Raw genomic sequence first — 121896 nt, forward strand, 5'->3', positions numbered from 1 at the left:
TGGCGCTATCTCGGCTCGCAGCAACCTCTGCCTCCTGGGTGAATGGTGTGAACCAAGTGAGCCAAGATCGTGTCATTTCTCTCCAGCCTGGGTGACAGAACAAGACTCTGTCTCAAAAAAAAAAAAAAAAAGACTGTGACTTCTGACCGGGTGTGGTGGCTCACACCTGTAATCCCAGCACTTTGGGAGGCTAAGGCAGGATGATCGCTTGAGCACAGGAGTTTGAAACCAGGCTGGGCAACTTAGTGAGATCCTATCTCTACAACAACAACAAAAAAAAAAAAAAAGAAGAAGAAGAGAAGAAAAGAAAAGAAAATTAGCAAGGCGTGGTGGCATACACCTGTAGTCCCAGCTACCCAAGAGGTTGAGGTGGGAGAATCACTTGAGCCCAGAAAGTTGAGGCTGCAGTGAGCTGTGATCACATCACTGCACTATAACCTGGGTGACAGAACAAGGTCCTGTCTCAAAAAACAAAAACAATAACAACAAAAAACTATAAAACTATGCTTTGTAACTTGCTAGACTATGATTATCTCTTTTGTTGGCTTTGATGAAGCAAGCTGCCATGTTGGGGAGGTCCATGTGGCAAGGAACTGAAGAGCAGCATCCAGCCAGAAACTGAGGCTGTCAGTCTAACAGTCTTTGATGAATTGAAAATCTGCCAATAACCAGGTGATCTTGGAAGTGGCTCCTTCCTCTGTCAAGCCTTCAGATGAGACTCCAGCCCTGGATGACACCCTGATTACAGTCTTGTGAGGGACCCTGAAGCAGAGGACCCAGTTAAGCTATGTGTAGATTCCTAACCTGCAGAAACTATTAGATGAATAAATGTTGTGGCTTTCTTTTTTTCTTTTTTTCTTTTTTCTATTTTCTTTTCTTTTTTTGAGATGGGCTTTCACTCTTGTTGCCCAAACTGGTGTGCAGTGATGTGATCTTGGCTCACTGCAACCTCCGCCTCCAGAGTTCAAGTGACTCTTCTGCCTCAGCCTCCCAAGTAGCTGGGATTACAGGCATGCACCATCACGCTGGCTAATTCTTTTTTGTATTTAGTAGAGATGGGGTTTCATCATGTTAGTCAGGCTGGTCTCGAGCTCCTGACCTCAGATGATTCACCTGCCTCAGCCTCCCAAAGTGCTGGGATTACAGGCATGTGCCACTGCGCCTGGCCGAAATGTTGTTTTAAGCCACAAAATTTGTGGCCATTTGTTACTCAGCAATAGATAACTAATACAGTAACCATCTTTTATATAAACTCCTTTTATCATCTGCTCGCTCCTGTATTTCTTTTTATTTTTTGAGGCAGGGTCTTGCCATGTCACCCAGTTTGGAATGCAGTGGCACTATCATAGCTCACTGTAGCCTCAAACTCCAGGGCTCAAGAGATCTTCCCACTTCAGACTCCTGAGTAGCTGGGACTACAACATGCACTGACACAACTGGCTAATTTTTATTTTTATTTTTATTTTATTTATTTATTTATTTTTGTAGTGACAAGGTCTTGTGATGTTGCTCAGGCTGGTCTGGAACTCCTGGACTCAAGCAGTCCTCCCATCCCAGCCTCCCAGAGTGCTGGGATTGCAGGTGTGAGCCCCTGCGCCTGGCCTCGCCTGTATTTCTTACACTCTGCATTTTCCCTCCCTTGAGCCAATCTTGAACTGCTTTGCTTCCTTCAAAACCTTTCTACTGTACCTTCTGGAAACCTCACTCTATAGTTAAGAAGCTCCCCTTGGCCGGGCGTGGTGGTTCACGCCTGTAATCCCAGCACTTTGGGAGGCCGAGGTGGGTGGATCACGAGGTCAGGAGTTCGAGACCAACCTGACCAACATGGTGAAACCCCGTCTTTACTAAAAATACAAAGATTAGCCAGGTGTGGTGGTGGGCGCTACTCAGAAGGCTGAGGCAGGAGAATCGCTTGAACCTGGGAGGCAGAGGTTGCAGTGAGCCGAGATTGAGCCACTGCACTCCCGCCTGGGTGACAGAGTGAGACTCTGTCTCAAAAAAAAAAAAAAAAGCTCCCCTATAGGATATATTTGGGGTTTTTGTGTTTTGTGGGGGGTTTTTGTTTTGTTTTGTTTTTTGAGATGGAATCTCCCTCTGTCACCCAGGCTGGAGTGCAGTGGTACGATCTCGGCTCACTGCAACCTCTGCCTCCCAGTTTAAGCGATTATCTTGCCTCAGCTTCCCAAGTAGCTGGGATTACAGGCGGCCTCCACCATGCCTGTCGAATTTTTGTATTTTCAGTAGAGACAGGGTTTCGCCATGTTGGCCAGGCTGGTCTCAAACTCCTGACCTCAGGTGATCCACCCGCCTTGGCCTCCCAAAGTGCTGGGATTACAGGCATGAGCCACTGCCCCCGGCCAGGTTTTGTGTTTTTTAGAATGGGGTCTCAGTCTGTCACCCAGGCTGGAGTGCAGCAGTGCAATCATTTCTCACTGCAGTCTCCAACTTTGGGGCTCAAGCAATCCTTCCGCCTCAGCCTCTGGAGTAGCTGGGACTGCAGGTGTGACCCACCGCACCTGGCTGGATATAACATATTTGAATAAACAGGGAGACGTACCTGGTTCCTGGATGGGCAAACTCATTTATTAAAATGTTAATACTCTCCAAATTAATTTATAAATTTAATGCAACCCAAATAATTTTTAGTTGATATTACATTTCTAAACTGTATCCCTTTAGAAGAGTAAACATCTAGAAATAATCAAGAAAATTCTGAAAATGATTAATGCATACCAACTATTCTTAGCACTTATTGAAAGACATTGTGAGGCTATAGGAATTAAACAGTGATACCAGTACAAAACTGACTAGATCAGTGGAACACAATAGAAAGTTCAGAAAAAAAACATTGCCTATGGACAGTTTAGTAATTTACAGATATTTTAATTCATTGGTGAAAATATAGATTGTATAATAAATGGTGTTGGGATAACTGGCTTGTGATTTTGGTGAAAATGAAATTGGATCTCTATCTAATTCCTTACAACAAAATAAATTCCAGGTGTATGAAATAAATAAATAAATAAGGCCGGGAGCCCAGCCTAATTTTTGTATTTTCTGTAGAGACAGGGTTTTGCCATGTTGCCCAGGCTAGTCTCAAACTTCTGGCCTCCCAAAGTGCTGGGATTACATGCATGACCCACCACGCTCAACCCTGTTCCCCTTCTGGGAATCAGTCTTGCATCTTGCTCCTGGGGAGGGGGGGCAGCTTAGTCTGCTCAGGTGCCCAGGCCATATAGCCTGGGGTGTCAGAGGAACTGGTACTTCAGGTAGGACAGATATGTGTCCCAGCCCAATGTCAGGCCATTGATGTAGGTGACTCGGAACTGGGAGTGGGGTGTACACAAAGGGAAAGTTCACCAGTGTGCAGCCGGCCACATGCACCAGTCAGCCTTGTAGAATTCCCAGAACTTGTCCTGCAGCTCCTGGCAGCTCTCTCCCAGCGTCTGGCCTTCCAGGCAGCCAAGGCCCAAGAAGTATCATATGCTCGGCATGGGAGAGGCTACCAGGTGATCCATGAAGACCTTCCTGAGGGCACTTGGGAGGCCACAGAGGCCAGACACAGGGAGTAGGCAGTCCAGACAGAGGTACCAGTAGTGTGGGAAAGGATCCACTGCAAACATGCTCACTGAGTGCCACCTGTGGAACATCTGGTCAGCTGGGTGTAGACCTCCCAGGACTGTCACGCACTGTCCCGGGCCACCATAAGCATACCACAGCCCAGTGTATTGATGACCAGCAGCACACAGCCATGGAACAGGGACTGCCCCATAGTCCACAGGCCATGCAGCCAGTGCCAGTAACATTTGGCACTGTTGTTACTCAGTTGTTGTCTGAGTAACATTTGGCACTGTTGAGCTCTCCCCTCCATTTGGAAGATTGGCCCTTGGTTTCTGTGACACCGCACTCTCCTGGCTTTACTCTTTACTGTTTGGCCACTACTTCTCAGTCCCTTTTGTGGGCCCCTCTTCCTCTGCCCTTTCCTTAGAATCTGGTGTTCCATAAGGCTATGTCCCAGCCTTTTTCTCATTTTTGTGGAAATAAATGAAGACTCACCAAATAAGAAAAGCAAAGCCTATTTTTTCAGAGCTTGCTATAGCAAGGGAGTCGGCCACCATCACTTTCTTATTGGCAAAGACTCAAAGGCAGGCAGAACAGTGGGAAAGCTTTAGCATGGAGAAAAGGGAAGGCTTCAGGTGTGCCCTGACTGGAGGCTATTGGTGGGGGAAGCTGGAGGCGGCTAGCTAGAAGCGGGGTGGCCTTTGTGGTTGGTTGGGGATACATATTTGTCTTTCTCTGGTTAGTACTAAGTTGGAAGCAGGGACAAAAATTAGGGAAGCTGTTAGTTATTCATCAAGTCCTGGCCATTTGGGCCAATTTTTTTTTTTTTTTCCCAGACACAGTTTCACTCTGTCACCCAGGCTGGAGTGCAGTGGCATGATCTTGGCTCCCTGCAGTCTTCGCCTCCCAGGTTCAAGTGATTCTCCTGCCTCAGCCTCTGGAGTATCTGGGGTTACAGGCACATGCCACCACGCCCAGCTAATTGTTGTATTATTAGTAGAGATGAGGTTTCACCATGTTGACCAGGCTGGTCTCGAACTCCTGACCTCAGGTGATCCGCCCACCTTGGCCTCCCAAAGTTCTGAGATTACAGGCGTGAGCCACCACGCCCGGCCAGGGCCAATTGTTAGAGAAATATTTGCTTAGCTTCCTGGATTGTCACTAGAGGTGGCAAGCTGGTTTCCTGCAAGTCTGACTTAAGGCAGGCTGGCTTCCTGGGCTGTTTATTACACGTAAGAAGTGGGCTTCCTGGGCAGGTTACTGCAGGTTGTAGGTCAGAGTTCTGTTTTTATATACAGTCTGGCCATTGTCTATTTGTACGTTCAGGCTCTCATTCTGTGCAGTCTTGGTAGATGACCTCACCCATTCCTATAGCTTTAATAACCATCTACGTGTTGATGGTTCCCAACTTTTTTGCTCCAGCCTATATTTCTTTCCTGCACTTCATATTCATATGTCCAACTACCTCCTGGAAATCTCCCCTTGGACATTCCAGACACTTAAAATTTGGCAAGTCCAAAACTGAATTCAGTATTTTCCCCAGAAACCTGTTCCCCTTTGGGTGTTCTCTGTCTCAGTGAATGGTTCCATCATCCACTCAGCTACCTCAGCCATTAAACCCAGGCTTCCTCTCCGACCCACTCTGTCAACCATCACATACAATCCATCACTAATCATGTTGGTTTTTATCTCCTAATATTCTATAAGTCGGAGATTTGACACATAGGCTCATGGATCCTGGAGGATTCCAGAGCATCCATGAACGTGCTGAATTGTAGACAAAATTTGGTATGATGATGTCTAGTGGCATTTTTCTGGGGAGAGTGTGCAGGCCATCACTTTCATCACATTCTCAGACAGGTCTGTGACTGAACAAAAGGTTTAGAACCACTTCTCTAAATGCACCCATTCCTCGTCATCCATTCTCCCACCTGACCAGATGTAGTCACTACAGAGGACTGTGTCTCCCAATAACAGCCTCTTTGCTCTCTTACAGCTGCAAATGGGGGGATCTTGCTGTGGCCATGGACAGAGGCCAGCAGTGCTGGATGCTCTGGGCCCCAGGTGTGCCAATGTGGCCTGCTCCCCTCCCCACATGCCCACAGATCACTTACTCTTTTTTCCTTTCCCCCTCTCCCCCATCTGTTTCTTCATCTTCTTTTCTCGTTCACTCATTCTCTTTCCCTTCCCCAGCTTGTCTCTTGCTTCATTAACACACTGATTGTAGGGCACTGGGATCTTTGATGCACATAGCTTGAAGCCTCTTCAAACCAAGACTAGAGGCAGCATTCACCCTGCTCATTGGCTCCCACTGGCAGAGCCCTCAACACCCCTCCATAGAAGAGGAAAGGGAAGTGGGAGGGGGGCTGAGCTTGGAGGTGTGGGGCCAGTAATTAGGGAAACCTCAGCCCCAAGAATAGCTGTAGTGTTAGGAGGAATATGGGGGGCAGCTCAAAGAATCATAGACCCGAAAATCCTTGATTAAAACTTAAAGTTGGGAAGACATTTTACATTCTCTAACCTGATCTTTCCCCCATGTCTTACAGATGGTCCTCGATTCCTTCTTTTTCCTCAATTCATATTTACAACAAGAAGTTCTGTTGGCTTTACCTCAAAATATATTCCACTCTGTTCTATTGATCTCTGTGTGCATTCTTTCTTTAACACCGCGGTGATTATTATAAAATGTATATTTGGTCTCCCCCATTTCCTGATATACAACTCCTAAAATCCTTTAAAATCTCCAAAGTGATGGCTTTTTATATGTTAATGAGTTGGCTGATGGCCAATAGCCCCTAGGTAGCTTCAGGACTGGGGAGTGGTCCCCAAAAAGACCAAGGCAGGATTAGAGAGTTGGGACTTTCCGCCCCATTTCCCCACCTCAGGGGAGGGGAGAGGGGCCCAGAAGTTTCAGCTGATCACAATGGCCAATGATTTAATCAATCATGCCTGCATAATAAAGCCTCCATAACAACCCAAAAGGCCAGAGCTTGGGGAGATTCCAGACAGCAAAACACGTGGAGGCTCCTGGAGGGTGGCACACTCGGAGAAGGCGTGAAGCACTGTGCCCCTTCCCACAGGCCTTGCCCCATGCATCTTTTCATCTATATTCCTCGTAATATTCCTTATAATAATCCATTACCCTTTTGCTGCCTGATTGCTGCCATCATGGGTCGCATGCATGCTCCCGGTGGCTGACATTGACTTCCGATGACGTGAAGGAGCAGATTGACAAACTGGCCAAGGGCCTGACTCCCTCACGAATCAGATAAGGATGCTAAACGCTATCTGATTCTGATAGCCGGATTCATCATTTGGCCCGATATTATAACACCAAGCGAGTCCTCCCTCTTGATTGGAAATATGAGTCATCCACAGCCTCTGCCCTGGTCACATAAATTGTCTATGTACTCAAGCAATAAAATGATTATTTAACTAAAAAAACCCAAAATTCTAATAAATATAAGTAAGTGCCGGGCATGGTGGCTTACACCTGTAATCCCAGCTCTTTGGGGAGCTGAGGCGGGTGGATCATGAAGTCAGGAGATCGAGACAATTCTGGCCAATGTGGTGAAACCCCGTCTCTACTAAAAATAATAAAAAAAAAAATAGCTGGGCATGGTGGTGTATGCCTGCAGTCCCAACTACTTGGGAGGCTGAGGCAGGAGAATCACTTGAACCTGGGAGGTGGAGGTTGCAGTGAGCCGAGATTGAGCCACTGCACTCCAGCCTGGGGACAGAGCGAGACTGAAACAAACAAAAATAAATAAATAAATAAATAAATAAATAAATAAATAAATAAATATATGTATGTATGTATGTAAGTGTTTCCTTGAGTTCTGTGAAGACCATGTCTAATGGTGAAATAATGAAACTTTGACAACTTCCCTTTTTCATTGTATCTGGAATAGAAACTTTTCTGTGAGCTACTCTAACAAATTAATGGAACTCAGTGAGGAGGTTGTGGAAACTTAGTTTATAGCCAGTCCCTCAAAAACACTGGTAGAACAACCAGGAGTCACATCTGAAGGCGGAGGTGAGGATGAGCGAGGGGAACATGGCATTCTTGGAGATAGCTCTCAACCTGTCAGATCTGACGCCATCTCCGGGTAGTTAGTATCAAAATTACATGAAATTAGAGGACATTCATCCGGTGTCCACAACAAAACTGATTGCTCATTTAGTGTGTGTACTCCCACACATCTGGTCACAGAAATCTGTGTTGATTGTTCTGTGAGAGCAGAGCAAAAACAGTTTGTTTTTTTCCACACTCAACCACACTGTCTTGTGTACCATAGCTTTATAGTACTGTGGTATCTTGACATTAGATAGTGCGAATGCTCCAACTTTGTTTTTCAGTATTGCTATAATATAGCTTGCTGAGATTTTGACTGAAATGATACTGAATATATACATTAAGTCGGAAAGAAATGACATCCTAAAAATATTGAGTCCTCTTTTTCATGAACATGGAATAGCTCTCCCTTTATTTAGATTTCTTTCATTCATGTTTTATAGTTTTGTAGATTTGGGTCCAGTACATATTTTGTTATATTTATTCCTAAGTATTTCATTGTTTTACTGCTATTGAAAACAGTATTGTGGCCGGGCGTGGTGGCTCATGCCTGTAATCCTAGCATTTTGGGAGGCCGAGGTGGGCGGATCACTTGAAGTCAGGAGTTCGAAACCAGCCTGGCCAACATGGTGAAACCCTCTCTCTACTAAAAATACAAAAAAATAATAGCCGGGTGTTGTGGCGTGCACCTGTAATCCCAGCTACTTGGGAGGCTGAGGCAGAAGAATTGCTTGAACCTGGGAGGCAGATGTTGCAGTGAGCCGAGATTATGCCACTGCACTCCAGCCTGGGCAACAGAGCAAGACTCTGTCTAAAAAAAAGAAAGAAAGAAAGAAAGAAAGAAAGAAAGAAAACAGTATTGTTAGGCCGGGCGCGGTGGCTCAAGCCTGTAATCCCAGCACTTTGGGAGGCCGAGACGGGCAGATCACGAGGTCAGGAGATCAAGACCATCCTGGCTAACACGGTGAAACCCTGTCTCTACTAAAAAATACAAAAATCTAGCCGGGCGAGGTGGCGGGCGTCTGTGGTCCCAGCTACTCGGGAGGCTGAGGCAGGAGAATGGCGTAAACCCGGGAGGTGGAGCTTGCAGTGAGCTGAGATCCGGCCACTGCACTCCAGCCTGGGCGACAGAGCGAGACTCCGTCTCAAATAAAAAAAAAAAAAGAAAAAGAAAACAGTATTGCTTTCCTAAAATTTCAAATTCTAATTGTTCATTGCTGGTATATAGGAAAGCAATTGATTTTTTTGTGTATTGACCTTGTACCCTGTGACCTTGCTATATATATTTTCATTAGTTCCAGGAGTGGTGCCCCCTATAGATTGTTTGGGATTTTCTACTATCTCACACATTTTAATAAGTTGCATTTTTATTTTCACTTAATTTGAAATATTTTAAAATTTATCTTGAGACTTCTTCTTTGACCTCTATGTTATTTAGAAATTTGTTGTTTAATTTCCAAATATTTGGCGATTTCCTAGCCATCTTTCAGTTACTGGTTTCTATTTTCTTTCTTTTTTTTTTTTTTTTCGAGAAGGAGTCTGGCTTACCCACCCAGGCTGGAGTGCAGTGGCACGATCTCGGCTCACTGCAACCACCACCTCCCGGTTCAAGCGATTCTCCTGCTTCAGCCTCCCGAGTATCTGGGATTACAGGCACCCGCCATCATGCCCGGCTAATTGTTGTATTTTAATAGAGATGAGGTTTCACCATGTTAGCCAAGCTGGTCTTGAACTCCTGACCTCAGGTAATCCGCCCACCTCAGCCTCCTAAAGTGCTAGGATTACAGGCATGAGCCACCGCACCTGGACGATTTCTATTTTCTTTCTTTTTTTTTTTTGAGACAGAGTCTCCCTCTGTCCCCCAGGTTGGAGTGCAGTGGTGCAATCTCGGCTCACTGCAAGTTCCGGCTTCCGGGTTCATGCCATTCTCCTGCCTCAGCCTCCCGAGTAGCTGGGACTATAGGTGCCCACCACCACGCCCGGCTAATTTTTTTGTATTTTTATAGAGATAGAGAGAGTTTCACCGTGTTAGCCAGGATGGTCTCGATGTCCTGACCTCGTGATCGGCCCGCCTCGGCCTCCCAAAGGGCTGGGATTACAGGCATGAGCCACCGCGCCCGGCTCCATTTTATTTCTATTGTGATTTGAGAGCATACTTTGTATGATTTCTATTATTTTAAATTTGTGGGGGTTTTTTTCTTTTCTTTTTTTTTTTAGAGAGACAGGGTGTCAATCTGTCACTCATGCTGGAATGCAGTGATGCAATCATAGCACACTGCAACCTCGAAATCTTGGGCCTGTGAGGTCTTCCTGCCTCAGCCTCCTGAGTAGCTGGAACTACAGGTACACACCACAATGCCCAGCTATTTTTTTATTTTTAATTTTTTGGTTGAGAAAGGGTCTCGCTATATTGCCCAGGCTAGTCTTGAACACCCGGCCTCAAACAATCCTCCTGCCTTGACCTCCCGAAAGTTCTGGGATTACCAGTGTGATCACCACACTCAGCCTTTTGAATTTGTTAAGGTGTGTTATATGGCCCAGAATACAGTCTATCTTGGTGCATGTTCCATGTCAGCTTGAGAAGAATGTGTATTCTGCTGTTATTGGATGGAGTATCTATAAATTTCAATTAGATCATATTGATTGATAGTGCTGCCCAGGTAAAAATCTATTTCAAATCTGTCCACATATCTTTCTCCACAATCACTATCCTAGCCCAAGCTATCATGGTCTCTTGCCTGGACTGTCTAACTGGCTTCATAACTAGCCTCTTAGCTGACCTTCTTGTTTCTGGTTTTGCCTCCACTATAACCCATTCTCCACACATCAGACAGAGTAAGCTTTAAAAGACAAAATTCAGATCATGTCACTTCCAGCTCAAAATCCTCTAGTGGCTTTTCATTGTATCTGAAATAAAAACTAAATGTCTTCCATGGCTGGCATGGCCCTACACCATCTTACTCCAGAACTTCTTTCCTACCTCATCTAGTACCAGTCTTTCCTCTTGCTGCTTCCAGTTGGACTTCTTTCTGAATTCCCTTGAATACACCAAGCTCATCTCTCACCCAGGGATCCCACGCCTCTGGGTCCTCATGAAATGACTGACGACTTCTTGTCATTCAGGCTTACCTCAACTCTCACCTCCATGGAGAATCCTTCCCTGACTAACCTATTTCATCTTGTTCTCCATCCTTACCCTATCATACTACCTTTGTACTGTTTTTTTGTTTTATTCATTTGTTTTCACAACACTTTTGACTTTTTGAAATGTTCTTGTTCATATATTTGTTTGGTTATTTGTGTCTGTTATCCTTTCTCTAAAATGTGAGCTCTAGGAGAGCAGGGATCTTCTTCACCACTAAGTAGCCAGAACCTAGAACAGTGCCTGACACCCAGATATTTACTGAGTGGCTGCACTTCTACTTGAATATTTCCAGTGACTTGGAATTGACTACTTTGGTCCGTGGGGTGGCTAGTGCTTCTTTGGATAGTTTTGTATGTTAGAAATTTCACCTATCTTCTTGAACTAAATGCTGCATTCTTGACCATATAAACAGATTAGAAGAGAACAATGTATGATCATTAGAAAAGATGCTGAGGAAGCATTTGATAAAACTTAACTCCTGTTCATAACAAAAGAGGTTCTTAGCAAGCCGGGCACGGTGGCTGACACCTGTAATCCCAGCACTTTGGGAAGCTTAGATGGGAAGATCGCTTGAACCAAGTTCCAGACCAGCCTGGGCAACATGGTGAAACCTCATCTCTACAAAAAATAGCCAGGTGTGGTGGCACACACCTCTGGTCCCGGCTACTTAGGGGGCCTGAGGTGGGAGAATCGCTTGAGCCTGGGAGGTCAAAGCTGCAGTGAACTGTGATGGCGCCACTGTACTCCAGCCTGGGCAACAGAGCAAGATCCTATCTTAAAAAAAAAAAAAAAAAAAAAAAAAGGAATGAGAGGAAACTTTCCCAACCTGATAAAGAGTAAAGAATGTCCTCCAAAATCCTCCGAATACTCCAGTGAAGACCATGTCTAATGATGAAACATTGACACCTTTCCCCTTTAACATAAGTAACAGCACAATGATGCCCATTATCATCCCTTTTGGTCAGAATTGAACTGGAGATCCTGCACAACAAGGCAAAGAAACAAAACAACAGGAATACGGATTTAGAAGGAAGAAACAAAACTGTCATTTAAATCTGCCTTCTTGGGCGGCTCACGCTTGTTACACCAGCACTTTGGGAGGCTGAGGCGGACAGATCACTTGAGGTCAGGAGTTCAAGACCAGCCTGGCCAACATGGTGAAACCCTGTCTCTACTAAAAATACAAAAATTAGCCAGGCGTGGTGGTGTGTGCCTGTAATCCCAGCTACTCGGGTGGCCAGGGCAGGAGAATTGCTTGAACTTGGAGGCAGAGGCTGCAGTGAGCTGAGATCATGGCACTGCACTCCAGCCTGGGCAATGAGAGTGAGACTCTGTCTCAAAATACATAAATAAATACATAAATCTGCCTTTTCATAAATCGTACTCACTGGTCCTTCTTCTTTTTTCTGGAGGCCCACAGAACAAAGCTGTCCCCTCTTCTGCATGGTAGCCCCAGGTCTTCTTCCCTCTCTGGGCCTCGATCACCTCATCTGTAAAATAAGGTTATCCAAAAAGCTCCTTGTGTTTCTATGCTTCCGTGCTCCTCTGAGTCCATATCCTCCTTCCTACAGGCAAGGCATCTCCGTTTCCCTAATAGCGATGATTTCTACATCCCTCCTTTCCTAGCAACATACTCCATTTTGTTTTGTTTTGCTTTGTTTAAATATGGTGCCCAGAACTGGAGCAGAAGGTGAAGAAAGGCGAGGGCACAAAAAGATGAAAATAGAAGGAGTTAGACTGAAAACAGAGCTTGAAAATGGTAGAGAGAGGCAGCCAAGGGGAAGGGCTTGGGGGAGGGAGGACAGAAGAGGCAGGGGACAGCCTCTGAGACAGAAGTGGTCTGGTAGAGCCAGCTTGTGGGCAGTGCCCGATCTCCTTATTTCCCTGGGAGGGGAGGAAGGTCCCCTCCATAGTTTGGGAGACGGTGATGGGCACAGAGTCTGTGGTCAGCCACAGCCCTGGGTGGCTCTGCCAATCCTCCCTTCCAGCTTTCCTCCTCCTGGACTCCAGGACTGTCTCTCTCCCAGAGCTGGGGTGGGGGTAGGGACAAGGGGCATTGACAAAAGCCAGCTCCAGATGGGAAGGGGAACTGCACAGCATCGGGTCCCTGTCCAGGAGGCAGGAGCAGCCGCCACAGTGGGAGGGAGCAGCAAGCCAACAGCTGAGTGCGACAAGGCCTGGGTTATTTTTTTTCCAGTTTGTTGGCATGTGGGTGGATTTTTTCTCCTTTTTTCTTCTCTCCTGCTCTCTGCCGTTTCCACAGAGATGTGGGAGTTTGCAAATTTGTCTCAGTGGAGGGGAAAGGCAAGAGCTGATTTTGGGGGTCCTTGTCAGGGACCAGGGGAACGGAGAAGGGCACTGCAATTTTGGCAGCAGAAAAAGCAGGAGCCATTCCCTGGCGGCATCCCTGGGGCGAAGAAGGCTCTCACTTTCTCCTTTTGTCTTGAGGCTGCAGGGATGCCTTCTCACCTCTCCTCAGCTCTTGGCTCTCAAATCCATCCCACCTGGTGATTGCAAAAGCCTCCCTCTGCTTCCTTTCTTGCTCTACGGTGCCAAATACACTTTCCTCAGGGCCCTGGACCAACTAGGACCACTCCTGAGACTCTTCTGACCAGAGGCCACTCTCCTTGTTAGTATCTCTGGGGGTTGGGCTTGCGGGGAGCCGAGGAGCTTTCCTTTTTTGAGCTATACATTTAAGAGATAAAAAAACGGTACCTATAGCACATGCTAGGTGTCAAATGAATGTTTCAGGCTTTCAGAGGAGGAAGTTTTCTGAAAGGATTAAGGGGTGAGTACTTTAGTGAGTCTGGAGGACATGGGACCCAGACAAACTGATAAAGTAGCTGAGGGCATGCCAGCCAGGGGCAACAGTGCCCGGGGCTGTGGGCCTGGACACCTAGCTGCTGATTCTCGTTCTGCCATGAATTTGTAACGTAATGCTGAAGAAGGAAATTCTTTCCCTTCTCTTGGGCTTTGTTTCCTCATCTGGAAAATGGGCTGGATCTCTAAAGCTCTACAGATCTGTGGAGACTGAATCCTGATTCCTGGCATCAAGGGTTAGGAGCCGTGTAATGAGATCATGTGTATACGAGTGCATTGAACACCATCAAGGGGTAGGCTTGCCTGAGACTCAGAGGTTTCTTGAGATGTGGGTCTTTCAAGTGATAAAACAATCTTGGGCAAACGGGTATGGTTGATCTCTCAAGCAAGGACCACATCCACTAGTTGTTGTTATCATTATCATTATCATCATCATTATCATTATCATTATTATTACCACTAGAGGGCAATACTCTCTTATGCCTGGGAGTAGGTCTTACCCCACGGGAAAGGTGCAGAACAGATCCCTCATTCCAGGACCAATCAGATTTCTTTTTTTCTTTTTTTTTTTTGAGACAGAATCTCGCTCTGTTGCCAGGCTGGAGTGCAGTGGCGCGATCTCAGCTTGCTGCAACCTCTGCCTCCCAGGTTCAAGCGATTCCCCTGCCTCGGCCTCCCGAGTAGCTGGGACTACAGGCGCGCACCAACACGCCCGGCTAATTTTTTGTATTTTAGTAGAGACGGGGTTTTACCATGTTGGCCAGGATGGTCTCGAACTCCTGACCTCAGGTGATCCACCCGGCTTGGCCTCCCAAAGTGCTGGGATTACAGGTGTGAGCCACCGCACCCGGCCCCAATCAGATCTCTCATTCTTTCTCCTGGAGAGCAGAATCCTGAGAAATAGAGAGATTTGTGAACTCCGAATTCCAGGAGTTTCCTTTCAGTTCTGCCCTGTGGTCTCACTGCCGACTGTGCCCAAATCCAGATCAGCAGGTGGTGGCCAGGCTGTTCCACTGTGGCAGAAATGCCTGCTTCCTAGGGGACTGGGGAAATGGAGAGATGTTGACAAGTAGCTTTGTCTGAACACAACGGGCGCTTTCACGAGGCTATACCGTTTGCGCCATGCTTTGATTGTCTGGCCACATATGCATTCTGCAAGGCTAGCCAAGGCCAGCTCCATAGATGCAGGAGCTGGCCTCCTCCTTTCTAAAGAAATGATTTCAGCCAGGTGCGGTGGCTCACACCTGTAATCTCAACAATTTGGGAGGCCAAGGCACGCAGATCACCTGAGGTCGGCAGTACGAAACCAGACTTACCAACATGGAGAAACCCCGTCTCTACAAAAATACAAAATTAGCCAGGTGTGGTAGCACACGCCTGTAATCCCAGCTACTGGGGAGGCTGAGGCAGGAGAATTGCTTGAACCCGGGAGGTGGAGGTTGCAGTGAGCCGAGATCGCGCCATTGCACTCCAGCCTGGGCAACAAGAGTGAAACTCTGTCTCAAAAAAAAAAAAAAAAAAAGAAAGAAAAGAAAAAGAAAGAAAGAAATGATTTCTTTATTACCTTATACTTCTTATCACATTGGATTGTAGTTATGATTTATCTGTCTACATACCCGATTAGGTTGTCAATTCATGCATTCAACAAACACGGACTGCTTATCCTGGATTTTGGCCAGGCTTATGGTACACAGTGGGGAGCAAAACACAGTATCTGCCCTTGTAGAGCTAACAGTCTAATGAGGAGGTAGGAGATTAGCAAACCAAGAACTGCACAAATCAATATAGAATTACAAACTTGCTAAGTTCAGGAACGAAAAGGGCTCACTGAGAGAATGTATCAGAGGGATCTGCCCAGTTTGGGAGTGAGAGAAAGGGTGACTGATGAGCCATCATTTGATCTGAGATTTGAAGGATGAATAGGCAGTTAAGTGGGCAAAGGCAGCAAAGAGAACTTTCCTCACCAAAGGAACAGCAGGTGTGCAGGGCCTGAGGTGGGAAGAGCCTAGCTCCCTGGAGGAACGTTTGCTTCTTGAGGGCACAGCTTGCCTCTGGTTTATCTTTTACTGTAGCTCCAGGTCTGGCACATAGAGAAACCAATAAATGTTTGTTGAACTGAATTGAATGAGATTTTGTTATGGAAAGCATCCTAGGTTGGGGGTTGAAAGGCCTAGCTTCTGCTTGCAGCGCCTCTGGGCAATTCAGTTCCATTTTCCAACTGCTTACTGTTCACCTACAGTGGGCAAGAACCCACGGCCAAGCCTGGTTGGGAGATTGAAAGGTCAACAAAACTGTCTCTGCCCTCCTCAAGCAGTCCTCCTGCCTCAGTCTCCTAAGTAGCTGGGACCACAGATGCATGCCACCACATCCAGCTCATTTTTTTTTCTGTGAGATAGGGCCTCACTATATTGCCCACACTGGTCTTGAACTCCTGCGCCTAAGTGATCCTCCCACCTTAGCTTCTCAAAGTGCTGGGATTACAGGCGTGAGCCACTGTGCCTGGCCAAAATTATCTTATTCAACTCCTCCATTTAGTGTTTCCATTCCTTAGGCAACAGACCCTCCTGCTGAGGTTGTCCAGCCACTATTTGAAGACCTCCAATGACAGTGAACTCCACCACAGCCCTGGTGGAGTAGTGAACAAGGAGACAAGTCCTTTCCACTGTCTGAGCCTCTTTTCATCTGGTTATAAAATAAGGGGTTTGGATTACATGATCTCTAAGGTTCTTTCCAGCTCCAGCAGTGTTGACCTGTTCTTCCTTGAATAACAGCCAGTTAGATGGCAGTGGAGAGCAATGGAACGGATTTTTCGATTTCTCCTGCCCTGCAGGAGTTACATGCAGTAGGACTGGGGAAATGCAGGCTTGAGTTCTGTGTATGGACCATTCTTCCTTTTAGGAGTGTCTCAGAGGCTGTCAGGGTTCATCGCTTCTGGCTGGAATGTTCCAGTATTCAAAGGACCTTTGTTTCTTTTTTTCCTGTCCCCCCTCCTTACCTCCCGGCCAGACTTCTTTTCTACATCTAGGACTGTGTAGTGCAAATCAGGGCTGGAAGAGCCTTTAAAATTATCTTTTTTTTTTTTTTTTCTTTTTTAGAGACAAGGTCTTGCCCTGTCTCCCAGGATGAAGTGCAGTGGCACAATTATAGTTCACTGCAGCCTCAACCTCCTGGCCTCAAGCAATCCTCCTGCCTCAGTCTCCTAAGTAGCTGGGACCACAGATGCATGCCACCACATTCAGCTAATTTTTTTTTTTTTTTCGGTAGAGACAGGGTCTCGCTACATTGCCCATGCTGGTCTCGAACTCCTGAGCTTAAGTGATCCTCCTACCTTAGCTTCTGAAAGTACTGGGATTATAGGCGTGAGCCACTGTGCCTGGCCACAATTATCTTTTTTTTTTTTTTTTTGAGACGGAGTCTCGCTCTGTCGCCCAGGCTGGAGTGCAGTGGCCGGATCTCAGCTCACTGCAAGCTCCGCCTCCCGGGTTCACACCATTCTCCTGCCTCAGCCTCCCGAGTAGCTGGGACTACAGGCGCCCGCCACCTCGCCCGGCTAGTTTTTTGTGTTTTTTTAGTAGAGACGGGGTTTCACCATGTTAGCCAGGATGGTCTCGATCTCCTGACCTCGTGATCCTCCCGTCTCGGCCTCCCAAAGTGCTGGGATTACAGGCTTGAGCCACCGCGCCCGGCCCAAAATTATCTTATTCAACTCCTTCATGTAGTGTTTCCATTCCCTAGGCAACAGACCCTCCTGATGAGGCTGTCCAGCCACTACTTGAAGACCTCCAATGACAGTGAACTCGCCATCTTCGCCAAGCATCGCCTGTGAGAGCTTTCTTCCCTCTGGGATCATCTCCCAGTAATTTTCACCCATTGCTTCTGGCTGTGCCCTTTGGAGCCAAGCAGAATAATTCCACTACATTGCCCCCCTGACAGCCTATTGGATATTTGAAGACAGTAATCATGTCCTCATAAGCCTGCTCTCCTCTAGGCCAAATATCATCTGTTCCTTCAAATGTTCTTCATTGTTTCAAATCCCCTTAGCATCTGTAAATATAGTTTAGTTTATGTAAGATTTATATCCCGCCTACTTTAAAGAGGATATTAGGCGACTCATCAGTTTATAACATGAAAGAAAGACAATTAGGGATAAAAATGTGGAAGAAAACAGACCAGAGACCATGTAAAGGAAGCACGAATAGATGTTGCCAGGTACCTAAAATGAACTGGATTATAATTGGACTCTGAATTTGGCTCAAAGTTTTATGGCAGCTAGGACAAAATTGGAAACACATTGGGTTATGTGGTTTTATGTTCTGACAGGATCAAGCTTACAAATCATCTTCAGAGAGAAAATTTTCCTAAAACGAAACCCCAGACTTGCCTATTAGACTTGCTTTCTGTGCAGCTGTTTGAGACCGATAGGTATTTTGGTTTCGTCTCACCCCTTCCCCCACTAGGGGAAAGGGGGCTGGAAGGATAATTAATTAATTAGCCAAATGCAGTCTCAGTTTTAAGCACTGCTATCTCTTTAGGGATCCCCACAGAGAAGAGAATCTTCCTTTTCCCTTTCTTTTTTCTTCTATGTTCCTCACAGATGGCTACTTTCCTACCTTTCTGCCCTCTAAAGTCTGCAATCTTAAGACTCTTTGGAACACCAGACTGCGGGAAATAGCCTAAGAAAAGGGTCATAGCCTAGTGGTGACTGATCATAGCAATTATGTGCAAATCACTAGTCTCTGGTCCTCAGTGTTCTTATCTGGAGAAGGAATTCACCTGTAAGTTCCTTCCTTTCAGCTCTGATATTCTGGACTGTAAAGTCTGAGAGAAAGACCAATTTTTTTTTTTTTTTTTTTGAGACAGAGTCTCGCTTTATCACCCAGGCTGGAGTGCAGCGGCACGATCTCAGCTCACTGCAACCTCCGCCTCTTGGGTTCAAGCGATTCTCCTGCCTCAACCTCCCCAGTAACTGGGATTACAGGCGTGCGCCACCACGCTTGGCTAATTTTTGTAGAGACAGGGTTTAACCATGATGGCCAGGCTGGTCTCAAACTCCTGGCTTCAAGCGATCCTCCCGCCTCCGGCTCCCAAAGTACTGGGACTACAGGTGTCAGCCACCGTGCCCAGCCAGACCAGTGTTTTTTTCATTTTGATTTTCCCACCTCGTGCTTGGCAGCTAACAGGTTTGGGAGAAAAGGTCTGCTCACGGAAGGGAGAGAGCTGTGAGGATCCAGTAGGAAAAACCAATTTGAACAGATGCCACCTTTGGATCTGAGGCAAATGCTTCATGGTTCTCAGTATTCTGACAGGTTCTTGTTGACTGGATCCTGGCAGTGGTGAGATGTGGTTTTTAAGGCTCTTTCCTGCTCTCGCTCCACGTTCCTTGGCAAAGCTGGTCCCAGGGACTGAGGCTTCTGGGAAATGACTCTGGGAGGCAGCAGGTGGGTAAAGAAGGTAGTACCACAGTTTTTGATGAACAACAACAATGAACCAATGCTAAACTCACCTTGTAGTGTGTGATACTCGGTGCGTGCAATATCCACGTGGGCCCCTCCCCTCCCACCATGTCACTCTTCCTACCATATCACTCTCCTGCTCAAAAACCTTTCATGGCTTTTCATTGCCTCTAAGGGAAGATCCAGGTCCTTCAGTTTGGCAATGGAGTCTTCTCCAAGCTGAATCAAGCTCTGTCTTCCCATCTCCCATCCCTTGCTACACACATACATACACGCACCACATATGTCTCTTGTGCTGTCTTCAACCAAACTACACGTGGTTTCCTAAACAGACACTGTTTTCCTGACCCTGTTCCTTTCCTCACAGGCACAGGGTTCCTATTAGCAGGTCTTGCCCAGTTCTAGTACCTTCTACCTGTTGAAATCCTAGCTTAGCTCAAAGACCTTCACATCCATAAAGACCTCCCAACCCTTCCCCGCCATCCTTGTGCCTCAGCTCTAGCGTTTTGTACATTCTGTCTCATTAGTCATGTTTGTGACTTACGGTTGTGACTCTCTGAGTAGACTGGGAGCTCCCTGAGGGCAGAGGCTGTATCTGATTCACCGAAGCCTCTCTATCATCTTTTGCTGCCTTGTCTTTCTCCAGAGCACCCATCACCGTCTGTATTAGTGTCCCAGGGCTGCCATAACAAAATACCACAGACAGGGTGCTTACAACAACAGAAGTGGTTTCCCTCACAGCCCTGGAGGGTGAGAGTCCAAAATCCAGGTGTCAACGCGGCCATACTCCCCCCTGAAGGCTCTAAGAGAGAATCCTTCCTTGTGGTTTACAGCATCTAGTGACTGTGGCAGTCCTTGGCATTCCTCAGCTTATAGATTCATCTTTCCAATCTCTATGGCTAGATTCATGCAGCGTTCTCCTCACGTATGTGTGTTTCTGCATCTAATTTTCCTTCTTCTTTTAAGGACACTAGTCATTGGATTAAGGCCTGTACTCATCCAGTGTGATCTCATCTTAAGTTGATTACGTCTGCAAAGACCCTTATTTCAAATAAGGTCACGTTCAGTTTCTGTGTCGACATGAATTTTGGGGGGACATTATTCAACCTCATTCGCCATCCAATGTGCCCTCCATATTCCATTTGCTTCTTGTCTCTCTCTCCCACTAGAATGTTAGCACTATGAGGTTAAGGATCGTTATTCTTTTTTGTTCATTGCTATATCCTCAGTGGTCGACAGCAGTGCTTTACTCATTGTAGACACTCAAAATGGTTTGTAAATGAATCTAAATACCCATCTGCTTTCAACCCCAGGGCATCTGAACAATAGAAGAAGCAAGATAAGGATGGGAACATACAATATTGCCTAGAACATAATGTTCTGCAAGTGTTTGTTGGATGAATGGACATATTTGGTGGATATACTGTATTACTTTAACATTTATGGAGAACTTATTTTGTACAAGGTACTGAGGGAAAATATAAAGTGAGAAGTGAGAATGAATCATCTGAGTATCCTCACTATGCCTCTGTGTGACCCTGGGCAAGTCACTCAACCTCTCTGTTTCACTTCCCTCATCTGTAAGCTGGGAGGTAATAACAGTACCTACCTCATAGGATTGTCATGAGGGTTAAGTGAGTCCTTATATGTAAAGCGTGTAGCACAGTGCCTGGCACACAGTAAGCGCCAGAGACATGTTAACTATTACCATTGTAGTTGTTGTTATGTGATAGCTCTGTGCAAGGTGTTGTTTTTTAATAAAGCTTTATTGAGATATAATTAATATACCATAACATTCACCCTTGTAAAGGGTACAATTCAGTGGTTTTTAGTATATGGACAGGATTGTGCAGCCATCATCACAGTTTAATTTTAGAACATTTTCTTTTTCTTTTTCTTTTTCTTTTTTTTTGAGACGGAGTCTGGCTCTGTCGCCCAGGCTGGAGTGCAGTGGTGGGATCTCAGCTCACTGCAAGCTCCGCCTCCCGGGTTTACGCCATTCTCCTGCCTCAGCCTCCCGAGTAGCTGGGACTACAGGCGCCCGCCACCTCGCCTGGCTAGTTTTTTGTATTTTTTAGTAAAGACGAGGTTTCACCGTGTTAGCCAGGATGGTCTCGAACTCCTGACCTCGTGATCCACCCGTCTCGGCCTCCCAAAGTGCTGGGATTACAGGCTTGAGCCACCGCACTCGGCCTTCTTTTTTTTTTTTAAGACTAGTCAAGTGCAGTAGTGAGAGATGGGAAAAGAGTAGAATAAGGAGTTCGATCTGTAATTGACTGTCAACAACCAATTGAGATAACTCACTGCCTTTGGACCAGCCCCATTTTAGAACATTTTTATCCCCCTCCAAAAAAAGCCCCATACCCATTAGCAGTCTTTCCCCATTTTGCCACTCACACTCTAGCCCCCGGCAACCTTTACTCTAATTTCTGTCTCTATAGATGTGCCTATTCTAAGATTTCATATAAAAGGAATCATACAATATGTGGTCTTTTGCGACTGGCTTCTCTCATTAGCATAATGTTTTCAAGGTTCATCCATGTTTTAGCATGTATTAGTTCTTGATTCCTTTTTAATGACTGAATGCTATTCCATTGTGTGGTCATACCACATTTTGTGTATCCATTCATCAACTGATGAGCATTTGGTTGCTTCCACTTTCAGGCTATTACAAATAATGCTGCTGTGAACATTCATGTACAAGTTTTTGTGTAGATGTATGTTTTCATCTCTCTTGGATATATACCTAGGAGTGGAATCCCTGGATCATATGGTAACTCTATGTTTAACATTTTGAGGAACTGCCAGACTGTTTTCCAAAGTGACTGCACCATGTTACATTCCCATCCGCAATGAATGAGGGTTCCAATTTCTCCACATGCTCGCTAACACTTCTCATTGTCTGTTCTGTGGATTTTAGCGATCATAGTGGATGTGAAGTGGTATCTCTCTCTCTATATCTCCCCCTCCCCCTCTGTGTGTGTGTGTGTGTTTAAGAAACTGATGTTTATTTTCCATCAACTTGATTTCCGTTTTCTGTTCAAGAGCCTGTGGAAGAACAGCTTAAGACCACTCAGTGGTTATTCCTATCCATTCAGCTATCTGAGAGTAGCCTCCAGTGGCAGGCTGAGTGCTCCAAAGTTGAGTAGAGAATTATTGAATAGGTACAAAGGGCACCTGCACACCTTCAGACCAATCTGCACCCTCATGTTGAATAGCAGTAGACTCAGGAGCTGGCGCAGTCCATTCACCCTGAAGTTCCTCCTTGGTCACAGCCTTTTCTGCAGCAGCCTGCTCTTCCTTTTCAATCTTTTCAGGATCTCTGCAGAAATAGAGATCAGGCATAACTCCCATGGGTGTTCATGGGAGGTGGTACAATGCACGTGCAGAACCTCCTGGGCGAGCATCCATTACACTAGACCCCCTGAGGGAACTCCCGTGTTGTTGCATGGGATGGCAGTGTCCACACAGTGCAGGGGAGACTCTGTGTGACCCAGAGCAATGGTAGGCAAGTTAATATAAGATGCCTCTGTGAGAGGTTAGTGGTCAGCCCTGGGATCAGTAACCACCAGCAGACGTGGCTCCTGGAAGGCTGCCTGGATCTGGTTAGTGAAAGTTCCGGGAGTGAAGCGCCCAGCAATAAGAGTGGCCCCAGTGGAAACAGCAAACTTTAGCACAACCCACTGGACAGTATTCCTGGAAGATATAACACTAACATCAGTCTGGTTTTCAATGGCAACAATGGCAGAAGCTTCTTCCAGGTCCTCTTCAGATTTATGATGTAGATGCCATCACTTTTCCTTTTGTAGATGTACTGTTCCATTTGGAAGTCAAGGTTGGTGCCATTCAAGTGGGGTGCTGCTGCAAGGAATTTGAGGATATCGTCTTCCTTCATCTGCAGGACATTAAGGTCTCCAGACACTGTGAAAGTTTCCCTTTAGGTTATGGGAGAAGGCAGGAAATGCCTGATGGGTAGCACTGAAAGCTCATTGTGGTTTTGATTTACATTTCCCTGATGGCTAATGATGTTGAGCATCTTTTCATGTGCTTATTGACCATTTGTATATCTTCTTTGGAGAAATGTTTATTCAAATTCCTTGCCCATTTTAAAAAAATTAGTTATCTTTTTTTTTTTTTTTTTTTGCTGTAAGAGCTCTTTATTCTACGTACAAGTCCCTTATCAGATACATGATTTGCAAATACTTTCTCTCATTCTGTGGGTTGTCTTTTCTGTGCAAGGTGTTTTTGCATGCTTTTATCCAAGACCACCCTGTCAGGTAGCTGTTATTGATAGGGAAATTGAAATTAAGAGAGGAGAAGATGGAATTTAAACTCAGTTTTGTCTGACTGTAAAACTCACGTTTTCTCCTCTAACCCAACCTGCTCACAAAGATAAATTAAGACACGTTTCTGTCTTTAAGGAGCTCCGTCTGGCAGAGGACATAAAAACAAGAACACAAACGAATGTGCTGTAAAGCAAGTTCCACTTGTTCCACAAATGCCACAAGATAGGGAGTGCAGCAGGAGGTCAAGAGGGGAGAGAGAGAGAGAGAGAGAGAGAGAGAGAGAGAGAGAGAGAGAGAGAGAGAAAGAGAGAGAGAAGCAGCTCGCACTGTTGGCTGAGGAAATCAGGGTTGGCTTCAGTAAGGTGGCATTTGAGTTAAGTCTTGAAGGACGGGTACAGTTTCAGTGTATGGGGATGATGGAGTGAATGGGGAGAGCATTTCTAAAGGAGAGCAGGAAATGAGGGTTGGTTGAATGAATGGAGCCTTGATCCCAAGACTGGCTGTGATGTGGAGTCCCAGGGCTTGTTGAGTTGAGAGATCCTGTACTGCCTTGGTTAGAGGATCCGGGGACTGGCTGAGATGAGAAATTCTGGGGTTGGGTGGGGTAGGAGATCTGGGCACTGGTTTGAATGGAGAGTGTAAGGGCTGGCTGGAGTGGGAGATGCCTGCGATGTTGTGCATGAGTGTGTGTGTGCATCCTCTGGGAGTCCCAAGGGATGCCTGGGATGAGGGCACCTGCAGACAGTCAAGGGACTGGCTAGGATGGGAGACTCAGGGACGACTGCCCATGATGGGGGCTGGAGGGAGGTCGCCTGAGGTAGGAGACACAGGGGTTGGCTAGGAAGGGGAATCTGACACTGGTTGGGATTGGCAGACCTAGGGGATGGGGAGTCCATGGGTTGTCTGGACCCGGGGACTGCCTGGGATGGGGGTTCCTCCCGAGATGGCTTTGGTTGAAGATCCCTAGCCCGAGGGACTGACGGACTCTGGTAAGGAGCTCTTCTTTAGGCTTCTTTAAGTGAGGACCCTGGGACGGGTGGAATGGAGAGATCTCTTGCGGGCTGTGATGGGGCTGGCCCTGGCCGGGCGCCGGTGCCTTGGGGCCAGTCCAGCTGCGGGTGCGGGTGGCAGCCGCAGGTGGGGCGCGCGGGGGCGGGCCGGGCGAGCCGGATGGGGGCAGGGGCGGGGGGCGGGCCGGCGGCCGGGGCGGTCCCGCGCGGCCGCGCTGCGCAGTGACTCCGCAGCGGGCGGAGCGCCGTGGGCCGCGTCCTCCCGAGCAGTGGCTGTGGTGGTGGTGGTGGCGGCGGCAGCGGCGGCAGCCTCAGCTCCTGCTCCCCGAGCCGCCGGCCCCAGCGCTGTCTCCCGGGCCCCCTAGGGCCCCCGGGCCCTCAAGCCCGGTGCGCGCCCTCGCGTCCCGCCGGCCCCCTCCCCCGGCTGGGCCCGGGGGAGGGTGGCGCCGTGAGAGAGCGGGGACCGGGCTCTCCTGCCCGTTCCCCTGCCCCTGGGCCGCCAGGATGGAGGCGGGGTCGGGGCCCCCGGGCGGCCCGGGATCCGAGAGCCCAAATCGGGCCGTGGAGTACCTGCTGGAGCTGAACAACATTATCGAGAGCCAGCAGCAGCTGCTGGAGACCCAGCGGCGGCGCATCGAGGAGCTGGAGGGCCAGCTGGACCAGCTCACCCAGGAGAACCGCGACCTGCGAGAGGAGAGCCAGCTGCACCGCGGGGAGCTGCACCGGGACCCCCACGGCGCGCGGGATAGCCCGGGCCGCGAGAGCCAGTACCAGAACCTGCGCGAGACCCAGTTCCACCACCGCGAGCTGCGGGAGAGCCAGTTCCACCAGGCGGCCCGGGACGTGGGCTACTCGAACCGCGAAGGCGCCTACCAGAATCGGGAGGCTGTGTATCGGGACAAGGAGCGGGACGCCTCCTACCCGCTCCAGGACACTACCGGTTACACAGCCCGCGAGCGTGACGTGGCCCAGTGCCACCTGCACCACGAGAACCCAGCCCTGGGTCGCGAGCGTGGCGGGCGGGAGGCCGGGTCGGCGCACCCGGGCCGCGAGAAGGAAGCGGGCTATTCGGCGGCGGTGGGCGTGGGGCCGCGGCCACCGCGGGAGCGGGGCCAGCTGAGCCGTGGCGCATCCAGGAGCTCCAGTCCCGGCGCCGGCGGAGGCCACAGCACTAGTACCAGCACCAGCCCGGCCACGACCCTCCAGAGAAAGTAAGGAATGTGTGTGTGTACCCCTGGCTCTTCCCTCTAGATCCCTCTCCAACTTGTCCAGCTGATAGAGTAAGAAGCCAGTGTCTGGTTCCGTGTCTTCCTCTCCTGTCCCAACCCGCCAGGAGAGGAGAAGCCCGGTCCCCCTTATCCAGCCGACACCCCTTCCCTGGCCACCCCAGACGGGGTTGGCCAGATGAGTGCAGGCGTCTCTTCTTTCCCGGTACCACGGCCAGCGAGGGACTAGAGCAGTCATCGTCGCCTCCCCCGCCTCCACTTCTTCAACCCCTAGCTGCATCCTTGCCAGAAGATGGGTTTTCATTTATTTATTTATTTTGGATATGCTGATTGGAATTTTTATGGTCGGCGAGGGTGTCTACTCAGAGCCCCAGGGGAGAGAAAGACCCCCCACCCCCGCCTTTTTTTTTTTTTTTTTTTCCGTTTTCTTTTTGCCTGATCTTTTCTTCTCTGGCTGCCTCAGCTCCATCCCTTACCAGAGAGGCAGGTGGGGACCAGAATGGCTGCTGGAGGCTGAGACATCCCTCTGAGGGGAACTGCAGCACATTCTGGCCGAGGGGAGCAAAGATGGGGGAGCAAAGATGGAGGCCAAGCCCTTGGCTAGTTCCTCAAAGTCCACCCCCTCTCCACCCTTCAAGGAAAACAACACCCATTTAAAGAGCCCTACCGGGAAGGGAAGTCTAGATTGCCCCTCTGCTGAATCGGTTCCAGTTCCTGCACTGGGGTCTGTGTGTCTATTTGGGACACCTTGGCACTGTCTCTTGGGTTGGTGGGACATGGGCTGGGTCCACTTTTTCTGTGTAGATACCACGGTGAGCTGATTGGGATACATGTATCAGGCTGAGAGAGTCAAGGGCGTGCAGGCTCCCAAGGCTGCCCTAAAGGCTCCCTTATTTCTTTTCTGCTGTATTCGAAGGAACACTGAGCTGGGAGTTGGGAGACCTGAGTTCCCCTTTCAGCTCTGTTGCAGATTGGCTTTGTGACCTTGACTGAGTCTCTTTCTCTCTTAGGCCATCAGTTCCCCCGTGTCTTTTTAAATGGCAAGGTCTGCCTTGGATACTCTTGAAGTACCCCTCCAGCTCAGATTTGATGGTTCTGTGTTTAATCCAGCCACACTACAGAGCAAGTCTGAAGTCCTGTAGCAAAGGGACAGGCTTCCCCCTCCTCTCACTGCTCAGCTGGTCCTACCATGTGCCACAACCAGTGGAGTGTCTCTTGGAGGCTGGGCTGGGGGTGGGGAAACCTTCTGCCTCAGGAAATCTGCCGAGAGACAGCGCTCTGCAACTCCCCCGTGGTGAGGCAGCAGGCTGGGGTGCTGGGTTGAGATGGCTGGGCCCCAGGAGCAGCAGCTGGAGCTTGAGGGCTCAGCTGGGCTCCACTGCAGCACACCCTAAGCTGAGTTTTAGTGTGGACTGCCCCTGAGGAGTCTGGGGGCAAAGGAAATGGGCTTTCCTGCCCAGGCAGGGCTGCTGCGAGCTCAGTCCGGGAGGACTGACTGTGTGCCTTGGGGTGCCACACTGGAAGAGGGACAGAGGTAGACCAAGGTCCATTCAGGAGAGGGCCGTGGTGGGCCGGGGGCAGAGGAAGACTGCATGGGGTATGGTGGTCTTTGAGCCTGGCTGCAGAAGACTCTTCTAGAGGGGTCAGGCCTGTGACAGAGGGAGCGGATTCATTATGTGTGGCTTCAGTGGGCAGAACCCGTAACAGTGAGAACATTTGAGATAGATTAGGAAGAACTTTCCAAGCTGGCGTTCTGGTGGTGCAGTGGACTGCCTCGAGAGATGGAGGTGAGAGCTGGCTGGACCTGGAGCTCTCAGCCGAGCTCGGGTGGGAGTCTGGGAGAACTGGAGGAAGCATGATTCCTGGATCAGGTAGAAAGCCCAATGAAATGATCTGGTGGTCCCCAGTTATGTGATTCCATGACTCTGGCTCTCCACCCTGCAGACATTGGTCTGAATCTCTTGACTGACTGGTTGCCTGTTTGCTCCTGAGCTCCATGTTTCTGCTATCCGTGCAGGCCTACCTCTTGGTCCTTCCCTCTTTTTGAGAACCCCCAGGTCGCTTGTTGCGTTTCCTTGCTTTGCATTTCCTACTGGATTAATAAAGGGGTTTAGATAGTACTTTAAGTTTCTCTCCTGACCATATATTAACTGTTTGCACACCCATTATTACCTCTTTTGGACTTCACAACAAGCCTTCTGCAGTGAGTGTTGGCAACTGCATTTTAGAGATGGGGAAACTGAGGCTCCAAGATGAAGGGACCTCGCTCAAGGTTACCCTACTAGTTGCTAATGGAGCCGGGAGTAGAACCCAAGTCTTCCTGTCTCCAAGGCCTGGTATTTTTTCTCTAGAGCTCTCCAACCCACAGGAGTCTCTCAGCCTCAGGACCTGGACTGGCACTGAGCTGGGAGAGACCAGGAGAGCCTTAGGTCTGTAGAGGATTTGAGCAGGAGGAGATGAGTCTGGGATGAGTGGGGAGTTGACAGCAGCAGGGAAGAAGGCTCTGTCTCCCTCCTTTCCACTCTCCCTCCTGGCCTGGCATCAGGAGGGCCTGTTGATGCAGTAGCCATTGCTGTCACTGCTGCTGCTGCAAGCGACTCCCCTGCTAGGTCTGTTCTGGGTTTGTAAGGAGTGGGTGAGAAGCCGCTGGAAGCGAGGGCAGGCAGGGTGGGAGTTTAGCAGCAGAGGCTGCAGCATTGGGGGAGGCTAGGTGGAGCGGGTATAGGCTGGGCTCTCTTGGTCCCCAGGCTCCCCCTGGTGGAGGAAGAGGGGAGAGTGGTGCCTGGGCCGAGCTGCAGCTTGTTGGGGGGCTCCGCTGTGCCTAGGGACTTTCTTTAGTCCTCCCGACGATCCCGTGCTTCTGTCACCAACATCCACATTTTACAGCAGAAGAAACTGGGGGATCAGAGAGGTGAAGCCCACCGGAGGTTACATTACTAATAAGACAGACTCCCAATCCTGTGAACTTTCCCTCTACTGCATTGGACATCAGCTGTCATGTACACCCCCATCCATGTCATCCACCCAGGATTCCCATATCCTCCTGCACCGTCCCCTCTGGACAGGTTTCAGGATGCCAGTATCCCTTTTGCTGTGCTCAGGGTGTGGCCTTTCCAGTGCAGATAGAGTGAGATGCGTCCCTACCTCCTTTTGGTCCTGGGTCCTCTATATGCGAAGGTTTTGTTTGCTTGCTTTTTAGTAGTCGTTGGTCCTGACTAATGCTCAGGTCTTTTTACCTGGAATTATCCACATACCCCCCCCCAACCCCGCCCCAAGCCTGGTTGATTGGAGAATAGCTCTGCTTTTGTTCTTGATCTTGGTTTGGCCCCCTTGCAGTTCTGCCACCTAGAATGATTTATAGGAGTGCTAGGGGCCCCTGCTGAGTTGCTCCACACCGAAGAGCTGCATTTCCCACGCTTTTTGCATGGGCCCAGCTCAGGCTCTGCTGTAGGCGGTGGTGGGCTGAAGCTGGTATGGTGGCAACTCTCCTTCCTTTACCCCCACCCCCACCCACCCCGCAAGTTGGCTTACATTTGGAGATAACAACTAGAGGGGCTGGCCTGGTGGTGTTTTTTGTTGTTTTGTTGTTTTTTGGTTTTGGTTTGTTTTGGGGACAGGGTCTTGCTCTGTCACTCAGGCTGGAGTGCAGTGTTGCAAACATAGCTCACTTAAGTGAGCTCAGGAGTTCGAGGCTGCAGTGAGCAATTATTGCAAAAAAGAACACCAGGCTGGGCCTTCTGGTTGCTATCCCCCCAAATTTTTTAAGTGGAGATGGGGTCTCTCTGTGTTGCCCAGACTGTTCTCAAACTCCTGGGCTCAAGTGATCCTCCCTCCTTGGCGTCCCAAAGTGCTGAGCCACCAAGCCCGGCCCAACGTGGTATTCTTGACAGCTAGGGCAATGTATGGTCTACCACATGCTGTCCTCTGCTTGCAGTGGGATGTCAGCATGCTCCCCGCAGGGCTAAGGCCACTGAGAGACAGCACATGAGACAGCGAGCCCAGGGAGAGGCTCAGGGGAAGTCTCTCCTTTGGGGTCTTGGGTACTTTTCCCCAGGGGGTGTCTCTCCTTCCCAGGAGGGAAAACCATTTATCTTCCTTCCCACTGTGTTGTGAGCATTATCTTCATGTGGGAGGAAATGGTAATGTTGAATTTAATGAGAATGAGAGTCTTGCTTCTCTATCTAGATCTGGGGCAAGAATGGGGTTGTTATCATCCACAAACATTTCTTGGCTGTGTGCACAGTGCAGGAGGGGCCACCAGGCTGAGCAAACACCGCGCTCTTAGTGCTTGCAGAACCCCTGCTCCCCTCCATCCAGGGAGACAGGGTTGCAGGCCTAACCATGCCATAGAGACAGTGCTCAGGACAAAATGAGTGGCAACGGTGGTGAGGAGTGGAAGTTCTCAGAGGAAGGAGGGATCAGGGCAGGCCAGGCTGCTGTTGGAGTACCTGGGTGGCAGGTGAGGGATGAGGGGTATGGAAGGAATGTGAGTGGCCCCTTCGTGGAGGTGGCTGCCAGGAGGAAGACGTCAGACCAGACTTGCTGCCTGCCCTTTCCTCATCTGTCCCACCCCTGCCTACCATGGTCTCTGAATTTGCTGGGAGCAGAATAAAGGCCTGGAGCATGGGGAAGAGGCCACACGTGTACCGAGTGAGTCTCAGCCTTCTGCCAGGCCCCACGCTATGTGGCTTTATGTAATAATAGCTAACATTTTTTTCACTGCTCTTACTGTGTGCTAAGCACTATTTGTTCTAAGCGCTTTCCATGTATTAATTCATTCAGTCTCCACATGAATCCTCTCGTGTAGATATTGTTATTAACTCCATTTTACAGATGAGGAAACTGAGGTCCAGAAAGGTTGGATAGCATACCCAGGATCACTCAATGAATAAGTGGCAGAACTGTGAAGGAGCTGGAGGAGCCCAGGGAGTTGGGCTCCAGGGTCTGCAGTGTTCTAACCCACCCTGGAGCACTACTTCTTGTCTCATTTGCACAGAGCCCCTGCCAGATGGGTGTGTTTGTTCGATTGTTTTATGGAGTTTCGCTCCTGTCGCCCAGGCTGAAGTGCAGTGGCACGCTCTCGGGTCACTGCAACCTCCGCCTCCCGGGCTCAAGCAATTCTAGTGCCTCAGCTTCCCGAGTAGCTAGGACTACAAGCACGTGCCACCATCCCCGACTAATTTTTGTATTTTTAGTAGAGATGGGGTTTCACCATGTTGGTCAGGCTGGTCTTGAACTCCTGACCTCAGGTGATCCGCCCGCCTCTGCCTCCCAAAGTGCTGGGATTACAGGCATGAACCACCGCGCCCGGCCTATTATCTTCATTTTTTCAGACAAGGAAACAAGGATCAGAGAGGTACAGTGACCTGCCCAAGGTTATTCAGGCAGATGGAGCCCAGAACTGTCTGGCTTCCAAGCCTATGGTACACCACTGCCTCCCGCAGGCAGGCTTTAAAGGCACCAGAGCTGCTCTAGGTGTGTGGCTCTAGCTTCCTCCAGCAGAGCTCCCAGGACCGCTGCTCTAGGCAGGCTCCCTCTCACCATCACCCCCTGAATTTTGGCCATGGTCTCCTAGTAGATTGTCCCTCCTGCTCTCACTCCATCAAGGCTCTGATGAGGTGCAGCCAGACCATGTTCTGCGGTCCAGCTCCAGTAGTTTCACTCTCTCTTTGGCCTGAAAACTCCTCTGCCTGCCCTGCAATGTCTTCTTAGGATCTGTCCCCAGTCTGCCTTTTTCCTCTCATCTTTTTACAGACTATGCTCCAGCCAGGCTGACCCGTGTGTCCCCCTGGTTAGCCCACTCAGGCCTTCTGGTAGCCTCTAGGTCTTTGCTCATGTTGTTCCCTTCTCTTGGGCTGCTGCACCCAGTTCCCAGGCTGGACTCAGCTGTTACCTCTCCTGTCTGTTTGCTAGTGTCTCTGATGTTTGGTCTATCCTTGACCCTCTCAATGAGCACTCTGCCCCTTTTTATTCCTTCATGGTTGTTTACGTCTCATGTCCCCTCTGTTAGACCGAGAGCCCCTTCAGATTTACATTTAACTGACATACACTGAGTGCATTTTGTGTGTCAGGTTCTGTGTTACATGCTGCGGGCGTGCGTGAAGGAGCTATAAGCTTGGAAACACGTAGCACAGCACATAGTAGCTGCTTAATAAATACTGAGTAGACAAATGAATGTCTGATTGAGTCCTGCTGAACTAATGGCCAAAGGTACCTAATATTTTCTTCCTTCCAGGACTCCTGTAGTAAGAAATGACAGCTTCAGAATTCTCTTGGGGTAGACACAGTAGCTCCCAGCACTTTGGGAGGTCAAGGCGGGAGGATCACTTGTGCCGGGGAGGTTGAGGTTACAGTGAACTATGATTGTGCCACTGCACACCAGCCTGGGCAACAAATCGAGATCCCGTCTCTAAGGAAAAAGAAATTCTTTTGGCTTTTCTTTGTTTTTTTTCTCATGCTCCCGGGAGCCATTTTGGCCTTTGCTATCTCTTCTCATGCTCACCAGCCTTCCGATTCATAGAATGTCAAGATAGCAGACTTGGATGAGACTTTGGAGACATTTAGACCAATCTGCTGTTCATTATCTCTCCCTATCATGTCAGGCTGTGGTCCTGACCCTCGATGCCAAGTCTTCTGTTCTGAAAGGAGCAAAGAGGCCTGCACAGGACCTGTGTACAGTTCACTCAGCCCAGTGGGAAGTTGCTTATGTATCCATCAGACCTTTCTTGAGCTCAGACCCTGAGCTGGACATGGTATCTCAGGGTTGACGTAAGACTTGGCCCCTCTGCCTCACTCACTGCGGTGTTCCCTGGCAGGATCATAAACATTGGTCATGGGGAAGAATGCTTAGTAAGTGACTTACTTCCTCTTTTGGGGAAGCTCGTTTAGGGCAACATAATTTGCCAGTTACTACAGCTTCCTCATGGTATTTGGTTTCTCTCCAAGCCTGCCTGTTGGAAGCATTTACACGGGGAAGCCCATTCCCCAGTGCTTAGTAGTTGAAGCTCTCTGGGACCTTAGCATTCAGAGAAAGCATGGTGCCATAGAAGGACTTTGTGTGACTCTAGGCAAATCACTTTCAGAGCTTCAGTTTTCTCAAGTAGTAAATAGGACTAAAACTGTATTTTCTGATGCAAGAGATTCATGTTACCAGCCCCCTACCCCCCTCAAAAAATTGTATCAGAAAATTTCCTGGCTGCCTGGCATACCGTACATCAAGGTCCTGATCAGGCTGGGAAGCTGAGAATGGAAAATAATACATGAGACTACCCTGCCCCCTAGAGGCGGAATGTGGCAAACACACAACAATGCAAGGACCGATGCATCGCATCCCTTTCAAAACAGAGATGACAAGCCAGAGCTACACGGCTGATCAGGATTATTCCTCTAACATTTTAGATGTAAATGTATCACTGTCATCACCTGATAGGTACCGTTTCACTAGTGTTTCACTAGTGCATTTCTTTGGAGCGATGTGATTTTTATACCTTTTTAAAGGAGTGATATGACTGCATATCCAGGCCCTGTGATTTCCTACTGGATTCCAGGATACAGCATACTGCATTCACCTGAATAAAACTGACATTTTCCTTCATATAACCACTTTAGAATTATTGTCATTAGATCTGTAATGAAAAGTACCTGACTTGGCCCTTCCCCCACATTTTCTTATAAATCTGGGAGGCATCTCACACAACTGTATATCTGATATGCCAGCCAATTCATAAACAACCCATCTCATTGTGATTGTTGTGAAAATTAAATAAGATGACGTAGGTGAAGCGCTGAGCACACAGTATGTGTTTACTCAGCGATAGTCATTATTATTAATAGTAACTCTGTAAAGCTCTGTGCTGTGGGAGGACAGGAGGAGAAGCCATGTGGCAGCTCACCACATTTCAGAGAGAGAGGTCAGTCCAGTGAATATTGCATGCCAGGATGTGCCATGCCTTGTGCCATCACAGGCAGAGAATTCCATGATTAGTATCATATAGTTCCTGGTTTCGAGGTGCTCATAATTGGGTGGAGAAGGTGGTGGTGGAAATAGATGATTGCAGTGTGCTATCCAGTGTGTTATGCCAGAGGGGAGCACAGGGGGCCACAGGTGCTCAAAGGAGGGACATCACCCCGGATTGTCAGGGAAGGCTTACTGGAGGAGGTGATACCTGAGCTGAGGCTTGGAGGATGAGTTGGAGTTAGGAAGGTGAAGAAGGACAGCATGTGGGTTGGTGGGAATTGGGGGCAAAAGGGAGGTTAAGGCAGAGAGGCCAGCATGAGCAAACACACAGAGGTATGGGCCCAGCAGGATATATGTATGGGGAGGTTTTTTCTTTTTCTTTTTTTTGTATGAGTTCAATACAAACTAGAGCACAAACAGGGAGGCTCAGAGGGGAGTCTGGAGGGTTGGTCAGCTCACATCATGAGGACACTTCACTAGCAGCGTCAGGAGCTTTCTGCTGTTTTGTTTTTGTTTTTGTTTTGTTTTTATTTTTGTTTTTTTTGAGATAGAATTTTGCTCTTTCGCCCAGACTGGAGTGAAGTGGCGCATCTCAGCTCACTGCAACCTCTTCCCCACCCCAGGTTCAAGCGATTCTCCTGCCTCAGCCTCCCGAGTACCTGGGATTACAGGCGTGCGCCACCACGCCTGGCTGATTTTTGTACTTTTAGTAGAGACAGGGTTTTGCCATGTTGGCCAGGCTGGTCTCAAACTCCTGATCTCAGGTGAGCCACCCGCCTCGGCCTCCCAAAGTACTAGGATTACAGGCATGAGCCACCATGCCTGGCCAAGTAACATTTTAAACTGGGGGAGAGGTGCCTATTGTGTGGTGTGGGAGAACATGTCAAGAGCCACATTTTGGAGAGATCCCTCTAGAGGGCAGTTTGGAAGGTAGATTGGAGGGTATCCGGGGAGGAGGCTGGTGCAGCAGTCTAGATGAGAGATGATCAGGCCTGCGCTTGGGCAGTGGGAGTAGAGATAATCTATGTGGGGAGAAAGATGATGATAGCAGGGGAGCACAGCCTGCTATGGAAGCTCAGAGGAGTGGCAGCATTCATGACCAGTAGGGTTTTGGTAATACCAGCATAGAAATCAAGAAACTACAAGTTGGAAGGACTCTGACAAATCATCCAACTGAAGCTGTTCATTTTACAGATGAGAAGACTGAGGCCCAGAGAGAGAAAGGACTTGTATAAGGCCAGTCAGGGTGTGAGCAGAAAAGAGAACGCTGATTGGAAGAGTCACCCTAGTATGAATGCCAGCATTCAGAGCATCTTTTCTTTCTTTCTTTTTTTTTTTTTGAGATAGAGTCTCTCGTTCTGTCGCCCAGGCTGGAGTGCAATGGTGTGATCTCGGCTCACTGCAACCTCCCCCTCCTGGGTTCAAGGGATTCTCCTGCCTCAGCCTCCCGAGTAGCTGGGATTACAGGCATGTACCACCACACCCAGCTAATTTGTATTTTTAGTAGAGACAGGGTTTCTCCATGTTGGTCAGGCTGGTCTTGAACTCCCGACCTCAGGTGATCTGCCCACCTCGGCCTCCCAAAATGTTGGGATTACAGGCATGCGTCACTGCGCCCGGTGCATCTTTTCTTAAATGTGCTGTTTCGGCCAGGTGCGGTGGCTCACACCTGTAATCCCAGCACTTTGGGAGGCTAAGGCAGGTGGATCATAAGGTCAGGATTTCGAGACCAGCCTGGCCAACGCAGTGAAACCCTGTCTGTACTAAAAATACAAAAAATTAGCTGGGTGTAGTGGGGGGCACCTGTATCCCAGCTACTTGGGAGGCTGAGGCAGGAGAATCGCTTGAACCCGGGAGGCGGAGGTTGCAGTGAGCCAAAATCGCATCACTACATTCCAGCCCAGGTGACAGTGTGAGACCCTGTCTCAAAATAAAATAAAATAAAATAAAATAAAATAAAATAAAATAAAATAAAATGCGCTGTTTCCTGCCTTGAAATCCCATGAAAGTTGCAGGGATTATCATATTTATGTCCCACAGATGAGAAAACTGCGGTCAAAAGGAAGCTAGGCAACTTGTTGGGGAGAAAGTGATGAAGGGGCATCACCTAAAGGACTCTTGCTTTGATGGCAGACAGACCCGCTGCTCTGTTCCAACCTCTCTGAAATCAAATCTAGAATCATGGCTGGGGAATGAACCCAAGGTTCTCTTTCTCCCCCTGGCTCAGGCCCAGCCTTCTTTCTGCTGTTTTTTGTCTTACATGGTTTCATTTACTATAACGGAGGCAGCTCAGAGGCAGTTTCTGGCCTGACAGCCAGGTCTGTCTTCCCTGTTTTTCTGTTTTTATGGAAGAGAGTGGACCTGTGTCTGTCTTTAGTATATCCCCATTACCTTGGGTGGGGCAGCTCTACCCCAGGTGTCTTTGTTTTGAGGCCCGATGATACTGATTCACAAAGAATGAGCTTTGGAGACAGACAGACCTGGGTTTGAATCTATGTTCCACCCCAACCCATGGGATGGCCTCAGCTAGGTCATTTTACCTTTTCTGAATTTTAGTTTTTCTGTAAAATGGGATAACAATGCCTATTTCTCAAGTTTTTTGTTTGTTTGTTTTGAGACAGGGTCTCTTTCTATCAGCCAAGCTGGAGAACAGTGGTGCGATCACAGCTCACTGCAGCCTCGACATCCTGGGTTCAAGTGATCCTCCTACCTCAGCCTCACAAGTAGCTTGGACCACAGACATGCGCTACCATGACCAGCTATTTTTTTGTAGAGACAGAGCCTCCCCATGTTGCCTGGGCTGGTCTTGAACTCTTAGGCTCAAGCAATCCTTCCACTTCAGCCTCCTAAAGTGCAGGGATTATACGCATGAGCCATCGTGCCCGGCATATTTCTCAAGGTTAGCCAAGATAATTTGGATGGCATTCCCTGATACTGTAGGTGCTCCATAAATAGTCATTTTTCTTCTCTTTCATGAAATCTCCCATGGACAATGACTTAACGAATCAAAGCTTTGCTTCCCCTGAAAACTGGTATATTTCTTCCTTCCTAATGTGAAGCTGTCATAGCTCATTGTATCTTCCTTTTTGCCTCAGCCACCAGTTAATTTGAAGCATACCTCTAGCATCTTTGTTGATTTCTTTTTCGGAGTTCTTCTTTTCGAGTTCAATTTCTATTCTGTGTTATTGGAGTAAGCACCCTCAAATCCTCTGTGACTCGAGCAGGTATAAGTAACTAATGGGGTGTAAATAGTTGAATGAATGTAAGGCTGAAGAGGCTGGACTGGTGATGGTGGGATTTGAAGAGGACCAGAGGGTGGAGCAGGCTGGGGCAGCCGAGACAGTATCTGCATGGATGGTTGTGAAGAGCCAAGGGGTCAGTTAGGAGGGGCCAGCCCTTCACCCGCCTCTCTTACCTCCTGTTCTCAAAAGAAGCATAGATTGGAGAACAGGACCTCATGTCACCCAGAATCATCAGCCTCCCCATTTCATATTTACAGTGTGGAAGCCAGAGTTCTAAAGAAAGAGAAGGGCTTGTTTAGACAAATTAAATCAAAGCAATGCACATACACAGTTTTTGAAAGGCAAAATAGTACATAAGGACTCATGTAGTAAAAAGCTGATGTCTTCCTATCCCCTGGTTCTCAGCCCCAGATGCAACCACTTTTCCCATTTAGTTCTTCTGATGGTAACTTCATATCTCTAAATAACGTGCTTGAATGGGTATTTCCTACTTATCAACTTTAAACATTATCTTGACTTTTTCCTACTATGACAAAATAATTTAGCTTAATTACAACAGCTGGCTCTTTCTCAGCACTCCCTCCCAGTTGGTTTTTTTTTTTTTTTTTGAGACAGGGTCTCACTCAGTGGGCCAGGCTGGAGTACAGTGGTGTGATCATAGCTCACTATGACCTCAAACTCCTGAACTCAGGCAATCTTCCTGCCTCAGCCTCCCGAGTAGTTAGGACCACAGGTGCATGCCACTACACCTGACGAAGTTTTAATTTTTTTTTTTTTTTTTTTTTTTTAGAGACGGGTTCTCGCTATGTTGCCCAGTTAGGTCTCGAACTCCTAGGCTCAAGTGATCCTCATCCCTCGGCCTTCCAAAGTGCTGAGATTGCAGGGTTGAGCCACTGCGCCTGTCCCCTCCCAGATTTTGAGAGTTTTATTACTGTTTGGGCTCCTCTATTAGTTATTATTAAAACTATTTTAAACTGTGACTTCTTATTTCATCGGTTTTCCACAGCATCTCTTGACCATATATTTTGTAAGACATAGTTATTAGTGCCATCCTTCCCTCCATCTCTCCTTCCCCTCTTCCACCTTCCAGTCTCTATGTTCTGTACTTGTGTATCTAGCAAGGTAGATTACATTTACATTCTATTCTGTAAAAATAATTATATCTTCAATGCTTTATCCAGAGAGATTGATTATAAAAATTACCTGGCAGTACACTGTTTATGTGATTATGACTATGTCACTATCAGTCATCACAGGGCCAAATAGTGTACTGTAATTATACCTCATCACTCACAATTACACAACCTTTGTACTCCCAGGATTGTTTTAAAACTTCATGCCAAAATATAATGTGAATACAGAAAAGTGCTCATATCAGAAGTGATATGACCATATCACAAGTGATACAGTTACTTTATATAAACCAAACCCCTAGGTAACCAGCATTCTGAACAAGGTCTGTTTTTTATTCACCCTGAGTGGTACTCAGGCAGCTCTTTCAGTTTGAAGGACTAAGTATCTTTTTTTTTTTTTGAGATGGAGTCTTGCTCTGTCGCCCAGGCTGGAGTGCAGTGGCATGATCTTGGCTCACTGCAACCTCTGCCTCCCGGGTTCAAGTGATTCTCCCATTTCAGCCTCTCTAGTAGCTGGGACTACAGGTGCCCACCACTATGCCTGGGTAATTTTTGTATTTTTAGTAGAGGTGGAGTTTCGAACTCCTGACTTCAGGTGATCCACCCACCTCGGCCTCCCAAAGTGCTGGGATTATAAGCGCGAGCCACCGTGCCTGGCCTTTTTTTTTTTTTTTTTTTATAAAGACAGGGCCTCACTCCGTTGCACAGGTTCGAGTGCGGTGGCTCAACCTCCACCTGCTGGATTCAAGTGATTCTCCTGCCTCAGCCTCCTGAGTAGCTGGGATTACAGGTGTGTGCCACCACGCCCAGCTAATTTGTATTTTTAGTAGAGATGGAGTTTCACCATGTTGGCCAGGTTAGTCTGGAACCCCAGACCTCAAGTGACCTGCCCACCTTGGCCTCCCAAAGTGCTGGGATTACAGGCGTGAGCCACCATACCTGGCCCTCTCCTTATGTTATTTCTTTGATCATTCCCTTCCCTTAATTTGCTCTGTTTTCTTGTTTGGGAATGTCTGTTAGTTGGGTGTTGAACTTCCTGTAGGCTGTTGATCTGGTAAGCTGCTTACCTTTTCTCTCATACTTTCTATTTTATGGTATGTGAATAAGTTAATAGGAAGTCTGACTGAGCCAGGCGTGGTGGCTCACGCCTGTAATCCCAGCACTTTGGGAGGCTGAGGCAGGAGGATCGCTTGAGCCCAGAAGTTCGAGACCAGCCTGGGCAATATGATGACATGATGAAACCCTGTCTCTACAAAAAAAAAAAAAAAAGAAAGAAAGAAAGAAAGAAAGAAAGAAAATCTGACTGAGCGGTGAGCTGCCTGCGTATCCAGGCTTGGTTGTCCACTCACTGGCTTCATTTTGGCGAGCTGGCAGGGAGTTGGTTGTTATAATCCCCAAAGACCAGAATGAATAGCACTTTATTTTGGGGGCACCAACATGCCACTAGGTGTCTTGACTCATCCCAGATAGTTTAATTCCTTTAGCAAGCAGCCCTCTGATACTTTGCCAGGCGGCCTGTGTTCTAGGTCTCAGGGTTGGGGTGGCAGGGAAGGAAGGATGTCGTATACTTACCTTCCATTTATCCCTGTGTCCAGTGCCCTGGTTCCTCCTACCCTCTCTTGCAGCGAGCATCTCCAAGTCTGGAGTCTCTCTGGGCCTCTGCTGGCCTGACTGTCTCCCTCCTCAGCTGCAAGCCCCTAAGTGGTGTTCCTGGATCTCCCTCAACTGTGAACACCCTGCTGTTTGTTTTTTGCTTCCAGAAATTTGTTGGAATCTCTCACCCACTGATCTCACCCTCTCCCATCCTCCTCCCTGTTACGAGTTCATACTTTATTTTTTTCCTTCACTTTCATTATGGTGGGATCCTGGGAGAGAAAGGAGATAAACATTTATGCCCTTGAGGTGGAAACTAAGGCGAAAGCTACTTTAAAAAATGATTGTTTTGCTTTTTCAACCCAGACTGAAACTGGAAACTGTTAGTAGTCCCCCCACATAGCCAAGTCAGGATGACCTCATTTGGGCCTGTGTTGCTTCTGGCCCCAGCCCTTATCATAAGCATTCCTCCAGTGGCCTCCAGAGCACCCCTTCCCTCAACCTCTCCTTCCTAGACCATGGAGTCAAGCGAGCCCTCAGCCGAGGAACCGGACACCTGGGTTCTGATCCCAATCCTGCCCCTGCCTCCCTCTGGACCCCTGGGCCAGCCCCTCCACCTCTCTGGGTGCCCTCTCTGTGGCTTGAGAGGCTCTCCGTCTGCTATGAGCTGGGCTTTGCCGGGATTGGCTGGGTGCTTGGAGGGCAGCCCAGCCTCTTTGTCCAGGCGGTGGGAGCAAGTGGGCCAGAGATGGGCCCCAAGCGCTCAGGAGGGAGCTTGGAGGCTGAACTGAGGCTTCTGCAACAGCAGGCTGTGCTAGCTGCTCCGCCTTCTGCCCACTCTTTCCCATCATGGCTGACCCTCTATCCCTCTGCCTCCAGCAGAGGGAGAAAAGAAGGTAAGGCTAGAGAGCTAGTTCTGTTTTCCTTTGCTTCTTCTCTCTCTCTCTCATTGTAGTACCAAGCTGATCTGTGCTACAATACCTGTGCCTAACCCCACCTTCCTTTTTTGGTGTTCCCCCTTTCCGTCCTTGAATGATTGTCTCTTCTAGAAGCGCTACTTGAGTGTTCGTGGGGTGGGGGCTTGGGCTGCACTGTGTGGTGGGGAGACAGGAGACAGATGAGGGAGAGGGGCCAAGCTTGTAGGCTGGGATGGGAGATGAAGTGTCACTTGGCTCTGGGATGACAGAAGGAAGCAGCAGCTGTAGCAGTTAAAAGCATTGGTTTTGGAATCAGACAAACCTAGACTTGAATCTCGGCTCCACTACTTATTAGCTGTGTGAGTCTGGGTAAGTCACATTGCTCCTCCGTACCTCAGTGACTGCATCCATACAATGGGAAGAACTACTTTGCACAACAGTTATGAAGATTGTGCAAAGTAGTAGGTACAACTGTGGACCATTGTAGGTGCAACTAAATAGTAACTTTATGGCTGGGCATGGTGGCTTATGTCTGTACTCCCGGCACTTTGGGAGGCCGAGGCAGGATTGCTTGAGGCCAGGAGTTTGAGACCAGCCTGGGCAGCATAGCAAGACCCCATCTCTACAAAAAATGAAAAAATTAACTGGGCATGGTGGTATATGCCTGTAGTCTTAGCTACTCAGGAGACTGAGAGCAGAAGATTGTTTGAGCCCAGAAGTTCAAGGATGTAGTGAACTATGATCATGCCATGGCACTCCAGCCTGGGTGACAGAATGAGACCCTGTCTAAAATAATAAATAGGGTGGATCATCCTTGTAATCCTAGCACTTTGGGAGGCTGAGGCAGGTGGATCACTTGAGGCCAGGAGTTCGAGACCAGCCTGGCCAATATGGTGATTCTCCATCTCTACTAAAAATACAAAAATTAGCTAGACGTGGTGGTGCACACCTGTAATCCCAGCTACTCGGGAGGCTGGGGCACGAGAATCACTTAAACCTGGGGGACAGAGGTTGCAGTGAGCCGAGATTGTGCCACTGTACTCCAGCCTGGGTGACAGAGTGAGACTCTGTCTCAAAAAATAAAAAATAAGAAAAATAAATAAATAGTAACTTTATGATTATTTGGATTATTATAAGGCAGAATATGCTAAAGGCCCAAATAAAGTCTGCTTGTTACTTTATTATGATTATATAACATATAGTATTTGCTTATGATTGAAAGGAGCATGAGGTTAGGGAAGGTATTCTCTAAGAAGGCAGCTTTTGACCTCATCACTCCTTGGATCAAGCCTCCCAGGGGCTCCCTGGCAACTACAGAATGAGGTTCACGCTGTGCTGCCTGGTATTCGAGGCTCTCTTGGTTGTAATCTCTGCCTTTCTTCTCTTCAAAATGTAAATGTGAAGTGATACTTGTCTCTTTATTTCCTGAAAAAGACATTTTAAAAGTGATAGACAAATATTTCATTTGAAGTATATAGCAATCTTCCTCATCATTGTCATCATCATCAACATCATTTTTATCATCCCAGAACCTGTACAGTGAGTTGTGTTAAACAAGGACTATAGGAACAAAAATCACCCGCAAAAGGATAGCCAGCCACTGAAACCACCATGGCCTTCATTTTGCCGTTTACCTCCATCTTTGCTTTCAAGATTGTTTGGCTCCATTACTAAAAGTGATTCCAGTATCTGACAAGCTTTCTGATTTGTCCTATGGTTCTATTTCTTCTTTTTAAATAATCTTCATGAGACTTTCTTGCGTAACACCATTACCTCATCCACCTGTTCGCTATACTTTTTGTCATTTCTGGGTCTGATTCTTGACTTCCTTAGAAAGGAGTTTTCCTCTCTACCTGAATCATCTTTCTTTTTTTTTTTTTTTTGGAGACGGAATCTCACTCTGTTGCCTGGTGGAGTGCAGTGGTGCAATCTCGGCTCACTGCAACTTCCGCCTCCCAGATTCAAGCAGTTCTCTGCCTTAGCCTCCCAAGTAGCTGGGACTACAGGCATCTGCCATCATGCCCAGCTATTTTTTTTGTATTTTTAGTAGAGGTGGGGTTTCACCATCTTGGTCAGGCTGGTCTTCAACTCCTGACCTTGTGATCCACCCACCTCGGCCTCCTAAAGTGCTGGGATTACAGGCGTGAACCACTGCGCCTGGCTACCTGAATTGGCTACCTGAATCATCTTTCAAAAGGTTTTCACTTTCACTTTTTTTTTGTTTAGACGGAGTTTCGCTTTTTCACCCAGGCCGGAGTCAAGTGGCACGATCTGGGCTCACTGCAACCTCTGCCCCCCAGGTTCAAGCGATTCTCCTGCCTCAGCCTCCTGAATAGCTGGGATTATAGGCGCCCACCATCATGCCTGGCTAATTTTTGTATTTGTAGTAGAGATGGGGTTTCACCATGTTGGCCAGGCTGGTCTCCAACCCCTGACCTCAGGCAATTCACCCGCCTCGGCCTCCCAAAGAGCTAGGATTACAGGCGTGAACCACTGTGCCCGGCCTACTTTCACTTTTTACATTGTCATGATTTAGGTGTCAACTGAACTTGGGAATCATCTTTACCTCCCCCTAGTGCTTTTCTCCTTCCTCGCTGTCACAAGTAGGTCTTTGTGCCACTTGTGGTTTAGGGAAGTGCTTGCATGCTCCTTTGGGTAAGGCTACAGTTCCACTCATTCCTCAAGCTACTCTGTTTCCTTCCTAACCCTACACTCAAGTTGTACTGAGCTATGTAGAGTTTCCTAAGCATGTCAGGCTTCTTTATGCTTCCATGCCTTTATTCTGACTGTTCCTATGGCTGAATGCCTTTTTTTTTTTTTTTTTTTTTTTTTTTGACAGAGTCTTACTGTGTTGCCCAGGCTGGAGTGCAATGGTGTGATCATGGCTCACTGCAGCCTCTACCTCCTGGGCTCAAGTGATCCTCCCACTCCAGCCTCCCAAGTAGCTGGGACCACAGGCATGGGCCACCACACCTGGCTAATTTTTTGGTTGTTTGTAGGGACAGGGTCTCCCTATGTTGTCCAGGCTTGTCTCAAACTCTTGGGCTGAGGCAGTCTTCCCGCCTCAGCCTCCTGAGTAGCTGGGACTATAGGTATACACCATCATGCCCGCCTAATTTTTGTATTTTTGTAGAGACAGAGTTTTGCTATGTTGCCCAGGCTGGTCTCAACCTGGGCTCAAGCAATCCTCTCACTTTAACCTCTCGAGTAGCTGGGACTATAGGCACACACTAATATGCCTGGCTAATTCTTATTTCATTGTAGAGACGGAGTCTCCCTGTGATCCCCAAGCTGGTCTCAAACTCCTGGGCTCAAGCAGTCCTCCTGCCTTGGCCTCCTAAAGTGCTGGGATTACAGACATGAGCCACCATGCCTGGCCCCAAATGCCTTTTTACCCTTGTCTTCATGGCAGATAACTAGTTAACTGGTTCTTCTTCTTCTTTTTTTTTTTTTTTTTTTTTTTGACACAGGGTTGTGCTCTGTTGCCCAGGCTGGAGTGCAGTGGCGTGATCATAGCTCGCTGAAGCCTCAAATTCCTGGGCTCAAGTGATCCTCCTGCCTCAGCCTCCCTAGTAGCTGAGGAAGGCCTAGAAACTTATTTCTCTCTGTTTCTACCACACCTGGCTAACTATTCAAATTTGAAGGACATCTAAGTACCTCACACTGTTCTAGGCACTTGGAAACAGTGAGCAAAATAGACAAAACTTCTGCTCTGTGGAGCTGAGATTCTAGTGTATGGATGTCTGGGATGGGTGTGGAAAAGAAACAAATAAACAAGAAGACACATAATATGTCAAGTAGTGGTAAGTGCTATGGGGAAAAATAAAGCTGCACGAGCCTGGGGAGTGCAGAAGGCCCAGTCAACTCCACCACAGCCAGTGTTTGCACAACCATTATTAAGCAGCATTTTCTCATTTAAGCATTTTCCAATGTTATCACATATTCTTTATAACCATAATCCTCCCAACAGCCCTATCATATTAGTGCTATTATTATCTCCATTACATTGATGAAGAAACTGAAACTTAGGGTCGTAAATTGCATAGCTAGGAGAGGCAGAGCTGAGACCCAAATCCAGGCCTGTCTGACCTAAAGCCTGGACTCATAACTACTGTCATTCTACAAACCTCAACACAATTCTCTGAAGTCAGAATTATTATGCCTATTTTATAATTGGGGAAACTGAGTTCAGAGAGGAGAATGGATTCATCTATGGGTTGCACAGCAAATGAATGGATTTGAACCCAGATCTGTGAAGGCTAGGGCCTTCTACAAACCCTGAGGCCTAAGGCTCTATAGACTTACCTGCTTCTACATTTCTAGGGCCCAAGCAAGTTATCAATAGAAGCCCTTGACCCTCCACGCTTCTCTTCCCTCCCATAGTTCATATGGAGCCTTGAGATATGTAGATACCCCAGCCAACATGTCCAAGCCCTGTCTATCTCCCCTTCCCCTTAGGCCACTCCTTGGGCCTAACAGATGGACCTGGGTAATAAGACCATGCAATTCCCGAAAGTAAGCCCAAGAAATTTAGGCAAGAAATTCTGAGGTCCTTGGTGCTTGAAGTGCAGCCTAGAAGGGACAGGGCCAAAGATCCTGATGGGTCCTGATGGCATTACAGACATTTTACCTGATGGAGAGTGGCCCCTAAAGTGTGGGCCCCAGTGTAGGGCCTTCTGTTTATCAGTACGACTCATGAGATTGTGATTCGTAATAGGCTGGCCTCCAAGATCCTCCTCCTTTGACTTCCTAAGCTAGGTCCTACTTTGCAGGGAAGGGAACAAGGGGTGTTCTGTGGGCCTGGGCCTTCAGAGGCTCTGGCTGGTGAAGAATGGAGCTCTCCCAGCAAGCCCTGGTGGACATGTGCACTGATTCTTACGCCCCCCACTTCACAGTATTTTGTTCCCAGTACTCTCAGGCTACTTAACCAATTTAATTTCTTAGTAGCTTTTTAAACATTATACTTTCAATGCATTTTTAAATTAGGAAATTTAGAAAAACTAGGAAAAGTAGAGGAGAAAAACATTACACATAATTACAGCACCCAGAGGCAGCCACTCTGAGCATCTGGTGTATTGCCCTTGTTCTCTGCATTTTTTTCATGTAGTTGAAATGATTTTACACATACAGTTTTTTTTCTTGATTTTTCCATTTGAGCATTTCCCCATGTCATTGCATATTCTTCATAACCATCATTTTTAGTGGCAACTGATATACCATGATGGACTTCATCATCCTTTTAATGTAGGGTGTTGCCGGGCGCGGTGGCTCACGCCTGTAATCCCAGCACTTTGGGAGGCCGAGGTGGGCGGATCACAAGGTCAGGAGATCGAGACCACAGTGAAACCCCGTCTCTACTAAAAATACCAAAAATTAGCCGGGTGCGGTGGCGGGCGCCTGTAGTCCCAGCTACTCAGGAGGCTGAGGCAGGAGAATGGCGTGAACCCGGGAGGCGGAGCTTGCAATGAGCCGAGATCGTGCCACTGCACTCTAGCCTGAGGGACAAAGCGAGACTCCCTCTCAAAAAATAAAAATAAAAAAATTAAAAAATAAAAATGTAGGGTGTAGAAGCTGTGCCCATTTTTTTCACTGGTTTAAATCATGCTGCGATAGGCTTCCTTGCACACACAGCATCAAAGGAACTTATATCTTTTAGGGAACTGATCTTATATAGGGACAATTGTATTCAGCTTATTTCCCTTTCTAGATGGTCCCTCTAGCTAGGTCCAATTCATTTTTTTAGTCATTCATTTATTCATTAATTTCATCACCACATATTTACTCCATACACCTGGAAACCAGACTCTGAGATATGCGGGTCCAAGCAGGAATGAGACAGAGCTCCTGACTACCAGGAGCTCCCAGTCACTGGGAGAGTTAGCCATGGAAATAGACAATTTCAGAATAGTTTGATCAGGGCCATGATGGAGGCAAGAAAAGGATACTGTGGGAGAACAGAGGTGGGGCTCCTAACCCAGTCTAGGGATGTTAATGTATGCTTCCTGGAGGAGGTGGTGCCTAAATGAGTCATGGAGGATGAATAGGAGTTGGCTGGAATAAGAAAGGGAGCTTCCTGTTAAACACAATGAGTTGGATAAACTTATTTCTCTCTGTTGCTTTCCCAAATCTCATTAAAATATGAAAAAAGGAATAAAAAAGGTAGAAACACATTAAGTTCTGGGATGCTGACCAGAAGTAAACTATTCTAATCCCAGCAGTGCTCAGGATTGAGAGGTACTGAAGGTACATCCTCGGAAGGCAGGATGAAATATGGACCTGAGAATGGGAATGTTGAAAATCTTTTCTGTCTGGGCACAGTGGTTCATGCCTGTAATTCCCCCACCACTTTGGGAGGCCGAGGTGGGAGGATTGCTTGAGCTCAGGAGTTTGAGACCAGCCTGGGCAACATAGTAAAACCCTTTCTCAAACAAACAAACAAACAAACAAACAAACCAAAGATTGGCTGGGTGTGGTGGCATGTACCTGTGGTTCTAGCTACTCAGGAGGCTGAGGTGGGAGGATCGCCTGAGCCCAGGAGGTCAAGGCTGTGAGCTATGCTCACACCACTGCACCTAGTCTGGGCAACAGAGAGAGACCTTGTCTTTAAAAAAAAAAAAAAAAGTCTTGTTTTTTTGGTCCTTCTCCAACCCCATCCAGACAGTGAGTCCCCCACTCCCAGCTGCATCCCTGCCGATGGAGGTTGCTTCTTTGGAGAAACTGAAGTTAAGAGGCTTTGACTTGAAGTCACCAAGTACAGTGGAGGATGGGGTGAAACAGGCCTGCAGGCAAAGGAATCTGCAACCTAAAACAGTGGAACCCCAACTTCCTTCCACTTAAAACAGTGGGACTCCAACCTCCTTCCACTCCCCCCACTTCTAGGACACCAAAGTCAGGTACACAGATGAGATCAAAGGATTGTTCTCTGGGAAAACTGAAAGGCCCCAGAAAAAAAGGCCTCCAAAAGCTGACACTTGGAAGTCTTCTAACAAAAAAACAGGCTTTCAGCCCAGTAATTTGATAGTGAAGCCCACCACTTGGCAAGCTCCACCTGCACACAGAGCTTCCAAGCAGCTTCGTAGTGTCATGGGAACTAATCAAGGATCACCAGCCAAGGACCCTTAAGATAGGTATATTTTATTTTAATGTAAACTAAACCTCAGTACACTGGGCCAGGCATGGTGGCTTATGTCTGTAATCCCAGCACTTTGAGAGGGCTGAGGTGGGAGGATCACTGAAGCCCAGGAGTCTGAGACCAGCCTGGGCAACATAGCAAGACCTTCTTGTCTCTAAACCAAAAAGAAAAAAAAAAGAAAAAAAAGAAAAAACCTCAGCATATGTTTTTAAAAACCCCAAGCTCTTGGTAGCCAGAGATGATCAGATAGTCCAAGGCTATTTGAGGAAAACCATCAACTTGGAAGGCAGATTGAAAAAGCAAACAAACAAACATAAAAAAGGAACTTGGAAGGTAATGAAGGGAGGAGAAGAAACCTAGGACATTAAAAATAGTGAGAGCTAAAATAAAAATTTCAGCAGAAGGATTAGAAAATAAAAGGTGAGGAGATATCCTAGGAAGCAGAATAACAAGACAAAGGGACAACAGAAGAGAAAAGATGAGAAAATTGAAGGATCAATTGAGGAACTCCAACAGCCAACAATAGGAGTTCCAGAAATAGAGAATGGAGGGAACAGCAGGAAGGAAATTCTCAAAGACATAATACAAGAACATTTCCTAGAACTGAAGGAATGAAAACTCCTGCTGAGTACCCAGCAAGATAAATGATCAAAAGACCCATGCCAAGATATGCCACTGTGACATTTCAGAATACCAGGGATTAAAGGGAAGATCCTAAAATCTTCCAGAGAAAAAACATCATATAAAAATAATCAAGAAAAGGAATTACGTTGGACTTATCAACAGCAACACTGGAAGCTAGGATATGATGGAGCAGTGTGCTCAGTATTCTGAGGGAAAAGAATTTCCAACCTAGAAGTCTATACTCAGTTGAATGATCAATCAAGTATGAGGGTATGTAAGATCTAAAGGTTTTAAGTCCTATGCCTCCTTTCTCAGGAAGCCCTGGGGAATGTGCTCCAGCAAAATATGGGCATAAACTCTAAAAAAAAAACCAACCAACCAAACAAAAAAAGCCACGGAATCTAGGAAACAGAAAGTTCAATGCAAAGGAGAGGTGAAGGGAATTCCTAGATGATGGAAAAGAGAGAGGGTCTTTTTTTTTTTTTTTTTTTTCGAGACGGAGTCTCCCTCTGTCATCTGGTCTGGAGTACAGTGGTGCAATCTCAGCTCACTGCAACCTCCGCCTCCCAGGTTCAAGCTATTCTTCAGCTTCAGCCTCCCGAGTAGCTGGGATTACAGGCATTCGCCGCTGCGTCCGGCTAATTTTTGTATTTTTAGTAGAGACAGGGTTTCACCATGTTGACCAGGCTAATCTCGAATCCCTGACCTCAGGTGATCTGCCCACCTCGGCCTCCCAAAGTGTTGGGATTACAGGCGTGAGCCACCACGCCTGGCCTAAGAGAGAGGTTCTTAGGGCAACATCTGGGCAGGCCTAGAGAGCAGCCAGCCTAGATTGCAGGAGGAAGGTGGGTGTTTTTAAGGGAAACAAAGAGTAGGATGGATTACCTGATATGTCAAAGCATATTGAGAGGAGAATTGCGCTTCTGACAGTTTGGGGAGAATTGATCATTTGTATGAAGAGAACTAAGCTGACAAAAAAATAATGGACAGTAATCAGGCTGGGCACGGTGGCTCATGCCTATAATCCCAGCACTTTGGGAGGCTGAGGTAGGTGAATCTCTTGAGCCCAGGAGTTCGAGACCAGTCTGGGCAACATAGCGAAACCCCATCTCTACAAAAAATACAAAAATTCTCCAGGTGTGGTGGTGCATGCCTGTAGTCCCATCTACTCGGGAGACTGAGGTGGGAGGGTCACTTGAGCCCAGGAAGTTGAGGCTGCAGTGAGCTGTGATCATGTTACTGTACTCCAGCCTGGGCAACAGGATAAGGACCTGTCTCAAAAAAGAAAAAATATAGACAGTAATCAATAGCAGGGAAAATAAAAAGTTGTACGGGAAAGGAAATGTAATCATAGTATGTCATATGATTAATCCATTATTAGTATCCATGCAATCATAATAATGTAGACCACCAGCCTAGGCAACATGATGAAACCCCATCTCTACAAAAAATACAAAAATTAGCCAGGCATGATGGTGCGTGCCTGTAATACCAGCTAATCAGGAGGCTGAGGTGGGAGATACTGCTTGACCCCAGAAGGCAGAGGTTGCAGTGAGCCAAGATCGTGCCACTGCACTCCATCCTGGGTGACAGAGCCAGACCCTGTCTCAAAAAAAAAAAAAAAAAAAAAAGTAGACCACCAATGTTGATCTAACCCAAACTTTGTGATATAACTCTGATGGTAGAATGAGAGGAGGGCACAGTTATTCAGTTGTAGGACAGTTGGAGTGAATGGAAGTGGTCACTGTACAGTCATGTGTGTCAAAACAGCATTTAGGCTGGGTACAGTGGCTCACGCCAGTAATCCCAGCACTTTGGGAGGCTGAGGCAGGATTACTTGAGCCCAGGAGTTTGTGGCCACCCTGGCCAATATAGTGAGACCCCGTATCTATTTTTTAAAAAAATAAACATGGTTGGGTGTGGTGGCTCATGCCTGTAATCCGAGCACTTTGGGAGGCTGAAGTGGGCATATCACTTGAGGTCAGGAGTTCAAGACCAGCCTGGCCAACATGGGGAAGCCCTGTCTTTACAAAAAGATACAAAAATTAGCTGGGCACAGTGGCACATGCCTGTAATCCCAGCTACTCAGGAGGCTGAGGCAGGAGAATGGCTTGAACCCGGGAAGCAGAGGTTGCAGTGAACCGAGATCATGCCATTGCACTCCAGCCTGGGCAACAGAGTGAGGCTCTATCTCAAAAAAAAAAAAAAAAAAAAAAAAAAAAGTACCTTTAGCGGTCAGTGTGAGAAAGGAGCTGTCCACAAAGACATCTGCAGTTAGGTGTAAGGTGATATTCAGGAGAGAAAGTGCAAGGCTGCTTTGGGGCTGGTTCTCAGCTTTTGGAGAGACCTGCATGATTTCTGGGCCAGGGCACCTGTCTCTTTTTCCTAAGGACACTCCTGGGAGGAGCCCTGTTCATAGTTGCCCTTCAAGTTTCATTCTTAAAAAAATCTACTTCTGGGCCAGGCATGGTGGCTCATGCCTGTAATCCCAGCACTTTGGGAAGCTGAGGCGGGCAGATCGCCTGAGGTCGGGAGTTCGAGACCAGCCTGACCAACATGGTGAAACCCCGTCTCTGCTAAAAATACAAAATTAGCTGGGCATGATGGCAGGCGCCTGTAATCCCAGCTACTCAGGAGGCTGAGGCAGGAGAATCGCTTGAACCCAGGAGGCAGAGGTTGCAGTGAGCCGAGATTGCACCACTGCACTCCAACCTGGTGACAGAGCGAGAGTCTGTCTCAAAAAAAACAAAACAAAACAATCTACTTCTGTTGATGTCCAGTCTCCTTCCTGTGGGAGACATGATCTTTTAGGCATGTTATTCAGACTCTCCTTGAGGACCAGTCTGTGATCATTGAAGTTACTCCACATATCTCATTTCTGATGCATTTTGTATTTATTTAATTAGTTTTGCTTTCAGGGACAACCTTCTTGATCTAATTTCAGGTTCCTGGGAAGAGGCATCATATTGTTCCCCAGTTACTGCTTATGGATGGCTTGGAGCATGGCAGACAATCTAGTCAAGAGGCAAGGGCAGAAACTCCAACACAGCAGCTCCAGGGCCTCCGTTCTTTTCAGCCATTCTGCTATCTTCCCCATAAGTCCTCAAAAGGCTCAGCAACTTTCAATATTCTGCCATTTATTCTCCCATCTTCCAAATTGCTTCTTATACCTGGAAGAAGCAACATTAAAGTCCCTGGTCAGATTACATGCCTGTTTTTGATTCAGAAAATATGGTTACTATCCTCAGAGCTCTAACAAGTTACTGTTTATTGGCTGTCACTACTGAGGATGGGAGTTGGCATATCCAAATCTCTTGAGAATCCTGGGGCCTAAGCTGCCTTTCATTAAGAGAAGTCTGGCCAGGCGCAGTGGTTCACGCCTGTAATCCCAGCACTTTGGGAGGCCGAGGCAGGCGGATCACTTGAAGTCAGGAGTTCGAGACCAGCCTGGCCAACATGGCGAAACCCTGTCTCTACTAAAAATACAAAAATTAGCAGAGCGTGGTGGTGGGCACCTGTAATCCCAGCTACTCAGGAGGCTGAGGCAAGAGAATCACTTGAACCTGGGGGGTGGAGGTTGCAGTGAGCCAAGATAGTGCCATTGCACTCCAGCCTGGGCGACAGAGCGAGGCTCTGTCTCTAAATAAATAAATAAATGGCTGTGGGGAATAGCAGGAGAAAGCGGTCTCCTTTACTGACATGGATTGATGAAGAGGGATCTAGTCCTTGGGTCTATTGCTTCTCCTTGCAGACAGCAGAATCTAGTTGATAAAAGAGATAAACTTTGGGGTTCTGAAGAAATAGAATATTTTAAGACCTAAAGATTGCTTGGAACTCAACTAACACAGCCCCATCACTTTACAGGTGAAGAACCAAGGTCCAGAGGGAAATGATTTGTCCAAGTTCATACTGCCAATTAGGGAATGAGCCATAAAAGGACCTAGCATTCTTTCTACCAGTCTATACTGCCTCCCAAAAGAATGGTGGCCCAGCTTCATGACCACTGGGCAGGACATGAGCCTCTGAGGAGGTGTAGGATAGCACTGATGGTTGTTCTATACATAATGAATAATATGCTAAATGCATAAAGGGTGATGAACCCTGGGGTGAGCTGCACTCCCACATTGAGAGTCATATGATGCTGTGCACCCTCAAGCTAGTAAGAATCAATCCATAGCGAGAATTGGCGAATTCCCCACTGCATCATGATTTGGAGCTCTTTTGCTCCCCTTTGCTGCCTTGAGGATTGTCACATATCACATAGAAATACTTCTGGAGCAGAGGTGCGTTTCTCATAATCTCTCAGATGAAAGAGCACTGGAGAGGAAAGGTCTGTTGGTGCCTCTCTGGCTTGATATTGAGGAATAAAGATAAGGGAACTCACCCTCATAGTGTGTATGTGCCCGGCACTGAGCTTCTGGTATAGTGGAGCGTGGTGGTAAGAACATGAACTTTGGGGTTCACTCTGAGCTCCTCCACTTGCGTGACCTTGGACAAGTGATTTTGACCTCTCTAAGTCTCAGTTTCATCATCTTAAAATTGGATGAATACAGCACTTTGGGAGGCCGAGACGGGCGGATCACGAGTTCAGGAGATCGAGACCATCCTGGCTAACACGGTGAAACCCCGTCTCTACTAAAAAATACAAAAAACTAGCCGGGCGTGGTGGCGGCGCCTGTAGTCCCAGCTACTCGGGAGGCTGAGGCAGGAGAATGGCGTAAACCCGGGAGGCGGAGCTTGCAGTGAGCTGAGATCCAGCCACTGCACTCCACCCTGGGCGACAGAGCCAGACTCCGTCTCAAAAAAAAAAAAAAAAAAAAAAAAAAAAAATTGGATGAATAACCTCCACTTTGCAGGATCAAAGGAGATAATGTACAAAAAGAGGCTAACACTATTGCCTGGTACATAGTAGGTACTCATAGTTTGTTCACAGTGGTGGTGGCGGTGATTAGAAGTGTTGTTTAAACCCTTGGGTAGATTGGGGTAAGTGGCCAGTCCATGAGCTCCTTGAGAGGTTGTATTCCCAGGGCAGGGCCTGGTAGACAGCAGACTGAACACATGTGTGCTGGGTTTGGGGGTAGGTGGGTGGTGAAGAGATCGGCCTGCCTGGAGCAGAGGATTAGTGTTAGGGAGAGAGGCTGAGGGGCTTGGCCTCAGTTCTGTAGGCATCTGGGGAGTCATTGAAGTCAGGCGCCTCAGGCGTGGTACCTGAGAATAATTGGGCCAGGCCTCAGAAGCAATCTTGTTGCTGCAGAGGGAGATGGAACATTTTAATAAATGTGATAAGGCACGCTGTGGCCCTGGTCCTCTGTTCCTTCAGGGTGCTGAGAAGGCTAAGGGTTGGTGCTACTGGCATCTGCTGAGCATGTACCATGTGCTGGGCACTGTGCCAGGCTGAGCCTCACAGCCACACCCCATAAAGGGAGTGACTGTCACCGCAGCCCACCCCCAAAGCCCCATTTTACAAGGCAAAGCACTGACACTCAACATAGTGAAGTATCTTCCCTAGGATTCCATGGCGTGTGAGTAGTGGAACCGGGAGTGCTGTGGTTGCAGCACCGTGTTGCTTGCCTGCCCCACCTCGCCAGCGGGGCCTCCTTTCATTCTTTCAACAAATGCTCCCTTCTGAGGCCCACCTGCTCCTCTCCCTGTGTGTACCTATGTCATTTAGCTCTTAGCATAGGTGGACACTCCCCTCACTAAAGCCATGTCTTGGCTCTCTCAGCTGAGGACAGTCTGTGCTGTATTCATCTCTGTCTCCTTTGCAGCATGAGCGAGGGTGGGAGGCCTGAGGTGAAGATGGAGAAAGATGACGAAGGGGAAGTCCATGTCCCACACGCTCCCACTTTCAACTTCCATGGTCCTCCTCCGCCCCTTCCCTGCACGCAGTGGACACCAGCCCCACTGTCCTGATCCTCCCTCCCCTACACACACACGTGCGCACACACACGTGTACACATGTGTGTGCACTTGCGTATACACTCTCACACTCTTCTTGGGAAGGCGTAGTGGGAGGGGAAGGGTATGGTTCAGATTTCACTCATTCCCTGGTTCCCTCAGTGATGTCCCAACTCCATTCTCTTCTCTTGCCCTTCTTTTGCCTCTAAAGAGGCCTCACAATGAAAACAGCAGACCAATGTAGTAGAAAGGAGCCCAGCGGCTGAGTCATTTATCCCCTCAACCTCATTCCCTTCATCTGGAAAATAAGCAGGTTGGACCAGGCAGTTGGCAAAGCCTCTTCTATGGTGTTAATAATACCTGGCATTTGCCTACCGGGTTCCAAAGGGTTTAATTATCCCAACAGCCCCGTGAGGATCGGCCTCACGTCACAAATGGGGAGACTGAGGCTCAGACTCAGAGAGGTGAAGTGACTTGCCCAGGTCATGGGGCTGGTAAGTGGCAGAACCAATATCTGAACCTAGGTCTTTCTGTGTTTCAAGCTTGGGCTTTGCCCCTGCCCACGGCTACTGGCTGCCTCGAGGAAAGCCACGCTCCTCACTGCGATCCACTAGGCCCCACATGGTTGGTTCCTGGTGCCTCTTTGACCTCACTTCTGACCACTCTTCCCCTTGCTCACTGCACCCTAGCACCACCGTCTTCCTCTCCATCCCTTCAACTGGCGAGGCACTCTACTGTCTCTAAGCCTTGCACTTGCTATTCTCTTCTCTCTGCATGAAATACCCTTCCCCTCATTTTTGTGATGTGCATTAGGCCTCAAGGCCCCCAAAGCCACTCTACCTAGGACAGAGGGAGAAAAGTAGAGAGCATATACTGACTGTTTTGGTTTTTTTTCTCTGTTTCCCTTTCAGATCTGATGGTGAGAATTCCAGAACAGTCAGGTCAGTACCTCCTTTCTTTAGTACTAGTTGGGAGATGGGGCAGGGCCTGGGGTGGGGGCCTCTGGTTTGTAACTGTAGGATCCGTGGGCAGGGGGAGGGGCCAACTCAAGGGTGTCTTCCCTGTTGGCATTAAGGGTGGCTATGGAGTGGAGTGGGAGGGCAGTTGGGGGATGTGGCAGCTGTGGGGAGGGGGTTCAAGACTGTTCCTTGGTCTTTCTGACACTAGTTGACTTGGGGGCTTGGCTGAACACCATAGGGGCTCATAGGAGCTGCCCAGATGTGAAAGCTGAGAGGTCAGCTCTGGACCCAGGACCTTTTCCACCTTCTCCTCCCGGGGAAAGAGGGCATGATTGATGCAGAGCTTCCCTGGTCTAGCGTTCACATTCCACCCTGAATCTGTGCCAGCCCCGAGTAGTGGGATTTGAATGGACTCTGGATGTAACACATTCTAGACATTAGAACTATACATTATGGCGACAAGGAAAATTGTTTTTGTGTGTGCTTGGTAAAAAAAAGTTTACAAGCTTTGGTACGTTTTATTTTATTTTATTTTCTGTTTTTTGTTTTTGTTTTTGTTTTCGTTTTTTTTGTTGTTGTTATTGTTATTACTGACCCATTGGTAGACATAGTAAGCTTTAAAGATGTGTTCAATCTGCCAGCTGGGGAGGCAGGAGTAAAACTTGGGTAAAGGTAAAGACAAGGGACCTTCGTGCATTTCCCAGGCCTTACCCCATCAGAAGCTTCATGAAGGCAGAGGTGTCAAGTATAGGGATTATATAGGAATGATGAGGGTGCTCAGGATAGGACCCACTCAGCCTTAACATCCAGGCTGGGGGCTATGGGATAGGCCACTGAGCTGAGCTGAGCCCAGGCAGCAGAGGCACAGATGGGTACAGTCCTTCCCAGCTACAGCTGACAGTAACATAATTGGCACCTTTGTGAAGAATAGAAAAAGATGTCCCATTCAAGGGCACCCCCTCTGAGTGGCTCCATTGAGCATAGCACGGGTTGGATATCAGCCCCTGTTCGTATCCTTTTGGCTGTGACCTTTTGTACAAGGCACAACTTGCCCGACTGTATGCAGCAGCCCTGGTCCTGTCATTCAGGCAGGGGCTATGGGCTGGGGACAGAGGATGCCAGCATACAGACAAAAGTGTCTAATGAGAAACCCTCTGTTCTAGCACCCCAGACAGGGGATCTGGGGTAAACACACGGATACCCAGAGCCAAGATTGGGGCTGTGGGATGAACACACACAGGCCAGCCTTAATGTAATCAGTCCCAGTGTCCAGGAAAGGGGTTTGTGACAAGACATAATTAGACCCAGCATGCAGCCAAGGAGCATGTCACGGGCACAGCTTGTCCTAGCACTTAGGAAGGCACCTGTCTAGCAAAGGGAATAGATCTCAGTGTCCCACCGTGGGTTTGGAGAGAGGCTACCTGAGCTGACCCTGAGCACAGGGATCCTGCAAGCATCCCCAGTGATGTACCTGCTACTTGTTGAAGAAGAAGATTGAAAACATCTCTAGTTATCAGCTTTTCCCAGCAAGGAAGTTCCTAGGACATAGAGCTCAGGACATTTAATAATGAGCATAATCATAAGTCATGTGATGATATACATTTGGGCCTTTACAACTTACAGAAGTTGTCAGGGACTTTCTTTTGTTTGATCCTCCCAGTGACACTGTAGGTAGAACCTGGGCTGGCCTTATCATCATTGTTTTACAGCTGAGGAAACTGAGGCTCAGAGTGGTTATGGGTTTTGCCTGCAGCCAGGCAGCTAATATGTGGATTCAGCTAATATATGGATCCTGAGCCAGGATTCAAACCCAAGTCTGCCTGGCGCCAACCTAGAGTGCTACCCATACCATCACCACGGGAGCTCTCGACAGCCTGGCAGATAATAATCATCATCCTCATCCTCATCCTCATCCTGATATTAGCAATTATAGTAATCATCATTTGTTCCTCACATACTAACAACTTGGAATATAATGCTCACAATAGCCCTAATAGGCATGGATTACAATCCCTGATTTACAGATCAGGGGAAGAGGTTCTGAGAGAGTCAGTGTCTTGGGCTGTCTGGTTCCAAAGCCAGCATTTAATTTATTCAGACACGCTTCCTGACATCCTTCCTGGGCCCACAGTCAAGGAGGCTATAGGGGCCTAGAGGAGTCAGCATCTGGGAAGCGAGGGTCAAACTCAGGCTATGGGAAGGGGCTAAAGCATGGCGTGTGTGGGGCAAGATCTTGACAACATGGTGGGAAGGCAATTTGAACTTGCAACCAGGGCTGGGTAGGGGCCCAATTGTAAATTTTTGAATCCGCTCCAGTTAAGGTGAAGGAGAGCTTCCCGGAGCAGGCAGTGTCTGAGCAGGGCTGTCAGGGACTGCCATGCAGATTTGCATAAGGAGGGTGTCCCTGGAGGTGGGATCAGCTTGTGGAGGAAAGCGAGGCGGGTGGGTTTAGAGACAGGGAGCGATCCGTGGGGCTAAAATAGAAGATTTAGGCAGGAAAAGAGCAGTAAGGTCAGAATGCGGGTCAGGGCTGGGTCATAGCGACCTTCTGTCATCAGTTGGGAGCTGGGGAAAGTTGGAGGAGAGAGGCGAGGCTCTGTGGCATAGGAAGGGCAGAAACATTGGATCCAAGCACAGGCCTCCATCTGGGGGTAGGTTGCTTTCTAGTTGTGTGACTGGACAATCTGTTCATCTCTTGGAATCCCAGTTTCCTCATCTAATAAACGTCATGTGTGCGTGCATGCGTTTGTGGAAGGGGAAGGGCTAGGGGGGTAGAAGAAACACCCAGGAGAGGCGCTAGGCCTGGGCTTTTATGGGAACTGAATAACAAGGAGAGAGCAGAGTCGGTAGATTGCAAGCCACCCTTGGCGTGACCCAGGCCTGAGGGCTTCTAAGTATGGGGTGCCAGAGGAAGTGTGGTGTCTAATTAGAGCAGAACAGCTGGTGATGGGGGTGGGGGGTAGGCATGGGCAGAGAAAGGTGCCTGGACTTCTTGTGGATCCCTGAGAAGTTGTCACAGATCTGACCTAAAGGCACCTTAAGCCAAAGTCCAGAGAGGGATTGGCCAAGGCTTGAGGTCACAAAGCTAGCTAGCAGCAGAGCCTGCTTCCTAGCTGTGTGCTCTTTGCAAAATCACTTAACTTCTCTGGTTCTTAGTTTCTTATGAGTAAAATGGAAACAACAGTCTTGACTTTTCTGGGTTGATGAGAGAACTTAAAGTAAAGCAACGCTCAGTGTGAAATAGTGGCGCAACAAACTAGTGTCCTCCGCTTTCCCCTAACCCAATCCGTTGTCATACGCTATATAGTCAGGCTGGAAGAATGTGAAGAGGTGTAGAACTTGAAAACAGAGAGGGCAGGAGGGGCCTGATGAGGCCCTCACCAGAAGATGAGGGGGCCCAGGCCTAGAGGCACTGCTGCAGTGAGGGTCAACCTGAACTTGTTGGCTCTGGGGACCGGGCTGGGGTTGCTAGACACGCAAGGATGAAAGCGGGAGGAGGTGGCCTGTTGCTAGGGAAGGAGGGAGGGGGTGGGGGAGCTGCTGACACCCGCAGAGACAGGGACGTCCCTATGGCAACGGGAACCACTGCAGTTGGAGGAGAAGTGGGAGGAGGAGCCTCCCACTCTGGGCCTCAGTGCCCCAATCTGTCCTACAGGAGTTTGGATTAGATAATCTCTTGTTTTGACCTCTTGGCAATCTGGAATGGCCAAGACCTCATGAACGATCCATGGCTCTCCCATCCACATGTCCAAGACACTACCCGTCCCCAGAGCCATCCAGCTGCGTCACCTCCCATGATGCCTCCCGTTTGGCTCAGCCTGGTTGCCCACCTTGCCCTGTTCCTACCACTTCCTTTGCCTGGAATCTTGCCACTTACTGCTTCCCAGTTTGGGGTTGCTGCAGACACAGATGAGCCAGCTTGGGTCAGCCCAAATGGGAGCGTGATGATGGGGTAGACAGTCATTTTGTAAGGATAGAAGTCTGGAGGAGTCAGAACTGGATTCTGACAGTGGGACAGAGGAGGAGGTACCTTTCCAGAAAGCTAAAGAAGGGCAAGAAAGGGTAAGAGATTTCTCTTCTCCTCCCCTTCCTCTCTGTGTTCTGCCACCGCCTGGCCCAGCCCCAGGAAGTGGGTGACCCCTAAACTGGCTGAGTGCCTGGCTGGCACCGAAATAAACTTGCCTTCTCTCTCTTCCCCTCCCCTTGCCTCTGTCCCCTCTGTCCTGGCTTTAATTAGCAGCCCTGGGGATGAGTCACTTGGCAGCTGGGGAGGGAGGCTGCATGGAGCTCAGTGAAGCTTCGACTCCTGCCCTGAGCCTTATGGGCAGCACCTCTGTGTTCATGCATGTGGGTGTGCACTGCCGCATGGCAGTGTGGCTGTGAAGAGCAAAGTGCAACACTGCATGCTGGCATGTGGCCCTGCATGTCAGGGGGTCTGCCGAGAACCATATCCGGTTGCTGCTGCGTTTGTTTCTGTGTACCATTGAATGTCAGCGTGTGTGCATGTGTGGAGCGTGTGGCTGTGGTTGTAAGTGTCAGGGAACAAGGGAACTTCCGGGTGAACAAACACAAACGCTGGACAATTGCATTCACCCCTCTCTACCTAGGCGTTCTTTATGCGATTTTGCTTACACAAGCCCTGCACTTACATTCCCAATTTTCACTTGTCTTAGTCTGGGTACACTTCATTGTGAGGAATGGAAGCCCACTCAAGCTAGCTCAAGAATAAAGGGCTAATGAGGGGGACTATTGTGAGGCTGCATTTCACAGAATCTAAGAACAGTTAATGAAATACTGCCAGGCCTCACACCAACTGGAAGTGGGACCAGGAAGTCGAGGACCAAGGTTGCTGTCTCGCTCTCTGCATCTCCTGGGCCCATGTCTCATCTTTCTCCAACTCTCATGGCTTGCCTGGTCCCTGTCATCTCTTTTTCTTTTTCTTTTTTCTTTTTTTTGAGACGGATTCTTGCTGTGTCGCCCAGGCTGGAGTGCAAGGCCATGATCTTGGCTCACTGCAACCTCCACCTCCCGGGTTCAAGCAATTCTCCTGCCTCAGCCTTCCAAGTAGCTGGGACTACAGGCGTGTGCCACCATGCCCAGCTAATTTTTGTATTTTTAGTAGAGACGGGGTTTCACCATGTTGGCAAGGATGGTCTCGATCTCTTGACCTCGTGATCTGCCCGCCTCAGCCTCCCAAAGTGCTGGGATTATAGGCGTGAACCACTGCGCCCAGCCTATCATCTCTTTTTCATGGACTTCTCTCTCTGGACCAGCCTCCTCTGCTTGCCCATGGCCCGACATGGCCACCAACTTGGAAGCTATATGACCTTTTCCAGCTTCAGGATCTGCCCCTCCTGCCATCGGACTGCAGTGATCCTCCAGCCTGTTGGTAACACAAGGCGGCAAGGGGCCATGTGAGATAATTGATTCCCTTAGAATTGGATGAGAGCAGAGAGAGAGAAAACACTTGGTATTTCGTGTTTCTTCTGCAGTAAGCACAGTTTTTATGTGTACCCAAGTGAGGTCAGAGCCTGGTCGGCTCAGAGGCAAACGCTTGTAAGATTGTTTTTGTTTCCTATTTTATAGCAAGATGACCTTTGCTCACTGTGCTTTCAAGTTCCATATCCTTGCATCAAAACATGCTGTTTTGTCTAAAAGTGCCCTCTTATTTTATGCCGAAAAAGCTTTTAAATGTACAGTGAATATTACCATTGCTACCAGCTTGTGGTAATTTTTCATCACCTCAGAGCAACTGGTATAAAGCTACTGATGGGACAGCTGCTACCCACCTCTTGGTGGCCTCAAGAATTTTGATATTTTATGAGTTCAGTGACTGAATTTATAGTTATCTCCAGTGTATAATTACAAGTACACATTATCAATGTTATCAGCTTGACACTGGAGCTTACTTTTCCATTAATACAAACCCTGCAGGTTTTACATTAATTACAGAGGGAATTAATGACCCTTTAGACAAGTTTTCACCTATGAATAAACAGTCTGGAACCAGCCGTGCCAGTAATGACTGTTCTCCAGACACAGGAGCAATATCCACAGCTCTGGCCTTGGCCCTGGCCTTGCATCCTCTGGCTGAGACTAGGGGCTTCCCACCACCTCCTCAGAGGCCTCCTGATTCTGGCCTGGCACACAGTAGGTGCTGTTACTTTTAATAAAATTGGTAGTTTTATTATTGCTGTTAAAGCCATCTTCCATATCTAAATGGTAAACCTAAGTGGGAGACATTATCCCAGGTTCTGGGCAGTCTCCTTCAACTCCTCCCCTTGCCCTTTTCTCACTGTTCCAAATAGTAATAATTGCTTTGAGTCAGAAAATGTCTGCTAAATATCAGGTACTATTACAGAGCACTGGAGACACATTATCTTTAATCCTTGTGGCCACCCTGCTAAGTAGGGGTGACTTACAGGTGGGGAAACTGAAACCTAGAGAGGTAAAATGACTTGCCTCAAGTTGTCCATCCACACATCCATTCATTTATTCCTTCATTCAAGGATTTATCGAGTGCCTACAATGTGCCAGACGCTGCTAAATGTGACTGATAGGGTGGTGAGTAACAGCCCTGATGTGATGAAGCCCACTGTCTGGTCAGGAAATAGACAAGGAGACAGACAATTACAGACAATTATAGGGGAAGTGCAGGGTGCTGTGGGAGCACCATGGAAATATACCCAACCCAGCCTGAGGGCCAGGGAGGCTTCTCCAAGCCGACATCTAAGTGGAAGCTTGGAGCATGAGTAGAAGTTAGCCAGGGGAGGGGTTGGCTGGGGCAAGGAGAAGTGCAGAGTGTTGCAGGCCAGAACTGCGAGAAGAGTGTTTGGCACCCACATTTGTGAAGAACTAAAGGAGTATCTGCAGTGAGATGGCACTGTCATGAGAAATGGCCTGCTCTGGAAAGGGAGCAGAAGGTTTATCGGGAGGCTGGAACTGTGGCCCTGGCTGCTTAGGTCCAGAGTTGAGGAGCTGCAGGACCCAGCAACAGTTTCCATGTGACAATCGTGGGCCTGGGAGCCTCCTGGGGCTGCCTGGCCAGCAGCAGGCTGGGATTCTAGTGGCCACAGTGCCCTCTAGTGTCCACTGGCCCACCTTGCAGCCTCCACCTCTGTCCATTTTCCCCCACCATGTGCGACCAGGTGCCCTGTGCTGAGTGCTGGGGACACTGGGATGAACAAGACACAGGGCTCTCATAGAGCTCCTGACAGAGAAGGGGCAGCAGGCATCTGAACACAGTGTTGAGAGAAGCCAGCTGAGAGAAGAGCAGGGCGGAAGGACACAAGGGAGGTGACCCAACCTGCTTGGGTGGGGTCAAGGCAGGTTCCCAGAGAGCACAACATCTAGCTGACTTTTGAAGAACAATGGGGAGCCAGCCAGGTGGGGAGATGACAGTGGGGGCACAGTGGGACAACAGAGGTACTATTACAGAGCATTTGACACAAATTCTCTTTAATAAGGCTTGGAGCAGCAGAGTGTAGCTGAGACTTGCAGGTGCTTCTGTCTGGGTGGGGTGCAGGTTGAAGGTGGGGAGAAGGCTGAGACTAGCTGGAGGTGTGGGATAGGGGCTAGCTCACGGAAGATTCTAGGATGCCTGCCACCCGCTCATCATGGGCACTTAGCGAATGGAATCATGTAAGAAGCTTCCCTACCCTTTGGGATCACAGACCCATGCGAGGATCTGATCAAAGCTAGAGGTGTTCTCCCTGGAAATTAAAGCTTTTCATACAACTTTAGGGGCTTCAAAGATACTCCCCACCACACACGCCTGTCCACAAACCACAGGCTTCCAAACTGCTCTTCCTATAGATACAGAAACCTGCACGGAGGCCTCCAAGGCTCTGCATGCTGGGCCCCCACCTCCATCTCCAGTCTCACCTTTCTCCCCTGCACTTTTCCCACCCCACCACGTCAGCCTCTTCATGCTTGCTGGAATTACCACCTCAGGTCCTTTGTCCGGGTTGTTTCCTCTGCCTGGAATGCTTTCCTCCTGCCGTCTCTACATTTTGCTCAGTTGAATTGCATTGGTTGATGATGTCTGTCTCCTCTCACTTGGATATAAGCTCCGTGAGAGCTGGACATTGTCTACCCTTAGCCACTGCTGTATCCAGCACTGGGGATAGTGCCTGGGCCACAGTATCTGTCGAATAAGCACGTGAAGGCCCTACCAGTGCCCCGTGGCTGGGTCAGGCTCCTCATCCTTCATTCCTTCCTCCCTTCAGGCCCTGGTGGGTCATCATCTGAGTCTGTTCAGCATGCTCAGCTATGACTGAATTCCAAAAGTGGTCCCAGGTTCAGGGATATTTTCTTAGAAATCTTCCTCACTATCCCTGAAACAAGCAGGCTTCCCATGGGTCTCCTCTGCCTCTCTGGGAGAAGGGTCAGACTCTCTCAGGTTCAGGCTGAGACTCTTCACCATGTGCACACTTTGTCTACCTACCAAATCCCTACAAGAACTGTGAGGTAGGAATTGCCACTCCTCTTCTATAGATGAGCAAACTGAGCTTCAGAGGGCTTACCCAGCTAAAAAGTGATCGGGTAAGGACTTGTACCCAGCTTTACCAGGCACCAAAGTGTAGGTTCTTTGTCTCACCAGAGAGGGAAAGGGGCTTACCCAAAGTCACACAGCATCATCCCTTAAAGCTACCACTACACTTTCTTTTTTTTTTCTTTTCTTTTCTTTTTTTCTTTGGACAGGGTCTTGCTCTGTCACCCAGGCTGGAGTGCAGCAGCGTGATCTCAGCTCACTGCAACCTCCACCTCTGGGGCTCAAGCGAGCCTCCCAAGTAGCTGGGACTACAGGTGTGTGTCACCACGCCTGGCTAATTTTTGTATTTTTAGTAAAGACAGGGTTTTGCCGTGTTTCCCAGGCTGGTATCAAACTCCCGAGCTCAGGTGATCTACCACTCCCCACCCGTCCCACTGCCCCCGGCCTCCCAAAGTGCTGGGATTACAGGCATGAGCCACTGCACCCGGCCCAGCACTACACTTAATGTCTCTCGGCTCCTGCCAGGTCAAGAGGGTTTAGCTCTTAGGGCAATAAGTACAAATGGGCACAAGGTGAAGCTGCTGCAGGAGCTAGGAGAGTTCCTCAAGGAGAGTTAAAAAAAAAAAAAAAAAAAAAAAAAAAAAAAAAAAAAAAGACAGGGGGTAAGGCCAGAGCCCTGAGGACCAGGGCTTTGAGGGGTGGGCAGAGGGAGAGGAGGCCACCAAGGACCCACAGATGCCAACCTTGTGGTGGTCCGGAGGGCCTCTCTCTCTCAGTAGCTTTGGCTTTCTTGAGAGGAACCAGCTGCCCCAGCAGGGAGGCAGGAAGGCTGGCCTGTTGCCTGTCAGCTTCTATTTCTTCTAGATCACTGGCCCCCTGGCCCCTCCCAGGGCCGCCTTCTGCTCAGAACAGCCAGGGGCCTGGGCTCCAGGGCCGTGAAAGGACAGGAGCACTTTGAGCTGGACCTGTGATATTCTCAGGAGCCCTACATCCTTCAAAGCCGAAAAACTCTCTCCTTTCTCCAGTCCCGCCCATGTGGAGGACAGAGACGTTGCTGTAACAGGCAGGCAGGAGCCAGGGCACCTGGAGTCTACTCTGACTTGCTGCATGAACTTTAGTAAGACCCTTCTCTCCAGGTCTCAATTTCCCCATCCGTAAAGTCAGGCTGGGCAGTTTCCTTGGAAGAACAGCCTCTTGGCATTTCTTTTGATTTTCTGTCTTCTCTTCAGGAAGCATTTCTCTCAGCCAGTCTAGAAAACAACACAGAAGAGTGAGAGCTTATTGCAGTGGGAAAGAATATTGACTGGGGCCCCATCTTGATACCCCAAAATGGGTGATTTGAATTTTACTTAATATGCAGAGTCCCAGAACAACTCCTAAACATAGTCTCTTTAACTGTGCTGAAAATAAGGATATTTGTGAAAAGCTTCTATGGAAAGGTTTCTGTATTCACAAGGTAGCAATATGGCTGAAGGGGCAGATTCCAGGTTTGGGAATAGCCAAACCGGGTCTTGATATTGGAGTTCTGCCACTTACTAGCAGTATTACTTCACCTCTCTCCATCTCAGTTTTCTGTTCAGGAGAATAGAGCCAACGATACAAACTTGATGGGGTGCGTGGGGAGATTCTACCAGAGGTGCACTGAGGGAGCCCAGCCTGGGGTTTGGCCCAGAGGAGGGACTGAGAGCTCTCCAGGCTGCTTCCTCCTCGGACGGGTTCCCAGCCCTCCTGGAGGAGTAGGGGAAGGAGCAAAGCTTCCAGTTGCAATCTGGCCGGCAGCCCAGCTGGCCTGGCCCCGCCTTCTTGGTTCCTCCTTCTAGGGAAGGGCTGGGGAGGAGGGGGTGGTGACACGGTGTCTACCGGGTAGGCCAGGGGGCCTGCCCTTGGGACAGGTCCAGACCCATGGAGCCCCCCGGGAGGAGCAGCAGGTAGGAACCTGGGCCCCGCAGCCTGGTCCCCTCCCTTCCTGCCCAGACCTGGACCCAGTCCCTGGGCTGCTGATTCAGCAGCCTCCTGGCTTCCTGGTTCCTGGCTCCCTTCTTGGACTCTGAGAGGCCTTTGGCCTGGGGGAGGGAGCCAGTTCAAGTGGGAGAGCCCAGGGGCATCCAGGTGCCCAGCTCTGGAAGAACCCTGGAACCCTGAGCAACACAGCTTGTGGCCTGTGAGGGGTGAGCTTGGCTCCTACCCTGCTCTACTAACCTTGTGTGCGAGGCACTGCAGGGCTCCAGGCTTGAGGCCTCTGAGATTCTAACACCAACATTCCAGCAGCCTAAGGGTCTCTGAGTCTCCGATTCAAAAGAGATAATGAGTCAAGGACTTGGGTTGGAGACTGGCACCTGAGAAGCAGTCGCCCTGATGATGATTAATTCAGAACCTTCGATAAGAAGAGTCTCAGATTCAAAGATTCTCTGTAAGGTTCTCAGATTTGGACATCCTCGAATTCACAGCTGGCCTGGCCACGTCTCCTGGCTTTTACATGGGCTTTTGAATGGCCAGGCCCTGACCACGGTCTGCCTCTATGGGCTTGTGGGGGACAGGGGCTGGCTGACCTGGAGACGTCGGCTGCACTCCCAGCTTGCTCTGGCTCCGGCTGACTGGCACATCTCTGGCATCTGCACTGCACTGGGTAGGGCAGGGACCAGGCCCTCAGCCTCCCTGCCCTGCTGTGCCTCCTCCTCCCCTTGGCCATTCTCTGGACTTTAATCGCAGGAGGCACAAGGTGGAGGGGTCTTTGGACCCTGCACTAGGGGTGGTGGGGGCGCAGCATCAGGGGTGGAGTGTGGGCCCTGCCTTGGGGTGAGGGGGGTAAAGCACTGGCCTTCAAAGCAAAAGACTCCTACCTGGAACCACCCCATCCTCTGCCTCACCCACTCAGCCCTGAGTCCCATCCTGTCACCAAGACCACTGAGACCTTGTCAGCCTCCTCCGTCCTCACCCTCCTCTGCTCTGGTGCTCTCTGGCCCTCTCTGGCTTCTCTCTGTGTCTTTTGTCTCGCCCTTTCTCTGTCTTCCTCTTTCTCTGTCTTTCTCCTTTTCTGTCTCTTTCGGTTTCTCTCTGTCTCTCTCCCTCTCTTCCTTCAGTGTTCCCCCTACCCACCCACCTGGGTTCTCCCCCTTCTTTGGGCCCAGAGCCTCTCCTTCCTCCATCCCTTCCTCCCTTTCTGTGAGCAGTCTTCTCTCAGGGGGGCCCCCATGCATCTTTCCCCCCTCTCTTTCATCCCCCCTTCCCCTGCCGTCCTCCCTACCCCTGTGGCGTCTGGTGTGAGGAGGGCTGCCTTCCCCCTTCCCTGCTGTGGTGTCCCAGCGTCTCTGTGGCTGAGGTCCCCACGGAGTCACCTGGAACACAGGAGGCCCAGCCCAGCTCTTTCGTCTTCACTGCCCCCTGTTGTCATTGTGTTCTGTATGTGGTTCGAGTGCCGTCCTCTCTTTCTTGACTTTGTGGTTTTTTTCTTTTTTTCTTCCTTGCTTCCTTCCTTCCTTCCTTCCTCCTTCCTTCCTTCCTCCTTCCTTCCTTTCTTTCTTTCCTTCCTTCCTCTTCCTTCCTTCCCTTCCTTCCTTCCTTCCTTCTTTCCTTCCTCTCTCCCTCCCTCTCTCCCTCCTTCCCTTCCTTCCCTCCCTCCTTCCTTCCTTCCTTCCTCTCTCCCTATCTTCCTCCCTCTCTCCCTTCCTCTTTTCCTTTCTCCCTTCTTATCTTCCTTCCTTTCCTCCCTCCCTGCCTCCCACCCCTCCTCTTCCATTTCCCATCCTCCATTCCTCCCAGCCTTCCCTTTTCCCCTCCCGCACTCACTCTCTCACCTTCTTGCCCCCATCGCCCACCCTGCCACTTCCCTCCCTCCCTGTCTCTCTCTCTGTCTCTCTCTCTGTCTCTTGCTGTCTCTCAGGTCCACAGCGTCTCATACTCTACACCAGTATTGCTGTCCTACTCAGGTCCTTGACTCCATGAAGCTTACCCCCTCAGGCAGGCTGGCAGAGAGCAGGTAAGAGCTAGACCCATCCCTCCCCCAATTCCTCCTCCTTCCAGGCAAATATACAGTGTCATTGCCAGCCCCTCCCACCTCCCTGAGCCCCCGCTGTGCCTGTGGAATGGGTGTCCGAGTGTATGAGGAGAGTGCCTGGGAGATCAGGTCAGGAGACCAAAGAGGACATTCAGGATCTATCTGTAGTTTTTGTCCTTCCTTAAAACAATCCTTCCCTAGAGACCTGCCCCAAGAGGCCTGCGTGGTTGGTCCTAGACTATGTGAAATTCCAGCTTTTTTAAAGGATGAATAGGAGTTTGCCAGTTGGATAGACTGAGGAAGGGCGGTTAGGCAGAGGGAACAATCTGCCCATATCTTTGGAGAACGTTATTTCTTTTTTTTTTTTTTCCCCGTGATGGAGTCTTGCTCTGTCGCCCAGACTAGAGTGCTGTGGCGTGATCTCAGTTCACTACAGCGTCTGCCTCCTGGGTTCAAGCAATTCTCCTGCTTCAGCCTCCCGAGTAGCTGGGATAACAGGCATGTGCCACCATACCCAACTAATTTTTATATTTTTCTTTTAGTAGAGATGGGGTGTCACCATGTTGGCCAGAGTTGGTCTCGAACTCCTGACCTCGTGATCCACCCGCCTCGGCCTCCCAAAGTGTTGGGATTACAGGCGTGAGCCACCACGCCTGGCTGGAGAACATTATTTCTAAGTTAATTAGAAAACCTATTTTATGTTTTCTAATTACAACTCAATAAAAGGAAATATTAACAGCAACAGCAAAAAGGCTAGGCCCTCCTCCCCATTTGGAAGTTTAAAAATACTTGTGCTAAAGAGGAAATAAGAGTGGAATTTATAGACTCTTTAGAATAAATGTCAGTGAGAATACTACAAATTGGCTGGGCGCGGTGGCTCACGTCTGTAATCCCAGCACTTTGGGAGGCCAAGGCGGGCAGATCACGAGGTCAGGAGATCGAGACCATCCTGGCTAACACGGTGAAACCCCGTCTCTACTAAAAATACAAAAAATTAGCCGGGCGTGTGGTGGGTGCCTGTAATCCCAGCTGCTCGGGAGGCTGAGGCAGGAGAATGGCGTGAACCCGGGAGGCGGAGCTTGCAGTGAGCTGAGATGGCACCACTGCACTCTAGCCTGGGCGACAGAGCGAGACTCCATTTCAAAAAACAAAAACAAAAACAAACGAACAAACAAATACTCCAAATTAAAACCTATAAAATACGGGCACAGGGATTCCCAGAAGAAAATTTATAATCTTAATTTCTTTTATTAAATAACAAGATGGTTTAAATTAAATGGACTAATTATTCCACTCAAGAAGCTAGAAATAACCCAAACAAAGCAGAATCATTACTACAAATAAAACCAGAAATTAATGAAATGGAAAACAAAAGGTTTGATAAAGTATTAATAAGTAAATATGACTTTTGGAAAGACCAGCTCTACCTAGTTTGGTAGAAATTCTTTGGCAGATATGACTAAGAAAAAGGCTAAATAAATAAATACAATAAAAAATAAGGAAGGGGATTTAACCATAGATTCTAAGGAGATGAAAAAAAAGTTATTATAAGAAAATGTTGGGTCCAGGCGCAGTGGCTCACGCCTGTAATCCTAGCACTTTGGGAGGCCGAGGCAGGCAGATCACGAGGTCAGGAGATTGAGACCGTCCTGGCTAACACGGTGAAACCCAGTATCTACTAAAAATACAAACAATTAGCTGGGCGCGGTGGCGGGCGCCTGTAGTCCCAGCTACTCAGGAGGCTGAGGCAGAAGAATGGCGTGAACCTGGGAGGTGGAGCTTGCAGTGAGCCGAGATTGCACCACTGCACTCCAGCCTGGGTGACAGAGTGAGACTCTGTCTCAAAAAGAAAAAAAAAAGAAAAGAAAAGAAAAGAAAAAAAGAAAATATTGGTTGGCTGCAGTGGCTCATGCCTGTAATCCCAGGACTTTGGGAGGCCAAGGTGGGCAGATCACCTGAGGTCAGGAGTTCAAGACCAGCCTGGCCAACATGGCGAAACCCCACCTCTACTGAAAATACAAAAATTAGCCGGGCGTTGTGGAGTGCGCCTGTAATCCCAGCTACTAGGGAGGCTGACGCAGGAGAATCACTTGAACCTGGGAGGCAGAGGTTGCAGTGAGTCAAGATCGCACCACTGCACTCCAGCCTGGGTGACAGAGCGAGACTCCATCTCAAAGTAAAATAAATAAAATAAAATAAAATAAAATAAAAATTGTATACACTTTTATATCAGTAAGTGTGAAAATATAGATTAATTGGGTGGTTTTCTAGGAAAATGTAAATTACCAGAGTGACTTAAGGAGGGACAGGAAACCTGAATAAAATGGAAAAGTGTGGAAGAAACTTGAAAGACGGTCAAAGTGGCTGGGCACGGTGGCTCACGCCTGTAATCCCACCACTTTGGGAGACTGAGGCGGGTGGATCACGAGGTCAGGCATTCGAGACCAGCCTGGTCAACATAGTGAAACCCCGTCTCTACTAAAAGTAAAAAGTAAAAAATAATTAGCAGGATGTGGTGGCAGGCGCCTGTAATTCCAGCTGCTTGAGAGGCTGAGGCAGGAGAATCGCTTGAACCTGGGAGGCGGAGGTTGCAGTGAGCCGAGATTGCGCCACTGCACTCCATGCACTCCAGCCAGGGCAACAGTGTGAGACTCCGTCTCAAAAAAAAAAAAAAAAAAAAAAGAGGCTCAAAGTTTTCTCCCCAGAAATGGTACCAGGTCCAGTTGGTATTCTGGAAGTTCTGGTATGATGGACATTCTAGCAAATCTTGAAAGATCAGATAATAGGAAAAGATAGATAGCTTCCCAGTTCATTCTATAAGGCTAGTATAACTGGACAGGTTTAAACAAACAAACAAAAAGAACTATAGCCTAATACCACATATTAATAGAGCAACAAATATTTTCAATAAAAGATTATCAAATGGAATCCATCAGTGTAGTAAAAGAAGAATGTATTGTGACAAATGAAAGCTTGCCCCAAGAGTGCAGGGATTGTTCAACATTAGGAAATGTTATTGTAATTTATTGTATTAAGATATTAAAGAGAAAATATCATATAATCATCTCCATAAATGCTGAAAAGTGATCTGATTAAATTATACATCTATTCTGCTGTATTGGGGTAGTTTGTTACACAGCAATAGATGACTAATATAGTAAGCTAGGAATCACGAAAACTTCGTTAACTTGGTAAAGAATTTTTATCAGAAACCAAAGAGAATCATCAAATGTAACAGTGAGGCACTAGATACATTTCCATTGAATTCAGGAACAAAATAAGGATGGCTGCTATCACTGTTATTAACCAATATTTTTCTGGAAGTTTTAACTGGTGGGATTAACAAAAGAAATATATGATATAAATGTTAGAAAGACAGAATTAGCATTATTTAAGGATAATATGACTGTCTACTTAGATAATCGAAGAGAATATAATAAAAAATTAGTAGAACTAAGAAGAAAAGTCAGTGCACTGAGTAGACACAGACAAATATACACACAAACCATTAACTTCTCTGAGTACCAGCAATAACTAATTAGAACACATAATAGAAAAGATCCCATTCACAATAGAAAAAATAATTCTATAAAACCACTATGAATTTACAAGAAATGTGAAATACTTCTCTATAGAAAACTATAAAATTTCATCAACGGCTGTAAGAAGACTTGAGTAAAACAAAATTATATCTTGTTCCTGGATGAGAGTCACTGTGGTAAAAATGACATTTTGTTCCCAATTTGGTCAAAACATTCATTGCATTCCTTATTAAAATTTCAGTGGTATTTTCTTTGGGATTTGAGTGATTGGAGTTTAAAGTTCATTTGGAAGAGTAAATGTTCATGAATCACTAAGAAAATTTTGAAAAAGAATTAGGGTGGCCGGGTGCAGTGGCTCATGCCTGTAATCCCAGCACTTTGGGAGGCCCAGGTGGGCGGATCACGAGGTCAGGAGATCGAGACTATCCTGGCTAACACGGTGAGACCCCGTCTCTAGTAAAAATACAAAAAAAAAAAAAAAAAATTGGCCAGGCGTGGTGGCGGGCGCTTGTAGTCCCAGCTACTCGGGAGGCTGAGGTGGGAGAATGGTGTGAACCTGGGGGGCAAAGCTTGTAGTCAGCCGAGATCTCAGTCTCAAAAAAAAAAAAAAAAAAACAAACAAAAGAATGAGGGCAACTTGTTCTGTTAGATATAAACTTACCATAAAGCTGCAATAATTTCAAATGTTCTGTCATCACAGAAATAGAGGACTACAGACATGAAACAAAATAGAGAGTTTAGAAACAAACTCATGTTCATATGGGAATTTAATTTATGACAAAAGACATCTCAGATCAGTGGGGAGTCAATAAATGAGATGGGACTATTGGTTACCCATTGGGGAAAAAAATTTAAGTGAAATCCCTGTCTCATATGAAAACAAATACAGGCCAGGTGCAGTGGCTCATGCCTGTAACCCCAGCACTTTGGGAGGCTGAGGCGGGTGTTGCTTGAGCTCAGGAGTTCAAGAGCAGACTGGGAAACATGGCAAAACACCAAAAATACAAAAATTAGCCGGGCCTGGTGGCACATGCCTGTAATCCCAGCTACTCGGCAGGATGAGGCAGGAGAATCGCTTGAACCCAGGAGGTGGAGGTTGCAGTGAGCCGAGATCTCGCCACTGCACTCCAGCCCTGCAGCCTAGGCAACAGAGGGAGACTCTGTCAAAAAAAAAAAAAAAAAAAAAAAACAAAAGCCAGAAAAGTACCAGAAAAATATCTGGAATATTTTAATAATATTAGGGTGGAGAAAGCCTTCCTGAGCATGACTTAAAAACCCGTAAGCTATAACATAAAGAGTAATAATTTTGGCTACATTAAAATTTAAAACTGTGTGGAGAAAGATACTATACACAAAATTAAAACATAAACAACAGGCTAGGAGAAAGTATTTGCTACACAGATATCAGGCAGAAGGTTAATATCTCTGCCTGTATCTATATCACCTTCTGGAAACTAGAAAGGAAAAGATACAAAACCCATTCAAAATGGAGAGATAACATGATATGGCAATTCAGGGAATAGACAATTAGCTAATAAATGAGAAAAGATGCCCAAGCTTACTAATAGTTAAAGAAATGTAACTAAAGCAATGAAGTGCCATTTTTAGGTATCCAAATTAAAAATATCGGAAGGGTTTTGGAGAAACAGAACCTCTCAGATACCTTGTGCAAATTGGTAACATTTTTTATGAGGCTGGTTTGTCAGTTACCACCAGAATTCTAAATTCTTCCATGCTGAGAACCATATTTTGGAGCTAGATTTCTCCAAGATACTGCTTCCAGAAGGACCCCAACTTGGCCAGCCAGAAGCCTTTTCTAAAACACCGCAATCTAAACTACAAACATAAGCCAGACTGTGCAACTCTTTATCACATGCCCTTGTAGGATATCATTCTCAACCAACTCTTAACTAAAAGGTGCATGATATATGCTTCTCAAAAGAAAGACAAGATTATGTGAGTAGGAATAATCTTTCTTTGTAGCCAGTCTGCAAACATGTTAAAGTAACGGAAATAACTTTTATGTGTACTTTAAACAAAATGTACATTCCTTTGACCCAGCAGTTCAACTTTTGAGAATCTAATCTTCAAGAATACTTCGAGACATATGCAGAGATGTTCAGTGCAGCATTGCTTGTGATACTGAAAAATTAAAACAACCTAAATGTCCATTAGTAGAGAATAGATCTTAGTCCATGATATACCCATATTATGGATTACTCTGTAGCAGATCTAAAGAAAAAAGGTAGATCTCTGTATACTCGCACAGCAAGATCTACAAGACTTACTGTTACATGGAGAAAGCAAGTGGTAGAACAGGGTTTATAGGCCAGGTGCGGTGGCTCACGCCTGTAATCCCAGCACTTTGGGAGGCCGAGGCGGGCGGATCACGAGGTCAGGAGATCGAGACCATCCTGGTTAACATAGTGACACCCCGTCTCTACTAAAAATACAAAAAAATGCCGGGCATGGTGGCGGGCACCTGTAGTCCCAGCTACTCAGGAGGCTGAGGCAGGAGAACGGCGTGAACCCCAGAGGCGGAGCTTGCAGTGAGCCGAGATCACGCCACTGCACTCCAGCCTGGCGACAGAGCAAGACTCCATCCCCCCCCAAAAAAAAAAAAAAAAGAACAGGGTTTATAGTATGATCCCATTTTTGTAAGGAAAAGATAACCCCCATAACAACAATGAAAACATGTTATGAACACCCTGTCATAATTTCAAAATTACTGGCCTTTTTCCTTGGTCTAATTTCCTTGCTTTTATTAATTCATTTCCCTCCTCCTTTATACCTTCTCCCTGTATCCAGCTGTTCAGATTTTGTTTAGATCCTTTTAATAATTAGCTCAGATACCACCTCATTCATTCAGCAAGTATTCTGTCTTGCCTGCTTTAGATAAGGCCTTGTGCTGACCCTTGGTGGAATACCGGAATGAATTGTATTTGATCCTGCTGTCCCGGAGCTGAAGTCTAGAAGGGAGAAAGGCACGTAGACAATGACACCATAGTGTGATTTGGGATGGGACAGAAGTAGGCCCAGAAGGCTGCCAGATGAGGGGCAATTAACCCCATCTGGGAAGGCTTCCCACTGGAGGGGACGTTTGTACTGAGTCTTGGAAGAGTGCTAGCTTTCCTTCATCCCCTTCCTCCACCAGAAATGGTCTTGTTCACTCTTTGGCCCTTCCAAGCAGGATGACTTCATATGGGAAAAATAGTTGAGTCAGTACCTTTATTCAAGCCCGAGTTCTGCCACTTACCAACTCGGTGACTCTGGGCAAGTCATTTATCCTCTGAGCCTCTATTTCCTCATCTATGTAATGGGGCTAATACCAACTTACCTCTTAGGGCTGTCTTTAGTATTGGAGATAATGCATGGAAGGCTCCTGGGTGACTGTCAGCTCTAGAAGAGGGGGGACTACCTGTGTCTTGTTTTCCTCATAGCCAACTGTGTAGCATTGGATTGGATTCAATCTCAAAGCTGTGTGTATCTGGAGATGGTTCTGGAGCAAAGAATGGGCCTGACCATAGCAGGGCTTTGGGATGAGAAGGCTGAGAGGAGTACAGGGTACACAGGTTGCATCATAAGAAGAGAGAACCAGGTGCCTGGTCTTGGCTTATATAAAGGTGATGCAGGAGGGAAAATAAGAGTAGGCATTCCTGGGAAAGGGATTCCAAGTAGGGAGTTCTAGCCCTGGTTCTTGGTCCTCTTCTACTGATACCATCTCTTAATCAATCTCACAGTCCAGGGCAGTGAGGCATGGTGGACCACTACTTGCCATGGCATTCATGGCAATCTCAATCCCAACTTTGTCACTCACTAGCTGGCTGACCTTCACCAACTGACTTCATGCTTCTGAGCCTAGTTCCTTATCTGTTAAACAGGACTCAATACCACCAACATCATGGGGTTCATTTACTGAATGAACTGAGCTCATTCAGATGAATGCATTCAGAATTTGAGTGGCTGGCACATAATGGGTACTCAGGAAAGAGTAGCTATTATTAGTGTTCATTTCAGTAGATACTTTTGGAGTACTGCTGTGACCAGGGTCTTTGTTGGGTAACAGTTCTTGCCCTCCATGAGTTCCCAGTCACTCAGGGAGATTGAGAAGGGCTCTGACAGAGGAGAACACTGAAGGGTATGGAAGCCCAGAGGAAGGAATTTGGCCCTGTCTGGGGCTGGTACAGGTCAACTCAGCCTAAGAGTTGGGTCTTAAAGGTTAAGTAAGAGCCAGGGACAGAAGGGTGAAGTGTGGAAGAGCACTCCAGGCAGAAGGAATAGCATATAGCATATGGAAAAGAAACGAGATGTTATTAGGAAGGTCCAGAGGTTCTTTACCTGGGGTGCATGGGTCTCAGATGGGCTTCAGGAACCCCACGAACCTCCGGAAATTGAATGCAAAATGTTGCATGCATATACCTATGTGCATTTTTTGGTGGAAGAGATGGTCCATGGCTTTCATTAAATTGGTAAAGGGGTTTGTGTTCCCCCCAAAAAGGTTGAGAACCAATATTGTTGGTGACAAAGTGTCAGTTGAATGGATTCTAAATAGGAGAGTAATTTGGCAAAATTTGTGTTTTAGAAACATCACATTAGCAGTCAGTATGAAAAATGGGTTGTGTGCAGGGAGACCAGCTGGAAGGCCTAAACTGGGGTATTGGCAGAGAAGAAATGGATTTGAGCAGGGCTACTGTGTTGCACGACTCCAGTGAGCACCATTTGTTGAGAAGCATTTTAATTTCAAATTATAGAATCCAAATCCTTTGAGAGTTATTAATGAGATAGACTCAATAGAAGTGTCAGATGATATAAACTGTTGTGGATGTGTAAGGTGAGGGAAAGGGAAGAGGCGAGGATGAGTCAAAGTTAGCAGAGGGCCAGAGGGACGTGAGTCCATGCCAGGGTAATAGTGCAAGGGGAAAAGGGAACCTCTATTAATGCTCACCCAGCATCCAGAGTCCTTGGTCTCAGACATATTTACTAACTTTCATCCTACCCCTGGTTCTCAGAGATCCCAAATGACACTGGCAATACTCATTTCCCTGCGGATTTTGCAGAGGAATTACTTTTGCTTTGTGAGTCAGGTCAAGTTTCCTGAAGAAAGCTGTGTTTAAGCCAGTCATTCAAGGTCCGTGAGGATTCTGAGAGTTAGAGATCGGGGAGGAGGTGCTGACAGTGTCTGCAAAGGCCTGGAGGTGAGCAAGGTGAAATCAGACATTGGAGGATGCAGAGGTCAGGCTTACCTCAAGCAGCTGTCTGAAGAGTACAGGCTTTTTATTTTATTTTTTTGGTAGGCAGCTGGAGAGCCATGAACAGTTCTTGAGTAGGAAAAGAGGAAAAGTGACATGATCAAATTAGCATTTTAGCAGGGAGATGAGGGAGGAGGCTATTGCAGTAATTCAAGGGAGAGAGAAGCCAAGGTCGTGGGCATAGGGCCGAGGAGATGGATTTGAGAGGTGATCGGGAGGAAGAGAGGACTGGAGTCAGAGACTGAAGAGGTAACTGGGGAGAGAGGAGGAGGTGGAGATGACCGAGGCTGGAGTTCGCAGTAAGTTAGAATGTTCATGCCTGGCGTTGTATTCATTCATTCACCAAATATTTATTGAACACCAGGCACTGTGTGCTAGGGATTTAGCACTGAACAGAACAGATGCCTGTCCTGATGGATCTTACAGTGACTGAGACAGATAAATAAATAAACAACGAAATGTCTAAAGTGTATCTGATGTCAGTAAGTGCTATGAAGAAAAATAAAGCTGGGGTGATAAGGTAGAGAATGTTGGGGTGCCTTGTGAGAGGGAGGGCCTCTCTGATGAGAAAGTATTTGAGCAGAGGCTTGAAGGAGGTAAGAGAGTGAGCCGTGTACCTCTCAGGGACGACGTTCCAGATAGAAGGAACCTCAGGTGCAAAGGCCCCAAGGCAAGAGTGTGTTTGGTCTGTTTGAGGAGCAGCAGGGAGACCAGTGTGATGGGAAAAAGGCTGAAGAAGGAGCGAGAGGAGTAGAAGATGAGATGGTAGGGGCGACATCACAGTCTATGTTTTGGAGCTATTTAGGAGGTAGAGTCCACAATAATTGGTGACAGACTTGCTAAGGGGGCAGGAAGAATCTAGGGTGACTCCAAGGTGTGTTTTGGGCTCAGGTGACTGGATGAATGGTGGTGCCTTAAGGACAATGGTGAGATGCTAAGTCAGAGATCCCTATGAGAACTGAAGGCCCAAAGGGCCGTCCTGGTAGAGTTGTCCAGCAAGCTCTGGGCTCGACGGGTCCGGGACCTGGGAGAGGGATCCACACCTGAAGTTATGAAATGGAATGAGATCACTGAAAAAGTGTGGAGTGAAAGAGAAGAGGACCAGAGCAGAACTGGGACGGGGAAACCAACATGTAGGGAAGGAGCCCAGGAAGAAATGGGGGCGGGGTCAGAGCAGTAGGAGGAAAAGCAGTAGGGGTGGGCTCACAGAAGCAGAGGAAGGAAAGGGCCTAGCAGAGGAGGGCCTTGTTAAGAGTGTCAAATGTTGCAGCCTGTGGGGAGTAAGCTGAGGGCGGAAGAGAGTCTATTGGCTTTAACCATCAGGAGGGCCTGGGCGACCTTCCTCAGAACAGCTTCAGTGGAGTGGTGGGCGCATGAGGCAGATTGCAGTGGGTCGAAGAGCTCGTGGGAGGTACCGAAGTGAAACAGAGATGGCCAGTGTAGACGGGTTTCTTAAGAAGAAGCTTAGCTGTGAAGAGGAGAGAGGGACACAGGGGGATGTGGGGGCAGATAGAGGGTTTTTATTCCCAGATGGGAGAGACTTGAGCTTCTATAAATGTTGATAGGAAGGAGGCAACAGAAGGGGAGAGGTTGAAAACGCAGGAGGGAGAGGGGATGATTATTGTGGAGGAAGTAATGGGGATGGGCTCCAGAGTCCAGGTGAAGAGACTGGCCTTAAATGCTAGAGGGGCCCCCTCTTTCTTACAGAGGAGCAAAGTGGTGGTAGTGGTGGGGATACAAGGGTACTGGGGGGTTAGCAAAAAAAATGCTTCAGGAAAAGTTCAAAGCAACAAATGGAGAGCCCTGGCCAAGGGAATGGATGCTGGAGCTGGGAGGAAGCAGAGAATACTTCTGGCTAGGACTTCCTTAGGAAGTGGCACTTGAGCTGGGTCAGGAAATTCAGAAAGGATGGTAATAGGCAAAGACCTGTGCAGAGGGAAGAGTATTCTAAGTGGAAGAAACAGAATCAGCACACACATAGAGATGTGAAAAGGCCGGGCATGCTGATGGAATAATGAACAAGCTAGCTTGATGAAGGCTGGGCATGAGTGAGTAGGGAACATGGATACCACTATAATGGTTGTTATAATAATAGTTACCATGCACTAAGCACCAGCCTTGCTTAGTGCATATTTGAATTCCTTTAGTCCCACCGGACCCTGCAGAATAGGTATTTCCTCAGTTTGCAGGTAAGGAAAGTGAGTCCTGGAATGGTGAAGAAATGAACCCAAGGTCATCCGGCTAGTAAATGATGGGGCTGGTATTGAAACTCAGGTCCGTCTGACTCCATAGCCTGCGCTTTTGCCATCTAACAGGAAAGGCCTGGTGAGGCCATATGATGGGAGAGCCTTGAATGCCAACTTGAGGACCCTGAACTTTATCCAGGAGGCAGTGGGTGTCTGAGTAGAAGAGATGCATGCTTGAAGGTGGGCTTTAGGAAGGCTAATGTGGTTCAAGAATGGAGGGAGAAGAAATCAGGAGGTGACTGCAGTGTTAGGGGGAGAGGAAGCAGTGGCCTGGCCTGGAAAAGAGGGGAGTGAGGGGTGGGAATGGAATATTATTTGTTCCTCATGACAGCCTCGAGAGGTGTGGATCTTCTCTTTTTATAGATGAAGAATGGGACACTCAGAAAGGGAGGGCTACTTGCCCAGAACTGCTTCATGTGATTTTGCTGATTCAGGAAGTCCGTGGAACAATGTGTCAGAGGGAGCTCTGAGTCTGAGAAAGGCGTGTGCGTGCATGTGTGTGCTTGTCTGTCCATCAGATGGACAGCAGTGCCTTCCCTTCCTTTCCCTTCCCTTCCCTGTCTGCATTCCTTCCCACCTCTTCCCATTCTTCCAGTTTCCTGGATTCCATAATTCCTGCATCCCCTGAGCCAAGGGGTCTGGGAATGAAGGTAACTGTTTCCTTGCCTGTCCCCAGAAGGTCAGCCTTGTCACTCCCAAGCCACCTGGTCCCCTCCCATCCCAACTGTCTGTCCATCCACCATATGAAACTGTAGCCCAGCACCAGTGAATGCCACGTGCAGCCTGGCCCCTGGTACTGCTCAGCAGCACCCTAGGGATAGGTGCTTGTTCCTTCAGCGACTCTTCTCCCACTGCTATGGCTGCTTCTGTGTGGGCAGACGGCCACTTTGGGAATTAGATTTGGCTTACGAGTAGTTAACAATAATTACCACCATGTTCCCATTGCTGTTGTTTGCCAGACACTTGATATATGTTCTAGTTCTTGCAACAGTCCTGGGAGGTTCACATCACGAGCCCCATTTTTACAGACGAGGAAACTGAGGCTCCAAGAGTGACAGTAATGCGCTAGAGGGCATATAGCCTGGAACCACTTGTAGAGCTGGGATTTGAACCCAGGTCTGTTTGCCTCCAAAGCTGTGGGCTTCCCATACTCCATTTCCAAGTATCTCCCATTTTCCTGAGCCTGAACCTTCAGGAAATACAAATCCTCGTCCTTCAAGAACGGGGTGGGTTTCTAGAGATAGTGCCAAGTTCACCCAAAGGACCTAGTGGGATGAGTCTGAGACTTGGAGCTCTAAGAACTCTGGGTTCAAATCCTGACTCTACCACTTACCCAGCTGTGTGACCTGGAGCAAGTTATCTAACCTCTCTGAGCTTTAATTTCCTCATCTCTAAAATTTTCCTCTGCAGAGCTGTTGTAGGGGCTAAGTGAGATGATGCGTGCAAAATGAGAGCAGGTTGCTGTTATTATGTTAAAATGAGGGTCAGGCACCTGGCAGGGTTAGAAAGGGAGTTGATATACGCTGAGGGTGACCTTAAGACTGAGCCCAGGCTGGGTGTGGGGGAGGGCTGTCCCAGCACACTGAGTTGGGTGTGGCCCTGGATAATCCATCACACTGGCCTCCCGACCCTGACCCCCATTCTCGTCCCAACTTCTGGTTCCGGTCCTGGCCCTTTGCGTATCTCCCCTGCTCTGCAAACTAATGCCTCTGCCTCTCTCTGTCACCCGCCGCCTGTGGCCTCTACCCCGCCCTTCCTGGCCCCAGGGAAGAGGAGGAGGAGGAGGAGACTGAGGAAGAGGAAGAGGAAGACGCTCACCAGTTCTGCTGTCCGGCCTCCGAGTGCAGTAGTCCCTCCTCTCGGTAACTGAGAGGACAAGGGCCATTTTCTATGCAGAAGCAAAAGCCTTAACCAGCCCCTCCTTCCCCCTGCCCATGCCCACACAGATCCCCCATGGGACCCTGTCCCCTGCTTCAGGAACCAGATGGGCAAGCATCATACCCCTTTCTCCCCCCACCTCCTTCTTGGAATTCCCATCCCCACTGCTGTCTCCTCTGGACTCCAGCCCCTGAATTAAAGAGAGCTGGAGCCCTAGGTTCGACTAAAATGTGGGAGAAGCAGAACTTGGAGCTTGGAGCTTGGAACCTGGACCCTCCTGTACCCGCACTCCCACTTCCCAGGCACCCTGGAGCCTGCCACTACTGGAGAGGTCTCCAAATGACATCCCAAGGACCTACCTCTGTCCTCTGTGAGCACAAACAGAGATGCAGGGTGCCTAGGGCTCAGAGGACCAGACGGGGGCAGGACCCAGCCTGTCTAGTTCCCTGTCATTTGTTCCCTTGCTGTGGCCATTGCTGCCATCTCCTCCACTGCTTGAAGGCCTCACCCCACGCCCTCTGCCACTCCCATAGTGCTCTGTAAATATGATCAGGAGGAAAAGGCCTCTCAGAGTACGTGTTGCTGTGTACAAAGGAATTTCCATCAATAAAAGCTGATCTCTTCTCTCTGTCTGATGTATATTCCACCCACCCCTACTTCCCTCTTCCCATCCCCACCAGGGCCTTGCCCTCTTTCCTATTCAGGACTGGGAATAGGGGCCGGGAAAGAGAGTAGGGTTTGACTCGTGGTTTCGTCAACACCCAGGAGGCACTCAATAAATGCGTGAATGACTCCCAACACGGGCAGACTAACCTTGGACGTGTCGCGTGACCTCTCTGACATGTAGTTTTCCCATCTGTAGAAAGGAGAAGGGTTGGATTAGAGGGTCTCCAATGGCTCTTCCAGCTGTGACATTTTGTGAATCTGAGATGCTACAGTTTTAAGAAGCTATGATTATGTGAATTTAATAGACAATGATTCAGTGACACATTCCACTGCAATTTTATGATTTCTATTTCTACAATGCAATGATTTTGGGATTCTCCAATCCTGTGGTTTTAAGATTGCATAATTCTACCATTTGAACAAATTCTGAAGATGCAATTTTAATATTCTGCAATGTTTAGATTCTTTGATCGTTTACTTTTAAGGTTCTGATTCTACAACTTTAGGGATCTCTGAATCTGAGAGGAAGCCATTTCCCCCCTATGCAGCAACCCTAAATATTCCCTGCACTTGGCCAGAGGCTGGTTCTAAGACTCCCTGGAGGCTGTCAACTGGAGGGTGGAAGATGTCCTTTACGGGTTTGTAGGACTCACACTTTCCATGATGTGTCTGTGTTAGGAGCACAACCGGGAGACCCCAAAGTGGGCTCATACCCCCGACTTTTCCTCTCTGAGCCTTTGGTATTAGACAAATCTGAGTTTACCTTCTGGTTCTGCCACTTACATCTGTATAACCTTGAGCAAGTTTTTTCTTCTCCTTGAGCTTTGTTTTCCTCCTGAGTACAGTGAGAATGTATCTACCTCTCTGGGTTGTCATGAAGATTAACAAGAAAGAACACAACGAGTCCAGCATAGGGGCTTGTGCACTTTTGGGCAAGTGTGCTGTGATTGGTGGTTCTTATTTTGATTAAGGCCCAAGTGAGAGTTTTCTCCTGTCTTTTCTTTCCTCCCTCCCTTCAGCATCCCTATCACATTGAACCTCTAGGTTTCCTAGAACCTCACCTCCTTCCCTCACTTATTGCCTTACTTGCTCAACTCATCTACTCATTCACCCATTCAAAGTCTCATTTATTTCTCCCCTCCCTCCCTGCCTGTCTCTCTTATTTACTCTTCCTCATTCTACCCAACAAAGCATTGTTTGAGCCCTTACTGGGTACAAGACCTGACGCTAAATACTGTGAGAGATCCAAAGTAAGACAGAGGCCAGGTGTGGTGGCTCACACCTGTAATCCCAGCCCTTTGGGAGGCTGAGACAGGCGGATGGCTTGAGGCCAGGAGTTTCAGACCAGCCTGGGCAACATAGTGAGACCTCATCTCTACAAAAAGATTTTTTTTTTGAAAGCATGACAGTGGCTATGTCCTCTGTGAGTTCTCCATCTCCCGGGGGAGATGGGAGATGAGAAATCCTTTGGGAAAGTAGGAAGGATGCAAAGGGTTAAAATGACTGGACAGGAATGGCTTCAGTAACGAGCACATTTTGTCCCTGGCCCAGAAAGGAAGGAGATGTCAAGGTGGGTGGGGAGATGTGGTGTCCAGGAGGGCTTGCTGGAGGAAGCGGTGCAAGAGTTGAGCCTTGAAGGCTGGTAAGGGTTTGAAGAGGTGGCAAGGGGTGAGAAGGCATTACAGGAGACAGGGACCACATAGACAAAAACCTAGGGGAGAACTCCAGGGTCATGCAGAGGAATGGTGGGTACATTACTCTGTTCATTCCGCTCTCCAGGGTGTGTGAATGTAAGAGACCTGGGACTGGGGACGAGGAGACCATTCCACCCTTCCACTGAATGGAGAGAGAAGCAAGTGTGGGGGTGAGGATGGGAGTTCAACTACATGGAGGGAGGAGGCAAGTCAGGGTCAGATGGCCCTCCCGACCTGTGGGCAACTGAATTGACTGAATCGGGCAGAGGCCTTGTGCTGTGGGAAGGGGGCAGGGTTTTGATCAGCCGTGACACAAATATGTGTGCACGCATGGTCTCCATGTGCCCGGGCATCCTCACACATGTCTTTGCACGAGGCTCTGCAGGTCTCACGGTCGCGAGACTGTGCACACTGCTGCAGGGCTGAGGAAATGTGATGATGTGAGACTGGGTGTGAGGAATTCTGAGTGTGAGGTTGATTGTGTGAAGTGGTGGCTTTATGTACCTGGCAGCCTTGATGTGTGTGTCTGGTGGATGTAATCACAAGGCTGGGTGTGGGTGGCTTTTAAGCATGTGAGGCTGTGGCCTTTAGGGTGACAGTTGTCAGGCAGGATGGTCACACACACACAGACACACGTGATTTCTACCTGTGGTCTTCGAGGACCCAGGGTGGCTGCTGAGTAACTGCTGTGTGCTTAGCTCTGGCATGAGCGCCATAGGTTCGAAAAGGTGAATCACACCGGGTCGCTGCCCTTGGGAAACAGGACAGGGGTTTGGGGTAGGAGACGGACACTTTAAGAGAGAACCACAAGTTAGCCAGGGAGAAAGACTGACTGTGATATATGGGTATGCACAAGACACAGGGGAGGGAGTCACTGACCCTGTCATGTTCTGCGAGGGGCAGGAGTGAGTCAGCATTGACTTCCCAGAAGGACCAACCTGCTCAGGGTACTGCAAGATGAAGATGAGCTCACCCAGACCAAACAAGTCCAGGGGTGAAGGGGAGACAGAGGACATTCTGGGCAGAAGAAACAAAGGAAGAGTATGATCATGGGCTTGGTGATGTGGATCAGCTTGCTGTAGTATAGGAATTGCAAGTAGCCTGCTGTTGCCTATGACATTGAGGAACTTACAGGGCAGGGTGGGAGGTGAGAAGTGGGGAGACAGGCCCGATTCAGAGGGGCTTCTGAAGCTAAGAGTGGGATGCTGGCCAGAAGTGAGGGGGATTCTTGTCTTGTGCAACCCTGGGCAAGTCACTTTGACTCTCTGGACCTCCATTTGGGTCTGTGGGATTGGATGGTTCATAAAGCCTAGTCCGTCCAGTCCATCCCAGCTCTGTGCATCTTCTGCCACCCTTGGCCAGCCACATCCATGAGTCATTGCTCTTGAAGTCAGGAGCTTCTTCCATCTAAACTCAGTCCTTCCTGCTTCCTCCTGGGTTGCTTCCTCATTCACCCACTCCACAAATATTTACCCAGCATCCAATCCCTTGTGTGCCACTGTGGGAAGGCACGGGGAGATGAAGAATACAAGGACTGCACCTTGGAGGGACTGCTCAGTAGTGCCTGCAACAGAGGGTGGGGTGCTGCTAAGAGCACGAGCTTTGTGTTCAGATACATTTTTGTTTGAATCTTGGCTCTACCAGTGCCAAGCTTCAAGGTTTCGGGCAGGTTTCATCATCTGTGCTGTCCTCCTCAGAGAGAACAACCCAGACCTTGCAAAGTTGCTCAGCCTAGCAAAATGACAACTCAGTAAATGACAACTATTATTTTTAGGGCTGCACAGCAGCAAAGCTGGGATTCAAACCCGGGTCTGTGCGCTCCCAAAGCCTGTGTATGCCCACTGCATACCCAGTCAGCTCAGCTCCTTCAAAGGCTTCTTTCTCCCCTGTCAGTTCCTGTGCGAAGCGAGGCTGGACTCGGGCTTAGAATCCCTGTGACACTGGGATTGGGCAGCAGAACTAGCTTGCCGAAGAAATATTGGAGGGAGAGGTGGCTGCAGTCCCCCTGCCTCCTCTCTCCCCTGCCACTGGGTCCAGTCTTCTGGCCCAGTCTGCTCCTTCCAGAACCCAAAGCCCCTGGCCCCATCCAGGTGCAATGACCTCCTCGTCTTGTCTTCTTGTCTCTACTTCCGGTCCATCCCGTTCCCCCCACTGCCACCTAAGTTGTCATGGGGATAGTCCTCACCATCCCTAGCTTCCTCTTGCCCTCATCTTATGATATCCATGGCAACAGCCCCCATTCGTTTCCATGGCAACTGCATCCTGATCCCATCCCCTGCTGGCTGCCTGGTTCCGGGCAGTGCCAATAAAGGGAAGGAGGGAGAGAAGACCTCCCATTAGGAGCAGCATTCGAGGAGGGTTAGTGCCCCTGCCATGGGCAGGCCAACCCCAGATCCCTGTGGAACATCCTACACTGCTTCTCCCCATCTTAGTGCTTTGGCACACAATGTTCCCTCACTCTTCATCTCTACCAACTCCTTCCAGGCAAGACCCAGTCCACAAGCTTCCTCCCCAAGGAAGCCTTCCAGGCAGCAGAGGAACTAGCACAAGCTTTGGGGTTTGAATCCCTGTCCTGCCACTTGCTAGCTCTGAGACCTTTGGCAGTCATTTCCCCTCTTGGAGTTTTTTTCTTCATCTGCAAAATAGGAATCCTAATTCTTCCCTCACGTTTGCCATGCAGATTAAATAATGTGTGGAAAATGCCTGACACAGGGAAGGTGCGCAGTAAGTGTGAGTTTATTTTTATTCTGCTCAACCACCCCCAAACAGAAGGGATCTCTCTCCTGCACTCCCCCAGCACTTCCTCTGTTCCCCAGCCCTGATAACTTTCTGCTTTGTACTGTGGTTATTTGTGTAACATAGCTTATTTCCCCCTCTGCAGAGGATGCTCTCCAATTTCCCCCACAGAATAGCCCAGCAGACAGTGCACATGGGCATGTGTGTGTGTGTGTGATCATGTCTGTATATGTGCATGTCTGCATGTGTTTGTGTCTATTTTCATGTGTCTGTGGATGTGTTTTTGTTTCTAGGTTTGTCTGCCTTTGGATGTGTCTGTGTTATTGTACCTCTGCGTGCATGTGTGTGAGTGTGTGTGTGTGTGTGCACATGCAGATGTTTTGCTCCTGGCTGGGAAGAGTCCGGGGGGGGCGGGCGGCTCCCAGACCCTTTCTGAAGTCCAGGAATCCAAAGAAGGAATTGGTTTTGCTTGACCCTGCACAGATGAGAAACTGAGGTGCAGAGAGGAAAAGTGACATGCCTGGGCTTACACAGCTGGTCAGTGGCAGTCAGGACCTGAGCCTCGGCCTGCCCAGCATCTTACTCTACAACAGGCTCTCTCTCTGTCTCTGTGTGCGCATGTGTGTGTATGTGTGCGGGAGAAAAAGAAGAAGAGAGATTTTCCATGTGATCAGCATGTTCCCAAGTGTTGTTCTGGGGGCTCTGACTTGAGGGATTCCACATCCCCAGTGCTGTTTCTTCAGCAGTATGTGTGATATCAGAAGCAACACCCTCAAGCACCCTCCTTTTTTTTGCCAGGCTCCCTTGTGGGAGGCTGTGCTGACAGCCCGACCTCCCTGCCACTATTCCCTTTGCAACCAAAACAGGGGGTGAGCTCTCAAGGGAGGAATTGCCAAAGAGTGCAGAGCCAGGGGCAGCACAGAGCTGGGAGTGAGGAGAGGCAGCAAGATGTCATGAAAAGCCTGGGCCCTGGGTTTGAATCCTAGCTTTTTTACTTAATAACTATGTGACCTTGAGCAAGTTTATATCACCTCTCTGAGCCTCAGTGTCTTCATCTATAAAATGAGGCTAATGGTGCTTGCCTTGATAAGTTTCAAGAATTCAATGAGCTAAGTAGTGCCTTTGTCCTAGGAATTAGAGGTGACAACAGGGCCCTACAGCAGCCCGAGAGGAGCTGGTGTAAGGCAGCCTGTGTGGAGCAGGCAGGCAGGCATGGAAAGGCACACCTGAGCTGAGTGTTGAAGGCTGAGCAGGAGGTAGCCAGGTTGGGGCAATGGGGCAGAGAATATATGAGGTGGGGGCACAAGTCAGGAGAGCCATCCATGGCCACATTGAGGAAGTTGAAGGTTATCCCATGGCTGCTGATTCCTGGAACACCCAAGTTAGATCATGTCCCTCCTCTGCTCACCTCAATCAGAGCAAACACCAAAGTCTTTATTGTAGGCTCATGCCCTTTCCGATTTGGCCCCCATGACCTCTCTGATCTTATCTCCTATCTCCTCTCATTCACTCTGTTCTACCTCCGGGCCTTTGCACTGGCTGTACCCTCTCTCTGGACTGCTACTGCCTTTGCCCTGCAACTTACTCTCACTTCCATCAGCACTCTGCTTATATGCCATTGCTCCAGAAAGGCCTTCCCTGAGCACCACATCTCAAATAGCACCTTTTTGCAATCTGCTTTATTTTCCTTCCTAGCACTTCACCACTACCTGAAATGGCAGGATATATTTACTTGTTTCTTTCTTCTCTAAGCCTCCAACCTTGTGCCCCCTATTATGAGACCATTCTCTGGGTCCCAGCCACACCCATTCCCTCGCTAGAACATCACCTCCCTGAGAATGTTCTTGTGCATTTTGCTCACTAGTATATTTCCAGCACCCAGCACTGTGCCTGGCATACAGAAGGTGCTCAGTTGTTGTTTGTTGAGTGAGTTATCTGGCACTGTGGAAGGGTTTTAGTGAGAGAATTTAGGTTAGTATGGTTTGTTTTTGTTTTTGTTTTTGTTTTTGAGACAGGGTTTCACTCTGTTGCCCAGGCTGGAGTGAAGTGGCACCATCACGGCTTACTGCAGCCTTGACCTCCTGGGCTCAAGCGATTTTTCTGCCTCAGCCTCCCTAGTAGCTAGGACCAAAGGCACGTGCCACCACGTCTGGCTAATTTTTTATTTTTATTTTATTTTTTTGAGATGGAGTGTCGCTCTGTCACTCAGGCTGGAGTGCAGTGGCACAATCTTGGCTCACTGCAACCTCCACCTCCCGGGTTCAAGCAATTCTTGTGCCTCAGCCTCCCGAGTAGCTGGGACTACAGGGGCCCGCCACCATACCCGAATAATTTTTTCGTATTTTTGGTAGAGATGAGGTTTTGCCATGTTGCCCAGGCTGGTCTTCAACTCCTGGCCTTAAGTGATCCTTCCATGTCAGCCTCTGGAGTAGCTGGGATTACAAGTGTGAGCCACTGTGCCCAACTAGATTTGTACTTTTTTTGTTTTTTGGAGACGGTCTCACTCTATCTCCCAGGCTGGAGTGCAGTGGTGCGATGTCAGCTCACTGTAACCTCCGTCTCCTGGGTTCAAGTGATTCTCCTGCCTCAGCCTCCCAAGTAGCTAGGATTACAGGCCCACCATGCTCAGTTAATTTTTGTAGTTTTAGTAGAGATGTGGTTTCATCATGTTGGCCAGGCTGGTCTTGAACTCCTGACCTCAGGTGATCCACGTACCTTGGCCTCCCAAAGTGCTGGGATTACAGGCATGAGCTATGGTGCCTGGCCTAGATTTGTACTTTTGGTTGTTGTTGGGTTTTTTTTGTTTGTTTTTTGTTTGTTTGTTTTTTTAAGACAGAGTCTCGCTCTGTCTCCCAGGCTGGAGTGCAGTGGCGCGATCTTGGTTCACTGCAACCTCTGCCTCCTGGATTCAAGCGATTCTCCTGCCTCAGCAGGAGGTTACAGGCGCCCACCACCACGCCCGGCTAATTTTTGTATTTTCAGTAGAGACGGGTTTTCGCCATGTTGCCCAGGTTGGTTTTGAACTCCTGGCCTCATGCTCGCCTCAGCCTCCCAAAGTGCTGGGATTATAGGAGTGAGCCACCACGCCTGGCCCAGATTTGTACTTTTGAAAGCTCTCACTGGCCACAGGGTAAAGACTGGGTTGGAAGAGGAGATTGGAGGCTATGGTAAAAGTTCAGGAGAAAGTATTTCTTAGAGCAGCCTCCTGAGCACATTCATTGACTCCCTCTGGACGGCAGTTTTTATTGAGCACCTACTGTGTTCCAGGCTGTGTGCTCTGTGTTAGCTGGGAGATTATCAAACTCTCTTCCTGAGCTGGGATTCTGGGAGTCATGAACACAAATAGCTGTCACGCTTTGCCAAAGCTAACCTGTGCCATAAAAAGCAGGACAGACATGTGCTGTGTGTGGGAGCTCTGAACAGGATCAGCAATAATTTCTGGCTGGAGGCGGGATTCAGGAGGGCTTCTTAGTGGTGGCATATGACCTGAATCTTGACGGAACTAGGATGTGGGGGAATTTCTCAGATTGCAGATGGCGGAGACGATGGGGATTGCATTTCAAGTGGTAGGTACTGTATGAGCAGTTTTGGAGATAGAAAGCAGTGGAGCATTTGGGAAAAGCAGGATCTGGGCCAGGCTGGAATGACAGGTGGATGGAGTAGGGGGCTGGCAGCCAACCCTGAAGTATGGCTTAATGTTTAAGAGTGTGGGCTCTGGAGTCAGACTGCCTGGATTTGAATCCGGGCTCTATCATTAGTGGCTGTGTGACCGTAGATATGTTACTTAACCTCTCTGGGCCTCAGTTTCTTTAAGTGTAAAATGAAGATAAATTACAGTACCTATATCATATGGTTGTCTTGAAGAGTAAGCAGGTTATTCAGTGTGAAGTGGTAACAATGGTACCTAAATGTACTAAATGATCTATAAATATTAGCTGTTGTATCTTGGAGAAGCCTCAAATGCCAGAATAAGGGACTTGGGCTATCTCTTCTGAGCAGTGGAAGTTATAGATGATGGTTCATGCATACAGGAGACAGTTGATCAAAACTGGGCTTGAGCCGTGTGCTGGGAGGGGAGGTTTGAGAGATTAGTGGGCATGATCCTGCAGTTCTGGCAGGGAGGAGAGGAACATCTTGGATGCCGGGGGTGGGCTGAGCTGGGGCTGAACCCTAGAGCGGCGGTGATGTCAGGGCCACCGTCCCAGGCCCCGGAGGGAAGAGAATTTGGGGTGGAGGGTGAGCAATGGGTGGGAGCTCCCCCCAGGGCGGAGCCGAGCTCCACAGTGCTGCAGCCCGAGACCGGGCCTCGTGGGCGCAGCCTTCACGCCACATCCAGCCCCCAGTGCAAAGCGCTCTGCTGCAAGGCTGGCAGGCCTGTTGCAGCTCAAGCTCCTGCACTGGTAGGGTCCCCCCCAGTACCCACCCCAGCCCATTTCTGCCCTTTGCCTTCCCCTCTGCCAAATAGGGGCTGGGGAGTACCCCTTTGCCTGTTTATCAGCCAAGAGCCTCCAACCTTGTGCCCCCCATAATGAGACCATTCTCTGGGTCCCAGCCACACCTATTCCCCCCACAGCCTCCTCCATGCCTCACCTTCGTGTTCCTTCCCGCCCGACTCCTTCCCTGTCTTCCCCACCTCTGTAGCTCTTCACCATGCAGGCTCGGCTCAAGGCGCCTGGGCTCTGTCGCCACCTGGGTTCCCTGGCAGCCTGGTTGCCATGGCACCATGGGAGCAGTTCTGGTGGAACAACAGCTCTGGGAAACCAGGGCGGGCAATCCCGGGGCCCAGCTCCTGCCACGCGTGGAGACCCCCCTGCCCCCTTTCCCCAGCTGAGCAGAGGAGGCCATGAGGAGAAAAAGGAAGCTGCCCCGCAGGGCTGCTCTTTACCTGTGAGGATGCTGCATGGGAGGCGCCTCCCACTGTCGCTGCTCGCCCTGCCCTGCTGCTGGCCCTGCCCTCGCAGCCAGGGAACCCTGGGAACTGGCTTGGCCTGGCCTGGAGTTCAGGCACCAGGGGGCAGGGGCCAGGCTGCAGGGGGCAGGGCTGGGTAGGTGAGGGGAGAGTCTGGGTGGGCAGGGTGCAGGGGTGGGCCCCACACAGCTGGGACAGGGCTGGGAGGGGGTGGCGCTTCGAAGAAGCTAATCTGGGGTGGTGCTGGGACTCGGACTGGGAGGGAAATCACAGCGCACTGTGTTGGGGACAAGGCCAGGAGGGGATGGAGCTGTAAGGGGAAGAGGTCTGTGGGGAGGGGTGGAGCTGTGAGGGGACAGAAAAAAGGGCATGAAGAGACAAGACTGGGAGGGGAGTGGTCTCGGGGAGAAGGCTGTGAGGGGTGAGGAGGACGGGACCAAACAGATCCTTGAGGGAAAGGAGTCTAAGAGGATCTTGCTGTGAAGGCAAGGGGGCTGGAAGGGAAGGGACTTGGGTGGGAGTGGGGAGACAGTCCAAGAGCTAGGACTCACCCTGGCCTGTAAGTGTTGGGTCCCTATATCTGTGAGGAAGCTGGGGTGGATGGGATGGGGGGGCAGGGATCTGGCTCACCCACTCTCAGTCTGGCCCAGTAGGCCCCTCTCCTGTCCCAACATCCTGGCTCATCTTATCTCATCCCCACAGTGTGGAGGGTGATGCCCCAGGCAGTGACCTGAGCACAGCGGTTGATAGTCCTGGGAGCCAACCCCCCTACCGGCTGAGCCAGCTGCCCCCATCCAGCAGCCACATGGGGGGCCCCCCTGCTGGAGTGGGCCTTCCCTGGGCTCAACGGGCACGCCTCCAGCCAGCCAGTGTCGCCCTGAGGAAGCAGGAGGAGGAGGAGATAAAGCGCTCCAAGGCCCTATCGGACAGCTATGAACTCTCCACAGACCTGCAGGACAAGAAGGTGCAGAAGAGGCAGTCTGGTTGGGAATGGGAGTCGGGATGCAAGAGAGCGCCAGGGGAGGGTTTGGGATGTGGCTCTTAGGGGTGGAATCAGGGAGGGAAAATGAGGCTGGAGTTGGAGAAGACTGGCCCAGGACCCTTCACCCCACTGGGGATGCACTCATTCACCACCCATCCACTGAGGCTTGTATTCACTCAAGAAACATTTACTGAGCTCCCTGCCCAGGTCTTGGAGATGTAAAGATGAATGAGTCCTGGATCTGGTCCCCAAAAAACTCAGTCTAACGGGAAGCACACATATCAGTTGACCTTTTCAGAAGAGTGCCATACAATAGATTATTTAGCTAAAAAAAAGGTGGAGGGAAAACAAAATACTACATATAGGAAAAAACTGGAAGGACATATACGAAAACATATACCCTAAACCAAAGGACATATTCTAGTTAGGTGTTTGGAATGGAGGTAATTCCCTCCTTCCTTCCTTCCTTCCTTCCTTCCTTCCTTCCTTCCTTCCTTCCTTCCTTCCTTCCTTCCTCCCTCCCTCCCTCCCTCCTTCCCTTTCCTCCTCCCTCCTCCCCTTCCTTCCTTCTCTTCCTTTCTCTCTCCCTCTCTCTTTCTCCTTTCTCATTCTCTCTCTTCCTCCTTTCTTTCCTTCTTGCTCTCCATGTATTTTTACCTTGCTTTCTTTTTATCGGCTTCTCTGTTTGTTTCCTGTTTTCAAATGATCAATATGTTCTTCTTGCAAATAAGAAAACAAAACATAATCCAATCCCATTTGACCAGTGTTATCTGAAATTCAAGTGAGGAGACAACACTGAGCACCTAGCCTGGCGCTTTTGGTGGCTGTAAGCAGTCAGCGGTGACTCCAGTGGGGGTGGTGTGGTTTAGTGCCTAGGGAGATGAGGCTGCCATGACTTTCTGACCTTGTTCCCCTCGACCCTTCTCTGCCAGGTGGAAATGCTGGAGAGGAAGTATGGGGGCTCCTTCCTGAGCCGCAGAGCTGCCAGGACCATCCAGACAGCCTTCCGCCAGTACCGCATGAACAAGAACTTTGAGCGGCTACGCAGCTCAGCCTCAGAGAGCCGCATGTCCCGCCGCATCATCCTTTCCAACATGCGGATGCAGTTCTCCTTTGAGGAGTATGAGAAGGCACAGAACCCCGCGTACTTCGAGGGCAAGCCTGCCTCGCTGGACGAGGGTGCCATGGCTGGTGCCCGGAGCCACCGGCTTGAACGGGGGCTCCCATATGGGGGCTCCTGTGGTGGGGGCATCGATGGTGGTGGAAGCTCCGTCACCACATCTGGAGAGTTTTCTAATGACATCACAGAACTAGAGGACTCCTTCTCCAAACAGGTCAGGATCCCTGAAAAGAGCCTTTCTTCTCCATCCCCATGCTCTGGCTACTCCTGCTACTTTTTACCTAGATTGCAAACTGAAAGAAGTTGCGTGACAGGCGTTTAATAACAGCAAATAGCTACCATTTGAGTTGGGACTGTGAGAATAATGAGAAAGAACTGGCAAGATAGCAATTACTTTTTTTTTTTTTTTTTTTTTTTTTTTGAGACAGAGTTTCGCTCTTGACACCCAGACTGGAGTGCAATGGCACGATCCTGGCTCACCGTAACCTCCGCCTCCTGGGTTCAAGTGATTCTCCTGCCTCACTCTCTGGAGTAGCTGGGATTGCAGGCATGTGCCACCATGCCCAGCTAATTTTGTATTTTAGTAGAGACAGGGTTTCACCATGTTGGCCAGGCTGGTCTCAAACTCGTGACCTCAGGTGATCCACCTGCCTCGACCTCCCAAAGTGCTGAGATTACGGGCGTGAGTCACTGCGCCTGGCCAGAAATTACATTGTTAAAACAAGCAAGTTACAAATATGGGTGTTCCATGCTGTTCCCTTCTTGTGGGAAAAAATATATATGGGTGTATAGAACAAATAAGAAAAAAGTTCTCACTACTTGGAACTTGATCTACTATAAAATAAAGCTTAACTCACAGGTAATGAGCTCCTACTGTGTGCCAGTGCTGTGTATGCCTCACACCAGACCTGTGAGACAGGGATTATTATTCCCATTTAATAGAGGAGGAGACTGAGGCTAAGGACCTGGAATTGGTCCTTATCCTCAAGGATCCCAGTGCAGTAGGAAATGGCAGACATGTGTGCATTACTGTCTCCTGAAGTAGAGTGTGCTCTGAGTCATGAGAAAGGCTATAGTACAATGTATGGTACCTTGGGAACCCAGAGGAAGGGGAGGAAACTTTCTTCTGGGAGAACCACAGAAAACCCACTTGAGAAAACAGCACTGGAGATGGGCCTTGCCAGACAGAAAAGATTTAGCAAGTTAGAAATACTTGGAAGGGTGTTGCTTACATAGGCGTTGCATCAGCAAAAGCGTGGAGGGGTGGGATTGTAACGCAGTAAAGGTAGTGGGAGATCGTTCTAGGGTTGGGGTGTGTCAACATACTTGCCCAGGTGTGAATCCCAGTTCTGCCATTTCCCAACTGTGTGGCCTTGGCAAACTGTTTAACCACACGGAAACATGATCAATAAAATGGAGAGAAAATAAAATGGAGAGAAAACCCTTTTAGAGCTATTTGGAAGACTCAGTGCAACTATACAGGTAATATATATGAAAACGCCTAGTACATAGTAGCTGCTAAGTACATGTTAGTTTTCTTCCTAAAACCAAGAAGGTACTTGGTAGAGATTGTTGAATGAATGGATGAAGCTTTATAAGAGAAAAAGTCACGGCCGGGCGCGGTGGCTCAAGCCTGTAATCCCAGCACTTTGGGAGGCCGAGACGGGCGGATCACGAGGTTAGGAGATCGAGATCATCCTGGCTAACAGTGAAACCCCGTCTCTACTAAAAAATACAAAAAACTAGCCGGGCGAGGTGGCGGGCGCCTGTAGTCCCAGCTACTCGGGAGGCTGAGGCAGGAGAATGGCGTAAACCCGGGAGGCGGAGCTTGCAGTGAGCTGAGATCTGGCCACTGCACTTCAGCCTGGGGGACAGAGCGAGACTCCGTCTCAGAAAAAAAATAAAAATAAAAATAAAAAGAGAAAAAGTCACTCTGCTCTAACCTCTATGATCTGGCCTTGCCATCAGCCTGGGCATGCCTCCTTGGACCTGGTGAAGAGGTGGAGGGAAGGACAGGAATATTGAAAGGAAGATCTATATCATTTATCTGTTCATTCATACCACAACGATTTAATTGAACATCTCTTCTGTGTCAAGCAATGTGTTGAGCTGAGCTAGAAAGAGAAACCAGGCCTGGATCCATCCCTCAAGGGAGGAATGGGAAATAGGAGATCAGTCTGGGAACCAGGTCTGGTCCCAGCTCTGAGTGCTATTGAAGTCTGATGGGGATGTATATCCGTTATCTGTTAGCTGTGTAACAAATTACCCCCAAATTTGGTAGCTTAAAACTGACCCAAGAGACTGAGCCTAAACAATAAACATTTATTATCTCATACAGTTTCTGGGGGCCAGGAAGCTGGGAATAGCATGGCTGAGTGGTTTTGGTTCAGGGCCTTTCATGAGGTTGCAGTCAAGCTGTAGGGAGAGCCTGCAATATCTGAAGATTAGACTGGGGCTGGCAGTCTGCTTTCAAGCTCACTCACTTGGCTGTTGGCAGGAGGATTCAATGCCTCACCCTGTGGGCCTCTCTATAGGACTGTTCGTGATGGGCTTTCCCCAGGTTGGGGGGTCTGAGAGAAAGAGTACAAGTGACAAGCGACCAAGAGTGCTCAAGATGGAAGCTGCAGTCATTTAAATTTTTTTTTTTTAATTTTGTAAATTAAAAAACATTTTTTTGCAGTCTTTTTTTTTTAAATTTAAATAATTTTTTTTTGGCCGGGCATAGTAGCTCACACCTGTAATCTCAGCACTTCGGGAGGCCAAGGCAGGCGGATTGCCTGAGGTCAGGAGTTTGAGACCAGCCTGTCCATCATGGCGAAACCCCGTCTCTACTAAAAATATAAAAATTAGCCAAACATGGTGGTGCGCGCCTGTAATCCCTGCTACTGGGGAGGTTGAGGGAGGAGAATCGCTTGAACCTGGGAGTTGGAGGTTGCAGTGAGCTGAGATCGTGCCACTGCACTCCACCCTGGGCAAGAGTGAGACTCTGTCTCAAAAAAACAAATAAAAATTTTAGAGACAGGATCTTGCTGTGTTGCCAGGCTGGAGTGCAATGGCGTGATCATAACTCACTGCAGTCTCAAACTCCTGGGCTCAAGTGATCCTCCTGCCTCACTCTCCTGAGTCACTGGGACTACTACAGGTGTGTGCCACCACACCCAGCTAATGTTTTTATTTTTTGTAGAGGTAGAGTCTCGCCATGTTGCCCAGGCTTTTCTTGAACTCCTGGGCTCAAGGGATCCTCCCATCTTGGCCTCCCAAAGTGCTAGGATTACAGGCATGAGCCACCATGCCCAGCCTCTGCAGTCTTTTAAAACCTAATTTCAGAAGTGACATACATTCACTTCTGCCATATGCTGTTTGTCACACAGACTAACTCTGGTACAATGTGGTACCCTAGGGTGTGAATACCAGGAGGCAGGGATCATGAGCGGTCAGTTTAGAGTCTGGATACCACAGGGAAAGAGCATTACCAGCTGTGGTCCAGACGCTCAAGGTCAAATGTTATGGATTTCCTAAGAGAATTCCCACAGAGGAAGCTGGGATTTTGATTGACCCTGGGGGATGGCAGAGGCAAGAATGTGGCTTGAATCAGGGAGGAGGTAACATTTGGCTTGAGTCTAAATGGACACAAAGGATGTATCGGGGTGTGAGCTGAGTGGGGGAACTCGTGGGCATTAGTCCCAGCTCCTGTGAGCTCACAATGGTTCCCTGGGAGTCATTTTATAGACCACAGAGAGTTTGTAAGGGCTGGGGGAGGGGAATCCACCCTCCTTGCTGACCTACCAGGAAGACTCCCCCTTTTCCCTTACCCCCTCCCTCATTCCCACTTTCCACTATTCTTCCCTTTATCTTTCTTTCTTTTCTCTCCCTTTCCCTCCTCTCCTCTCCCGCCTGCACAGGTAAAGTCTCTGGCTGAATCCATCGACGAAGCCCTGAACTGCCACCCGTCAGGGCCCATGTCTGAGGAGCCAGGGTCAGCCCAGCTGGAGAAGCGGGAGTCAAAGGAACAGCAAGAGGACAGCTCGGCCACATCCTTCAGTGACCTTCCCCTCTACCTGGATGACACAGTTCCCCAACAATCCCCTGAGCGACTGCCCAGCACAGAACCCCCACCCCAGGGCCGGCCCGAGTTCTGGGCGCCAGCCCCTCTCCCGCCAGTTCCTCCACCAGTGCCATCAGGAACCCGGGAAGACGGTAGCCGTGAGGAAGGCACTCGCAGGGGTCCCGGGTGCTTGGAGTGCCGGGATTTCCGGCTGCGGGCCGCCCACCTTCCCCTGCTTACCATTGAGCCTCCTAGTGACAGCTCCGTGGACCTGAGTGACCGCTCAGATCGCGGCTCTGTCCACCGCCAGCTGGTGTATGAGGCTGATGGCTGCAGCCCCCATGGGACCCTGAAGCACAAGGGGCCACCAGGCAGGGCCCCGATCCCACACCGCCACTACCCAGCCCCTGAGGGCCCAGCCCCAGCCCCACCAGGGCCCCTGCCACCAGCCCCCAACAGTGGCACTGGGCCCAGTGGTGTGGCTGGGGGTCGGAGGTTGGGGAAGTGCGAGGCAGCAGGCGAGAACTCTGATGGTGGAGATAATGAGAGCCTCGAGAGCTCCAGCAATTCCAATGAGACCATCAACTGCAGCTCCGGCTCCTCTTCTCGGGACAGTCTAAGGGAGCCTCCGGCCACTGGCCTGTGCAAGCAGACTTACCAGCGGGAGACAAGGCACAGCTGGGACTCGCCAGCTTTCAACAATGATGTGGTCCAGAGGCGGCACTACCGAATCGGCCTCAACCTTTTCAACAAGTGCGTGCTGCCCATTCTAGCCTGCTCGCCCTTTCCTACCCTGCCACGGGTACTTGGGTTCCTGGGACAGAACTCCACGCAGTGATCCCAGTTCTGTCATCCTTTCATTTTGTGGAACGGTATTTCTCCCCAGACATTCAGGGAAGAGGATTGGCAACAGGGTGAAAGAGCAGAGAGTCCCTTAACACACCTGGGCAGTCCTAGTACTGCCTCTGGCTGACTGTGTGATCTTGGGTGAGATGACCCCACTAAATGGATTCTGAAACTTGTCCTCCCCACCTTCCCTTTTTAGAGGGGAGGTGATATGATGTAGAAAGAGCCCTAGCCTGGGAAACAGGAGATCTGGCCCCTGAGTGGGCCTTTGGCCAGACTCGCTGCATAGCCCTGGGCAAGGTGCATTCCTCCCCTGGGCTTCTATTTTTCCACCTACCACTAGCAGAATGTGTATGTGAGAGATGTTGGGGGCAGGGTGGTGTGCTGGACCCTTCAGTGACTGTGACTAAGCTCTTCCTAGGTGCCTGGTCTTCTGCCAGGTGTTTAGGAGTGAGGTGGGAGTGTGACATTTGATTAGAAAATATTGGAAAACATGAGATGTAATTAGAAAACATTAAATGTAATATAAGCCATTACTTGAATGCCTTACATCTTTATAGCTTATTAAACACTGCCACCTATATTTAATTCTTACAATAACTCAGCAAGGCAGGCAGTAGTGTTCCTGTTTTGTAGATAAGGAACCAAGGCTTGGAGAAGTAAAAGGAATTGTCCAAAGTCATACAACTGGGAAGTGACGGATCTGAGACTCCTATGGCACCAGTCCCTTCTAAATTTTAACCTTGTGGGGTCCTAAGGTTCTGGGGTTCTGAATATGGGATAACTGTGACCCAGATTTTGGCCCAGCTCCCTGGAAATCTAGGGAGCACCTTGTCTATAGAAACACTCAGAGGAAGTTGGTGAGACCTGCCTGTGTGGGATGTGGGATATGGAACAAAGTAACCTCTTCACTTCTTCCCTACTCTGAGGGTCTGTGACTCACAGGGAAGGTGCTCAACCTTGCTCCTTGGTTCTTGCTGGGAAGGTCAGAGCTCCTGGCGTAGAGCGGGCTCTCATTAGATACTGATTTTCTTTCTATTGTGGTGTAGCTCCAGTGAAGGGGGATGTTGGGTTCAAGATACCTTGGGATTTTGAAGCTCCTCGAAATGGGCAAGTGGCTTCTTCTCTCTAGGCCTCAGTTTTCTCATTTGCGCCATGATGGGATTGGATCAAATTATGTATTTGACTTCGTTGGTCCTCTGAGGCCGGACTTAGTTGGGCCCAAAATGAGTTCAACAAATGAGACAGAGAGCACAGTTCCAGGAGGACAGTCATCTCATCTACCTCCCCTCTTTCTGCAGGAAGCCAGAGAAGGGTATCCAGTATCTGATCGAGCGGGGCTTCCTGTCAGACACACCGGTGGGAGTGGCTCACTTCATCCTGGAGCGGAAAGGCCTCAGCCGGCAGATGATAGGGGAATTCCTAGGGAACCGGCAGAAGCAGTTCAACAGAGACGTGTTGGAGTGAGGACCCCAGGATGGGGCAGGCTGGGCCAGGGATTCCTGGAAAAGGACAGCAAGAGGGAGGAAGGGGGCAGCCTGTCCCTTTAGCTCAAATAAACTTTTCAAAACAGGATGAATAGACCTTCCTGCCCCCGTACCCTTCTGCCCCAAAGGGGTCTGATCTTGTTTGGCTCTATTCCTAAAGTCTTCTATGTGGCCCTGGTCAAGACGTGCTCATCCTGTGGCCTGTTTTGGGCCTCAGTTTGCCCGTCTCTGAAATGAGTGGCTCGATGGAAAGGGCCTTTAGTGACCACATGCCTTGCCTCAATTTTCTGAGATGGATTTGATTTCAAACATTCTGTCCTCATGTGTACTTGCTCGGGCCATGGGTCCTGAATTTGGGAGTGTATCAGTGGGGGTGTTGGTCCATTTGAGCAGGTCCAGGTGGGTCAGAGGTTTTCTGCAGAGGAATTGAAGGCACCACACCCCCTTCTTTGCTCCTTAGCTGTGTGGTGGATGAGATGGACTTCTCCTCAATGGATCTGGATGATGCACTCCGGAAGTTCCAGTCCCATATCCGGGTTCAGGGTGAGGCCCAGAAAGTGGAGCGACTCATCGAAGCCTTCAGGTGTGCCTGTCTCCCACTTGTGAAGCTGCCCCTCCCTCCTGTGGGCATCGACGTAGTATGTGTTTACAAGTCACTTCTCTGAGCCTCATACTTTCTTCACCATAAAACAGAAATGATAAATCCTATCTTGCAAGGCAATTGTGAGGATCAGAGGTAGTGCATGTAAAGTATCTAGCTCAGCCTCTGGGACATGGGCATTCGATAAGTGACAACAACATCAGCAATAACAGCTAACATTCACGGAGTACTTATTAGGTATCAGGTGCTGAGCTGAGCACTTTACACGATTATTTCACCGAATAATCACAACCACCCCATAAAGTAGGCACTTCTATTATTATTCCGATTTTACAGAGGAGAAATCAGAAGTTTAGAGAGGTTAAGTAACTTGCCCAGGGTCATACAGTGAATAAGTGGTAGAACCAGGATTTGAACTTGTATGTGTCTAAGTCCATGATCCATCCATGCCCTTAACCATTTTACTCTACTATAAATGCTTTGGAGATCAGGTAGGCCGGGGTCTAAATCCTGGCTCTGCCACTTTAGGGTATTTAGAAGAGAAACAGGAGTTGCTGAGAACTTGTTTCCCGCAATGGGGGAAGGATTTGCTTTGCAGTTAGAAATATCTGGGTTTTCATCCTGGCTTCACCATTTACCAGCTCTGTTACCTTGGGCGAGTTACCTTGTCACTTTGAGTCTCAGTCGCTTCATCTTTAAAATGGGACTGCCAATAGCTACCTTGCAGGATTATGATAGGATTACATGAAACAATGTACATAAATCCCCTGGAAGAGCTCTGTAAAAGGTAGCGATTGTAATTTTTACATGCTGGTCTAGGGGAAGCTCTGAAGAGGACAGACCCAGAGATCAAGAAAGTATTTCTTGCAGGAATGGGGTGCTGGTATCAGACTGGGTGGGTGGTGGGTAGGCAGAGATGGCTGCTTCCTGAGTCTGGCTTTGACCCCTCCTGCCCTGCAGCCAGCGGTACTGTGTCTGTAACCCAGCCCTTGTGCGCCAGTTCCGGAACCCAGACACCATCTTCATCCTTGCTTTTGCCATCATCCTCCTCAATACCGACATGTACAGTCCCAGCGTCAAGGCTGAACGAAAGATGAAACTAGATGACTTCATCAAGAACCTGAGAGGTGACTTCCTTATCAGCCTTTCCTGCCCTTCACCTGGGAAGGGAAAGTGGGGGTTAAGGTGGGGAAGGATGCAGGAGATCCCATCTGTTCCTTGGAAATTAATTGGTGATGCTGTCACTTTCTGCCCTAGCTGGATGTTCCCAGAATATTCACTTATTAATTCACTCAAATCGTCATTTGCCCATTGTACTGAGCTTCTACTGTGCACCAGGTTTCTAGGTCCTGGGGTTCAAGCAGTGAACATGATAGATTAAAGTCCTGACTCTTACAAGGCTTTATTCTGATTCATTCATTCAGTCATTCACTTCTCTTTTCCTCACTCCCTCTTTCCCTCTCTTATTTATGCCCATGAGGACTCATTTAATTATTTTGCGTATCTTTTCCTCTATTCATGCATTCATTTATCGCTTGACCAAACAACCAGCCAGCCAGTCAACACTTAGCACTTAGTGTGTGCCAAGCCCCATGATGGGTGCCAAGGACAATGGAGAGGAATCTGCCATACTCCCTGTTCTGAGAGAGCTCCCCGTGTGTGGGAGAGGCTGACTTGTAGCACCCAGATAACTAACATAAGACAGAAAGTGAACAGTGACATCAGAGAGGCCAAAAGTGCAGTCAGAGCTCAAAGGAGGAAGAGCCCACCTCTAGCTAGCTTCCCGGAGGAGGCAGTATTTTTATTTTAAGGTGGGTCTTGAAGGCATGGAGAAGGTGACACAATAGAGATAGAGGAGGGCTTACCTACCAGTGAGAATACCAAAGATGCAGAGGCAGGAACATTTATTTTCTTTAGGGAACAACTGAGGGCTGGGTACGGTGGCTCACGCCTGTAATCCCAGCACTTTGTGAGGCTGAGGCAGGTGGATCACATGAGGCCAGGAGTTCCAGACCAGCCTGGCCAACATGAGGAAACCCCGTCGCTACTAAAAATACAAAAATTAGCAGGCATGTTGGTGCATGCCTGTAATCCCAGCCACTCAGGAGGCTGAGGTAGGAGAATTACTTGAACCCGGGAGGCAGAGGTTGCAGTGAGCTAAGATTGCACCACTGCACTCCAGCCTGAGTGACAGAGCAAGACTCTGTCTTCAGAAAGAAAAAAAGAAGAACAATTGAGATGAGGTCATTGATGGGTTGGGAAGGTCCCAATATATGAGGTTCTAATATATGGAACTAATATATGAGGGCCTTGAATGCCAGATGAAAGGTGTCACCTTGCTCTTTTTGCTTATTCTACTGATGTCGAGCCCTCCCTATCACCAAAGAGCAGCCTACTAAAAATGGTACAGATGTTAAGATTATTTAAGCAGAAAAGAAAGAGGGAAATAGAGTCAAAGGAAAAAAGCAAACTGAAAACAAGACAAATTGGCTGCCCATTGGATTTGTGCAGCTGTGGCTGCTCTGGTAAGAAAGTCAGTGTGATATAGAATGTTCCTTTAGCACCTGTCCAAGGAGGAGATGTGGCATTTCCAAGGAAGAAAACATTTTCTCCTTTTTGTTTTCTGTTTTTTGGTTTTTTATTTTCAGAGACAGGGTCTCACTCTCTCACCCAGGCTGGAGTGCTGTGGTGCTAGCAGAGCTCACTACAGCCTTGAACTCCTGGGCTCAAGCGATCCTCCCACCTCAGCCTCCTGAGTAGCTGGGAATATCAGCGCGGGCCACCATGCCCAACTAATTTTTAAATTTTTTGTAGAGACGGGGTCTTGCTATGTTGCCCAGGCTGGTCTCAAACTCCTTGCCTCAACTCAGCCTCCCAAAGTGCTGGGATTACAGGTGTGAGCCTCCACATCCTGCCCAGAAAACATTTTCTCTAGTAGAGCATTTAGAGAGAAGAGTGAGTAGGTTTCACTCAGCAATCAGAAATGGAGAAGGATGGTGAAGATGGGAGGAGGGAGTTAGATCAGAGGCCATTTGGAGCTGTCTCCTATAATTTTGCCATCATTCATTCATCCATTCTTTTTCCCTCTGTCTCTCAATATGTGTGTGTGTGTGTGTGTGTGTGTGTGTGTGTATCTTTTCCCCTCTAATTATTAAATAAAGAAGCAAATAAATGAAGGTAATACATACTTGTTTCAGAAATGTTGGAAGATTCAGAAAATTAGAAAATTTCTTTTTATCACCCACAATTTGCCCCCTAGAGGCAATCATAGTGAATGTTTTGGTGCGTTCTAATCTTTTCCCCCATGCATATGTAACTTTTTATATAGTTCAGATCATACCATACATGCAATTTGTCTTACTCTTTTCACATAATTTGCTACTGTAGTTTTCTCAAGCTATCGAAATGTTTTTGTAAATGTCAAGTTTTTAATAGCTGTGCATTATTTTATTAAATGGATATACTATCCTTTACTTAACTGTTCCTCTATTGTTAAAATTTAGGTTGTTTCAAATTGTCCCCATAAGTAACACTTGGTGAGTATTCTTTTTATTTTATTTTATTTTTTGAGACAGGGTCTTGCTCTGTTGCCCAGGCTGGAGTGCAGTGGTGCAATCATGGTTGACTGCAACCTCCTCCTCCCAGGCTCAAGCTATTATCCCACTTCAGCCTCCCAAGTAGCTGGGACCACGGGTGTGTGCCACCACACCCAGCTAATTTTTGTATTTTTTGTAGAGATGGGATTTTGCCATGTTGCCCAGGTTGGCTCTCGAATTCCTGGGCTCGAGCGATCCACCTGCCTCAGCCTCCCAAAGTGCTGGGATTACACTACACCGGTCCTAGCAATCTTTTTTTTTTTTTTCTTTTTTTTTTTCTTTTAGAGTCTCAATCTTGTTGCTCAGGCTGGAGTGCAGTGGCCCAATCTTGGCTCACTACAGCCTCTGCCTCCCGGGTTCAAGCAATTCTGCCTCAGCCTCCCGAATAACTGGGACTACAGGCACACGCTGCCACGCCTGGCTAATATTTTGTATTTTTAGCAGAGATGAGGTTTCACCATGTTGGCCAGGGTGGTCTTGATCTCCTGACCTCATGATCTGCCCGCCTCAGCCTCCCAAAGTGCTGGGATTACAGGTATGAGCCACCATGCCCGGCCTGCACTAGCATTCTTGCACATACATCTTGCACATATTTCTGAGTAGTTCCTTAAGGTAGATTCCTAGAAGAAGAATCACTGTGTACAAACATTTAGATTCTTGCCAAATTACCTTCCAAAAGAGTTATGTTACCATACATGCCCACTTCCCTGCACTCTTCCTAGCACTGGATTTCATTTAAAATTATTTTTGCTAATTAGAAAGGCGAACAATGGTATCTCATTGTTTTAATTACAGTGTATTCTGAGTTGTTGAGAGAAAATTCCCCACCCCGGGGAAGACAGCAACTGGCTGTTGTGTTGAAGGACATCCTCCCTGCCCCAATCCTGGCTAAGGGGCTGAGGATACCCACTGACCCTCAGTCATGACTGTCATGGCCCGTGCCTGGGTGTGGGAGTTGTGGAGCATCCCTACCACCCAGTGCCCATAATTATGTGACATATCCCTGTGTTACTCCCTCCCCCAGGGGTTGACAATGGTGAAGACATCCCCCGAGACCTCCTGGTGGGCATCTACCAGCGCATCCAGGGGCGTGAACTGCGGACCAACGATGACCATGTGTCCCAGGTGCAGGCTGTGGAGCGCATGATTGTTGGAAAGAAACCAGTAAGTGCCTTGGAAGGCTGCAGAGGGGCCAGGGTTCAGGTCTGCCTCTGCCACTAAGTGCACCTCCTGAGTCACTGCACCTCCCTGAGCCCCAGGTGCCTTTACCTGCAATACGGAGTGGGTGATAATGCATTCCTCAGAAGGCTGTGATGCAGAGTGAATGCATCGAGCACATTCCAAGGCCCATAGTGGGTACTGTATAAATATTAACGTCGTTTTCGCCTCTGGCTTTGCCTGTCCATCCTAAGTGAAGGGCCAAGCTAATGGTTATCAGAAAACCAAATCAAGAACACACTTTAGGCCAGGTGCAATGGCTTGTGCCTGTAATCCCAGCACTTTGGGAGGCCGAGGTGGGCGGATCACCTCAGGTCAGGAGTTCCAGACCAGCCTGGCTATCATCGCAAAACCTGTCTCTACTAAAAATACAAAAATTAGCCAGGCGTCGTGGTGCATGCCCGGAGTTCCAGTTACTCAGGAGGCTGAGGCAGGAGAATCGCTTGATCCCAGGAGGTGGAGATTGCAGTGAGCTGAGATCATGCCAACGCACTCCAGCCTGGGTGACAGAGCAAGGCTCCATCTGAAAAAAAGAAAAAAAAGAAGAACAGGCTTTAGCCAACAAACATTTGTGGATGCCTTTCCACTGAGCCCAACATTTTACTGGGCACCAGAGTTGGTGCTGGGCATTCATATATATGAGTCAGACGTGGTCTCTGTCCTTGGGGGCACTCACAGACCAGTTGGGGTGTGAGACAAAGACACATATAATACTTCTGCCTTATGGTCCAGTTTAGGAGAGGAGAAAGGAGAAAGAGGCCGTTTTCAGCCTGGAGAAATCAGGGAAGGCTTCTTGGAAGAGATAATTTTGGGATTGAATTTTTCTTTTCTTTTTTTTTTTTTGAGATGGAGTTTCACTCTGTCACTCAGGCAGGAGTGCAGTGGCATGATCTTGGTTCATTGCAACCTCCACCACCTAGGTTCAAACGATTCTCCTGCCTTAGCCTACTGAGTACCTGGGATTGCAGGCGCCAAACATCATACCCAGCTAATTTTTGTGTTTTTAGTAGAGACGGGGTTTCACCATGTTGGCCAGGCTGGTCTCGATCCCCTGACCTCAGGTGATCCGCTCACCTCGGCCTCCCAAAGTGCTGGGATTACAGGCATGAGCCATTGTGCCTGGCTGGGATGGAAATTTGAAGGGGAGTTGAAATATGACCATGCAGAGCTGGACAAGAAAGATATTCCAGACAGAGGGACAAAGGCAAGGTAGAAGAAAAGTTTAGGCCTTAGTTGCTGATACCCCTTGTGTCAGAGTGATACACATGTATGAGAGGTAAACTTTTTGCGGTTGAAACTTAAGGTGCCAGGAGGCCTGAAGCTGTGGGCTGGCCTTGCTGACACCTGTTTCTCCATGCCTGTCTAGGTCCTGTCTCTCCCTCACCGTCGACTGGTTTGCTGCTGCCAGCTCTACGAGGTACCAGATCCAAACCGCCCCCAGAGGCTAGGGTTGCATCAGCGAGAGGTCTTCCTCTTCAATGATCTCCTTGTGGTATGAGCACTGTGGGGGAGGAGATGGAAGGGGGATAGTGAGGTTGACACCTGAGTCTGGTGTAAACCATGTTGATGTTGGTGTGTGGTGTGGTGTGTGGAGTGTCGCAGGCGAGGTGCTCTGCCATGCCATCTGCATGGTCTCAGGCAAGGCCCAGGCCTTCTCTGCCCCTCCTTTTCCTCACAGATTCATTTGGAGATAGTAACAGATGCACAGGGACAGAATATATGAGGACCAAAGGGATGACAGACTTACAACCTGGGAAGTGGTAGGGAATATCCTTGTCCACCTCAGTAGCCCATAGGGTTGTGTGAAGAGGGGTGAACCTGTGACCCCCAGGTCAGTCTAGAAATCTTCAGTAATCAAGATGCTTGAAGTGGGCCGGGCACCATGGCTCACGCCTACAGTCCCAGAACTTTGGGAGGCCAAGGCAGTTTGAATCACTTGAGCCCAGGAGTTTTGAGACCAGCTTGGGCAACATGTCGAAACCCTGTCTCCACAAAAAATACGAAAATTAGCTGGGCATGGTGGTGTGTACCTGTTGTGTGTAGTCCCAGCTACTTGGGAGGTTGAGTCAGGAGGATCACTTGAGCCCGGGAGGCAGAGGTTGCAGTGTGCTGTGATTGTACCACTGCATTCCAACCTGGGCAACAGAGCCAGATCCTGTCTCAAAAAATTAAATAAATAAATAAATACACAAATAATAAAAACAAAATTTGAAAAAGATGCTTGGGCCAGGCACGGTGGCTCATGCCTGTAATCCCAACGCTTTAGGAGGCCGAGGCGGGTGGATCACCTGAGGTCAGGAGTTCGAGACCAGCCTGGCCAACATGGAGAAACCTCATCTCTACTAAAAATATAAAAAATTAGCTGGGCATAGTGGTCCGTGCCTGTAGTCCCAGCCACTGGGGAGGCTGAGGCAGGAGAATCGCTTGAACCCAGGAGGCGGAGGTTGCAGTGAGCTGAGATCTCTCCATTGCATTCCAGCCTGGGCGACAAGTGAAACTCTGTATAAAAAAAAGAAAAAACAAAAGATGCTTGAAGTGATTCTTAAAACTGAGCTCATTACAAATAGAGATGTTTGTCTTTTAGGGATGGGACTCTTAGGACTTTGCTGGTTGGAAGGGACTTTCAGGGTCCAGCTTCCTAGATGGCCCACTGGATGTATGACTGTAGGGACAGAAAACCGCCTTCCTCTAAGGCAGCCAGTTGCCTTGTTAGGCAGCTCCGACTGCTAGAATCTGTCTCCCTGTGGGTTTCTTCCAACCATCTGCACTTAACCTTTGGCATCACAAAGAACAAGTGTTGTCCTTCTGCTCCAAGACAACTCTCCAGGGTTTTGAGGACAGTGATCCTGTTCCCACTGTGGTCTCTCCTTTAGAGCAGGGTTTCTCAGTCTCATCACTGTTGATATTTGGGGCTGGATAATTCTTTGCAGGGACTGTCCTGTGCACTGTAGGATGTTTAGCAGCACCCTGGTCTCTACCTATTAGGTGCTAGTAGCAACCCTTCGACCAAAAATGTCTCCAGATATTGCTCCATGTCCTCTGGGGGCAATATCACCCCCAGTTGAGGATTGCTGCTTTAGCTGAAGTATTTCCATTCTCCCTCTGAGCCTTAGTTTCCTCCTCTGTGAAATGGAGCTAACCCCTACCTCACAGGGTTGTTATGAGGATGAAATGAAATAAGAGGTTATATGTGGAATCTGCCTCACCCCAAGGAGTACCTGGCCCACACAGTCAATGTGTAGACATCCCTCAGGTACTGAAACTGGTGTGTGTCCAGCTGTATGCTAGGCACTGCGTATGCCAGGATGAATCAGAATGAGTCCCTGTTCTCAGGGAGCTCACAGCCCAAAGGACCTAAAAAAGTGCTTTGTGTCATTATGCCATCCTGAAATCAAAACATTTCCTTTTATGAGCCACTTGCAGACCGCCTGAGGTGTTTGCAACCTATGTTAGTTGAGTCCAGAGTGCCCAAGTACTCGACAAAGACGTTGGGTTGTTGAGAGGAAGACTTGTTAACTCTCTACATGGGTTCAGCAGAGATTGCCCTTAAGTGCAGGCTCTGGTGAGGCCCGGTGACAGAACCCGATAACCAGACTCCTGCCTTCCAGTCCAGCAGGGGGTGATCACACACTCAGAGGACTAGCATAGCGCCTGACAAGGGAAAGGTACTGAATCATCATTCTGGAGCTCAGAAAAGGGGTTTACAAATCTCTGTGGGATGTTGGAGCAGGCTTCCTGGAGGGAGCAGGATTCAGTTAGTTCCTGGAAATGTGGTAAATGTCTGTGGTGCGTGGTCATCACATCAGGAACTTGCGTTTTCTTCCATGTCTCCCATTCTGTCCCTCAAGCTTCCATTCTCCCCAGCTTGTGGGCATGTGTATTTGTGTGTGTATGTCTGTTAATGGGATGGGAGGGGAGGGTGGTTACCAGAAATAGGTGCCACGTGGAAATTCCCCACCCAAAACGCTGCCTCTTGTCTTTTTCCCACCCCTGCCGAAGGTCACCAAAATTTTCCAGAAGAAGAAGATCTTGGTGACGTACAGTTTCCGTCAGTCTTTCCCCCTCGTGGAAATGCACATGCAGCTCTTCCAGAATTCATGTGAGTCCCTTCTTGGATCCCAGCTCCTGAGAGTCTATGTCATGGCCCCCATGCTCACCCGTTATCTCTACCAGCTCCAGTTTTTGGAGTCCGTTACAACCAGGCTAAGGGTCTTCAAAGCACCTACTTGGTCCCAGGATGAGGGGCAGGCCAGGGTGGAGTATGACTCGGGTCTAGCCCCTGGTTAGCTCATAGTCTTGCAGAGAACCACAGTGCATGTGTTCTCTGGTGGGCCAAAGAGATGGTGATCACGCTGTGCTCTGAAGGATGAACCAGGAGGAGCTTTGTTTCATGGTACTCTGGGCAGCAGTAGCAATGTGAGTTGAGGTAGAGGTGAGAAGAAAAGAGTTTCAAGACAGCAGTGCAGAGTTGTATGCCTTTACATCCTGCAGTACAGGAAGTAAGGGGGCCACAGCTACCAGGAATTTGAGGGCTTTGGGGCAAAGGGGAGCTGCTAAATATGCTCAAATGGAGAAGAGGCATGATCAGAGTTAGACAGTAGAAAAATTATTTCATGGGCTAGGTGTGGCGGCTCACACCTGTAATCCCAGCATTTTGGGAGGCCAAGGCAGGAGGATTGCTTGAGCCCAGGAATTCGAGACCAACCTGGGCAATATAGTAAGACCCCATCTCTACTGAAAATAAAAAAAATTATCTGCACATATGGTGCGTGCCCATGGTCCCAGCTACTCAGGAGACTTGAGGCAGAAGGATCATTTGAGCCCAGGAGTTCAAGGCCGCAATGAGCCATGATGACACCAGTGCACTCCAGCCTGGGTGACAGAGAGATGTTATCTCAGGAAAAAAAGAACAGAAAAGAAAAATTATTTTAGGTATGAGCCACCTCCACCAATCCCAACAGAGGTGCCCAGTCTCCCCTTTCTCCACAGATTACCAGTTTGGGATCAAGTTGCTGTCTGCAGTACCTGGTGGGGAGCGAAAAGTCCTCATCATCTTCAATGCCCCCAGCCTCCAGGACCGGCTGCGCTTTACATCCGACCTGCGCGAATCCATTGCGGAGGTGCAGGAGATGGAGAAATACCGTGTGGAGTGTGAGTAGCCCAGCCACGTCTCCTCCCCCATCTCCTGAAACAGTGCCCTGCAGAAACCAAGAATCCTATCCTCTGAGAATCTCAGAGTTGAGGGTTAGCTTGTCCAACCTTCCCATGCTCATTTCAAGAATTCTTCAGCCTCTGCTTGAACACCTTCAGTGACAAGGGGCTCATTACCTCCCAGCCCCATTATTATCCCAAACTCTAATTATGAGCCAACTATTCCTTCTAGTGAAAGGTATCAGGGAGAAGAATCAGAGTATTAGAGGTAGGACTGTAGTTTTAGATCCCAGGTATGCTATTCATTATCTGGGTGAACTGGAGCTAATTGCCTAACCCGCCTAGCCCCAGTTTCTTCCTACATGAATTTGGGGTAATGAAGTCTCCTTCACGGAGTCAAGGAGATGAAATGAGACAAGGTAGCCGAAATGTCCCAACACATCTTAGGCATTCAAAAAATCTGTATTCCTTGTCCCACTCTCTCTCCTCCTCTGCGCACATATCAATTCCTGAGCTGAGTCCCAGTGGCCTATCCTCTCCAGGGGTCACACCAAGTCATTTTGATCATATATATAAAATGGAAAATAGTGATTACATCTCATTCCTTCCGATGCCCTCCAAGTTTTCTCTTCTCCAGGCTAAGCAGTCACAGTTAAGTAACATGGTGTTAAGGAGAAAGAGGCAGGCAGACAGAAAGAGAGAGACGAGGCGGCGGACAGCTCCTTGGTGAGGCCTTCACAGCTCCAGGGCCACTCTACTCCTCAGCGAGGCAGGGATAGAAATTTCAGTTCGCCAGATCCTTTGAGACCCTGGGAAAATCCTGAGAGAGGGATTAGCAGCCCAAGACAAGGGGAGGCCAGTAGACACGTGTTTCTATGAGCTCTGTGGGGAGGTGGGGCTGTAAGGAGGCCGGAAGCACCCAAGCTCTGGAATCAGGCAGACCTGCTTCCAGAATGTCGGCTCCGCCATTTCCAGCTGTATGACCCTGGGCAAGTTCTAAGACTTCTCGGATTCTCAGTTTCCTCCTCTGCACAATGTGGATGCTAATACTGACCTCAGAACTGTTGTGAGGATTGAGAGAGATCAAGTATGTGTAGCACCCAGCATACTGCCTGGCACTTAATAGAGGATTTGATTCCTGTCAGTTTCCTGCTCCTGCCCTTCCAGGAGCTCCTCTGCTCTGGAGCAAGGTATCTGAGAACTGACTGAACTCTGGAAAGATTGCCCTTTGCCATAGGCTAGAAGGGCCTTCCCATCCTTACTGTGAACCATCTGCCATGAAGCTCTTTTTTGAAGGGCAGGGGTGCTTTGGGAGACCTGACTGCAAGAGGGCATGGGAGGGGAGAAGTCATAAGAGTGAAAGGAAGGGAAATGGAACAGGGAGAGCAGGCACCAAGAGGGATGAAGGGAAGGCTGAGCAGGAAGGGAGGGTGCAAGACAGGAGCTGGGCACTAAGGGTACTTCGGTGATGGAGCTGCAGTTTTGGGGGAGACAAGGGCTGGTCGTCCAAGGGGCAATACAGGAAGCCTGGGGACAGAGGGAGGGAGGAGGGAGGAGGAAGGAGGACGGAGGGCTAGGGTCAGTCAGATGGGCTCTCACTCCTGTTCCTGACCTTTGCTCCCTGTCTCCCCGACTGCCACCCAGCGGAGCTGGAGAAGCAGAAAGGTATGATGCGGCCTAACGCCTCACAGCCTGGAGGGGCCAAGGACTCAGTGAATGGGACGATGGCCCGCAGTAGCCTGGAGGACACTTACGGGGCAGGCGATGGGCTCAAACGGGGCGCACTCAGCAGTTCCCTGCGAGACCTCTCTGATGCAGGTAAGCCCTCTGGGCCCCTGCCCTGGCTGGGGAGACACGGGACCAGGTGTCCTCTTTGCCTCCTGTCACTGGCCACCAGCCTTCCCTCCACCTGCCACACACACACGCACCCTGCCTTCACCCAGAGTCCTGGGCGCTGCGCCACAGGGGGCCTGGGAGCCAGGTCAGAGCAGGGGGAGCCCAGCGTTTGGGCCAGGGAATGTGAAGTGGGGCCACAGTCTTGGTGCCTCTCTCTTGCTGCTCCACCTCTCCTCCTCTTCTCCCTCTTCTGTCTCTCCTGTACCTCCACTCCTCCTTCTCCATCTTTTCCTCCTCTCTCTCCTCCTTCTCCACCTCTCCTCCTCCCCACCTCCCCCTCTTCAATGGGGGAAAGGGATAATGGGGTGTCTGTCCCCGGGAGGGGCCCAGGCCTGGTGCCCAGCTCTGGAGCCCAGCAGGGTAGGGAGGGGGGGTTGCTGCTCTGACGCTGGGCTCCTTGCTTGTGGGTGCAGGGAAGCGGGGGCGGCGTAACAGCGTGGGATCGCTGGACAGCACCATCGAAGTAAGTGCCAGCTCCTGCCCCACTCGTCCTCTGCATGAGCCCTGCCCCGGCCATGGAGACCCAGAGGAGGAGGGGACCTGTTGCTCCCCCCTTCCCTGCTGAGAACCGTGCGGCTGCCTCTCCCAGCCAACCACTCTCTCCATCTGTCCTCAACTCTGTCTGTCCTCATTCTGCCTGTCTCTCAGCCTGTCTTCCACTCTCCCGTGCCCCCTCTCAACCCCAGGGCCGACGGCGAGTAGGGATGCCCTTGGAGTTGGGCCACGAGAAGCTCTTACCTCCAAGTCCTGCTCTTTGACCCTGGGCGAGTCACTCTGCCTCTCTGGGCCTAACCTTTTCCCTGCCTGCAAAATGGGGATGAGGAGGAGGTACTGCTAATTTCTCCTCTCCCAGCTGAGGCTCAGATGAGATAGTGGATGTGACAGCCGAGCTTTGCAAGCTGGGGAGCTCCACATATGAGTACAGGACTGTGATTTGGTTTTTATTACAACTTGGGGTTCGCTATCTCCCCAGCTCCAGCCCTCAGGGACAGGGGTGGAATTTAGGGCTGGGGGTTTAGGGCATCTAGCCTGGCCTGACTTCCCCCCTCCCCCCTTCCAGGGGTCTGTTATTAGCAGTCCACGCCCTCACCAGAGGATGCCACCTCCGCCCCCACCCCCGCCGCCAGAGGAGTACAAGAGCCAGAGGCCCGTCTCCAACTCCTCATCCTTCCTGGGCTCCCTATTTGGAAGCAAGCGGGGCAAGGGGCCCTTCCAGATGCCACCACCGCCAACAGGCCAGGCCTCTGCCTCCTCTTCATCTGCTTCTTCCACGCACCACCACCACCACCACCATCACCACGGCCATAGCCATGGTGGCCTGGGGGTGCTGCCTGATGGGCAGTCCAAGCTCCAGGCCCTGCATGCCCAGTATTGCCAAGGACCAGGCCCTGCCCCGCCCCCCTACCTCCCACCCCAGCAGCCATCTCTTCCCCCACCTCCCCAGCAGCCCCCACCCTTGCCCCAGCTAGGCTCCATTCCACCGCCTCCCGCCTCAGCCCCACCTGTGGGGCCACATCGCCACTTCCACGCCCATGGCCCAGTCCCAGGGCCCCAACACTATACCTTGGGCCGGCCAGGCAGGGCACCCAGACGGGGAGCTGGAGGACACCCTCAGTTTGCTCCACATGGCCGCCACCCCCCTGCACCAGCCCACATCCCCACTGCCCCTGTACAGTCCTGCTCCCCAGCACCCTCCAGCCCACAAACAGGGCCCTAAACACTTCATCTTCAGCCACCACCCACAGATGATGCCAGCAGCAGGTGCGGCTGGGGGCCCTGGATCCCGGCCACCAGGGGGCTCCTACTCCCACCCCCACCACCCCCAGTCACCACTGTCACCACACTCACCCATCCCGCCCCACCCCTCCTACCCACCCCTTCCCCCACCCTCCCCCCACACCCCGCACTCACCCCTTCCGCCCACCTCCCCCCATGGCCCGCTGCACGCCTCTGGGCCCCCTGGCACAGCCAACCCCCCTAGTGCAAACCCCAAGGCCAAGCCAAGCCGGATCAGCACGGTGGTCTGATGAATGGAGAGAGTGAGCTGGGGAACAGGAAAGTCTGGGGAACCACAGGAGAGGGACCTTACACCCTCTTTGCTTCCTCGGTTTTTTCAAAAATATATATACACATAGCAACGTCCTCCTCCCCATGTCCTCCCTGCCTTGGGACCCGTCCCCTCACCCCCAGCAGTTGCCATGGGGTTTCCTTCCAGATTCAAGGATCCTTGCCACTTGAAGCCTGGACTCAGGGTGCTCCAGCGCTGGGGAGTGGTGAGGGCCTTCCAGAGATCCTCGTTCTCTTTCTCCTGTCTTCTTCTTCCCCACTTTTCCCTGGAGGTCTAGCTCTGTGGCCTCAGACCTCTGGGCCTGTGTGAGCTCCCTGTCAGCTCTGGCTGGCGGAGAAGGGCAGGTGTCCAAAGCTGTCGAGGTGAAGGCTTCCTCGGGGCTCCTCTGGCCGTGTGGGGCTAGGAGAGCGCTCTGTAGAGTTGTGGCCAAACCTCAGCTGGCTTGGCCCTCTCTCTGACCTCAGGGCCTGGCCACACACTTCCATGTGTCTTTTTGCCTGCTGGAGGACACGGACTGTCGATGCACTCGGTGGGTGGGACCCTGCTTATGTTGGCCCCACGTGGGGCAGTGCTTCCTCTCTCGAGCCAGTCTATGCCCTTTCTCCAGTAGGCCCCAGCCCAGACCTCTTTGGCTTCAGGAACTTGCCTCGCCCTGCAACGTTCTTATCCTGATCAAAGTCCAGACAGGTTTTGGGGGGGCTCAGGTCTGGGATGAGAAGGGCACTGCCCTCCCTCACCCATATTGCATGCCCCCCCATTCCCTTACACCTACCCCACCTACAACTGAAGACAATGCACTTTACAGATATCGCCCATACACACCGCGCTGGGGCAGGGCACCCAGCATCAGCCCTGGGGAGAGAGGCTCCCAAAGGGCCACCATGAGCCCAAGATGTCCTTCCTGAGGCAGAGATTGAAGCCATCAGAGCTGGGGTTGGGAGCCAGAATGCCTGAGTCCTTCTGTCCATCAGAATCTCCGCTGCCTCTCCAGCCCTTTTGCAGCCCTGTTTATTTATTATAAATATATTTTTTACAAGCCCCAGCTCCTCTTCTTGCCCCGCATATCCAGCTCCTCACTCAGCTCCTGTCTCCCTCTCCCCTCTCCACCATGGGCTACAGTACAGACAGACAGAGGGACCCTGGCTGTACGAAGGGCCAGGGACACTGGGGCTTGGAGGCGGGGGAGGGTGACAGTGGAAGGGGCTGTATGGAGAGGAGCTGGGGTTCAGGCATTGTCTTTTTTCCTCCTTGTATATAAGAATGTATATTTGATGCCTCATAAAAGACCTTGTGCTCACCTCCTGCCTCTGCCTCCTACTTCTGCGCCCCTTCCCCACTGTGGAGCCCGTGGAGAGAGGCCTTAGCCCAGGGAGGTGATGCGCTAATGTTAGAAATTCAGGCACCTGGGTGGATGAGATGCTTTGCTTGGAGGGAGGTGGGAGTGAGGGAGGTTTTTCTATCTCATTTCATGCACAGTTTGCGTGACAGAGTGGCAAGAGTATGGGCTTTGGAGTTGATCCAGTTCACATCCTGGGGTTTTCATTCCTAGGCATGTGAATTCGGGAGAGTCACCCTCTCTGAGTCTCCGTTTCCTCAGTGTAAAACTTGAGCTGATAAGCCGTTGCCACATGGAGATGATGATGATTCCCAGGAGTAATGGATGCCAAGGAGCCAGGATAGAGCTGAGCAAGTTAGTTCCCTTCTCTTCCTTTCATAGGATGGATGCTTCCTTCCACTCTTGGGGCATCTCCTCTCACCCTGGATGTGGCTGGCCTGGCCTGGCTTGGGAGCTTCTCCCTCATCCCCACAATGGCTGGCCACATTTCTATCCTTGAGGGTGGGAGAGTGATTTGGAAGGCACAGGGCTAGATACATTTTAAGAGCTCTGCATATATACTTGGGATGTTAGATAACAAAGAGCTGGACTCCCTTTCATTTACAGAGAAGGGGACAGGCTGAGAGAAGGGAAGAGTCTCTCCCGAGGCCACTCAGCAAGTCAGGATGGGGTTTCCTGACTTCCAGCCCCAGGGCCCTTTCCAGTCCTCCCAAACATCTTCCCTCTGAAACGGACGTGTTTCTAGCATCACTGATTATGTCCTGGATCTTAGCCTAGCGCAGGAGAAGTGGGGTTGAGCCATGGTTCTTGGTTAAAGTCAGCAGGGTCCCCAGAAGCAGCATTCAGTCACTATTTTTGCTGCCTTCCTAGAATCTGGAATGGCCTCTAAAAGGGAATGGTTTGGATGGCCTCGCTCTTAGCAGCTCGGACCAATTATTTGTTTTCTTCCTTGTATGCATGTTTAAAGGTGTCCCAGGGAAGACAACTAGCAAAAGCAGCAGCTGGGGCCACCTACACATTTGATGCTGCCTTATGGACCAGACGTGAGGGTTTGAAGAGCTTAGACCCACAAGGTCCTGAATCAAGTCCAATCAACATTTTTTAGTTTTCTTCCCTCCTGGACCAAGCTGCACGATCGTTTCCCTACCTTCAGCTTGATTCTGGTCGCATTTTTCCAAAGCTCAGCTTTTAGCACTCAAATCCTGGCCTGTGCTGCATTTGGCAAGTCACCTAGCCCTTCAGAGCCTGGCTTTCCACCTGTAAGATGGGGATAATAACCTTGCAGGACAGTTAACAGATGCATGTGAAGTGCCTACCTCATGGCCAGACACACAGTAAGCCACCTACAGAGACCACTTATCTTTACATGGGAGATGTTCCACAAGGTGGCCCAGCCAATCTCTGTGGTCCTAACTCTCATTCCTCACCCACACATTGGCCATCCACTTACTGTTCCCCAAAAATGCCTCTGTGTACTTTCCAAACTCAGCATTTTACTTGTGCCTTTCCCCCCGCCACAATACTCCCCCCAACATCCCTGATGAAGGTTTTCCCAACCCTTGCAAGATGGGCTTGAAGAACCCATCCTTCACAAAATGTGCCCTTCATCACATTCTCTGAGATCCTTCCCCACCATACCTTAAGTGGCGTGGGAGTGACACTGGTCTGAATCATCCCCATCCAGAGCATTGCCCCATATAGTGCCTGGCACAGCACAGATGGTACTAAAATTTTGTTGATCGAATGAATGAACGAACGGTTCTTTCTAAGTCTCAGAGTTAGATATCTTTGCATTGGTTGATTTACTGATTGATGCAACCTGTGTACCAAGTTTTCGGGCCCCTCTGGGAGCTCCTCATGCTTCCTTCAACTGTTTCCTAAATTCTCCTCCTCCAGTCCTCATTGCAGTCCCAGTGCTGGGCTGTCTGTGCTCCTCACCCCCTCCACCCCTCCAGAAATGCACTGTCCAGACTGTGGAGGGGTAGTTCATCTCCTCACTTCCCCATTTCTCTGAGGACCTGAAGACAGCAAGCCCATTGACTATTCTTATATCAAAGGTGCTGCTGCCAATCTCTCTGGGGATACAGATGGGGAGAGACAACACATAACAAAGAACAGAACTGCTTGAACCCGCGAGGTGGAGGTTGCAGTGAGCCGAGCGAGATCGCGCCAATGCACTCCAGCCTGGGTGACAGAGGGAGACTGTCTCAAAAACAAACCAACCAACCAACAAACAAACACAAAGGACAAAGGTCCTAGAATCTCAGAGTTCTTATGTTTGTTCTCCAGTGCTGTCCAGTAAGGTCTGTCTGTGATAAGCAAAATGTCCCATACCTGTGCTGTTCAATATGGTAACCACTAGCCACATGTGGCTACTGAGCACTCAAAACGTGGCTAGTGCAACTGAGGAACTGCACTTTTCATTTTATTAAATTTAAATGTAAATAAATAAGCACATGTGGGTAAGTGGCTACCACGTCAGACAGTGTAGGACAAGAGTTTCAGGAGTGGACAGACAGCCTGGTGGGGATAATGTGAAGATGATAAAGTAAGTACATGCCCAGAAGGAAGCCCTGGGTGTGTGGGAACACAGAGGAGGGGAAAAACCAACTTGGGGTGTGTGGGTGGGGTCAGGCACCGTTTTCTGGAGCCCCCCCCTTTTAGTGGAGTAGTCTTGAAGGGTGAGTAGGACTTAGCCTGACAGAGAAGGGCATTTGTTAGAGGGAGCAGCGCATGAAAAGGCCTGGAGGTGTGAGCGAATGCAATGTGTTAGTAGCACAGTAAGAAAGGAATGGGAACTGGAGCTCAAGTGGTGGGCACAGCACATGGTGCAGCGTGGAGACAGGCAGGTCTCCCCAGCTGCTCCCTGTTACTCTGTTGCCAACAGGTTTCTCACGCTGGCCTCAGCAGCAGCTAAAGTAAGACCAGGTAACAAATTGGGCTATCTAATATCTCCACTGTAAAGTTACCACTTCCCCATTGTAGTGGATGAGTATCTTGTGGAGAGATGAATGGAAATGTTACTCTCAAACTTTCACTCACTAGTTTTAGCGTTCACTGGAACAATTATTATGGCTGAGGTTGTCAAATGGTGATTTTCAAATGCCATCATTCTTTCAATATGTATATTTTTTTTCTTTTTTGAGGCAGGGTCTCATCCCATTGCCCAGTGCAGTGGTGCGATCATAGCTCACTGCAGCTTCGAACTCCTGGGTTCAAGTGATCTTCCCACCTCAGCCTTCCATGTAGCTGGGACCACAGCCACACACCACCACGCCCAGCTAATTAAAAAATGTTTATAGAGATGGAGGTCTTGCTAGGTTACCCAGGCTGGTCTCAAACTCCTGGCCTCAAGCAGTCCTCCCAAAGTGTTGGGACTACAGGCATGAGCCACTGCACCCGGCCTGGGCATGTCTTAGTTGGCTTTCCACTATAAGGGAGGGCTTTCCCTTCTACATTTATTTATTTATATCCTTATGGACTTAATGATTGTTTATTTCACTCAATGGTTTATATATAACCCATTAACATCATTCTTTATTTTGATATTCACAACCCCAGATTTGGCCAGTAAGAAGCCCTCTAAGCCCCTGTGTCCTGTGGCACATCTCCATCTTTTTTTGAGCCCTTCCAAGGAGCCCTGGTTTTTTTTTTAGTAGAGAATGACATTTAGAAACCAAGATTTGGGCACTAGGTGTTACAGCAATATTTGAAGAGCTTGCTCTTTTATTTTGTAAAGGTTTGAGCATCCATTGATGATTTTCTAGCTCCATCATTCCTTCTATATAATTTAGAATTCTACTTTCCCTTTTCTCTCACTTTATTTACTTATATCAATGTGGAGTCATGGATTTTTATTTTAACCAGTGAGTTGTAATCCACTACTGTCATAATTCATTTTGAATTAACATTATTTTGGATAAATCATTTTGTTGTTATGTATATGTATTAAGCACATACTATATTTCTATACCAGACATCGATATTTCTCTCTCTGCCTCTGTCTAATAAACCATGAGTTCACACAGATACCTTGAGGAGGCTCTTTTAAGAGTAAAGGCTAGAGATAGTAAAAGGCTCACAAGAAGAGTGGAAGATGGCGAGGAGGAGGGGATGGATTCTAGAGCTATTTAGGAATCAGAACCAACAGCTCAAACCTACTTCAGAACTGTAAGAGACCATATTTTACAAACCAAAAAAGTGCGACACAAAGTCAGTGTCGCCCAGTTGATACACAAAACACGAATGGGGTGAGTGTGGTTTTGAGCCCAGACGAGCCTTCCAGTCACTGCTCTGCACCAACTCCATGTCAGACCCTGTCTCCCAGGTGGATAGGTGAGGCCAAGCCAGCCCCCAGCCTGGGGTGAGCTCCTTGATGCATCCCAGTTCTTAAGTCCGCAGCACCTAGACTCTGGTTGGCCCCCAGCAAGACCCATGGCTTGGGGAACAAACCCATTTCCTGAATGCCTTACTACATTGGGAGCATCATCTGAGACTTTTACAGGTAGAGTTGTATGACAGTCAGACAGACCTGAGTTTGAGTTCTGGTCCTGCACTTATTAGCCATGTGACGTGAATAAGTTTACACTTCCCTGAGCTTCAGTTTCCTCATCTGTAGGATGGGGATAACAATTCCTACTTCATAGCACCTGGCCCTTGATGAATAGCAGTCATCATTATCTCTAATCCTCCTAACAACACTGTGAGGAAGGGATTATTTAGCTTCATTATATAAAGGAGAAAAGGCTCAGGAAGGTGAGGTACTTGGCAGATCTCAGTTGGGTGCATGTCAGCTCCAGGAAAGTAGAGACTACGTCTGTCTTGGTCACCATTATATTCCCAGTGCCCAGAAAATTTTCTGGTGCATAATAGAAATTTAATAAATATTTGTAAACGAATAAATTCTATCTCATTGGCTTCAAAGACTACGTGATTTCTATTTAATTTTCCAGGACAGGGATGTGTCTGGGCTAAAGTACCTCAAAGAAGCCTGTAGGAAGACTGTGCAGAGCTGAGACCCAAAATCTGGCCTCCTGATTCCTGATTCATGCTCTTTGTCCTTCCCTGAACTGCCTGTGGATGGAAAGGCTGAACTTCCTTCAGCCTAGGATCTACCGTATTCTCCCACCTTCTAGATTCTCCTCATCCTTCTCTGGCCAGGCCTCTGCCTCCTTTTCATCTGCTTCTTTCACACACCACCACCACCACCACCACCATCACGGTCACAGCCACGGTGGCCGGGGGATGCTGCCCGATGGGCAGTCCAAGCTCCAGACCCTGCATGCCCCATATTGCCAAGGACTGGGCCCTGCCCCACCACCCTACCTCTCACCCCAGCAGCTCCCTTTTCCCTCACCTCCTCTATTCCTGGTGAGGGCAAACAACAGGAAGAGCATTTGACCAGAGTCAGCAATTTCCTGTGTAACATTGGGCAAGTTGTTTAATCTTTCTGAAACTTGGTTCCTCATCTACAGACTGGGTAAATTCACCTACATCTTTCCGAAGACTGTTGCAAAGACTAAGGGAAATAATTGGCATGAACTAGCCATGTAGGCAATTAGATGCTTATCCATGTGAGAGGCTAGTGATATTACTGTGATTAGCATCACTTTGCCTAGCTTTCCTGCTTCCTGTCCAGACAGCTGTTCAGTTGGACCATCCACCTATGTTTCTGGTGGAGAGGGGCTGAGGTTTCCCCTGACACCTAGAAAACTGGAAAGATGTCACTTAATATCTTTGTTACTTGGGACAAGTCTCCACACAAGCCAAGTGGGGATAAAGATCTTGAACACTGAAGGTAATATAAGGATTCAGGTGATAAAAAAATATAAAAGCACTAGCACAGTGTCTGACACAAAGGAGATTCTTAATGAGTTTTGGCATATTGGTTGTTGACTCTCAGAAATAAAAATAACAGCTACCAGATACTGAGGGCCTGCTATGTGCCAAGTACACGGCAATTCTGCAAGGTATGTAGTATCCCCATTTCAGTTACAGAAGTTGGGACTTGTTCAAGGTTACAAACTAGAAAATGGCAGAGCTGGTGGGACTGTAAGGCATGACTCTTTGAGCCCAGGGCATGAGCTCCTACCTGTGTGCCCTGTTCCCTCAGCTAGGATGTCTTTAGCTCAGTCCTGAAGTAGGCAGGATGGACCTAATTGGCACAGTATCTGATTAGGAACAGTTAACTGCACGAAGGTATGACACTCCCTACCTGCCTTAAGCTTACAGTGGATGTTTAATATGTTAAACAGGAAATGTTTGCAAAAAGTATACATATTTTCCAGTCAATATATGCTAAGGACATTTATTCATTTTTCTTTTGTTTACTCAACATTAATTTACTGCTTAACACGCCAAGTGCTAAGGAGGTATAAGGCCACATGGTCCCTGCCCTTGAGGAATTCATAGTCTGATGGGGGAAAACAAAATTACTTAATCAGCATGTACACAAGTACTCAAATATTTGCACAGTAGGTGTTCAAACTATATGCAGTAGGTCCACAGCTGATGAATGACATAGATGATCCTCCAATCAGTAGATGTCTGATGTATGTGTACAAAGTACTGGTTTGATACTCATTCAAAGTACTGTAGTTGCAATGAACCTATTCAGAAACTGCTCAAGGAACATGCACACAATAGGACTAAATGTACATACAGTTGGTACCAAATGCACAGGGGCTATACACAATAAATACAATCAAAGTACACGGATGTTTGGAAAGTACACTGCAGGCTCACAAATGGGCAAACAGGTGTTTTACACAGTAGACACTGAATAAATACGCCGTTGCTAAATATCCAATAGTTAAACAAGCTTATTTTGTCGGAGTGTATGCAACAATGTGTACACGGTAGAAGTGAATACAGAAGAGTTGAAAGCATTCATTAAAATGCTGACTCCCAGTGACTTTTGGGGGGTAAGAATCGAAACCCCATCGCTCCACCTGTAACCTTGGATGAAATAAAGATTTCCTCCTTTACTTGGGACTCAGGATTCTAAAAATCCATAATCCCCGGGGAGTAAGCAGCTTCCTGCCTTCCTTATTTCAAAGCCCCAGAGGTGTCAGTGTCTAGAGCTGGAGCCTAGTACATCTCTCCCCACCCC

At 48.8% G+C, this 121896-nt stretch overlaps 1 protein-coding gene and 1 pseudogene across 1 annotated transcript; one reads left to right on the forward strand and one right to left on the reverse strand.

Annotated features, from left to right (window-relative positions):
• Positions 1-22117: 22117 nt before the first annotated feature.
• LOC140710708 (small ribosomal subunit protein uS2 pseudogene) lies at positions 22118-24021 on the reverse strand (annotated as a pseudogene).
• A 717-nt stretch (positions 24022-24738) lies between these two features.
• Positions 24739-118810, forward strand: IQSEC2 (IQ motif and Sec7 domain ArfGEF 2). The gene is given in 17 exon segments (XM_007991769.3): positions 24739-25561; positions 54984-55013; positions 91142-91403; positions 92354-92755; positions 96444-97339; positions 98734-98895; positions 99380-99502; positions 100481-100647; positions 104141-104280; positions 105701-105826; positions 108334-108433; positions 109324-109485; positions 111130-111303; positions 111795-111844; positions 112442-113017; positions 113019-115139; positions 115753-118810. Coding segments are annotated over 16 exon segments (4467 nt in total). The 5' UTR covers positions 24739-24854; the 3' UTR covers positions 113409-115139; positions 115753-118810.
• The last annotated feature ends 3086 nt before the right edge of the window (positions 118811-121896 follow it).

Source organism: Chlorocebus sabaeus, chromosome X (assembly GCF_047675955.1).
Source record: "Chlorocebus sabaeus isolate Y175 chromosome X, mChlSab1.0.hap1, whole genome shotgun sequence".
Classification (NCBI taxonomy): Eukaryota; Metazoa; Chordata; class Mammalia; order Primates; family Cercopithecidae; genus Chlorocebus; species Chlorocebus sabaeus.